The sequence below is a fragment of the Macaca mulatta genome, chromosome 14 (assembly GCF_049350105.2).
Source record: "Macaca mulatta isolate MMU2019108-1 chromosome 14, T2T-MMU8v2.0, whole genome shotgun sequence".
In the NCBI taxonomy this organism is placed as follows: Eukaryota; Metazoa; Chordata; class Mammalia; order Primates; family Cercopithecidae; genus Macaca; species Macaca mulatta.
Genome location: NC_133419.1, coordinates 70,587,562 through 70,731,740, shown reverse-complemented (window position 1 = coordinate 70,731,740; position 144,179 = coordinate 70,587,562). Strand labels below are relative to the sequence as shown.

Below are 144,179 nucleotides of genomic sequence, written 5' to 3'. Positions count from 1 at the left end.
TGGGGAAGTTCTTCTGGAACTAAAATGAGAACTGTCATATGATCCAGCAGTCCCACTGTTGGGAAATGGTAGAAGACGAGCAGCCATGAACAGATGTTTAAGCCAATCAGAAAGATAAAGTCTGATCTTTTTGGCATAGAATGTAAAATAGAATTAACACTGATTCTACAAATATACTAGATTTTACTTCAATTAAGCTTGTAACTCCTTTGTTATTTTTGTTTTGAATATTTCTACCGATGCATTAAAATACTCTACCACACATTCATAATGAAAACTTAACTCCACCTAAAATGATTAAATCCAATTAATTCATTAAGAAACAGAGTTAGCCTGGAAAAGCTACTGCTAATGTTGCCATGAACCAAATTCTTATAATTTCATATGTTTCCCCTTTGCAATTTTCAACTATCAATTGTAAAATGTAATGGTAAGGTCATCTCAACTATATCAATTAAATTCATCATACATTTGTATTTCCCAGCTTTGAAACTGTCTCCTGTAACAGCAATGATGTCATCTCTGGTAAAAGGTATAACTCTTATTTTAATGGTTTTCTGCACTTCGTTTGGAACTTTTAAAATTATTTTATTACCTCCACAGGCTACAGCAATTCAGTACAGGATGGACGTTACTTGGGATAGGAAGAAAAATACACATTTGAAATCCCAAAGAAACCATATATTGTATTTTGATTATTTAAATTTCTAAGCTCTATAAAACTTCTTTAAGAAAAGTAACAATGAATAATGCCTGTCTATACACCAAATATCTTACCATTTACCTGATATTCTATTTGTCCTTGATAGTTACAAATTTATTTAACTATGTTGTCTATTTGAATGAAAATAAGTGTAAGATATAAGATTAGCTTTATTGAAATTAAACAATAAAGATGTAGTTAAGTTTTCATAAAATTCATGTAGTTATGTCTTGATGGGCTTAGTTATTAGAAAAAAGGAAAACATATTTTTGTATTATTTGGTAAGAAATCAGTAACATTGTATTCTAAGATCTGAAGCCTCTTAATAAGTGAGGATTCTGCTCTATGAGATGTGCAGCTGTAAAAGGGCCTCAGAAGCACGGTCACTCTTAATGACACATAGTTTCATCCCCACTTTTTTTTCCTTTTGGAAATTCCAGGACACATGTGGATTGGCTTTCCATTTTGTGTTGTATGTTTAACTTCACTATTAGAAAATACTGCACTTATTTTTATGATTTAGAATGAAAACAATTTGCATGAACCCATGTTCTACTTCCTGGCTATTCTGTCATCTATTGCCCTGGGCCAGTCCATATCCACCATCTCCAAGATGCCTGTCATCTTCTAGTTCAAGCTGAGAGAAACCACTTTTGAGGCCTGTCTAATCCAGATGTTCTTTATCCACCTGTGAACTGATGTGGAGTCAGCTGTGCTTGTTGTCATGGCCTATGATCGCTATGTGGCCATCTGTAACCTTCTTTGCGACACATTGGTGCTGACAAACAAGGCAGTGTCAGTTATAGCACTGGTCATTCTTCTGAGACCCTTAGCCATTGCCATACCCTTTGTTCTACTCATCCTAAGACTGCCCTTCTGTAGACACCAAATCAACCCCCTCATCTACTATGAGAATATGAGCATCAAGCTCCTGCCCTGTACCAGTATCAAGGTCAACATTATCTATGGTTTGTGTGTCCTCTCTATCCTAGTGTTTGACATCATAGCCATTGTCCTTTCCCATGTCCAGATACTCTGTGCTGTCTTTCACCCACCCTCCAGGGATGCCCGACTCAAGGCACTCAGTACCTGTGGCTCCCATGTCTGTGTCATGCTGGTCTATGCACCAGTGTTTTTCTCCATCATGACTCACTGGTTTGGCCAAAATTTCCCTCAATTCATCTATATTTTTCTTGCCAATTTTTATGTTGTAATCCCACCTGCTCTCAATGGGGTCAGACCTAAGAAGATCAGAGAGGGGACAAATAGAGCTTTCAGAAATAAATTATGAAATTTAGACTACAGTGATTAAGAGTATTGAGTAGGAAAGTGTGAAATTTATTCTATACTCTCAAAGTCACAACACTATTACAATATCTGGGGAAGATGGTGTTCAATGTATAGATTTATAGAGTCATTTACTTATATTAGTGAGGAAAATAAACCAATATTTTATATCAGCATAGTTTCTACAATGTACCATAAATGTCAACAATTATGTGATAAATAAAGTAGCATTTACATGAAAATACATGTGAAGTTGATAAAAAGTGACTACTACTAATAATAACAAACATTTATACAATACACATTATAAACCAGGTACGGTTTTTGTAACTTGGTAAGTATTAACTCACTAAAACCTTATAACATCAGTAAAAAGTAATTTAAAGTCTTAACACCTCCTTTTTATAGATGAGTATATTGAGGCAATGATGATATGGTATGAAGCACAGTGTCTACAGAGGGAAATGGGCAGATGAACAGACACACTAAATTCCTTCCTTCTGAACACACAGAAGTTCTACACATGGCCAAGTGGCTACATAAACAGGACCTGAACTTCTTCTTTCACCAGAGAGCAATATTAACACAAGGTAGCAAGATTAGGGTTTGAGCAAATACTACAAAGTGCATGCACTGGTTTATGCTTTTTCTGATCCACTTATAATAACATCTTACCAACATTGATTGCCTTGAAGTGACATAATCTGAAAGTGAGAACGAACAATGAGAGAGAAGTGTAATAATATCATGAAAGTAATTTCTATAAGCTAACAAAATATAGTCCCAAATAGAAAGGACACTGTTATATAAAATACTTTTAGATTCATCAAACAAAAAGCACATATGCCCTCAGATTTTTCTTTACCACTATTTTCATCAAAATATTCAATGGACCTGAAAATGGAAAAGTAAGCATACCATATGAAGTTTCCACACACTGGTAGAATTGGTCTCTGGATAAATATTTTGACAAATATTGGGGAAAGGACATATATAACATTAATATTATGTACTAATATTATATTGGGAGAGGTGGCATTTTTAAAGTTACAAAAGAATGTGTAGGGAGCTGGGCACTGTGGCTCATGCCTCTAATCCCAACATTTTGAGAGGCCAAGGCTGGTGGATCACCTGAGGTCAGGAATTTGAGATCAGCTTGGCCATCGTGGCTAAACCCCATCTCTGCCAAAATACAAAATTTAGCTGAGCGTGGTGGCCCAGCTACTTGAAAGACTGATGCAGGAGAACCACTGGAACCCGGAAGGCAGAGGCTGCAGTGAGCTGAGATAGTACCACTGCACTCCAGCCTGGGTGACAGAGTGAGACTCTAAGAGAAAAGAGAAGAAAAGGAAAGAGAGGAGGGGAGAGGGAGAGGGAGAAGAAGAGGGAGAGGAGAGATAAATGTAGGAGTAGGAAGAAGAACCTCACAATTCCATATGATTTAAGAAGCATATAATCACAATGAAACAAGAAGTAACATTACAACCAACAATAATTTCTGACATTTCTTGACCACTTGTGACATTCTAGAAATTACATTTGATTCTGTAGATAGTTCAGATTTCATAATAAGTAAGTTGAGATTCAGAAGTTAAATAAATTACACAAAACCACATAACTACTACATAACATGGAAATTCAAATGAATTAGTCCCAGGCCAAATTTCTTAATATCTCTGCTATTATTTAATGTACAAACAGACTATAAAAGAGACAGCCAAATATCATTTAGGATTCATTATGATATTAAGTGATTTTAAAAAAGAAGTGTGTACAGAAATGGCCATAGCTACTAATTCAGATGTATGAATGGAAAATAAGGAGCACATAATTGAAAACTATGTGTTTCAAATTGAAGTGACCTTGACCAAAATAATTAGAAAAAGTTAATGGATAGAAAATCTGGAAATGAAGTTGAAACACATAAAACAATGATGTGTCAATGAAACAAAATATAAAAGGCATTTCCAACTCTCTAGATGCAAGTTTGAACTAAGAGATTTCAGAATGCTTGACTTGAACGCTGAGACACTCCCAGTCTCTAAAGAGACTGAGACAGGATGTTCTTCTCAGGGGAGCCAACTCCTTTTCACAATGTGTTCCTCTTGAGGGATACTTGGCAGGAAGCCCAGCCGGGCACTGCAAGAAGAGGCAGTGTCCTTGAGAAGCGATTCCAAGACATATTTTATATTTGTGGGCTTCCCTAAAAAAGAGGCTAAGAGGAGTGGGGCAGCCCAACACAGTGGACATTGAGGAGAGTTCCTGGAAGACACATCAGGTATTGTCACTTACATATACATGACAGATGAGAGTGCCAGGCTCCCTTTATGTCAGCTACCACCAGAGAAAGGGAGCACCAAGTCATGAACAAGTAGAGCCATATAAGGGTGATGCTCTGAATATCTCAACCTCTACAGAAAAATAAAATAAGGCTCAGGGAATGACTTGTCTAAAATCTTAAGGAAGTGAGAGAATTAAGCCATCAACCCATGCATTCCTGATTCAAAGGGAATGGCATTGAATATCTAACTGATTCTTAGTCAGTCACAGTGGACAGATGGGTTCTGATATGGAGAGAAAGAGTCCACGGGTGAATCTGACACAGAGTGTGCACCTGTCAGCAACTGTGTAGTAAGTGGACCTATCTGCTAGTCAGATCTGAAGCCCTGTAAATTGTAGACTTCAAATAAATCCACACTCTGACAACTTTTGAGAAAAGGGATAAAAAACAGGTTCATTTGCAAGGCTAACATCTATCAATGGATGGTGAATAGCCGGAGTATTGAGAAGGTATGGCTCTGAATCTCCTGATGCTCAATTAATATAATAGAATAATTTATTATTAGTGTCTGTTTTAAATAGTAGATATAGGATGTTATTGCTGCTATATATGCCAAAACTTTGTAATCTCAGAATTAGAGTCATTATCATGGAAATATTAAAACAGGTAATTGTCCCCTAATGATGGCAGAACCACAAATATAAAGGAGAGGAATGACTTGCCCTCTGGATGTTAAGAGAGAAGCTTTGGTCAAGTTTTGGCCTCAAAATTCTAAAAGATTCAACATTTGTATCATTTATGTCATCTTTAAAAAAACTTTAAGTCACTGAAATTTCTTTTTCTCTTTCTTTCTCTTCCCCTTCCTTCCTTCCTTCCTTCCTTCCTTCCTTCCTTCCTTCCTTCCTTCCTTCCTTCCTTCCTTCCTTCCTTCCACTTTCTTTCTTCTTGAGACAGAACCTCACTCTTCAACCCAGGTTGGAGTGCAGTGGCATGACCTCAGCCCACTGCAACCTCTGCCTCTGATCTCAGCCTCCAGAGTAGCTGGGACCACAGGCACGCACCAGCACGCCTGGCTATTTTTTGTCTTGTTTATTTAATTTTATTTTTTTGAGATGGAGTGTCACTCTGTCGCCCAGGCTAGAGTTCAGTGGCTCGAATGGGGTTTTGTCATGTGCCCAGGCTGGTCTGCAACTTCTGAGCTCAGGCAATCTGCCCTCCTTAGCTTCCCAAAGTGCTGAAATTGAGGCATGCGTGACTGTGTCCAGCCTTGCACATGGTGAAACCCCGTATATATGAAAAATACAAAAATTAGTCGGGCATGGTGGAGGGTGCCTGTAATCCTACCTACTCAGGAGGCTGAGGCAGGAGATCATTTGATCTGGGAGGTGGAGGTTGTAGTGAGCCGAGATCATGCTATTGCACTCCAGCTTGGGTGACTAGAGTGAACTCCGTCACAAAAAAAAAAAAAAAAAAAAAAAAAAGAAAGAAAGAAAGAAAAAGAAAGAGAATGAAGTTTAGAAATGGTCTTAGATTATGTCAAATTGTACTTCCCACATTTTAATTCTAAGAGCTTTTTCTAGCCAAAAATACCTCCCTGAAATGTACTTGCCTTTCTTTTGTGTGCTTCCTAAAAAGTCAACATATTTTCTGAAGTGGTGGCCTGCCCCTCCACACCTGTGGGTGTTTCTCATTAGGTGGAACGAGAGACTTTAGAAAAGAAATAAGACACAGAGACAAAGTATAGAGAAAGAAAAGCGGGGGCCCAGGGGACCGGCGCTCAGCTTACAGAGGACCCACGCCGGCACCGGTCTCTGAGTTCCCTTAGTATTTATAGATAATTATCTTTACCATCTTAAAGATAAGGGAGTGGCAGGACAATAGGATCGTTTTTAGGGAGGAAATCAGCAGTAAGACATAAGAACAAGGATCTCTGCGACATGAATAAGTTTAAAGGAAAATCCTGTGCCTTGAGATAAACCTTTTAGCGGCATTGTTTCATCCTATCACATGGGGATAAACCTTGGACAATACCTAGCTTTTCTAGGAACAAAGGCACACCCTGCACACCCAAAATCCATTAAACCTTGAGTTACCACAGCACATGTCTCTTGCAAGGACAAGGTTGGGGGTAGGGTCACAGATTAACAGCATCTCAAATACAGAACAAAATGGAGTCTCTTATGTCTACTTCTTTCTATATAGACACAGTAACAGGCTGATCTCTTTCTTTTCCCCACATTTTCATTGCTGTAATTGCCAAGATTCACTTGAATTCTCAAGGTTTTTTCTACATCATCCAATATCACCTTTTTTTTGGCCTTGGGTGCATCCCCAAATTTCCAGCAATTCTAGCCCAGGAGATTTATGAGCTATACTGTCTACTCTTTCCATTTTATTCTTGTAGTGCATACACACAAACATATATTTTTAAATTCTGACTGTTGAACATTACATAAATTATGAAAATGTATTTTTCTTATTGTCCTCCACCTAGTGACTTTAAAGAGCTGTGCAATTTTGAACAAAACACTTTTCTTTCTTAACTTGTAATTGTTACTTACTTCCATACCTACCTTCGTGAGAGCATTACTGCCCAAAAGAAATTTGTAATGGTGAGGCAGATATTCTAATTTTAACTGTACAATTTATGTTTATGAATTACCTTACACTATTAGACTCTCTTAACCTTAACTTTGTTTCCCTATAAAATTAGTATGATAATTGCATCTACTCATAGCTGGTATAAAATTTCAATAAGAATATTTATATAAAGTATTTAGCACAGTGCTCAAAATATATTTTCTTTAATGGACCTTTTGCTAGCATACAGGTTCAGTCAAATAAAGCAAATAAAGCAGAAAAATAGGTGTATGCATGCCTGAATTGGAGAAAAACATACATTGTTAAGGCCATCTCAACTGGTACAGTCCCAATTAATTAGGCCTCTGGCTTCCAGAAATTGGTTTAAATTTTAATAATAAAGTAATATGAAATTCAGTTGAAAGTGCAGAAGAATATGTTTGAAATATTTTAGTAAGGCATAAAAATACTATGATAGTTAAAAGTAAATGATAAATTTGAAAAATCTTGGGTGAAGTAATATGGTACATCCTAGGATACAATCCTAGCATGGTGTGTGTCTGTGTACCCCTCACTGAATTCATCATTATTTGAAATAATTTCAGTGATCAATAAACTCACTACAAACTATCATAAAAATACATCATGGTTAGCATTTTACTTAAAAGCTGATGATCTTAAATAAGAAAATAACAAGACCATGTTCTCTATTTTATTTTAAGCTCTCTGAGTGTAGCAGTGAAATATAGCAGTCAAATGTTAAGATTTTTGGCTTTCTTTATTATTTGTTTGAAATAAATTAATGTTCTATTCAAATAGAATATTCTATCTCCAATAATAAACATTTTATGAAAGTAAGTGATAGGATTTTAGTTTACTAAATACAAAAGATGACACATATTTTGACTAGATTTATATTTCATACCATTTTATTATGGAGCATCTGAAACATACGCAAACTAAATATAGAAGCATAATACTGTCATCCCCTAATTTCAACAAACATAAAGACTGAATTGCTTTCTCCAAGTTTGAATTTTATGTTTAAGGTAAAATGTACATATGTTTAAATGCACAAATAAAGATTCTGAATTTGAGCTTGGAGTATACAGAAGAATCTTTACTTATGTATCCTATAGCACTGTAAATATACAGAATCTTTCCATAATGTTACAGCATCCTCTTGTGTTCCTTCTCAGTCAATTCCTGACCCTTTCAACACCTATCAACAATTGACCTGATATTTTCAGCACATACTCTGTGTGTGTGTGTGTGTGTGTATGTATGTTCTTAGGATTTCATATAAATCGTTTTGGTAACTAAGCAATTATTGGCTCAGCATAATATCTATGCTGTTGCATGTATAAGTAATCAATTTGCCTGAATCAGCAAATAACATTTCATTATGTAAACATTCTAAGATTAATTTTTCTATTCATTTATTGATGGATCTTTGTGTTATTTCCACTTTGGGACAATTATGGATAAAGTTGCTATGAATATTCTTGTACATGTCTCATGTGAACATATGCTTTCATTTCATTTAGGAATAAGCTTCGTGGAGTTCAATTATTACATGTAATGATTGGTATGTGCATTAACACATTTATAAAAAATGATGATTTATTTCCAATGTTTTGATCTTTTCAATGGATTCAATATAGCAGAATCCATCGTTCTACATCCTTGTCAAAATTTGGATTTGATGTTGTTATGCTTTTTAATTTCAGCAAGTCTTTCGAATGTGTGATATTATGTCATTATACATGTTAGGCACAATTAATGAAACACCATGATTTTGATAATTTTAATGTCATTTGTGTATTTTTCTTTACCAAGTATTATTTTAGGTTTCTTTTCTTCTTTTTGCATAGATTGTTCTTTGTTTTACATTTTAGTTGTAAGCATACTTACATATTCTTGGGAAAAATTGTTTTTCAAAAATAGAGATGATGAATATTTCCTCCCAGTCTGTGAATTGTATATTCACTTTATTAATTACACATCTTTCAAATTGGTAACATATAACAAGATATTTTTATGGTTCTTGTTTTTATATCCCGACTAGGAATCCATTACTTTCCACTGTGTTGTATAGATACTCTCCTTTGTTTACTCTTTAAATGCTGGAATTTGGACTGTGCACAGTGGCTTACACCTGTAATCTGAGCAATTTGGGAGGCCAAGGCATGTGGATTGCTGAATTCAGGAATTCTGGACCAGCCTGGGCAACATGGCAAAATCTCATCTCTACAAAAAAGTACAAAAATTAGCCAGGTGTGGTGGCAGGACCCTGTAATCCCAGCTATTGGGGAAAGGGAGGTGGGAGAATCACTTGAGCTTGGAGGCGTTAGGCTGAAGTCATGTGTGATCGTGCCACTGGACTCCAGCCTGGGCAACAGAGCTGTCTCAAAAAAGAGAACAAAAAATTTTAATTTGAAGTATTTAAAAATGTAGATATAACTCAAAAATGTAATTACTATTTTGCACGTATTGTGATGTTGGAATGAAGGTTTTTTTTTTTTTTTTTTTTAGTAGAAGTATATTCAGTTTCACTAGTACCATTGCTGGAATTGAATCTATCTTCACTGAAATACTATATAGGTTTCTTTATAAATATTAAGTTGAACATATAAAGTGTTTCCATTTCTGCTGTTTCTATACTATTCTATTTATTTTTCCATCATTATGAAAATACCACATAACCTTGATTACTCTAGTTTTTTAATAAGTTTAAAGTCTTTAAATACAAGACCCCCTTTTTGTTTCACTTTTTATGGGGAATTTAGCATATTCCCATAATTATTTTAGAATTAGCCTAAATTTATTGTTATATATTGAACTTGTTTTAGATTTATTGACCAATTTTTAGAAAATTGACAACATATTTCAGTCTTCCAAACCATGAATATGTAATTTTGGGATCTTTTCAGTTCCTCTGTCCTGTTTTATAATATTAGGGCTTATTGCTAAGTATTTCATGTTTTGATACTGTTGTAAGTGATTTTGTGAAGTTTTGAAAAACTTTAATTCAAAATTATAATTGTTTGCTGATAGTAAATAAAAAGAATTGATTCTTATATTTGCATAATTGATCAGCTAAATGCTTGGTTCTAAATGATTTCATTATTACCTAAAAATTCATGTTAATAATGAATAGCAAAGTTTACCTTCCATTCCAATCTTGATATCTTTTTTTTCTTAACACATTGACCTTGTTAGAATCTCCAGTAAACTATTAAATATAATTGATGCTAGTTGATATTCTTGTCTAATTTCCAATTCTATGAAAAACTTTGTGTTTCACCATTCAGTATTATATCAACTATAGGTTTTTCAGATTATTTTCATCAAATTGAAAAACTTATTTTTTCCTAGTTTATTTAAGGTTTTTTTTCCTCTAAATATCACACATGGATGCTAAATTAAATACTCCTACCTGTATTAAATACTTCTACCTCTAAACATAAATTAAGTACTTCTACCTGTATTAAAAGGGATCACATATTTTTGCATTATTTGTTTATGCATTGATCACGACTTTTCAACTGTAAAAGTAGAAAAATACTGATAATCAAGTCATCAACCAAATCAAAATAATCTCATTAAAAACTATGTATAAACACAGTCTTAGTAAAGAAACTACAGAGAGATGTCATACCGACTGAGCAGAGACTATGAAAGGCGGATGGGCCTTTTGAGTGGATATCTTCTTGACCATTATAATTTCTTCTCATTGCAATCTTTCATTTTTTTTTTTTTTAACATTTGGGGGAGTGTTAAATATCTGCTCAACTCAGTACCTAAGGTGATTTAGAGATATCATAAAAGTTCTTGTTACTGTACATGTCTTTGATTGAAACTAATTTAAATAAATAAGCATTTTACAGAAAAATAAGCTACGGATGATCATGAATCACTACATCATATGACCACTAGAAGAAAACTGCTTCTGACTTCCACAAACTCCATGAAATACTAAATGGGATAGTCAGTAATTTCAACGTCGCTGATAGTTGCATTTCACCCTAATTCCCTTCTATTATGTTTTCAAGAGTTTAATTAGCATGTTGTTATAAATAGTATTATAAATTATAATTTATAGTATATAAATAGTATATAAATAGTATTATAAATTATAATTATAAATAGTCATATTTAACCACTATCTATTCCCTTATGTCTCCCCAGAAATACTGAAGAAGACAGTAAAGTATCTTCTGAGAGTCCTCAGCAGGATGTCCTTTGTGAACGGCACTGCCTCTCATCTCACTGCCTTCCTTCTCCTGGGTGTCCCAGGTCTGGAAGCTTTCCATATTTGGATTGCCTTCCCTTTCTTTGTTGTTTATCTGATCACACTTGTGGGGAATTTCACAATCCTGTGTGTGATCAAGACTGAACAGAGTCTTCATCAATCCATGTTCTACTTTCTTGCTCTTCTCTCTTTTTTTGACCTGGGTCTTTTAACTTCCATCATCCCCAAGATGCTTGCCATCTTCTGGCTCAACCTTAGGGAAATAAGCTTTGAAGGCTGCCTCATCCAAATGTTCTTTATTCACACCCACACTGGTATGGAATCTGGTGTACTCCTGGCCATGGCAATTGACCGCTTTGTTGCCATCTGTTACCCACTGAGATATACCACTATCCTCACCAACAAAGTGGTAGCCATCATGGCCTCTTTTGTAGTGGGAAAGCCAGTGCTTCTTGCTATTCCCTTCTGTCCTTTTCTTGAACGATTGCCCTTTTGTGGACACTACGTTATCCCTCATACGAACTGTGAACATATGGGAATCGCTCGTCCTGCCTGTGCCAGCATAAGGGTCAATATGATCTATGGTTTATTTACCATTGCTACCCTGATCTTTGACTTAATCCTCATTGCCCTCTCATATGTTCAGATCCTAAAAGTTGTTTTCTGCCTTCCTTCCAGGGATGCCAGGCTCACAGCACTTAGCACATGTGGTTCACACGTCTGTGTCATCTTAGCCTTTTATACACCAGCATTTTTCTCCTTTACGACTCGCCGGTTTGGTAGAAATGTTCCTCAGTACATTCACATCATCGTGGCTAATCTGTATGTGGTAGTTCCTCCTTGTTTAAATCCAGTCATTTATGGAGTTAGGACAAAACAAATTCGGGACTGAGTTGTGAGAATGTTTGTAAGGAGTGACTGAAATGTATTCTAAAGTTCATAAAGTATTTCAGGCTATCCTTCAGCTTGTATGTCACTCAGGGAATCCAAAATTGACACTGGGTAAAGGGCCACTCGGACCTGACTTCAGCCATGATTAGGGCCTCTGAAACTTATGCTCGGTGGTTCCTTTACCTAATTTCCATATTGACTTTCAATAGTTTTTTTCTTATTGAGAGTAAGACAAGATTGTGGGCCGAAGTAAAATAATGAAATGAGATTCTTGAATTTGTAGGGACAAAGATGTTCTTCATGTCACCAGTGAAATTATGTAGAAATTTGATAAAAAAGGAAAATTTTGGTGGAATACAATTCTTGAATCTTTCACCTATAAATCAACACCTTATAATTCTGTCCTTCAATTACCTATTTTTCTGTCAATATTGATTGATCTAGGTAATACTCCTTAGTTTACTGCAGTGGGTTGTTGCCATCTGCTTGTTATTTATCTTTCAATTCTGTCTCTGAAAGAGTCAGACTCATTCTCTGTTGCCAACTCTACAATGATAACAAAACCAGAGAAGGAAATTATATAAAAATGAAATAAAATATCAAAATTTCTTCATAAACTAAGTTGTAAAAATTATTAACGAAAGGTATGCAAATTGATCCAATGACTGCATAACATGATGATGTATCATAACCAGGTAGTGTTTATCTTATAACTACAGAGGCAATTTATGCATTTGAAATCCAGCCAGTGTATGTGAACATATTATCAAGCAAAATAAAAATATATGATCTTCTTAATAAATGCATAAAAAGCATTTGACACAATCCATTATCAATCACTGATAACATTTCAGAAGACTAAAAAAAGAGGGGAACTTCCTCAACTGGATAAGAGAAATTTATCAAAACTGACAGCTTTCATCACACTGAATGATTAATGACTAAATGTTTATCTCTAATGTCAGGAAAAAATGCAAGGTTGTCACATCTATTCAAAATTCTACTGACAGTTTTAAAAAATGCATTAAGGCAAGTGAAAGGCAATAAAAATCTCTGGTATTGAAAAGAGACAAACTTTATAGATAGCATGATGTTTCTATGTAGAAAATCTTATGTTATCTACTAAAAGTCACTAGAACTAATAAGACATGAGTTTCAGAAGTTCACAGGATACAAGTTCACTACACAAACACTTGTATTTCTTTTATACTATTGGCATACTACTATAAATAAAACAGAAATACCATTTAAGACAGCTGAAAATATAAAATATTTAGAAATACAATTATGTGTATATATATGTATACATATATATACACACACATATATATATAAAACCTCCATAAAAATGTAAAAATACAGAGAGAAATTATTGCGGGCACACATAAATAAAGAGATAAGCAATTGTCATATGTGATTTTCAGCAAGCTACTATGGCAACTCGTTATAGAACAAATAGTTTTGAAACAATTAGGTAACCATATTAAAAAATATATACTTTATACCTTACATCCTATAAAAATGAAATTAAGATACATCAGAAGCCTAAATGCATGACCTAAAATTATAAAACTTTTAGGAAATGCTATGTAGAAGATCAAATACCAGACATATTTTTTAAATTAATGAACCAGATTTCACAAAAATTAATAGCTTCTGCTCTTTTAAACTACCATTGAGAGAATGGAAATGCAAATCTCAGACTCCAAGAAAATATTTGTAAATATCTGAAAATGGATTTGTGTTTCACATACAAAAAGTGTTTTATAATTAGGTAATTAATTAAATACAGGAATCTAATATAGAGTTAATCTCATATGGAGTTTTTTTTTTTTTTTAATATTTCTCTCTCCCATCCCCCACTTTCACCAAAGACAGCAGGACCAACCTACCTGCAAAATAAGCTTCAGTCCCTTGTAGTTGGCCTGATTACCCACACAAAGTGCAGCAAGAATCATTGTCCACATAGGCGCTCCTAAATTGGCTTTGCTGGAACCTCTCACAAGGCCATTTCAGTCAAAGCCCTGAGAAAATAACCAGTTGTTCCAACTGTGTCCCATTATAAGAGAAAACACATTGTTTTCAACTGTATGCAAACAAAATACATTTCCATGATTTAAGGATATTAACAATAGTTTACAAATTCTGGGGAAATTAGGCAGAGATAGAAATATGCCTCAAATTCTGTTTATGAAAGTATACTCAATATACTTACAGTATACTTAAAGGCTATAAATAGCTCCAAAGGAAAAAAAAAAAAATTCCAGATTCAGAAACTCTAAACAGAAAGAATCAGCAATATCTCAAACAACAAAAACAAAGAAACAGGAAAATAATTTCAGTCCTCCATTAGTTCAGTCCATGCAATCAACTCTTGCTCTGCTTCATAGTTTCATATTGGGTTAGCAATCTTTTGAAAACATCAGCCTTTCAATTACTGCCCTGAAAGTTTTCTTTCTAATCCAATAGCAACATTTCCACTTACCAGAAACCTGCATTCAAGAGGCATTTTCATGAACTCCCCGATAGAAGCAAGTTCTGGCCTTTAGCTGATTATAAGTCACTTCTTGAGAAGGATCAAAGCAAAAAAAAATGTGGATGACAAACATATTAAGATAACCATAGTTAAAGACATAATTGACCAGGAAATTTGGTTATTTCTGTGGCATACAACAATAATCATATCTATTACTGACAACATGTATGAAGACATCAGAATTTTAGGAATCTCATACAATCCTGGAACACATATTAACACCACATTTATATAAATATAACCCAAAGGAAGCTAAACGCTACCTCAGATTTGGCAATCCTTTCTGCATCATTTTAACATATCTAATAAGTCTAGAAAGCTTAATATGTCTCTCTTTGACTTCAGGAAGCCTAATCTCCAAAAAGGTTAGTTTGAGGTCAAAAAGATTGAATTATAACTTGAAATTTTTCTCTTGGAAAACTTGCCAAATATCAATGTTTTAAGACACTTGATATCACAAAATGGGATCATACATCACTATGAGATAATCGTGCATTAAGCAAAAGTTATAAAACAAAAGTGTTTACCATTTGATAGAAAGGAGACTCAGTTTCCCAAATAATAAGACCTAACAAAGACAGCATGAGCCCGACTAAATCTGTCTACCCCCAACTCCATTTTATCCCTGCAGTCTCCTCAGGGAGTAAACAAAAATCTTTTATCTCATTAATATTACACAAATGTCTTATTCGAAATAGAACACCAAAGTTTACCTCTGTATAGTGTATTATTAAAGCTAAGGCTAATAACACCTTAGAAATAAATCTATCTAATTTTAATCAGTTTTACCATAAGGTAAGATTTCCACAAACTTTTAATAAGCATTTCCAATTTTCTATTAAAGAACAACTCAAGGCTCAAGAAAACCCTGTTATTCCAACACAGGGACCTGGATTACTGGCCTTGCATTAGTGTGCTTTTGATATTAAGATTTAACTTACAGAAAAACTCTGAACTAATCTTATGACTGAAAATTGGCCCTTACAATCTCACTTGCCTGCCTCTTCCACGACAGTCCTTGGACCTAGAAGGGTTGGATAGTTTCAATTTCTCACCTTGTGTCTTATGAAAGTACTTCATTTTGATTGTCACCTCTTCATGAGAATGAAGATGAGGCTTCAACTGGGGTCAATGTTCAAAATTTAGCAGGGTTGGTTCCTTCTTCAGACCCAAGAGTTAAAGCCTTGTAATTTAACACAAGCATTAGTTAATAGGGTATTTATGTTACAGAAAATCCTAGCGTTCTCGCTAACATATTACAAGTTTAAACACTACAGTTTAGCATCTAGGAGCTACTGCCTGCAGCACTTGAAACCACTGTATTTAAGTAGGTTGGTTACTCACTGCATACGTCTATTTGCTATCCTGAAGTTAAAGAGAGATATATTAAGCTTTCTAGACTTATTAGATATGTTAAAATGATGCAGAAAGCATTGCCAAATCTGAGGTAACGTTTAGCTCCCTTTGGGTTATATTTATATAAATATAAACAGAACTGTGTCCTAAAGCATAAAAAAAAGTGATAGGCCCTATGCTACACTTACCAAAGTAAGACAACTAACTTTTCTGTCCATCACTAAAAAATGGTAAATGCAAATATCAGTTTTGGGATTTAAATATGAGGATAAATAATCTTTCACTTAAATATTATACAACAAAACAAGGATAAAGTAAGAACAAGCACAGAATACTTTTTTTAATGCTATTTAAAAAAACATTATCACACAGTACCAAGATTTGTTTCTAGATACAGAATTGACAACGGATTAGGTAACTTTCACCACCAAAATCTTCAAACCAGTGCAACTCTTGTGCATATTTTGTTTTCAAGAACACACATGCAGGCCCCTCAGTGACATATGGCTTGTGATCAAAAATCACTAGACAGTCTCACATTTTTTGAGAAAATTATTACTACTTAATCCAAGTGAATATCGCTTAATGTTAATAATGGTAAACACAACTAAAGTAGTTTGAGAGCAATCCCGATCAATATAATTTCCTTAAGGACAAGGCTAATGTTTCCTGAACATTAAAACTTTGTACCCATATCATAGTTTTTCCTCATTAAAGGAAAAGATCTGAAACCAACTCAAATTATTGACTGCATGGAATTACCTTGTAAATAAAGACCATTTAAACATTTTTACTCTCATCTACATTTTCAAATATTAAATAGTGTACTGTTAATGCTCAGAACTTATTTAAAAAGTCTTTTATGTAATTATGTGCCTGGAAACTTACAGCTCTCATTGTGCTCCAGATCAAGCAAAACCAACCAAATTCTACATGGATGGTGTTCTTCAATTCCTGCAGCCTTAACAAATGTGGCCTAGGAATTCCAGATAAATAGAATAAATGATGACTTGTTAGAAATGCACAGGAAACAAACTCACTATTCACAGAACCAAATAAAAGCCTTCCAAACTAAAAAACATAGAGGTTTTCATATATATATGCATACATAAGCAAAACTCAAAGGAGAAAAAACAGAAAACTAATGAAAATTAGAAGCAAAAACAAATAATCAGAAAACCAATCCCCAACTTTTTCTCCTACTCAATTAAACTTGGAGACTAAAGTGTCATCCAGACCCTTAAAAAAGCACATGATGAACATTTTATTTCTGATACACAATGAAGTATCTTTCAGTTCACCAACATTACTATATATCTTGTGCAATTAAAAAATTTTCTGTAGGCACGTGACCTGTAAGTACTTCAGTGCTAGGACTATCTATGCAGAAGAGCAAATAAAGTGTGAAACAAAGCAATGCAAACTTTTATGTGAAATTTGACTCCACACTAAATCTGGCTGTATTCTTAACACATTTAAAATAAAATACCAAACTGCCAATATATTCTTTACAATATTTTTTATTTTACCCATGAAGGTGTTAATTAGCCAAATTTCTCCACTTCTCTATCATATTTCAAAGAATATTTTATTATCTAACCTTTTTCAACTTTCTATTTTTTTCTGTATGTACACGAAGATAGACATACGGAGGAAAAAAACTGCATATGACTTACACAGACCATCCACAACATGCCTACGCTTTGCATTCAATCCCAGATTTTCTTCTTTTTCTTTAAATAGGCACTAATTTTATTCTAGGTTAAAAAAAATACCATACCAGCTCCTTTCTCATATCAACTTATTATCTTTCCTTTATACCTTCCGTACCAAAAATACAACTTCAACTTCATATTCATACTTTCTCCACTTCTCTCCCCCCTACTCACTGATTCCCTATTACCTTATTTCATAAATAACCTTTTAGAAGTCCATAATTTGAATTAACTTTTAGACAACTTTTGAATTTGAAAAATTATTTTTTCTCACTAATAACACATCTTTTGGCACATTTATATACAGCATTATACATTAACTAAAATTCTTTTTCTTAATAACCTTAAATTTTTGTGAAACCATAGGAGGCAAGAAATCTTGAACTATTAGATATTACCATTTTATAGATGAGTACAATTTCACAATTTTAGAAACATATTTCCCCATATCATAACCCTTTCTTAATTGGAAATGACCTAGATATACCATGCACATCAAAAATAATTTTAAGATTTTAAGTTAAACAAAAAACTACCTAAAACTTTTATCTCATTTACATGTACACAATTATTTTATTTTTAAGTTTTCTAGATTACTTTTCAAAACTAAGACATTAGGCACCATCATTTAAACTTAGTTATTTTCTTGTTAACCATTTAATAGCCAGTGCAAATTAAGTGCTCACCTAAGTCAGAGCCTCAAAGTTAAATACATAGGTATTTTTTCCAATAACTCAGAAGATTCAGCTGTTTTCATTAAACCAGCAAATTAAATTAGTCTTCCTCATCAAAAAAATTCACACAAAGATCATTTTGTTTGGGCTGGTTTATAGTTTTATAACCTTTTTTTGCCAAATCCTGACACTTCAAGATGCATATAAAACCCAGATAAAAATGTATGCTGACAATTCTAGAGACATTTCTATTTTTTTAATTATGATTATTTTATCTTTTATTGTAATTTTTACTGTAACTTATTAACAGCCAAGTGTCTCTATGTTTCCTTTGAGGATTATTGTTTCCTACTTATTTTTTTTAATTTTTAGTTTGTATTAATACATAAGAGTTGGACATGTTGATGGAGGACATGTGGTATTTGATAAAAGCATGCAATGTGTAATGATTAAAACAAGAAAACTGAGATATTCATTACCTTAAACATTTATCATTTCCTTGTGTTAGCAACATTCCAATTCTGTCTAGCTTGATTAGTAGATGGATATATTAATATATATATCTATATGTATACACATACACCCACACATATATAAATAAAACATGCAAACACTGTATAGAGAATGGGATAAATCATGTGAGAATTAAATTCCACATTCCAGAATATACAGTGTTATGAAGAATAAAATAATTATTATTTTTTTACATTTAAGTTTACAGTCCAGTCTAGCAAGAGCATATTTCTCATATGTGCTTTGAAGTATTCTTTTAGATACAGAACCAAATTTATTGGTAACATAAATTTGAAAAACTAGCTTTACTACAATACACTGAAATATCACCTTTGTCACATACAAAATTATTATGTGTATTGGGACTTTTTAAGGGTTTGATGCTTTGTTTCAGGCTAGGTGCAATGGATCATTCCTATTACCCTAGCACTTTGGGAGACTGAGAAGGGAGGATTACTTGAGGCCAGAGGTTCTAGAACAGCCTGAGAACATAGTGAGACCTCATTTCTACAAAAAATATAAACAATACCTAGGTATGGTGGCACATACCCATAGTCTTAGTTACTCAGGAGACTGAGACAGGAGAATCATTAAACAGCAGGAATTCAAGGTTGCAGTGAGCTGTGATTGCACCACTGCTCTCCAGCCTCCCAAGAGAACCAGATCTGTCTCAAAAATAAAAATAAAAATAAATTTCTTTCTTTTTTTTTTAAATTTATTTATTATTATTATACTTTAAGTTGTAGGGTACATGTGCATAACGTGCAGGTTTGTTACATATGTATATTTGTGCCATGTTGGTGTGCTGCACCCATCAACTCATCATTTACATCAGGTATAATTCCCAATGCAATCCCTCCCCCCTCCCCCTTCCCCATGATAGGCCCCGGTGTGTGATGTTCCCCTTCCTGAGTCCAAGTGATCTCATTGTTCAGTTCCCACCTATGAGTGAGAACATGCGGTGTTTGGTTTTCTGTTCTTGTGATAGTTTGCTAAGAATGATGGTTTCCAGCTGCATCCATGTCCCTACAAACGACACAAACTCATCCTTTTTGATGGCTGCATAGTATTCCATGGTGTATATGTGCCACATTTTCTTAATCCAGTCTGTCACTGATGGACATTTGGGTTGATTCCAAGTCTTTGCTATTGTGAATAGTGCTGCAATAAACATACGTGTGCATGTGTCTTTATAGCAGCATAATTTATAATCCTTTGGGTATATACCCAGTAATGGGATGGCTGGGTCATATGGTACATCTAGTTCTAGATCCTTGAGGAATCGCCATACTGTTTTCCATAATGGTTGAACTAGTTTACAATCCCACCAACAGTGTAAAAGTGTTCCTATTTCTCCACATCCTCTCCAGCACCTGTTGTTTCCTGACTTTTTAATGATCGCCATTCTAACTGGTGTGAGATGGTATCTCATTGTGGTTTTGATTTGCATTTCTCTGATGGCCAGTGATGATGAGCATTTTTTCATGTGTCTGTTGGCTGTATGAATGTCTTCTTTTGAGAAATGTCTGTTCATATCCTTTGCCCACTTTTGGATGGGGTTGTTTGTTTTTTTCTTGTAAATTTGTTTGAGTTCTTTGTAGGTTCTGGATATTAGCCCTTTGTTAGATGAGTAGATTGCAAAAATTTTCTCCCATTCTGTAGGTTGCCTGTTCACTCTGATGGTAGTTTCTTTTGCTGTGCAGAAGCTCTTCAGTTTAATTAGATCCCATTTGTCAATTTTGGCTTTTGCTGCTGTTGCTTTTGGTGTTTTAGACATGAAGTCTTTGCCCATGCCTATGTCCTGAATGGTACTACCTAGGTTTTCCTCTAGGCTTTTTATGGTATTAGGTCTAACATTTAAGTCTCTAATCCATCTTGAATGAATTTTCATATAAGGAGTAAGGAAAGGATCCAGTTTCAGCTTCCTACTTATGGCTAGCCAATTTTCCCAGCACTATTTATTAAATAGGGAATCCTTTCCCCATTTCTTGTTTTTCTCAGGTTTATCAAAGATCAGATGGCTGTAGATGTGTGGTATTATTTCTGAGGACTCTGTTGTGTTCCATTGGTCTATATCTCTTTTTTTTTTTTTTTTTTTTAAGACGGAGTCTCGCTGCGTCTCCCAGGCTGGAGTGCAGTGGCCGGATCTCAGCTCACTGCAAACTCCACCTCCAAGGTTTACGCCATTCTCCTGCCTCAGCCTCCTGCGTAGCTGGGACTACAGGCGCCTGCCGCCACGCCCGGCTAATATTTTGTATTTTTTTGGTAGAGACGGGGTTTCACCGTGTTAGCCAGGATGGTCTCGATCTCCTGACCTTGTGATCCGCCTGTCTCGGCCTCCCAAAGTGCTGGGATTACAGGCTTGAGCCACCGCGCCCGGCTGGTCTATATCTCTGTTTTGGTACCAGTACCATGCTGTTTTGGTTACTGTAGCCTTGTAGTATAGTTTGAAGTCAGGTAGCGTGATGCCTCCAGCTTTGTTCTTTTGACTTAGGATTGTCTTGGAGATGCGGGCTCTTTTTTGGTTCCATATGAACTTTAAAGCAGTTTTTTCCAATTCTGTGAAGAAACTCATTGGTAGCTTGATGGGGATGGCATTGTATCTATAAATTACCTTGGGCAGTATGGCCATTTTCACGATATTGATTCTTCCTATCCATGAGCATGGTATGTTCTTCCATTTGTTTGTGTCCTCTTTTATTTCACTGAGCAGTGGTTTGTAGTTCTCCTTGAAGAGGTCCTTTACATCCCTTGGAAGTTGGATTCCTAGGTATTTGATTCTCTTTGAAGCAATTGTGAATGGAAGTTCATTCCTGATTTGGCTCTCTGTTTGTCTGTTACTGGTGTATAAGAATGCTTGTGATTTTTGCACATTAATTTTGTATCCTGAGACTTTGCTGAAGTTGCTTATCAGCTTAAGGAGATTTTAGGCTGAGACAATGGGGTTTTCTAAATATACAATCATGTCATCTGCAAACAGGGACAATTTGACTTCTTCTTTTCCTAACTGAATACCCTTGATTTCTTTCTCTTGCCTGATTGCCCTAGCCAGAACTTCCAACACTAGGTTGAATAGGAGTGGTGAGAGAGGGCATCCCTGTCTTGTGCCAGTTTTCAAAGGGAATTTTTCCAGTTTTTGCCCATTCAGTATGATATTGGCTGTGGGTTTGTCATAAATAGCTCTTATTATTTTGAGGTACGTTCCATCAATACCGAATTTATTGAGCGTTTTTAGCATGAAGGGCTGTTGAATTTTGTCAAAAGCCTTTTCTGCATCTATTGAGATAATCATGTGGTTCTTGTCTTTGGTTCTGTTTATATGCTGGATTATGTTTATTGATTTGCGAATGTTGAACCAACCTTGCATCCCAGGGATGAAGCCCACTTGATCATGGTGGATAAGCTTTTTGATGTGTTGCTGAATCCGGTTTGCCAGTATTTTATTGAGGATTTTTGCATCGATGTTCATCAGGGATATTAGTCTAAAATTCTCTTTTTTTGTTGTGTCTCTGCCAGGCTTTGGTATCAGGATGATGTTGGCCTCATAAAATGAGTTAGGGAGGATTCCCTCTTTTTCTATTGATTGGAATAGTTTCAGAAAGAATGGTACCAGCTCCTCCTTGTACCTCTGGTAGAATTCAGCTGTGAATCCATCTGGTCCTGGACTTTTTTTGATTGGTAGGCTATTAATTATTGCCTCAATTTCAGAGCCTGCTATTGGTCTATTCAGGGATTCAACTTCTTCCTGGTTTAGTCTTGGAAGAGTGTAAGTGTCCAGGAAATTATCCATTTCTTCTAGATTTTCCAGTTTATTTGCATAGAGGTGTTTGTAGTATTCTCTGATGGTAGTTTGTATTTCTGTGGGGTTGGCGGTGATATCCCCTTTATCATTTTTAATTGCGTCGGTTTGATTCTTCTCTCTTTTCTTCTTTATTAGTCTTGCTACTGGTCTGTTAATTTTGTTGATCTTTTCAAAAAACCAACTCCTGGATTCATTGATTTTTTGGAGGGTTTTTTGTGTCTCTATCTCCTTCAGTTCTGTTCTGATCTTAGTTATTTCTTGCCTTCTGTTAGCTTTCGAATGTGTTTGCTCTTGCTTCTCTAGTTCTTTTAATTGTGATGTTAGAGTGTCAATTTTAGATCTTTCCTGCTTTCTTTGTGGGCATTTAGTGCTATAAATTTCCCTCTACACACTGCTTTAAATGTGTCCCAGAGATTCTGGTATGTTGTATCTTTGTTCTCATTGGTTTCAAAGAACATCTTTATTTCTGCCTTCATTTCTTTATGTACCCAGTAGTCATTCAGGAGCAGGTTGTTCAGTTTCCATGTAGTTGAGCGGTTTTGATTGAGTTTCTTAGTCCTGAGTTCTAGTTTGATTGCACTGTGGTCTGAGAGACAGTTTGTTATAATTTCTGTTCTTTTACATTTGCTGAGGAGTGCTTTACTTCCAATTATGTGGTCAATTTTGGAGTAAGTACGATGTGGTGCTGAGAAGAATGTATATTCTGTTGATTTGGGGTGGAGAGTTCTATAGATGTCTATTAGGTCTGATTGCTGCAGAGATGAGTTCAATTCCTGGATATCCTTGTTAACTTTCTGTCTCGTTGATCTGTCTAATGTTGACAGTGGAGTGTTGAAGTCTCCCATTATTATTGTATGGGAGTCTAAGTCTCTTTGTAAGTCTCTAAGGACTTGCTTTATGAATCTGGGTGCTCCTGTATTGGGTGCATATATATTTAGGATAGTTAGTTCTTCCTGTTGAATTGATCCTTTTACCATTATGTAATGGCCTTCTTTGTCTCTTTTGATCTTTGATGGTTTAAAGTCTGTTTTATCAGAGACTAGTATTGCAACCCCCGCTTTTTTTTGTTCTCCATTTGCTTGGTAAATCTTCCTCCATCCCTTTATTTTGAGCCTATGTATGTCTCTGCGTGTGAGATGGGTCTCCTGAATACAGCATACTGATGGGTCTTGACTCTTTATCCAGTTTGCCAGTCTGTGTCTTTTAATTGGAGCATTTAGTCCATTTACATTTAAGGTTAAGATTGTTATGTGTGAACTTGATCCTGCCATTATGATATTCACTGGTTATTTTGCCCGTTAGTTGATGCAGTTTCTTCGTAGCCTCGATGGTCTTTACATTTTGGCATGTTTTTGCAATGGCTGGTACTGGTTGTTCCTTTCCATGTTGAGTGCTTCCTTCAGGGTCTCTTGTAAGGCAGGCCTAGTGGTGACAAAATCTCTAAGCATTTGCTTATCTGTAAAGGATTTTATTTCTCCTTCACTTATGAAACTTAGTTTGGCTGGATATGAAATTCTGGGTTGAAAATTCTTTTCTTTAAGAATGTTGAATATTGGCCCCCACTTTCTTCTGGCTTGGAGAGTTTCTGCTGAGAGATCTGCTGTTAGTCTGATGGGCTTCCCTTTGTGGGTAACCCGAGCTTTCTCTCTGGCTGCCCTTAAGATTTTGTCCTTCATTTCAACTTTGGTGAATCTGGCAATTATGTGTCTTGGAGTTGCTCTTCTCGAGGAGTATCTTTGTGGCGTTCTCTGTATTTCCTGGATTTGAATGTTGGCCTGCCCTACTAGGTTCAGGAAGTTCTCCTGGATGATATCCTGAAGAGTGTTTTCCAACTTGGTTCCACTTTCCCCCTCACTTTCAGGCACCCCAATCAGACGTAGATTTGATCTTTTTACATAATCCCATACTTCTTGCAGGCTTTGTTCATTTCTTTTTCTTCTTTTTTCTTTTGGTTTCTCTTCTCGCTTCATTTCATTCATTTGATCCTCATCGCTGACACTCTTTCTTCCAGTTGATTGAGTCGGTTACTGAAGTTTGTGTATTTGTCACGTATTTCTCGTGTCATGGTTTTCATCTCTTTCATTTCGTTTATGACCTTCTCTGCATTAATTACTCTAGCCATCAATTCTTCCCCTTTTTTTTTTAAAGATTTTTAGTTTCTTTGCGCTGGGTACGTAATTCCTCCTTTAGCTCTGAGAAATTTGATGGACTGAAGCCTTCTTCTCTCATCTCGTCAAAGTCATTCTCCGTCAAGCTTTGATGCATTGCTGGCAATGAGCTGCGCTCCTTTGCCGGGGGAGATGCGCTCTTATTTTTTGAATTTCCAGCTTTTCTGCCCTGCTTTTTCCCCATCTTTGTGGTTTTATCTGCCTCTGGTCTTTGATGATGGTGATGTACTGATGGGGTTTTGGTGTAGGTGTCCTTCCTGTTTGATAGTTTTCCTTCTAACAGTCAGGACCCTCAGCTGGAGGTCTGTTGGAGATTGCTTGAGGTCCACTCCAGACCCTGTTTGCCTGGGTATCAGCAGCAGAGGCTGCAGAAGATAGAATATTTCTGAACAGCGAGTGTACCTGTCTGATTCTTGCTTTGGAAGCTTCCTCTCAGGGGTGTACTCCACCCTGTGAGGTGTGGGGTGTCAGACTGCCCCTAGTGGGGGATGTCTCCCAATTAGGCTACTCAGGGGTCAGGGACCCACTTGAGCAGGGAGTCTGTCCCTTCTCAGATCTCAAGCTCCGTGTTGGGAGATCCACTGCTCTCTTCAAAGCTGTCAGACAGAGTCGTTTGCATCTGCAGAGGTCTCGGCTGTGTTTGTTATTGCCCTGTCCCCAGAGGTGGAGTCTACAGAGACAGGCAGGTTTCCTTGAGCTGCTGTGAGCTCCACCCAGTTCGAGCTTCCCAGCAGCTTTGTTTACCTACTTAAGCCTCAGCAATGGCGGGCGCCCCTCCCCCAGCCTCGCTGCTGCCTTGCCATGAGATCGCAGACTGCTGTGCTAGCAATGAGGGAGGCTCTGTGGGTGTGGTACCCTCCCGGCCAGGTGTGGGATATGATCTCCTGGTGTGCCTGTTTGCTTAAAGCGCAGTATTGGGGTGGGAGTTACCCGATTTTCCAGGTGTTGTGTGTCTCAGCTACCCTGGCTAGGAAAAGGGATTCCCTTCCCCCTTGTGCTTCCCAGGTGAGGCAATGCCTCGCCCTTCTTCAGCTCTCGCTGGTCGGGCTGCAGCAGCTGACCAGCACCAATCGTCCGGCACTCCCCAGTGACATGAACCCAGTACCTCAGTTGAAAATGCAGAAATCACTGGTCTTCTGTGTCGCTCGTGCTGGGAGTTGGAGACGAGCTGTTCCTATTCGGCCATCTTGCTCTGCCCCCATAAATTTCTTACATAAATCAATTTGTCCAGTCTTATTTATTTACATGCTATCTTGATTCCATGATTTTGTGGTATGTTTTTGTGCCTGAAAATACATCAGTTTTGGGGTGAAGTGGAAAGGCACGCCTTGCTGCAGCACTACTGAATTATGAATGTGCATTGTAAGACAGATCAGCAGATGATTTACAAGCACGTCTATGCTGAGTGTACATCATTCTCAGAGGCTTAGTCTTCTATATGAAAATAAATCACAAAAGTAAAAGATTATTTATGATAAATAAGACTAATGCAGAGGAAGAGTACAGAAGCCCTCCTAAGCAGCTGCCTGCCCAGTTTTGGCTGGAGGTGAGTTTGACTCTCTCTGGCCCCGCCACAGTGGGTGCCAACTGTGTTCCTGATTACCTTAAAAGAACTGCCTTTGAAATTTGACATGTATATCCAGATAGACGAGTATCATTTTGTGGGCCCTGACAGTAGGGGCTCCTCTCAATTTGGGAAGTTTTTAAAAGAATTTCCATCTGTAGGCCGAACAAGCCCCACTGAGAGAGGAAAGCACCCTGACTGTTGCAGTATAGACACCCTCGGGGGCGCTTGGCGGAGCTTGTTTGTAATTCTGTGTAGTGTCCGGGCAAGTGAGTGTTTTTTTCTGGGTACCAGAGAGCAGGATCAGCTCCTCTCAATTTGGGAAACGACTGAGGAAACTCCATTTGCAGGTTGATCAAGCTCAACCAGTGAAGAGAGGAAGCACCTCAACTATTTCAGTTTGGAAACTTGGGGCTGGTTTGTTGCTGCCGCAGTTGGGTTGTGTTCTGGAGATTGTTTGTGTGTGTTTGGTATAGTTATGGGAAATTAGAATTTGGTAAACTAACATTCTCTTGCAATACTGTTTGGCCTCACTATTTTTTGGAATTCTGGAGTTAGCTGTTGAATGGGACAGTGGGATGGAGTTTCACGTATCCAGGCTTTTGTGCTGCTGTTCTAAGCAGGGTTAAGCCTGGTTAGTATGTGATATGCTTTTGTGATGCTGTTTGGTCCCAGTGTTCTTGGGAGTCTGGGGAGGTTTGGCCTTTAAAAATCACACTGCCATGAGAACTGCTTTACTCAAAATTTTGGTTTACAGCCTTCACTGGACTACCGACGGGGCAAACAATGTCCAGTCGTGTAAACTAGTGAGTTTATATTGCTATCTCATAGGTAGGGTTCTAAGGTAAAAGCTATTGTATCTTCATTTGTGTGTGTGTATACATGTCTAGATGTGTTTATTTGTAGGTACATTTCTTATTACATGCTGTGCCTATCAAATTGGCTTACAAATAAAAGGGCACTCATAAATTAAGTCTAAGAAATTTCAAGTTCATATGACTTAGGTATATCTTTAATAAACAAGCTGGCTTTAAAATTTTAAAAATGAGGTTGGAGAAGGGCAAACATCTTGCAGAGGAATTGGTAGCTAGAAGAGTAAACACTACAATGCACAAAGCATTGTGAGTCACTGAGGAGAAAACAAGTCAAACTCTTAAACAGGAAATTTGGTAAAAGTATCTAAAAGTAACTCAAAAATGAGGAATTCTAAATGGACTACACAAAACAAAAATAATATTTCATGTTATTACTTTTCAAGAAATTGTAAATAAAAAAAGATGTTATATCTTATATGTAATGGAGAAAAACTCTAAAGAAGATAGTAGGTAACATTGGGATACACTTGTCGTTGATATTGTTTTTGGAAAACATTCTTATTTAACATTTTAAAAGAGCACTCTGCTTTGGTAGTACCTTTAAAAAATCAATATACATGAACTTTTGAAGAGAATGACCTTACAATTCAGAATTTGTCCACATAAATAAAAGCAAAAAATAATGCAATATAGTGGTTAATATAGTAACATTTAATGGTGTGAACTAAAATAGAAAACAAATCCCTGAAAAAATTTATTCTAGACACAATCATACAACCTTCACAAAAGTTAACTTCAAATTGCATCACAGACCTGAGTATAAAATGCAAAACTACAAAATGCTTAAAATATAATGTAGGACAAAATTTAGATGACTTTGATTTGGTGATTACTTTAAATACAACATCAAAAGCATGATCCATGAAATAAATAATTGATATATCAGATTTTATTAAAAATAAACCTTTTATTCTCAAAGGACATTGTCAAGAGAATAAGATGACTACCCAAAAACTGGTAGAAAATATTTGCAAAAGATACATCTAATAAAGGTCTGTTACCCAACATATACAAATAATTCTTAAAACTCAACAATAAGAAAATGAACAACCAGCTGGGTGTGGTGGCTGACACCTGTAATCCCAGCACTTTGGGAGGCTGAGGCAGTAGGATCCTTTGACCCCAGGAATTTGAGACCAGCCTGGGCAACATGGTGAAACCCTGTCTCTACTAAAATTACAAAAACAGCCAAGCATGGTGGCACACACTTGTAATCCTAACTACTCAGGAGGTTGAGGCAGAAGAATCACTTGAACCCAAAAGGCAAAGGTTATAGTAAGCCAAGACTGCACCACTGAACTCCAACTTGGGTGCCCAGAGTGAAACAAACAAAAAAGAAAAGAAAAGAAAAGAAAAATCTAATTTAAAAATGGGCAAAACATCAGAGCAAGCAGCTTACCGGAGAAAATAGGCAGATGTCAAATTATCATAACAAAAGATGTTCAACACTATAACTGACTAAGGGATTACAAATTAAAATTACAAGATACTAGGACTTATCTTTTAGAATGGCAAAACTCCAAAACATTGACCACTCCAAATGCTAGTGAGCATGTGGAGCACAGGAACTCTCATTCCTTGCTGGTGAGAATGCAAATTAGTACTGCCACTCTGGAAAAGTTTGTCAGTATCTTACAAAACTCAATGTTCTTGTATTATGCAATCCAGCAATTGAACTTGCTGTGCTCCACTGAATTAAACACTTATGCCTATACAATATCTTGCATACAAATGTTTACAGCAACTTTATTCATAATTTGCAAACTTAGAAGCAACCAAATATCTTTCCATAGGTGAATGATAAACTTTGGTTCATCCATACAATAGAATATTATTGATCACTAAAAAAAAGAAGTTACCAAACTATGAAAAGATGTGGAGGAAACTTAAATGCATCTTGCTAAATGATAGAAACAATGACACCAAGTATATGACATTCTGAAACAGGCAAAACTATAGAGACAATAAAAAGTGGTTTCCAAAGGCTATAGAGGAAGTAGGTATAAACAGAAAGAAGGAGCACCGAAAATGTTTAGGTCAATGAAAATATATTATATGATAGTATAACGGTGGACACATACCATTGTACATTTGTCAAAATCCATAGAATGCACAACATCAAGACTGAACCATCATATAAACTACGGACTTTGATGGTAACCATGTGCCAATGTAGGAACATTGATTGTAACAAATATACCACCCTGATGTGGGATGTTGGTAGTGGGAGGACTGTTTATGTGAGGTCAGGGAGTACGGGACATTTCTTTACTTTCTGTTCAGTTTTGCTGTCAATCTAAAACTATAGTAAAAATTTGTTAAAATTTTTTAAAAACACAATAAATATTTTAAAATAAATTCAATTCTTAGAAGTACAGAATGAGTGAAATAAGTTCCAGTACACCCGTACCATGGAATATTTTGTGGCAATCAAAAAGGATTATATACTGATACAAAAGTTATCCATAAGTTATTCATAGTTATAAAGTTTGAGTAAGTGCAGAATATGTAATCCTTTTTAAAATATATGCTTAATTTAAGCAAATTGTAAAACCTCCTATACTCTCTTTTTCTAATATTTTCTTTCAAGTACAAAGTAATAGAATGGTGAAAGGTATGAAAGGATAGACAAGCTGGTCATAGAGGCTAACTTGAGAGAGGCATTTAAGAATATATAAGGAATGGAGGATACTAAAAACTATTTAAATGCCTAATGTAATTTAAAAAACAATATAGACTGTTCACATTTATTGAGTTATGTAATTCATATATAAAATAATTCATAGTTTCATGAAAGTAAGACTCACAAAATGCTTATTGCATTTATTTTCTGTCAGTACAGTGGTGTAACTGCCCAATGGGTTCATTTTGCCTGCTGCTCAGATAGAGCTGATTTATCAAGACAAAGGAACCGAAATAGACAAAGGTTAATTCATGCAGAGCCAGCTAGAGTATGGATAATTTGGTGGGTAAAGGCCCAGGTAGTGGGGAGTGCCTGTTGGTTGGGACAGAAATTAAATCATTGGGAGTCAACACTGTCTTCTGATGCTGAGTTGATCCCTGGGTGGAGCCCAGAAGACCAGATGACCCAGTTTGTCAATCTGAATGGTGCCAGCCGATTCGACTGTATGGTTTGAAAAATATCTCAATCACCAATCTTAGGTTTTACAATAGTGATGTTATCTCTAGGAGTAATTAAGGAGGTTTAGAATCTTGTGTACTCTCGCTGCATGAATCCTAAACCAAAATTTCTAATTTTGTGACAAATTTGTTAGTTCTACAAAGGCAAACTGTTTCCAGGGCAAGAAGGGGATATGTTCCAGGAAAGGGCTGTTATCATCTTTGTTTCCAAGTTAAACTATAAACTAAATTTCCTCTAAAGTTAGTTTGGCCTACACCCAGAAATGAACAAGGACAGCTTGGAGATTAGAAGCAAGGAGTTGGTTAGGCCAGATCTCTTTCCCTGTCATATTTTGCAAAGACAGTTTTAGTAGATTTACAAGTTATTTTTTTTTTCCTTCTTCATTTGACCTTTTCAGTGTTCAAATTTTTAAAACAAATATTTCTATGGCACAATCACAATAAAATAGTCATTGTGGAGGGATTAAGATGATCCATATCATATTAAGCAACATAACATGTTCTGCATTGTTTATTAAAATTATGTTAATAGTTACAGAGAAGAACAACACTCTTATTTAGCAGAAAAGCTGTGCTTAGATTTTCAGGTGACAATTATACTTTTCTTTTTCTGTTCTTTCTCCTTTTTAAGTTTTTTTCTAATTAAAATGTTTCAAATATATATCATTCTCAAGGCAAAACATCTAAATTCCTGCTATGGCACAGAGTGAATTATATAAAACTCCAACAGTTGTACCACAATCTTCATTTTCTTTAAAATAAACAAAAATAAAGTCTATATAATAAGCTAAACCTCAATCTTGGTCCCAGTTTCTTTCAAATGGAAGAATATCTAAGATTTTCAGATACACACTTTGTCCTTAATTACTTTTCTATTTTTAGTTACTAGAATAGTAACTGTTTACAAGCAAGAGAAAAAAATGTTGCCTCTCTATAAACTTGTATTGACATTTGCATATCAGTCACTCCCGGCCAACATGTCTGTGTCTACCAAGAAATAACGGAATGAGTGAACATCTGTTTTTTTTTTTAAATTTTATATTGAATATTTTTATTAATTTGAATAAAAATATAAATTATTTGAAATGGTTACCTGCGCTAGTTTTCCCTTATTGTAGCAAATACAGTGGAAACAATACAAAACAATTCAATGAAAGTCTTAGACTCCCTATAGCTTTCCCATCCTCCTGTCTCCTTTCTGCCAATCATTTACACTACTTTTTCCAAATTTGTCTTTTAGCATTTGTGCTGACAGTTTGCTCCATGTCCAGTTTTATGCACTTTTCTAAATTTTATAATTAAGTTGCATATAAATTTCTAATTTAACCTTTTGGAGCACAAAGCAGACCATTTCGATGAGTATTTATTGAAGGAATAGACACTTGTCAGATATTCAGTGAATGAGAGATTAACCAAATGCTGACAGTGAAGAGAACATGACCACAAAACTTCAATTTTATGGGTGCATAAAGTTGAACTCCTAACCCTCAGCACATGCAAAAGAAAAACATGAATATCATCTAAATTTATAAGTGCACATTAGCCTATACATTTCAGATTTTTAAATTACATGGTAAGATAAGGGTATACGGGGCTCTCCCCAACTTGCAGGTGGGAACCACAGGCAGAATACAACAGTGATTTGACTGAGCTTTTTCCACTGAATTTCATTGCCTCTTAAAAATGGCTAAAACATCCACGGAACAACTTTATGCTGATTCACTCAAAAACTTGAGGGCACGATTCTCATTGTGATTTCTCATTTCTGTTTTGTGATCAAGTATTTTTGTGTCTGTAAGTAAAGTAGAAGTGTAAAATCGATTAAGAATGAGACTTGCAGTCGTCTCCATCCTTCTTAATCGAACATCTGTTTTATAAAAGGAATTACTATGTGGTCGATGTGTTTTGAACCCAAATGTAGGTGCTGGGCAAACACAAATGAAGAAATCACCTTGTAATGAAAAAAGCACTACCTCTCACAAAATACTGTATGTCTTCCATTTGCGAGGACCAACTCTATCCCACATATTAACTATGTGTTTGTTATTTTTGTTTTTTAGAGTTAATATGAACTCCATGTTTACCTGGAAAGTTTCTGTCTTCTTAGGTAATGTTGATTTATTTGAATATAAACAAAGCCATAGTTCCATGATTATTACCTGCCTTGCTGAATAGGCTGGTTAATTAAAAAACAAACAAGCAAACAAACATACAGGCTCAAACATTTATAAAGTATAGATGTTTAGCATCCTCTCTTCAATATTTTTGGTTTTTACATCATAGGTGGTAGGGTACAACATAAGAAGGATAACAAAGTAATGTTGTCTATAATGATGTGGATATGTGGAACAATTTTATAACCAAATCTGTAAGTGATAAAGGAGAAAAGGTCAAATATGTATTACAGTAAGATGATTCAAGCATAAGAGCCCCATGTGCTCAAGGTATTGAGTCTAGCTTTCTGTCGTGGGAGCTATAATATAGAATAAAGAGTGAAAACACAAAAGTTGATTATCGATACAAAGACTGAAACTCACTAACAAAGCAGATTAGTTAGTAGGAGAAAAAGCATACAAATTTATTTAACATATAAAGGAGCCTTCAGAATGAACATCCAAGCCTCCCAATGAGGTACAGAAGCTTAAACACCCCCTTGAGGCTGCACCAAGAATGAGCATGCAGATATGGCGCAAAACAGGTTACCTTAGTAACTTATTTTAATAGCAAGACAGGTTACAGGACAGGGGGAGGAGGAAGCTTATCTAGCACAGGTTGTTATGTAGATGAAACCTCACAGGTAGAAGCCCCCAGGGAGATGAGAAGACAAATGTTTCTTTCCAGAACTTTAAAGGTATCAGACTCTCCGTTAACCAAAAAGGGAAGGGCCAGGCGCATTAATGCAGATTCTCCATAGATCTACAGATACAAACGTTCCCCACAAAAGACAGCTTTGCAGGGCCACTTTAGAATATGTTAAATAAATATATTTTGGACTAAAATATTTTTATTTCCTTCATAGCTGTTATGTTGGTTTTCAAAAATGTGTATATGATTCAGGAAAATAGAGTAGACATTAAAACATTTAGCTATGAAACAGGGAAATTAGATTCAATTATGTTCAGAATTATTAAGGTGCATCATCTCACTTAAGACACAAATTCACAATCATGAATTTCCAGTTATTCTTATACCATAGATAAACCTGAACCAAAACCTTACACTTATCTAACATAAAAGTTTTAGAAGAAATTTTTGGAGAAAATCTTCATTACCCAAATTTATGCAATACATTTCTTAGATATAACACAAAAATTATTCATAAAAGAAAATAAGATGAATTAGACATTATCAAACTCAAAATTATTTAAATATAAATTTAGTTATATCTTAACAAGCTGTAAAATCTACACAGAAAATCAGGTTTAGAAACATAAATAAAGATTTAGAATTCTGGTCTAAAATATTTCAACCTTCTGTGCATCTTCCATACTCATTACTGCTCACTGAAGTCAATATGCTTAACATGATTTAACAGTCTATATGAAGCAGAACTTTCACTGAAAAGTTAAAGTTTAAGGGAATGCTGATTTATTTTAAATGTTTTCTGTAAACCCTTATCTTTGTTGATGACCCAGGAGAATCAAATATCCTTGCAAAATCAAAAACCTTTTATTGTTAAGAACTTAAAGAACCTCTCCCTGATCATTTTAGTTTTAACACCATAAATAATAGGATTCATCATGAGTGGAATAAGAAGGCTACAAAATATTGGCTACAAAAATGTGGATATGTGGAGCAATGTGGTGGCCAAACCTATGGGTAAGAAAAGAGAAAAAGGCTGGTGTGTAAAACACCAAGATGACCCACACATGGGAGACACAGGTACTTAAGGTCTTGTGGTGGGCAGCTTTGGATGGGAGGTTGAAGACAGTTAGAAGAATAAGAGTATAAGAACAGATGATCAATACGAAGTCCAGTCCTCCTGTCAGGAATGCTATGACTAGGCTGTAAGCTCTACGAATCTTGGTTTCAGTACAAACTAGCTTTATCAGGGCCATAAACTCATAGTCGGTATGTGAGATGACATTCGTTCTGCAGTAGGAAAGCCACCTCAGGAAGAAGGGATGTGGACTGAGTAGTACAGCTCCTTTGAAGACAATAACCAGACCTAAGTTTCCAATCATTGTAGGTGTTAAGATAGTAGAATGTCTCATTGGGTGACCAATGACCACGTACCAGTCAAAAGCCATGGCCAAGATAAATCCAGATTCCATGGTAGACAGAGAATGGATAAGATACATTTGAGTGAGGCAAGCTTCAAAGTAGATCTCTCTGTCATTGAACCAGAAGAGGCTCAGTATTTTAGGAAGAGTAGTAGAAGTAAGCATCAAATCAGCCACAGAGAGCATACATAGAAAGAGGTACATAGGTTCATGCAGTTTTGGGTCTGTCTTGACGATTAACAAAAGAGCAATATTTCCCATCAGTGACAATATGTAGACCAGGCAGAAAGGGACAGAGAACCATTTGTGGGCAGCTTCCAACCCTGGAATGCCAAGCAGTAGGAAGATGATAGGTAGAAGATTGCTCCTGTTGAAAGCTAGCATTATGTAAGCAATGGATAGTCCATGTTTCTGTCAAAATTAAAAATCACAAATATTATAGATACATGAATACCAACATTATTATTATTATTATGGACCGGGAAAGATGTGTACATTCAACAACATAGAATTGGCTATGGAATAATATTCTCAGTAGTACCACCTTTCAATGAATCAGATGCATGTGAGTGTGCTTTTTTGGGTAAGAATAATTGACAGAAAAGTATTCTATGTGAGTATATATTACATATATATTTATGATTTTTTTCAGAAAGTATTGTTCAGCTGGCTAGATACATTGTAGTAGTATTACAGAGATAGCAATTGATATATTGACAAATATAGAGATATAATTTTCTACCATCTGAGACAGTCAAAAAAGGAAAAGAACAACTACCTTGCCATTTGTATATTTAACCTTTCTTGTCTATTATCAGTGATAGTGCTTAGAGAAAGGAGGAACAGGAGATTTAGGAAATACTGAAAAGCAGCTAAGGTAATTAGTTGATATTTCAGAAGGAAGAGGTGTAAACAAAGCAGGTGCTATATTGGAAGGCAAATCATTGAGTTAATAAAGAAAATACCTTATTCTTCATAAAATCATACAAACTCAATAGTAAGAAATTATCATTTTACAAAGGATAATCCAAGTTAGAAGATGTCTAAATCTTGGAACCATAGTATTCATGCTACTATATACTTGTGTTCTTTTATAAATGATCAATCAGATTGAGAATGTACACAATGTATTCCTCAAAATCACACAATGCATGTGACTTGATTTTTGTTTCCAAAGTGAACTTTTGTAAAAAAATCATTGGTTCACAGATACCAGTTTTCAGAATGATTGGCTTGGAAAATATAAACAATTACTTTGGAAAAGTTCTAACAATACCAAATTTTAAATTGGTAAATCATTATTTTTAGTTAATAATGTTGTATTACATATTGGTAATTGGCCAACAGAGTAGATTTTAAATACATTAAAAAAATAAAATTGGCCAGGCATGGTGTTTCATGCCTGTAATCCCAGCATTTTGGGAGAGTGAGGCAAGTGAATAGTCTGAAGTCAGGAGTTCAAGACCAACCTGGCCAACATGGTTAAACCCTGTCTCTACTAAAAACACAAAAATTAGCCAGAGATGCTGGTGCACATCTGTAATCCCCGCTACTTGGGGTCTGAGGCAGGAGAATCACCTGAACCCAGGAGATGGAGGCTGTAGTGAGCCAAGATCATACCAGTCTCTCCATAAAATAAATTAAATTAAATCAACAATAGGAGATAATGGATATTAATTTGGTTGACTATAGTGATCATTTGTTGTGTATATGTTTATCAATATAAGTATATCAAAACATCATGTTGTACACTCTAAATGTATACAATAAAATAAATTGCTAATTTGCTTGAAATATCAATATATTAATATAAAGAACCTATGGAATTTGAGGAATCCTTTTTGTATGAGTAAAATAAGCATGTTAAGAAAAATAAAGTTTTGACCAAGGTATATCAGGACTAAATCCAATGGCGAGATAAATCTCAGCTTGAATATTGAGTTAGTCTTCTTCTATGTCACTTTCTGTAAAGTCAAAAAGTACCTTTCAGACAGCCACGAGGGCTGAGAATTCACTCCTTAGGATTTAGTTTGCAACTTCCATCCTAGGCTTCAACATTCCTTTTTCATGGAAGCACTGACTTCTCCCCCAAACTAGCCATCTCTTTACTGCCTATAACCTGTTTATCTTACCTCTCTAAGTAGATGGTCTCGCTTCACAGCCAGAGACTCAGCTGAATGATGGCTATAAGGACAATAGGTATCCTAACACTTCTTATCCTGGGGGACAAGAGGCCTGCAAGGAACATATTCTCTCTCTCTCTCTCTCTCTCTCTCTATACACACACACACACACACACACACACACACACACACATATATACACACACACACACATATACACACACACACACATATATATATATATCCTCTCATGAGAATGCTGTTTAGTTCTAAACATTTTAAACAGTTTCACCAATCTTTCCCAGTCTTTCCAGGCAAAATATGGTTTCGTAAAGGGATTCAATCTGGTTGTTCTTTACCACCTGAACTCTGATCATAGAAACCAATAAGAGATGGTCTCTAGACTCCAGGCCTCTTGAGATACTTTATTTCTTGTACTTCTTAGACTTAAGTACATGCAGATGTTGTAAACTAAATGCTTCTTTAGAACATATGTGATGAGACATGAAGGGACTAGAGGACATCATGGAGAGACTGGCCTGTTAATTAACGAGGGCGATCACATTAATATCCTCATATGTCTCCAGATATCCTGAAGTAACTTACCTAAACTGTATTTAGCTCCAAAAAACAAAGCTACAGGAAATTTCCTAGCTGGCTTCCTGTTCCCAAATCCCCCTGAACTTTATTTGCTTGATCAAGGACACGATATGCATTATCATGTATAGGTGCATCATTATTTTTATTTTGGGTAAGATGTTATGTAAATACTGTATTTGCTTTCCTACAGATATGTTCCTCAATTTTTTTCTTCTGTAATATTTCAGGAAGGATAGATTTTGGAGGCTATATTTTCCAGGATAACAGATCATCTATCTTCTGCAGAGTTTGTTCAATAGGGACACTGAAAAACAAATATTAGAGAAGATGAAAGAGATGTCAGGATATTTTTCCTAATGTTTTATATTCTTCAACTGCATTTAGCCCATGGTTCCAAATCCTGCCAGAGGGGACTGCTATGTTTTCAGTTTCCACTGAGAGACTCACACCTCTGAATAATGTATGATTACACTACTGCTGCCTTTCTATTTCACTGGCCTAGAGTCACATTAGAATCATTTCTTTCTAATTTCTGGGAGTCTTCACAGTCAAATATTTGACTTTTCAGCAATTCTGTAATTTGTGTAAATAATTATTTGCAATATGGATGCCAAACACTAAATATTCAAGTGCTTTTGGTTATCTCATTAGACTCTGACTAATATACTATAGAGTTAGAGGTTTCAGTAATTGGTTGAGGTTTCAGTAATCGGTTTATTTAAAACATTGAACATTGGCATAGCATTGCCCTCATAGTTATCTGATTTTAATGATTATGAAAGAAACAATTAAAAACCACCAATAACCTCAAGATAATAAAGGCCATATATGAAATACTCATGGCAAACACCATAGTCAATCACAAAATATTAAAAAGCGTATTCTTTAAGATCAAGAACAAGGCAAAAACACCTGCTTTCACCACTCATATTAAGCATAGTACTAGAAGTCCTAGCCAAAGCAATTACACAAGAAAAAGAAACAAAAGGCATCCAAGTTGGAAAAGAAGAACTAAAATTATATCTGTTCACAAATGACATTACCTTAGTAGTAGAAATTCACAAAGATTCTATGTACACATAGAAAGAAGAAAAACAAAATCAACAAGCAAAAGTCAGTTGCATTTCAGTGTGCTAATCATGAACAATCTGAAAAAGTAAAGTCAGAGAATAATGTCATTTACAAACATATCAAAAAAATAAAAGAATAAATTGAAGCAAAGTAGTGAAATACTTGTAAACTGACTATAAAATATTGCTGAGGCTGGGTGTGGTGGCTCATGTCTGTAATCCTAGCATTTTGGGAGGCCAAGGCGGGTGGATCACCTGATGTCAGGACTTTGAGACCAGCCTGGCCAACATGACCAAACCCCATCTCTACTAAAAATAGTATTTATCCACACATACACACACACACACACACACACACATTTTGTTTATCCATTCATTTGATGGACATTTGGGTTGTTTCTACCTTTTGGCTGTGTGTGTCTATATATAGACATAGACATAGTCTATATATATACACACACACGTATATATGTGTGTGAGACTATATATAAATATATATATGCATGCATATGATTGAAACTTAAAAAGAAGGAAATTCTAACACACGCCACAATGTAGATGAACCTTAAAGACTTTCTAAGTGAAATAAGCCAGTCATAAAAGGACACATGTTGTATGGTTCCACTTATATGAGGTACCTAGAATGGTCACATTTAAAGACCGTATGTGAAATGGTAGATGCCAGGGGATGATAGGAGGGAAGAATGAGGACTTAATGTTTAATGAATATAGAGTTTCAGTTGGGAAAGATCCAAAAATGTTCAGGAGATGCATGGTGGTTATGGTGGTGATGGTTGCACAACAATGTGAAAGTACTTAATGTCACTGAACTGTATACTTCAAATGGTTATAATGATAACTATTATATGTATTTTACTACAATTTTACACACTTAACAGTGAAATGTCCTTTAGGTACCTTTAGTCTTAATGCTAGAAACATGAGTGGTGATTATGTAGATATTTTTTTCTTTATTATTAGCATATAAATATATATTTAAAAAAGAAATATCAGGGAAGGCTTTCTTTAGTTGACACTGTGCTGCATTATAAAATATAACTAATGGTGGGAAGTGTATGACAATGATATATGGGCAGTAAAAAGTATTTGAGGAAGAAAGGAAAGTATATGCAACAGTACATAAGTATATACCAAACATAATATAGTCTGTTTTATTTACAATTTAGTCTGTAGAATTCTAATTTGACCCCATCTGTTTAGTTCACATGATGAAACAAGAAAGCTGGAAGCCCTAAATGATCAGAGAAATCTGAAATGGCTGTGCACTCAAACAAGATGAGTGATTTTGTTTCAGTGTTTCACAGGTATCAAAGGATTCTAAATAACTTAATTATGACATCTTTATGCAAATGTTTTCTAAGGAAAAGTTAAGAAAAAAATACTAAATAATGATGAAAGAATAAATGAGAGTGTTATGAGAATTAGTCTAAATCCATCTAATCCAATTTAAATTTATTGAACACACATTATAAATGAATGAATAATTGTGTCAACGAAAGAGATGAAAGTGGTCACTGCATTCTTATCACTCTTCTATTGCATTTCCATAGTATTATCTAATTTTCTACAAAGCTTTAATAATGTAAACAATTTATGGCATGAAATTAAGCAAAATATTCCACAGAAAAAGGAAAAATAATATTGAAGTATTGCCATATTGGCTAAAACAAAATGGAATCAAACATATTCATTATATAAACATCAAAAGATACACATTTTACACAGTTGCAAATATATTACATAAGATATAATGGGTATTTCCTAAAGTTCTTGAAGCAAGTCAAGAGTGGTGAACTTCGGAAATCATAATCATTGAAGGAAGAATAAAATAACCTTTTTTTTTTTAATTGAGTGTTTTCTCTGTGCCATTTCAAGTTACACATCTCATGTAATTCTCACACAACCATATAAAGCAGGTTCTATGATCACTTATTTTGATATATTAGGAAACTGCGGCAAAAATGAAATAAATGGAAATAAAGCTAACCAGGGAAGAATACTGGACTAAGACCCAGGCAGTCTAACTCCAAAGCCTGGACCATTAACCAATAAACTATTAAACTACTCAGAAAAAGTATGGAATCTAAATTCTACAAAATATAATATGTGTTCAGTTTAGACATTTATCAGGAAGATATATGTTTAATTAAAGGAAACAAAACCTAAGCCTTCTAATCAAGGAATGTTGTTCATCAGTGAAACTATGAGACTGAAGACTGGGGAGGTGAGGTGGGAATGAGAATATTAAAAAAATACAAAGAAGGATCCAACAGATACATAGGGGAAGGTTAATCTCTTCAGTATTTACTAAATAAAAAATCTGAAACAACTTGTTTAATTACAATTTTTGGAACTTACAGTAATCTGGTGAATAACAGAACTTTCAGATAATGAATACTATTCCTTTTATGAGAGTAACAACTGTTAGTTATTTTCCCTACATCATCTCTTGCATTTAGATTTATTCTTCAACCATCTCTCTTGGTGATCCAAATAAAATCAAGCAGCTTTGACCCTTAGCACCTTAAGAACATGCTCCCGTATTTTCTTGGTCCTTACTCCGTACACAATGGGATTGAGAAAAGGGGGAATCAAAAGGTACATATTTGCAATGAAAATATGAACATGTGCTGGCACATTTTTCCCAAAACGATGAGTGAAAATTGAAAACCCAGCTGTGGAATAGAAAACAAGGATGACACAGACATGGGAGCCACACGTGCCCAAAGCCTTCAAGCTAGCTTCTCGAGATGGCAGGCGGAATACAGAGCGCAGGATGAAGACATAGGATACAGCAATGAGAATGACATCACATGAACCAATGATAGAAGCCATACTGAGGCTATAGCTTTTGGTAGCACTTATGTCCATACACGCCAGCTTCACCACAGCCATAAACTCACAGTAGGTGTGGGCAATGATTCGAGTTCTGCAGTAGGGCAGCTGTTTCAGCAGGATGGGATGTGGAGAAAAGAAAGCTACTCCCCGACACACGACAATGATACCCATTATAGTTATGCGACTGTGTGTGAGAATGGTGGCGTGGCGCAGTGGGTCACAGATAGCCACATAGCGGTCAATGGCCATGGCGAGGAAGAAGCCAGATTCCATGGCAGTAAAGCTGTGGATGAAGAACATTTGGGCCAGGCAAGCATCAAAGGCAATGTCATGAACTCTGAGCCAGAACAGACAGAGCATGCGGGGCAGTGTGGATGTGGAGAGGACAAGGTCAGTAACTGAGAGCATGCAAAGAAACAGGAACATAGGCTGATGGAGGCTTCTCTCTGCCTTCACCACAGCCAGGATAGTCACATTCCCCACCAAGGCCGCCATGTACATGGAGCAGAAGGGAATCCCAATCCAGGCATGAAGATGCTCTAGTCCTGGGATGCCCATCAGCAAGAAGGTGACAGGAGATGGACGAGAAGTGTTGAGAGGAGGCATATTTTTATTTTCCTTTGCTTTCTTTATGTGTTCTTCTGAAAATAAGGTTGCTATGATAATATGTTCACAATCATATGCTGATAAATGGGGTGATTTTGTTCAGAAGAATCTTTAATTATCTGTTGTTGTAAGCTATCCAAATTCATAATCTGAAGTGTTTAAATTCACTAGGACCAGAATAATAAAATGATTACTTACAATATACCAAATTGTTGTACATTTTTTTGCTGTACAAATTGTTGTAATACTGAAAGATAACTCTTATAAAATGTCATATTATCATAGGGACCTATAAGTCACGTTGTCTATTCATTTCCACTAAAAGATTCCATCTATAGAGTCATACTTGTACTTCATCCCACGAATATTTCCTGAGCAGTTTTTCCATAAGAAACAATGTTCTAGAAACTGGGGATAAATACATGGATATATCAAGGAGGTAACACTCTACAAGGAGAAGGAAGATACCATAAGATGATACATAGTGACTAGTGTGTATGGTTATTAGATTGGGTAGTGACAGTTGTCACACTTAAGTTGGAACTTTATGATGGAGCTTTAACTATTCAGAGTCTGGGATATTATGTATTCTGGTAACAAAAATATTAAGAAAAAGTGTTATGAAGAAGGAACAAACAGGAAGGACAAGGAGGCCAAGGCTTCTAAAACTTAGGAAGCAAGAAAGAAAATCATGGGAGAAAAGGATTATTTATCCCTTTTATCAGCATCTTCATATCTTCACGGTTTCCTCTGCCTATTGTAGAAAAATGTCAGTTACATTAACAGTTATATGAAAATATAAAAAATTCTCTGCTTTATTTCCTTTTACCAGGACTTTCTGAAAAATACCTATTTTTGTATCAATTAACTGGTTGCCAAATTACAGATGTTATAGGTAACAATCCCATAGCTTGTCATGTTTTCCATCTATATTTTATGGTAAGCTCTCCATATCATTTATTTCATAGCATTTTCTTAGATTTTCCTCTATGTTCCCCTAATCTTAGTTACCAGAAAGCTCTAAATCTAACATATTTACTGTTTTACCAAAAACGTTGAATCCGGTGTCAAATATGATACATGCTTAGTAAATATTGAAGACCTGTATTTAGTACCACCCATAAATTGGAGCTCATAGAGTGTACTTCAGATATCCAAATGTGAAAGATGCAAACTGTTACTCCTAAGGCATAAGAGGTGCCCTTCAATGGTACGTGGGTTTGAATTTATAAGTCAATCTCTATGGGATGCTTTCATATCAGTTATAACCAGAGATTATTTTGAATGAAATCGGGTTTTTGAAATGCTGCTTCTTTGAGCTCTCCTTCAGTATTTCTCTCATGTAAGTGAATTTTCCATAAACACAAGAGATCAAGCAGAAGCCTTGTAAGATTTTAGTGAGTTATAAAGTACCTTTGCTTTAGGTAGAAGATTTCGTAATCCATAATTTAATTGACTTAGAGAATTGAGATAAATAGTCTCTGCCTTCCCCCATGAATATGATATTGCAGTTCTTAGTGTGCGTTCTAAAATAGGATTAATATAATCTACATATTTGCTCTTTGATTTGCCACCCTGAGTTAGTAGTTAATTTGACAAATAAAATATCATGGTTTTTTTTTTAAATTTCTGATCACTTAATCATTTCTCTCATGCAACCTTTAAGTAGGGCATAGAATATATCATTTTGAACTAGATAGATAGATGATAGATAGATAGATAGATAGATAGATAGATAGATTTCAAGAAAAGGTATTTCTTAACATTAACCACACTCACTACCTTCCCAACTTCCCATCCTCCTTTATTCTGACTTAGAACATTTCACTATGGAGGTGGATCCTTCTTGTGTACTTTAATGTGTTGATTTAGAAGCTCAAATTATAACACATGCAAAGTAATTTGTTTACTGGATTGGTAAATTGACCTAATGATATCAGAGTTATCAGTTACTTACTAAAGAGGCTTTCTTATATATCTTCTCATAGTTCCAGTAGATAGTCCAGTCTCCGTTGCAGAGAAACCCTGGGATAAAATGGTTAAGCACAAGTCAGGGAGTATGAGAGTTACAGTAGAGACAGACTGTAAGTCACCACAAATATTTCAGTTTTAGACAAACTCTATTATTTTTGGTCTTTCCCATCACCTGTCAAGGCAGCGACCTTGGGTAGTATTGCCATTAGCCTCAAGAAGAACCTGCTTTCACTATGTAGCAAACAAATTCTTGTAAGTATAATATGCACTCATACGAATTTCAACACCATTACCTCAAAATATACTTTCCAGAATCAATAAATGATCCCAAATAGGAGAAAAAATGAGTTATGTGGAAATACTTGCAAGAGACCAAATCAAGTTTAGTGAGTCACATAAAGCCTTCTTGAATAAATGGTACTCAGACTGGGATGTGGAGAATATAAAACAATGGCATATTGGATTTAAACAAAAGTAAAAATAAGGATAGATGTATAATTACATGCAATTATATAGATATACTAGAGATCTATCTATGTATCTATACAAACACACATAATTAATAAGAACAAAAGCATAAAGTTTCATGAAAAAGCAATTATGAAATAACAAATTAAAATCTAATATAGTTGAGATTCAAAGCATACAAAGATATTTACGTGGGTAAGATTATATGGGCAAACAAGAGTCCTCACACTTCAATGAGTAAACACTTAACTGATGATAAATTTTATAATGTAGTCTCTAGAGCAGTGACTGTCACTTACTAAGTGCTCAGTAAGTATACACTGGATATATAAATGCAATACAGACATTGCAAGAGTAGAGTTGGAAAGCACACACACTCACAGATATACACACTGGTTTACAAAACAATTTTTAGCCCAAGTACTCATGACATAATCCCTCTGATATTGTCTCCCTAAAAATGCCAACCTGTATTTGAGTCCAGTAGTCACAGACAGCCATGTTTTTGTTATTTCAATAGATCCACAAAATAAGAAATATGCTCAAATTGAGAAAGAACCCTCATTTCTATTAAATCCTTTAAAAAAGATGTATATTTCCTAGAATCTAGCAGTTTCTTCATTTTATCCATGGAGAATAAAGAAATATGTATTCCCTCAGTCCAAAAATTAATATAGAAGTTATTTTTTGAGGGAGTATCATGTCTTTTAAATTTTTCTATAGATATTCAAGCTATTCTCCTTCTTTCCATTCCTCTCTCATTTCAAAAAAACCTTAACTAGTTCATATATAAACTTATTCAGAGTCAAGAAGCAACCTAAACACATAGTCTCCATATGTAGCAACTTCAGCATGGTCATCTCAAGGGATAAGTGAGAATAACATTTGATACAACAGGTCCCCATGGAATCATTGGCAGAAGAGGGAATTTTTTTTTTTTTGTGGTGATAATGATTGAAAATAGACATAATTTCAGGAATAAATTATCTTTGCAGTCTCGCAGGTTTATGCCTGCAGATGTAGCCATAGCTCAGTAGTTTGAAATATTATGTCAACCACCTACCAGGACCAGTCCTGAATGAAAGTAAAATGACCCAGAACACATTTTTTCCCTTTAATTCACTAATCTAACTTCAATACCAATTTAAGCCAGAAACCATACACGTGAGAAACTTTCCCTTAAAAATAAAAGAGAAGTTAAGATATCCCCAGATAAACAAATCTGAGGTAATTTATTATCACTATACCTGGAGTATGGGAAATATAAAAGTGAGTATTTTATATAGAAATGAAAGAGGCTAGAGACTGATAGAAACCCATATAAAAATATAAAGTTTTTCAGTAAGGATAAAACACATGGACAAATAAAAAATTAGTATCATCATTATTTTTGTCCATTACTTTGTATTCTTTTACAGAAATAAAAAAAGCATACAAATAATTATGAATCCATATTAATGGATACACAATATATAAAATGTGATAACAAAAACATAGCAGAAAAAAAACATGGTATGTTTGTATAGGAGGTGAAGCACTAAAGGAGTAGAGCTTTAGTAAGTGAGTTGAAGTTAGATTGGTATCAGTTTAAAACATATTGTTACAATTGCATTTCCCGTTTAGGAAAAAAATATGCAGCTTGCTGCCAGCACAGTATTCTCAGGAAAAATGGGAAATTGGTTAAGATGTTATATGTTGGCAAACCCACAGCCAATATCCTATTGAATGGGCAAAAGCTGGAAGCATTCCCCTTGAAAACCACCACAAGACAAGGATGCTCTTACTTACCACTCCTATTCAACATGGTATTGGAAGTTCTGGCCAGGGCAATCAGGTAAGATAAAGAAATAAATTGTATTCATATAGGAAGATGAGACGTCAAATTATCTTTCTTTGCAGATGACATGATCCTATTTCTAGACAACCCCATTATCTCAGCCCAAAAGCTTCTTAAGCTGATATTCCACTCCAGTAAATTTTCAGGATACAAAATCAATGTGCAAAACTCACTAGCATTACTACATACTAACAACAAGCTAATACCAAATACCAAATCATGAATGAACTCCCACTTACAACTGATACAAAGAGAATAAAATACCTATGAATACCACTAACAAGGGAAGAGAAGTACCTCTTCGAGGAGAACTACAAACAACTGCTCAAGGAAATCAGAGAGGACACAAACGAATGCAAAAACATTCCAAGTTCATCGATAGGGAGAATCAATGTTGTGAAAATGGCCATAATTGCCCAAAGTAATTTATACATTCAATGCTATTTCCATTAAACTACCATTGACATTCTTCACATAATTAGAACAAAAACTATTTTAAAATTCATATGAAACAAAAAAAGAGCCCATATAGCAAGACAATCCTAATAAAAAAGGACAAAGATGAAGGTATCACACTCACCAACTTCAAACTAAACTGCAAGGCTACAGTAATCAAAACAGCATGGTACTGGTACAAAAAAAAAAAAGACACATAGACCAATGGAACAGAATAGACAACACAGAAATAAGACCTCACATCTTAAACCATCTGATTTTCAACAAATCTGACAAAAACAAGCAATGGGGAAAGGGTTGCCTATTTAATAAATGTTGCTGGGGAAACTGGCTAGCCATATGCAGAAAATTGGAACTGGACCCTTTCCTTACACCTTATACAAAAATTAAGTCAAGATGAATTAAAGACTTAAATGTAAAACCCCAAACTATAAAAACCCTAAAAGAAAATCTAGGCTATCCATTCAGGACATAGGCATAGGCAAAGATTTCGTGATGAAAATATCAAAAGCAATTGCAGCAAAAGCAAAAATTAAATTAGTTTAGTTAAATTAGTTTAGTTAAATTAAATTTAATTAGTTCTAATTATACTAAAGAGCTTCTGCACAGCAAAAAAAGCTATCAGCAGAGTGAACAGACAACCTACAGAATGGGAGAAAGGTTTTGCGATCTATCCATCTGACAAAGGTCTAATATCCATAGTCTACAAGGAAATTAAACAAATTTACAATAACAAAATTATGAAGTAGGCAAAAGAGATGAACAGACGCTTCTCAAAAGAAGACATTCAAGTGGCCAAGAAACATATGAAAAAAAAGCTCAACACCACTGATTATTAGAGAAATGCAAATCAAAACCACAGTGAGATACCATCTCATGCCAGTCAGACGGCAATTATTAAAAAGTCAAGAAACAACTGGGCGTGGTGGCTCACTCCTGTAATCCCAGCACTTTGGGAGGCTGAGAGGGGCAGATCACCTTAGGGCAGAAGTTCGTGACCAACCTGGCCAACATGGTGAAACCCCATCTCTACTAAAAATACAAAAATTAGATGAGCATGGTGGCATGCACCTGCAGTCCCAGCTACTCAGGAGGCTAAGACAGGTGAATCACCAAAAGAGAGTAGTGCTGTTATACCAATATTAGACAAAATAGAATTACAGGCAAAAACTGTTACAAGAGACAAAAACATTGTAATACTAAAAGTCCAATTAATCAAGAAGATAAAGATTTAGAAATATATGTACCAGAGCTGTGAGCTCCTAAATACACGAAGCAAACATTAACCAGAAATTAAACACCATAAATAGAAAGACGTCCCATGTTGAAGGATTGAAAAACTTAATATTGTTAAGATGTTGATACTGTCCAAAGCAATCTACAGACCCAATTCAATCTTTGTTAAGTTTTCAATGATAATTTTTTCAGAAACAGAAAAAACTACTCTAAAATTCACACGGATACTAAAGGGACTCCCAATAGCCAAAATGTTGTTTTGTTCACCCATGTTCATAGCAGCATCATTCATTGTAGGCGGCAAGCCACCTAGGTGCTGAGGCAAGAGGCAGAGGGCACAAACTGTTCCAGTATAATAAAATATATAAAACAACAAGAGTTATACTAGATCTAGATCATAGACATGATTATATATGAATATCATTAATCATTAGTTTGTAACAATTACTCTTTATTCCAATATTATAATAATCCTTGCTCTATAATCATAACCTAGGGAAAACCAGTCCATATGGAGATAGGAGGTGAGGGGACGTAGTGAGATTGCGAGCCTTCTGTTATGCCCAGGCAGGGCCACCAGAGGGCTCCTTGGTCTAGAGGTAATACCAGAGTCTGGGAAGACGCCCGTTGCCAGGCCTACCGTGGTCTTGCAGTAGCGTCAGTGTCAAGGAAAAACACCCACTACTTAGCAGACCTGGAAATGGAGTCTCCTTTTCCCCAGGGGAGTTTAGAGAAGGCTCTACTCCTCCACCTCCTGTGGAGGGCCTGACATCAGTCAGGCCCCCTGTGATGCTGTGCTTCAGTGGTCACGCTCCTAGTCCGCCTTCATGTTCCACCCTGTACACCTGGCTCTTCCTTTTAGATAACAGTAGCAAAATTAGTGAAAGTACTAAAAGTCTCTGATCTGCAGAAATAATGGCATAAGCTGTCTCTGTCTCTCCCTCTCTCTCTCTCTCTCCTTCTGCCTCGGCTGCCAGACAGGGAGGGGCCCCTTGTCCAGTGGATATGTGACCCACATGGCCTTATCTATCATTGGAGGTGGCTCACACTCCTTACTCTGCCCCTTTGTCTTGTATCCAATAAATATCAGCGCAGCCTGGCATTCGGGGCCACTACCAGTCTCCACGTCTTGGTGGTAGTGGTCCCCTGGGTCCAACTGTCCTTTCTCTTATCTCTTTGTCTTATGTCTTTATTTCTACAATCTCTTGTCTCCACACATGGGGAGAAAAACCCATCAACCCCGTGGAGCTGGACCCTACAAGTCATAATCTCCAAAAGGTGGAAACAACACAATACCCATAAACAAATGCATGGATAAATAAAATGTGGTATATACATACAATGGAATATTTATTCAACCTTAAAAATGATGACATTCTTACACATGCTACAACCTGGATGAAACTTGAACATTACGCTTAGTGAAATAAGCCAGTCATAAAATGTACAAATATCGTGTGATTCTACTTACATGCCTGACCCATTTCAGATGACCCCTATGTTAGAGAGGATGTTAGAAAGGACTCTTCAATGAAAGATATTTTCTGAGTGCAGGTCTGACAACAGAGAATAAATGTGACATTATAAAGCTTCTGTTTGCACCTGAAATGCACTGTTGTGTATCATGACTTCATCCTGGCTTATAGCTCCCAGAACCATGTAGAGGAATTTTCTGTTTAAAATAACATCACCTCAGATGCAGATAATGGCTATGGTCAAAGCAATGCATACCTTCACTTGTAGACATAATTTTTAAGATCTTTAAGTGAACTATATGTGAAGCATATAAATAGAAGACAAAATGCATCCTTCGATCGAAGTAAATATGTGTCTCATCTTTTGCTTAAATGATTTCAACCACTTTTAAATGTATTTTCTCACTACGGTTTCATCTTCAAATTCTTACATCAGTTTTCAGACTGACTTTTCTATTGTACAATTGCAAATATGACTTCATTGACCCTCTGTTAATGGTCAACAATCTGTCAAAGGTGTCTCTTGTATAATAAATAATGTTTAACACACACACACACAAACACACACAGATTCCTATACATAATTTTACTTAAGTGGGTATACATAGATCTGTACGCTACAGGTCAGGACTCCTTCCTTTCTTAATGCAATCCCTCTGTTTGAAATACATTATTACAGTTTTTGTGTAATCCACTCCAACTTCTGTTTTAAAATGAAAATTAAATAAAATTAAGAAAAGACAAATTAATCTTTGATAAAAATCAGTAAAGTATCAAGATACCTAGAGTGAGGAAGTTAGTAGCAGAATGGCTAGAATGGGGCATGAGGGATCTTTCTGGGTACTGGAAGTTTTTAATAACTTAATTTGTATGATGGTTATGCAATAGTATACACATGTCAAATTTCATCAAACTGAATGCTTATGACCCATTATTCTTTTGATGGACATTTGGATTGTTTTCATTGTAGTGCTATTGTGCAGAAACTGGTATAAAAATAGTATACAAATCTTATTGTGAACTTGCATGTTTGTTTCTCTTGAGTAAACACCAAATAGTACAATTGCTGGGCCATAAAGTGGATATGTGTTTCCTTGTATGGAAACTTGCAGTAGAGAGCAAAAACCATAAAACCACATTAATACGGTATGTGAGCAAAAACATAAATATAACCTGTTATCGAATGGGAAAGTCTCAGGAATATTTTTATGCAAAAGAGAGATTATGTTATTTTAATGATAATTTAACATTTATATATGCCTATAGGAAAAATGTGGGGGAGTTAGTGAAATGTACCAGTGTCCATTTAAGTGTAGAAGATTAATGAGACTTGACCCTTTGGGACTCAGTGAAATCGACAAAAAGTAAAAGGATAAGAGAGAGGAGAAAGAGAAAAAGAAGTGGTAGAAAAGGAAAGGAAAAAAAAAAAGAAGAAGAAATGCTGGAGGTCATCCCCAGTGGGAGCTAAAAATTGAATACTCATGGACGTAAAGGTGGGAACAATAGATACCGGGGATAAATAGAAAGGGAGGGAGAGAGGGAGGCAAGGGATGAAAAACTAAGTTTGGGGTACTATGTTCACTATATGTGAGGTGAAAGCATTTGTTTTCCAAACCTCAGCATCATGTATTATGCAAAACTGCAAATGTAACCCCTGAATCTAAGATAAAAATTGGAATTATAAACAAGCAGACAAGCAAGTCAACAGGAAAATTTAAAAAGAGGTAGAAGAGGAAGGAAAAAAACTTCTAAGGAAACTGAGAGTAAGAAAAAAATGACAACTGATAGTCTAAAAAATATTTTATTCTTTCCTCTACAACTCAATGAATTTTGTATGCATAATGAGGTTGGACAAGTGATTTTGAAGCTGGATAGCTACTGACCATGTAAGAATGCTGGAACACTGAATCAGCAATGTTCTCACATGAGACTGGAAAGTGAGTGCCAGGCAGTTAAACCACATTCTAACAGACAAAAAAAATCTATACTTTGTTCGTTATAATCTAAAATACTGTTACCTAGGAGTCTTCTAGAGGAAGGCAGTTTGTCAGCTTCATAATTACAATCAGTGGATTATTGACCTTACATGCCAAATAGGTGAAAGGCTAAAAACTCTGAAGTTAGAAAAACAACCTACAGTTGTTTTTCCCTACAATATCCCCAGATATTTTGGAGGGAAAACACATTATGGATATATTCTATAAAACTTGTTATCTGAAGACTTTGAGTAGATCAATGAAACTGGATACACATTGTTACTGAAGTTAGTCTCAATTTCTATCAAGAAAGGAGAAAAAAATGAAATATCTGATGTCTCAATCAACAGAGAAAACTTGGAAATCTTGTCCCTGAAAAGGGGGTATTTAAATTTACTATTAAATATTGGGCAAGGCAATGGAATAAAGTGTATCACGTAATTGTAGTAGTAATAGTATTACTATTCTATTTATAAGCAGAATAGCTCCTACTCTTCCACTGCAGTTAAAGGACTTGCCAGATGATAGAACAGAAAAGATAATTAATCTTCATTTCTACTTCTTAGGAAATCTCCATCTCTTATATTCACTTGATTGCATTCCTAATGAGCCCATAATCAACTTACTCTGAATGTGAGCAAAACCAGATATTTCCTGGTTCTGTTTCCTGAGAGACTCTTTTCTTCTAAAAATCAGAAAACTTTATGACCTTGCCTTCCAGGTCTGAGACCAACTTGCTCCTGGTAAGGAAGCCTGGGACTCAGAAGGATAATGATACTCTAGGGACACCAGAAGGATAATGATGCTCTATGGTAAGTCCAGACCTTCAGGAAAACCCAGTGACTCTTCCATTAGTATCTATATGTGCTGAAAATTTTGGTAGAAACAAGTGATAAAACCAACTTAATCACATAATAGACCAGTCTTCAACTCTACGCAGGTAAGTTTCTCCCTGTGCAAAGTGGGATCCCCTGAGAGCGGATATGGCTGTGATGGCAGTTCATCTAGGAAAAATTGATAGAATAGTGGCTTTAAATCTTACTTAACTCAATGAGTCTTTTGTCCATGTTTCTTCTGTATTTATAATTTTTCATAAAAAATGAAGGGATAGATTAATATAATTTAGACTTAAAATATATTTATAAGTAATTAGGTAATATCTTCATGTGTTTCTGTTCTCCAAATAATTAATTACATAAGCAAGTTTGTAACCAAGTGTTTTAGAGTCTAGTCAATTGAATACCAATTAATTCTAATATTTCCTAATTTAGGAAAATTAAAAAGAATAATTAATAGCAATCTACCATTGAGTGGAAGTGAGACAGACGTTTGAGCAATGTAGAAAGTAGAGGATGGAGAAGAGAATCATATAGTTTCTAAGTATTTCATATCTTATTTATTTGCCCAGCACCTCAAACTTCTCTCTGTCAGGGCAAAGGACTTCCCAGCCTCCATTTTTCCTTCTTGTCTCTGTCAGAGATCGTCTATTCTTTTCTTTGGCTTCTACTCAGTGGGTAAAAATAAGACACCCATTATATGAAAACATTTAGATTACTTTAAAAAGTTAAGAGTCATCAAGCTCTTAATAAAGCTCATACCCTGTTGTCTCTTATAGAAAGTGGGTTTGAGGTAATTTATGTGTATATATTTCCCCCATTAAATTACTACATACTCAGAAGCCTATAAAGGAGGAGAGCTGTAAATATTTACTTTTTTCTTAATCATATTACCTTTTTTTTAACCGCACCAAAAAAAATCTGCAAACATTTTTAGAATGTCACCTTTTTACTTCAAATCAGATCTTTTGATGACTGTTTGGAAGAATGGCTAATCTTATACCCAAGGTGATGGAGGAAAGCTCTTTGACTCTAGATCTTTTCTTGTCTTCTAGCTTTCTTTGTTTCTATCATCAAGAAGACTTTACTTCTTTTTGTTTTTATCTCTTCCGAATATTTTACTTTCTGTTTCTGCCTTGCCAAAATATCAGGCTCTACAGAAAAAAATAAAATAAAATAAAACTGGGCATAATGGCTCACATCTGTAATCCCAGCACTTTAAAAGGCCAAGGCAGGCAGATTGCTTGAGCCCAGGAGTTTGAGAGCAGGCTAAGCAATTATAAGCTACCATATATTGAATATTTAAATTGTTCCAGACACTAATCTCTTCTATACAGTATCTCATTTAACAATGAAGTGAGGGTTAGTGTTCTTAATTTACAGATGAATAAATTGTGTGTAAGCTACTCAGGCAAGATGCTACACATGATACATGAGGGATCCAGGATTGGTAGCCAGGCCATCTTTCTGATTTTCAAGCCCTTGATTTTAATCACTTGTTGAATACTAAGAGGTAATCTGATAAAGAAAGACATTATGATAAAGTGGGTGCGGATAAGTATAATATTTATTTTTGCTTTTAGGTTAATGGAAACTTATGGAATGATTAAAGAAATTCTAACAGTTTTAGCTTATGAGATCTTTTTCTTTCAGTATCTATCATTTCTGGCAACTCATTCATAAGTAACAGAAACATTATCCACATACTTCACCATTCCTTCTACCACATACTTCCAAATATCTCATGTCAGCATCAAAGGGATTTTTTTTTCACAATGTTTACGTGATTTGTTTTGACAGAGTTTTACTGTAGTCATCCAGGCTGGAATGCAGTGGCATGATCTCAGCTCACTGCAAACTCCAGCTGCCAGGTTCAAGTGATGCTCCTGCCTCAGACTCCCGAGTAGCAGGGATTACAGGTGCCTGCCACCATGCCCTACTAAATTTTGTACTTTTAGTAGAGATGGGGTTTCGCCATGTTGGGCGGGCTGCTCTCGAACTCCTGACCTTGGATGATCTGCCCGCCTCGGCCTCCGAAAGTGCTGGGATTACAGGCGTGAGACACCGCGCCTGGCCCACAATGTTTATTGCTTTAGTCCTTATTTGTAGCTGTTCTACCCACAGTCCACTCATTAGTATTTCTGCAGGATCTCAAGCAAAGATATTTTAGTGTTTTTTCCATTCTGTTATATAAGAATTAATACACCACAAATTATTTTTGTACTCCCAAACATGTACTTTCTGTGAAAATAAAGTAGCTGCTCATCTGACATTTTTAAAGAAATTGCTATCCAGAGAGAAAAGGAAACAGAAATTTTTACCATTATTCATAAAAGGCTTCCTTTTTTAAGGATGTATGGATGTTACTAGATGGAGAAAATCTCTTTATGTGAGGAACTGGGCTCTGTGTTTAGGTATGGACAGTTTGAAGCAAACTGAGAAATGGTTCAAAAATTAGAGAGTGATAAATAAAACTAAGACTAAAGGGGGAAAAGATTGTATTTAATGGAATCCCCCCCAAAAGGATCATGAGTCAAAATCTGGAAAGACTGTAGAACTAGGGAGGTATTAAGACGCGGGCATTATATTCAACAGATCTTCAGAATTCAAACCACAGCTCATTACTCATAATATTACATAAAGTTATTTAAAAGAGAAAGTAGGGAGCCAGTTATACAAAGTAGGGTATGAAGTCTTACCCAGAGCCCAAGGAGTCTAGTGGTCCATGGATCTTTAACCTCTGGGAAAATGAACACACACACACACGCACACACACAGAGGCACACACACACACTCTCAGTCATGTTAATCCAACTAGCCAGGTTCTGCTTTTGAATACATACTGTCCTTTTCAACTTGTTCATTTTTCATTGAATTTGATATCTTTGTATTCTTCTTTAAAAAAAATTCTTGGCCTTGGTGAAAAACAAACTAATTTAAAAAAATCCTCTATATTCTACATTTCTCCTTCCACTCTACAAATCTGCCCAAAACATAAAACGTAACTGGTCCTTAATTTACTTAGGAAAAATAAACTTTCCTTAACTGTCTCTGGAAATGAACAATCCCCTTCAATTCTTCTCTAAAGGCCACACTTGGTGCTCTGAAAAATGGTGGATTATTCAAGATTTTGATGAAGGAATGATTTAAACTAAAGCTCTCCTTTAACAAACCCCACTTGAGAACAGATGAAAATGACACAGAAATAAATAACTCATTTTCCGAGACCGGGAGAAGTGTGGCTAATACTGAACACTCTCATAAGATTATGTACTAGTGTACACAGGACATCAGAAATGAGATTTCTTTCAGGAGAATTTCTAAGTCTGGTGAAATTCTCTGGCCTCTAGAAGTAGATAAAGAAGGAACACCTAATAGTGGTGTGCAGGCAGACTAGTGTAGTGGAAGATGCAAAAGATCAATGCTCTGTGTCATAGCTTCCATTTCCACAAGAGCTAAGTCCGAAATCCTGAAACATCACCATTTTAACCTACCACATAGTTGTAGTACAACTTTTTCGTGATTGCTTGCTTGTGCTATCTTGTCATGTGTTGTAGAACCTCAGGATAATCTAACTGAACTGCCATTCACAGCACTGACTTATTTGCTCAATGCACACTGTGGTTGCATGAGAGGGAGGCTGAGAAATTTTCACTTTCCATTCAAATACTCTTCTACAGGTATCAGAATCAGTGGTGAAAAGACAGAATACCAACCTCAATGGCGTCCATCAGCATGTCATATTTGAACCCCAGAACTGTAACTTTGACTGGCATTCCTGGACTAGAGAATGTGCAGTTTTGGATTGGCTTTCCTTTTTTCCGTGTGCCCAGTGGCTGTGTTGGGAAACATCATTTTACTGATTATCGTCCCTACGGAATGTAATTTGCATCAGCCCATGTACATCTTCCTGGCTGTGCTGGCAGTAACTGACATAAGACTGTGTGCAGCCATTGCTCCCAAGATGTTGGCCATCTTTTGGTTCAAGTCTTGCTCAATGGCCTTTGATGCCTGCCTAGCTCAGCTGTTTTTCATCTATGCCATGCAGTGCATGGAGTCTGGTATTCTGTTGGCCATGGCCTTTGACCGCTATCTTGCCATCTGTGATCCTTTGAGACACACATCCATCCTCACACCTTCCGTCTTGGTTCACATGATAGTGGCAGTGGCAATCCGAGCTACAGTGCTGGTTGGTCTGTTACCCATTCTTATCAAAAGACTGCATATTTTCCATTCCATTCTTATTGCCCACTCTTACTGTGAACACATGGCTGTCGTCAAGCTGGCTACAGAAGACAGCCAAGTCAATAAAGCATGTGGTCTTTTTGTGGGCTTTACCATTCTGGGATTTGACATGATTTTTATCCTTGTGTCCTATGTTCTGATTTTCCAAGTTGTTTTTCATCTACACCAAAAGGAGGCACAGTTCAAAGCATTTAACACATGCACAGCTCATATTTTTGTTTTCCTTGAATTTTATATTCTTGCCTTTTTCTCCTTCTTCAGCCACCATTTTGGACATGTGGCCCCCTCCACCCACTTTCTGTTGTCTACCATTTACCTCCTTGTGCCACCTGCACTCAACCCTATTGTCTATGGTGTAAAAAACAAGATAATCTGAAAGCGTGTGGCACAAATTTTTCTTCTGAATTGTGGATCCCAAGAGTGATCTATCAAATGTTTATGACCATGTAGAGAATGCTTTACTTTCCTAGAGATGGAGAGAGTTTGGAGTGTGCTCACGGCTGGAGGTTCACATTATCATGCTGGATATCAATTTATTTTTATAACTACATCTAGGTCGACATAAAAAGTGTTTAATTTAAGACTGATATTAGCTCTCTACCAAATTAGTATTTGGCTTCTAATTTAATCTATCATGTCTTTCCATTCATATTATTTGCATTGAATTTGCAGCCTCTATATTCTACATTTCCTCTTCCACATCAAATCTAGATTCTACAAATCTACCCAAAACAGAAAATGTAACTGGTCCTTAATTTACTTAGGAACAGAACTTTCGTTAACTGTCTCTGGAAATGAACAGTCCTTTTCAATTCTTCTTTAAAGGCCACACTTGGTGCTCTGAAAAATGGTGGATTATTCAAGATTTTGATGAAGGAATGATTTGAATTAAAGCTCTCCTCTAACAAACCCCATTTGAGAACAAATGAAAATGACCCAGGGATAAATAACTCATTTTCTGGGAGCAGGAGAAGTGTGGCTAGTACTGAATACTCTCATAAGATTATTTACTGATGCACACAGGGCATCAGAAATAAGACTTCTTTCAGAAGAATTTCTAGGGGTTGTCTGGCCTCTAGAAGTAGATAAGGAACATCTAATGGTGTGCAGGCAGACTGGTGAATAGGTCATGGAAGATGCAAAAGATCAACACTGTGTGTCATAGCTTCCATTTACACCAGAACTAAGTCAGAAATCTTGAAACATCACCGTTTGTACCTACTATATAGTGGCAATACTACTTTTTCATGATTGCTTGTTTGTGTTGTCTTGACATGTGTTGTAGAACCTCAGGATAATCTAGTTGAACTGCCATTCAGAAGACTGTTACCTGTGTGACTTTATTTCCCCATGTTCATAATTAGAATCACCCTTTGGGAAGAGCTGGAGAAACGCAGTTACTCTTCTGTTCCTCCGTTCTCTCAATAATCAGAGCCCCTCGTTTATTACTGCCTACACTGATTCATTTCCAATGTGTTCAGATAGTTGTGTTCTTTTCCTCTAGATTGTCACAATTTTACACATATTTTAAATAAAATGTTTAATACCATACCAACTCCATATTTTGTCTGGAATCTCAGTGCCTCACCTTTATAGTCATGGCAAATGTAAAGAAGAACAAAATTGGGGGATGTAGACTATTAGATATAAAGACTTATCATATAGTGTCACAGGATATTTCTTATGATTCCAAAGACCTCTCTGAATTGTATGTTTTTGTGTTTCATTTGTTAGGAAGGCAAAAGATTGAAGTGGATCAGAATTCTAAGAGCTTCTCCTTAACAGACATTTTACTTTCCTTTCCAATTTTAAGTTCTACTTTCTGTGAGCATTTGAACTAGAAGTTGCTAGGCAGCAGGGAGCACACTAAATTTCCCAACTTAATTTTATCAACTCTGAAGTGAATGCAAACTATTATGTTATGAAATGTTGTTGTGATGATTTTTTTCTAACCATATTTCACTGAGAAGGCACTCTGTATATTCATAATATGATATTTTTATTAATGCTTAGCTGTACACATGAACTATAGTATAATTCTTTGTCTTCCCATGATCAATCAATCCAGACTTCTTTACTCCTAGTAAGCCTCATTTCATACCTCATTTTACACACCTCATTTCATAGTTCTAGTCTTTATGCCATTATGAATTTCTCTTTATGGCTGCTTATCAAGGATTATCCAGTGGCATAACAAATAAAAACTTGATGAATAAATACCAAAAGCTACATGCCTATAACTATTTTAACGGTTTTCAAATTTCCTGTAGAACCATCTATTCCAAAACAGCTATAGAAAGTTATTATTGGGCGTCATAAATCATCTAATGCTGAATTTTTCTGTGCTATATGATTAAAATTATTGGTGTGTTTCTAAGCACAACATGCATTTAAATTCTGAAAAGTGACCTAATTCTGAAAAGTGATCCATTTGTTTATAATATCTTTCAATTTTACATATATGTAAAGTATCTATTATACATATATATACACACAGAGAAACACATAGGGAGTATATATACTATGTATAATACACACACACACATATACATAGAGAGATTTTTTTATAGAAATTGGTTCACTCAATTATGGAGGCTGAGAGGTCTCATGATCTGGTGTCTGCAAGGTGGGAAACCAGGAATGCTAGTGATGTATAATTCAGACTGAGTCTGAAAGCCTGAGAATCAGAGGGCCAATGATAAGTCCAAGCCTGAGTCCAAAAGCCCAAAAATCAGGAGTGTCAGTGTCTAAGGGTAAGAAGAAATGGATCTCTCACCTCAAGCAAAGACTGAATTTAGCATTTCTCCAACTTTTTGTTCCATTAAGGTTCTCAACAGATGAGATAATGTCTACTCACATTGGTGAAGGTGATCTTCTTTACTTAGGTTCTTGATTCAAATGCTAATCTCTTCCAGAGACACACTCACAGACACACTAAGATAAAGTTTTACCAGCTAACTGAGCATTTCTTAGCATGGTCAACTGGCACATAAAGTTAGACATCACAAGTACCATGGGAAGTATAGGCTAAAGCTACAGACAATATGCAGAAAGTATACTGAACATTTCATCTAAAAAACGTAAATATCCCAAATGTCAATTTAGAGAGGTAACATCATATAGTGGCAGTCATAATTACTGTATAAAATGTAGAGTGGAGTGATAGTTCAAACACTAGGAATTTGCAAGTTCATAGTGTTTTATTCATTTCAAAAACCAAGTAGCAGTAACTAAACTGAATTCATCTGTTAATACATTTTAGCATTACTATGTAAATATTTCAAAGCATCCATTACAGATCCACATACATAAAGACTACCATCTTGTCCCACAATATAATTGATCTGTGTATCCTGAATCCAATAAAAAAAAGAGAAACCACACTTTGGACAAGTAACTTTTAATTTAAACAATTATTAACTTTAACAGGGGATTGAAATAATGAAAGACTGGTCACTAAGAAGTGAAGAGAACCCTAAAGGATATAGGATATTGGATATAAGAAGTAGTCAGTACCCATAGGGTTGAAATAGAGTACCCAAGAATGAAACTCTCCTTCCTTGGTCTGAAATCCACACCTCATTAGAAAAAATATAGATATGGTCATTGAGAAACAGAAAAAATGGCTGTGATGCTTTTCTAGTGGAATTTTCCAGGAATCTGACCTCTAGGCTACCAGGAAAAGCCATACGTAGGTTTCCAAGAAAGCTGCTGGTCACTGGGCCTTATGTGCTTTGTGAGCTGCAGACGTAGGACACTGAAGAAGTTGCAAGAGCGGCAGGAACCTGCTGGAAACTGAAGGCACCCAAACTGCTAGTCTGGGCAATGATCATGTAAGATCCAGGAAGCAAGGCCTTCTCCTCCTGCAATGTTTCACCATTTCCACCTATTGAGAAAATTTAGCATTGTATCACATGATTATAAAAACAACAACAAAACTTAAAGAGCTGAGGTCCATTTTTGCAGAGAAGGCAAAAGGAGTGAATTTAGAATTGGGAGACAATCAATCATTAACCAGTGCAGTCTGTATGGCAAATAATAGAGTTATTTGTACACGCATCTGAAATATAACATGTCAACAGGGTCATGCCAGGCATTTATCTTCAGTGAGGGTAGTACTTGCAGCGACCTGCACCCTACACAGATCACAAAGAAAACTATTCTCTTTGTTTCCTTAAGAGACATCTGTCATTTTAAAAAAACGACACAGGGCAAGATGAGCAAACAGTTTATATTTTATTTCAATATTATTACTAGCAATAGGAGAGAAAATACAGACCAAATCTGAATACACAGCTCCACTTAAAAAAGGTGGAAGAGTTCTTAAGAGCTGGTATTGGGGAATTTTAGGCCATCTGTGTTTACTAATTGCCTTAACCCACAAAAAAGTAAGCTTTCTCCCATCTTCATTACAAGAAGTAGTTTTCTTTTCTTTTCTTTTTTTCCTTTCTTTTTTTTATTTTTTATTTTTTATTTTTTTTTTTTGACAGAGTCTCATTCTGTACCCCAAGCTGGAGTGCAGTGGCATGATCACTGCTCACTGAAACCTCCACCTCTGGGACTCAAGGAATTCTCCTGCCTCAGCCTCCTGAGTAGCTGGGACTACAGGCGTGTGCCACCACAGCCAGCTAATTATTTGTATTGTAGTAGAGACAGGGTTTCACCATGTTGCCCAGCGTGGTCTCAAACTGCTGAGCTCAGGCAATCCACCTGCCTCAGCCTCCCAAAGTGCTGGATTACAGGCGTAAGACAACCACGCCTAGCCAGGAAGTAGTTTTAGTAGTTTTACAACGTAGAGCAAGGTGCTCACCAAATGCAGGCTCCTACGTTACTTGGAACACAGCCTGAAAGATAGGGGTATTATCTTCCTTGATGATTCGATTTCAAAGAGATGGCCTCCAGGTCCTTGGGAAAGACAGTCCTGGATTATAAAATCTAAGAGGTTTTCAAAATATTTATTTATTTATTTATTCACTTATTTATTTTTGAGACGGAGTCTCGCCCTGTCGCCCAGGATGGAGTACAGTGGCGTGATCTCAGCTTACTGCAACCTCTGCCTCCTGGGTTCAAGCAATTCTCCTGCCTCAGCCTCCCAAGTAGCTGGGACTACAGGCAAGTGCCACCATGCCCAGCTAATTTTTTGTTTTTAGTAGAGACAAGGTTTCACCATGTTGCCCAGGCTGGTGTGAACTCCTGAACTCAGGCAATCCACCTGCCTTGGCCTCCTGAAGTGCTTGGATTATAGGCGTGAGCCACCGGGCCCAGAAAATGTTTACATCTTAAAGTGGCTGAGAAAGCATATACAATTATACATTTTCTAAGGTAATACTCCAAGGAAAGGGAGATCAGGGAAAGCCTATGTAAGGTTTAGTCAAGCTGAGGAGAGCTTTAAATCCTCCTTGGTCACATCTTACATGTAAAGGAGCGAGAATTAAATAGTACATGTGGATTCTGCATGCTCTATAACCCTCAAGAGCCAAAATGTATCTTGGCAGATCTCAAGAGCATAGGCTTAGGGCCCCACAAGGAGGGTACAGGTGAATTAGTGGATACCAAACTAGTGAGGCCAAAAGACACGATTACCACATGGTAAACATAATTCCTTCATAGAATTTGTAGTCCAGGTGTAATTTACCAATCAGATTTTATATTCTTACAATAAGTAATAATGCCTGGTAATGCAGTTATGGGGCTATGGATCCATCTGTATAAGTCTTCAGGGAACTAGATCTATAAAGCTATTCTTTTACAGATTTTTCCCTTGGAAACAGGAAAAGGTTTGGGTACTTTTTATTTCCGTTACTTCCACTTGTAAACGTTGATTGACACCTTAAATTAAAAAACATAGTAAAAAGCAGTGTTCTTGATCATACGCATTTGTATCTAACAGGTTATTAATGTCTTCTTCACAACTTGATGAATCACCTTATTATCTAGCCAATTAATTTATCTAGGCCCTGAATACCTTTTGATGTCAGGTATCACAAGCAAGTTTACAATGACTATCATTTACAAAAGGAATAGTGCATTAAACCATAAAACAACATAACTTTTACCACTTTTATAAAAACGATAAATGCACTGACATCATTATTCAAATGGGGTTTTATCAAGTCTTAGGGCACAATCATATTCCAGTCACAAAATAATAAAATATAGTTCATATTCTTCTAGCTTGAACTTTTAAAACATCAAGTAAAAGTCTCTCATTTTAATAATTTTGTGTGACTACATCCCCAGTGATTCTCTGCTAGATGATAGCATGATAGCAGAGCATGTTGTTTAGATTTTAATATAGAGTGTAGTTATGCAAGAGTCAGGGCCAAAGGGAATTTTGTACAGGTTCATGGACGATGCTGTATTGTTTCTGCTTATGCCACTGACATTATTCTTGTTGCCCCTAGAACATCATGTAGGTTGAACTCATACTATCACTATTGCAGCTGTGATTGAAGTCTAGATGGTCTAAAGAAATTTCAAGCACTCAGGTGGGCACACAGAAATTCCCAGGTGATTCTACGTTAGCTGGTGCTTTGGTGGAATTAAAAATCTTATCAACTCCAGACTCTGGAACCATTGATAAATATATATGGTCTGCAGGACTGACTGCTCAGCTTCCTCTCCTGCAGTTATCCTAGCCTGGTTGGCTGGTATTTAGCAGTTTGATTTACCTGTCTCATGGAGGGGACTCTCAGGCATGTCCCAGTATGAATGAGACTCAAAGCCTGTTGGTCTACAGGCTTGCAGACACACTCTCCCACCTCCACTCAAATATCCTGTCTTGGTTTGAACTCTGACCACCATATACCCCAGTGGCATTTTCATTCACATCAGGCTAGATATACCTGAGTTTATTGACAGGATCATTTCGTGGTCCATAGGTAGAGATGATAAGTCTATCAGTAAAATTTCCTTCATTAGATTTTTTTCTTTTTTCTGGGCTTTTATCCTTATGTGAGTAATTATTAAGTCATAGTGAGGGAGATTATGCCTGAAGCACCTTTCCCATTTCACCAGCTAGGTCAATTGTTTCATTGTATATCTGAAGTTATTTTATTCCATGGTGCACAGTACCATTCTGTGATCGTAAGGCAATATTCCTGACTCACGGACAATAAAGCTGTCATTACTACTGCACCCAGATAGTTACTTCAAGTAAATGGTTAGGTTATTTCTTTCACTTAATCTATTAAATAAAACTTTTATTTTATAATAAAATAAAAAGTGAGTGAGTGCTTTACTCTTTTAGTCATCTTAGATTTTTTTTTTAAATCTCAAACCTGTTCATCTAATCCTCTACTAAGCCATTAACATGGCTAGAGCAATTCATTATTCTGCTAAATGTTCCAAGTGTGGTAGATTATTATTTCACTTACAAATATCTTCGTGAAATAAAATGTTTCAGACAACAAAGAGTATAAGCATAAAGAAGAGAGTAAGATTGCCCAGAATTCAGGAAGAGTGACTTTCAAAATACAAGCAAGTGTTTCTTTCATATCCTGTCTGTACATAATAACTTCCCTGAACTTCTCAAAGTTCAGGAAGCTGCACAGAGTATGCCCATAAAAGCTCTAGGTAAGTTGTACCAATTAGCAATAGCAAGTACATTATTACAATATTTTCCATTTTTTATGAAGCTTTTATCTAAGCAGGCATTCTGTATTCTCAGTATAGAATATTTGTATTATATGTAGCTACACACCTACACTATAATATAACTTCGGATCATCAGATGACTAATCAAAATGTTTCTACTACTAGATATAGTAAGTTACCTCAGTCTTACATTTGAAATTATGATTATTATTATGCTATAGATTTTTCTTTTTTTTGAGACAGATATCACTCTGTCACCCAGGCTGGAATTCAGTGGCAACATCACAGCTCATCAATGCATTGATTTCTCAGGCACAGGTTATCCTCCCACCTCAGCCTCCCTACTCAAATAGCTGGAACCACAGGTACACACCACCACACTTGGCTAATTTTTGTATTTTTTGTAGAGATGAAGTTTCACCATGTTGCCCAGGTTGGTCTTGAACTCCTGGGCCCGAGCGATCATCCTGCTTTGGCCTCCCAAAGTTCTGGGATTGCAGGCATGTGCCACCACGCCTGGCCTACTATAGACTTAAAGCAGAGATAAAAATAGCTGACTAATGCAAAGTGTATAATCTATAAAATAGATCATGTATGAACAATTATCTAAATAGGGCAAAGTTATAACACAATGCAGTAAAGAACAGTTTTTTTTCTTTTGAACATACGATGTTGAGTAAATATTTATATGAAGCAAAATGAATCACGATTCTAATCTCAAACCCCTGAAAATAAAAGTCAAGTCTAGATTTAGTTTATATCTACACGTGAAAGGTAAAATGATAAAGCTATAAGTGAAAATGTGGAGGATTTATTTATGACTTTGGAATAAGCAAATGAATCATGAATCAAATACAAAAACATAAACGTTGGGAAAAAGATAAAAAAATTGGACTGTAAAGAAAATAAGAATTTTTGCTTATCTAAAAATGCTATTCAGTGAAAAGGAAATAATGTACACTGTACATATAGTTTAGGTAGAATATATAGATACATTAAATTGTATTAAATCTATAGGTCAGTTCATAGATAATACACATTTTGTGTGTGTGTGTGTGTGTGTGTGTGTGTGTGTGTGTGTGTAGTGTCTTAAATCCATGTGCTTGGTAAATATTTCCATGTATTTAGGTCCTTTTTTAGTGTGTGGTATTTTTGAACAGACAGATTCTACACATAGATTGTAGGTTATTATCTAAGATGTTACTATTTTAGCTATTGGAAATATACTTTAAAATCTGATTTGCATTTTATTGATAATATATTAAAATATAATTTATTTTGTACATTGACCTTTTATCCTAGTAACTTGATGAACTCAGTCAGTTTCAGGAGAATGTTTGTAGATGCCTTGATATTTTCCATGTAGGCAATCATATTATCTGCAAATAGAGATGACTAGATCTCCCATTCCAATCTGAATGGATTTTATTCATTTTTCTATCCTCGTTGCATATGTTAGGTTTTCAATTATGACATAGTATTGGAGTGGTAAGAATAAACATCCTTATGCTGTTCTTAATCGTAGAGAACAAACATTGTCTTTTACCATTAAATATGATGTTAACTGTAAGTGTTCCTATATGCCCTTTACATTTTGAAGTGCCTATTTAACTCTTATTTTTCTTATGATTAAATGTGTATTTTTAAATTTTTTATCAAGACTGCCATTGATTTGTTTCATTTTTTTGCATCTATTGATATGATTATGTAAGTGCTTCCTTTGTTAATTTTCTTAATATGTTGGATTACACTAATGGAATTTCAATTCAATAAGCCTTGCACTCCTAGAATAAATTGTACTGTTTTGATGCTAATTGTATAACAAGTTCTGAATATTTAACTTCCCTGTAGACAAAAAATATTATCCACATAGGTTGTTAACTATAAACACAGGTGAACTTAATAAGTTGAAGAAGAGTAAATTTAATAGAGAAAAAAGAAACAATGTAATGTTAGAATGAAAAGACTGGTAATGGGAAGTAAGGAAAAGAGGAAATCAAAGACAGACTCTTTCAAAACCTTTGCTGTAGTGAAAAGAGTGAGATAGTTCTCTAAATTTCTTTTGGTTTCAATAGATGACATTTTTCAAGACTGAACATACTTATCTGTTTAGGGAAGGGACAGATAGAGAGGGATACTTGAAGCTACACAACAGAAGAAAAATGATGGATCCCTAATCGTGAAGTAATTGATAAAGAGAGAAGAAGAAAAAAATGCTTAACAATGGCTGTGTACCACAAAGGGACAAAATGAAGAAGGCCAGATATTTGCAGAATAGATTTTAAAAGATGAGTAGAAAGGAAAACAGATGTGATCAGTTTTGAAGCCTATTTGTGGAGAAATTGCTTAGACATAATCTAGAAGGGGGAAAAAAAACAATAAAAAGTAAGGAAGAAAAAGCTATCTCTTAATTATAGTGAATATTGAGTGTGTAAGGTATATATTGTTCTGGGACACACAGTCATCAGTTTCTTACACAGTCCTATGAGTTTAATCCTAGAACTAACAAATGAAAACATTACCTGATGGTTGAGGTTAAGGAATTGGTTCATCCTTAGTTACAACCTTAAGTGTAATTCATTACAGATTATGTAACATCATGTTTCAGCTGACACACCAGGTCCTGCATCTAAGAGTAAAGAAGAAAACGCTAAGTAAATCAAAACAATATTGCACACAATTAATCGATTCAATGGCAAAGGAATATATCACAATAAATTTGGGGTTATAAAACTAACATTATATTTGAAGTATTACCCGAAATTCTCTGAAACTCATCACCTAGAGATCTTGAGCAGAATACTTTGATGGTAGAGTTGCATAAATGGTCACTTCAAAGTTTCACAAATATTGCCAAAGAGAGGGTGCAAAGTGGTGTCAAAAATGGAACAAAGTAGAGAATGATGCATTCGCAAATTGGACTAAATCGTATTAATAAATGTGATTTTAAAAACCTTGCAAAGTGCTATGATGATTTCAAATAATTTTAGTGGTAATAATAGTGGTATTAATGGTAATAGTAGTAGTTGTAAGCTATATGAGTTGCAGCTGTCGTATCATTATATTTGCAAACATAAAAGGTACTATTTTGTTTCCTTACATTGTAAACCTTGCCATAGGCCAGAAAGTTGACCAAATGACTGTCTTCTGCATTTCCAGTTTACAAATTCTCCATTTCTCAGATATTTTTCCCACACTTCAAATGATCCTATGATTTGATATTTCCTGGTTCCTATTCCTTGGAAACAGCTTCTTGCTATGTGCTTTTAAGCAATAGATATCTTTCTGACACAAGGTAAGGTTGAGTTTCAGAAAGGTAATGACCTCTCTAGGGGCAAGGTCAGGATCATCATCCTGGGATCAGCTCAGACTTTAAGAAAATCCAGGAAGATAAACAGTTAAGGGCAGATGATGAAAGACACTTAGTTATTCATTCATATCTTTCCAAATCCAAAATCTGGTAGGAAAGAGCTGTTTAATCCATTGTCTTCACGTTTCAACTAGCTGTCTATTTATCTGGGTGAGTTTGTTCTCCTTGCTTTGGGACCTGTTTATTGCTAAGAGTTTCTCATTGTAGTAAATTTTAAGAGGAAGTGGGAGGATTATTGAGTCAGATTAACTTTATCCTGTACCTCTCAACAACAAACCTTTCTTTGGTATGGCCATCTTCTTTCTCTTCTCCCCTGCCCACAGGCAGTGTCTTGGTTTGTTTTATAAACAATATGAGAGATGAACTAGATTCATGTCATTTAAAGATGGAAGAGATGCAAAGGTAGTTTAGTACCATATTATTAATTGCATGTGGAGGAAATGTAATGGACACACTCTGGTTAATTAGTAGCAACAACAGGGTATGAATAAGGTTTCCAGCATCCCCTTCCAAATTTTATATACAAAGTAGTTACATACACATTGATTGGCTTATTAAAATTTTTTTAAAAAAAGATAATTTGTGGTTTGAAAAGTATGCATGGAGGGATGGGTCTGTGTGTCTCTGTGAAGTTTGAGCAGAGGAGTTTCAAAATGTCAAGAGAACTTCAAAGATAGGAGCATCCTATTGTTTTTGGTAGCTTTGTTGTCTGGTCCTACTGCCACATTGATCACAGCTCATGTTCCATCTCCTGAAATTCAAATTTCTCTGTATCAGAGACATTAACACCTTGTGTTTTTGTCTTTTGTCTTATACTTCACTCCACCTCCATTTAAGAAATCCTCTTATTTCTTTCTCCTTCTCTTTCCTTCTAAGCCCAGGAATGAACATTTTCTGATCTGATTATTATAGAAATCTAAATTGCACAAAATGCATACCTTTGCTGTTACAGAAGAAATTTTTAACATAAACTCTTTTTTAAAAATGGTGTGCATGTACGTACTTTTCCCATCTACTTAAAAAAAGGTGTGCATGTACGTACCTTTCCCATCTACTTAGTAAAACCTTAAAGGAGGATATGATTATTCCTCAGATGAAATGACCAAATTAGTTTAAATTAGTAGAGTGTATTGACTCCATCGAGGTCTGTACATGATTGGGACGTCAGTTTTCTATTGTGACAGTGATCATTTGTTCCACTTACATGAATATACAGTCTAAGAGATCTAACTAAGAAAAGCCATTAAGCTTTAGGAAATTCATCTTCTAGTGGCACTTTCTTACTTTTATCAACTCTTTATTCAAAAAAATGTTCTCATTTCTCTATCTGGTTTTACATTCCCTCAAGAAGCCGGTAGTATGTCTTCCTCCTCAGAGAAGTTTATCACAGGCTCTGACAAGCACTAGCTAGCAGACATTGAATAGTTACTCTTTTCCATGAAATTTGTGCTGAGAATTTCATATATAATCTTATTTAGTTCTCCCAATAATTTAGTGGGATAAGTAATATTATCCCCCCTCCATTTATAGTAAGATAAATAGTAGAACCTGCATTAGATGATATTTTATATTTCTAAATTTATATTGCATCATTTAACATACTATACTACATAGAATAAAATTAATTTGATGAATGCATTATCATATATTACAGTGAACCTGGAGCTAATGTTTACTCTATCCTTACATCACCAGGCAATGTAAACATAATTATATAGGATGTATTATCTTTGTAGCTCCTGTAGGCTCTGCCTTTAACAACTTGTTCCACTTCAACAACACATATTTATGTTTATCCACAATCACTTTTAGGCAATCTACCACTCTTCACCTGACATCATTTTATATGGGCATCAAGGGAAATTTCTTTTTATAAAATTTCTAATTGGTTTAATCTATATCTCTTTGTTTCCTTGGACACAGCCTACTGATATGTGTGGCTACAGAAGATTGTATAACAAGATTTCCTTCTCTTCATTAACTATTAAGACATTTTATATTTTATTACATTGGGGGCTTTCTAGTTATGTTCACATATGTATTCATACAAACTATGAACCATTCAATTTTTTTCTATTATTTTACAGAAGCAATCACCTCTCTTTTCTTTCAAAGAAAAAAATGTATAAAAATGTGATTCAGAGTGATGCTTCTCATTCAGTCAATATATTTGGCTATGACACAATCATAAGGAAGATAAAATTAAACTGTTGTGTGATTTTAAGCTTGTAAAAAGTTAATGAAAAGGAAAAAAAGAGAGAGGATGTAAGGTTGTTTTAAGCTTTAAGTAGAGGGTTACCAAAGAAATAGAGCAGGCACATTGTTCGAAGATCAGAAGGTGGGTGCACGTGAAGGTAAACAATATATTCAAAGGTGTCAGAAATTATTTTCACTGACAACAGGTATTGATAAAGTAAAAAAGGCACATAGATTGAGCCCCATTATAAACAACAGAACTCCATCCTTTTACATCTGAGACATATTAATATTATCAAAAAATTTAAGTTATAGGGATTATACAACAGGCAAGGATTTGTGGCCTGTTTCCTATCCCAACTTATGGTTTCTTTTAATCCAATTGACCTCTTATCTATCTTCTCAATTTTCTGTCTCCTCTAAGATCTGTGACTTCTTACATCTCCTTCCATCTCATTCTGCTTACACATCAACTTTGAAAACTCACGGGCCAGGTTTAACTCCGTGAGTCAAATATGCCCAGCCACTACTTGTAAAAGAATAGCATGTACTTATCACTTTGAAGAACCTGAATAATTGGCCTGCACATAGGTAATTCAAGCAATATTTATTGGAAGAACAAGCCTCTCACTTCCCCATGTGGAGGCAATTCCTAAGATGTGATGGGAAGAATTGTACTCCCTAAACTAAAGAAAATGGAAAAGACTGGGAAAAGCATGCACTATCGGAAGATTCTGAACTTTCAACTAAGACAGGGATATGGATTGAGGATTTGTGTTATGACTTCAAGTGTCACAGAGGAATTCCACCTAATCCAAGATGTGTCTGGAGTTTGGAGATGAATATGGACAAAAAAGTTAATGTTGCCGTTTATGAGACCACTTGAGAAGACACTGAAGACTAGCATAATCAATGCTCTTAGAATTATAGCTTCCATTTCTACAATTTCTAGGTGATCAACACTGAGTCATATTCCTCATTCACAAATACAAACACTAGCTTTGGGAAAGGCCAAGAGCTCCATTCTGAAATAAACCTAAATTTATACCCAAAGATTCAGTCACATGATCACATTTCCATCCACGTCTTTCGTGTTCTGAGAGGAAATGTGAGGAAAGTGTTTCTCCTTCCCATTCGTAATTTTTCTCTGAATCTGTGTCAGAATTAGTGGTGAGTAAAAGATTTACCAGACTCATGGGATCCACCAACATGTCATATTTGAACCCAAAGACAGTGACCCTGATTGGGATCCCTGGACTAGAGCATGTGCAATTTTGGATTGGGTTTGCCTTCTTTGGCGTGTGCCTGGTGGCCCTGCTGGGGAACAGCTTTTTGCTAATCATTATCTCTATAGAACACAGTCTACACAAACACTTGTACATCTTTCTGGCAGTATTGGCAGCCACTGACCTAGGTCTCTGTGTAGCCATTGCTCCTAAGATGTTGGCCATCTTCTGGTTTGATTCTTATTCCATGGCTTTTGATGCCTGCCTCACCCAACTCTTCTTCATTCATGCCTTGCAGGGCATGGAATCTGGCATCCTGTTGGTGATGGCCTTGATCGCTATGTGGCCATCTGTGATCCATTGAGGCACACATCCATCCTCACACCTTTCTATTTCGGGTGGTGCTGATGGTGGCAATCCGCACAACAATGCTTGTTGGAATTCTACCCATTCTACTCAAACGGCTGCAACTTTTCCACTCTGTGGTTATTGCCCATTCTTACTGTGAACACATGGCTGTAGTCAAGCTGGCTAAAGAAGATGTCCATATTAACAAATCATTTGGGCTCTTTGTGGCTTTTGCAATTCTAGGTTTTGACGTGATCTTTGTCTTCATCTCCTACTTTCTAATTTTTCAGACTATTTTTCGTCTTCCCCAAAAAGAGGCACGACTCAAAGCATTTAACACTTGTACAGCTCATATTATTGTCTTTCTGGAGTTTTATATCCTTGCTTTTTTTCCTTCTTCAGCCATCGTTTTGGTCATGTATCAGTCTATGCCCACATTCTCTTGTCTGCCGTCTATCTGCTTGTGCCCCCTGCCCTTAACCCCATTGTCTATGGAATGAAGACCATGGAGATTCACATGTGGGTTGCTCAGATTCTCATTATAAAGCCAGACACCCAGAAATGATCCAGCAAGTGATGTGTCAGAGGAAAAACATGCATTTACCTATTTAAACTTAAGTTTAAGCTGAAAATTCCTTGTATTATGTGTGGCTATTTTGGTGAGATATTTACATTACAATGATCTCCCCTAAAGAACATATATTCCTTCAACAAGAGCAGTGAAAACATGAGATAAATCTGGAGAGAGAGATATATATATATAAATAAAATACAATTCCTGGCCGTGCGCGGTGGCTCAAGCCTGTAATCCTTTGGGAGGCCGAGACATGCGGATCACGAGGTCAGGACATTGAGATCATCCTATCCTGGCTAACATGGTGAAACCCCGTCTCTACTAAAAAATACAAAAACAAACAAACAAACAAAAAACTGGCCGGGCGAGGTGGCGGGCGCCTGTAGTCCCAGCTACTCGGGGGGCTGAGACAGGAGAATGGCGTAAACCTGGGAGGCGCAGCTTGCAGTGAGCTGAGATCCGGTCACTGCACTCCAGCCTGGGCAACAGAGCGAGACTCTGTCTCAAAAAAAAAAAAAAAAAAAAAGAAAGAAAAGAAAAAAACACAATTCCTAACATCCCTCCATTCCTTCTCCCTTAATCTTTTATTTTTGGCTTTTTTTCTTCCCTTTTCTTTACTTTTTTTCTTCCTTCATATAAACATATCCGTTGTCCAAGCTGCAGTTTACTCTTTGGATGTACAGCAATGACAAGGATATATTTCATGATTTCAAAGGTTCACAGTATACTGATGCTTAAAAATATTGAGCAGACTGGATGTGGTGGCTCATACCTGTAATCCCAGCACTTTGGGATGCCGAGGCTGGCAGATCACGAGGTCAGGAGTTTGAGACCAGCCTCACCAACATGGTGAAGCCCTGTTTCTACTAAAAACACAAAAGTTAGCTGGGCGTGGTGGCGGATGCCTGTAATCCCAGCTACTCGGAAGGCTGAGGCAGGAGAATCACTTGAACCCAGAAAGGCGGAGGTTACAGTGAGCCGAGATAGCGCCACTGCACACCAACCTGGGCAACAGAGCTAGATTCCGTCTCAAAAAAAAAAAAAAAGTAAATATAATTTAATGTTATCTAGGCTATCATAAGATAAAAACAATGGATTTAGTTTCACATGTGAGAAGCAACTAATCTAGATTTTAGAAGGAATGAAAGAAGGCCTCATAAAGGAAATCATGGCATATGTGATATTTGAATAATAAATTTTACTTCAGCCAATGAAATGCTATTTGCCATAATTTTAATTCAGTCTTAAAGCACTTAGTATCATTATGACTCTTGTAAATGTGAGAAGATATGTGCAGGTGTGTGTGAATCTGACATCCTTGAGCACCCAAGTTATGAAAAGCAAGCTCATCTCTGATCAGTGATCAAAATATACAAATCATCCTGCAGAAGGAGATTATGTATCAATATAGCGATCTTCTATTATTTAGTTTTACTTAACTGCACAAATATAGTTCTTTTGTTGTATAAGCAACAATTCAACTTTTCAGAGTTGTCATTTAATGGCATAGTTCATAATGTCCTTGAAAAGTGCCCATTCTCTGTTTATGTAGTGTTACAACTCATGATGCACTTATATTTTTGCTAAAATATCATTAGGAGATACTTTGAAAAGTTTTGAAGTGTAATATATTAGATTGATAAAACACTGTGATGAAGGACATGTTAACAGTGTCTTTTCTCCTAGTATCCTCACAGCTTGAAAGGACTTACAAATTAGTGAAAAAAAGTCAAGACATTGAAATTCAACTACATATTCCTTAGTCTCCTTTTCGTGTCAGACTTCCCTTTCCAGGGCCTCTAGGGCTTGATAGCATATACACCACCACAACTACCACCACGTGAGCATCAATAATCTTAGTAAATTTGTCTCTCCTCTTACTGGAGTGGTTTGTCTCCCTCTTTGTGATAGTCTTGTCAATCACTTATACTGTTATTTAGAGTAGAGAATTAATATCAAAAGGTATCTTATGATAGTCTCAATCTACAAATGGGAGCTTATAGCAAAGGGCATCTTAATAAGAGTTCTCAGAAAATCAAATCAAGCCAAGAACTTTAGTGTAAGTGGTATGTTTTGGAACTGATCCAAGGAAAAAGAAAACATGTAGGAGAGGGAGCAAGTAAGACAGTGAAGGGAAAAAAAAAACAATAAAATGTACAAAACTAAACAAGTTATTGCTGTTAATTATCAGTCTTCTTGCATGCTAGCAGTCCTTGAAAAAATTGTAAAAAGCACACCTACAAGTTGTTCCAATTAATGGCTAGAAATATGGGGTGTTTAATCCATTGATCTCTATCCCTTGTTCAGTCAAAACTCCATAACTCCTGAAATATTGCATTCCCAATATTTGTCACACGTTTCATTCATGGACAGACTATGCTTCCCAAGCAAGAGGAAGGTCTTAGACAAAGTCATGACAACCCACTGTTGTGAATAGGAACTGTCTACAGGCAACTTTTGGAGCACTGTGAAGGTATATGGGGAATCTTTTAAAATGCAGCTAAAACTGAAAACAATGTTTTCTGAAGAAAATTGGCAAGAGAAGCCATATTTTCCTGCTTCTTCAAGGAAGAAGAAAATGACAGGATCATCAAGAAAATGACAGGATCTAGGACACTGCTGGATGAATCATGGACTGTGTTCTAGGGAAATAATCCCCATTCCCTATGAAATTAGTTTTGTAAGAGAAATAATATATTGGCATCAGATATTAAGCAGTCTAAGATTTATGGTAGGTATTTGAAAATAAAATGCCAGCTGTTTAGAATAATAATAGGAAACACCAGCTTTCCAAAATGCGGAGACCTTGCAGCTCACCTGGTTGAGTGGGAAGCTGAGTTTGGTTACAGGTTTTTTGTTTTCCTGCTGAAAGGTAGAGGATATCCTTAGATTTCCAGGGAGATGATATCCTTATTCATATAATCCTGTCTGCCTTTACCAGAAGTACTGAGAAATATTGGATCAAATTCTCATTCTAGACTAAAATATATTTATAATAAAATTGTTTTGTATACTTTGTGAATTTAGGATTCCGTCTATAGACTTTTAGCAGAAAGATACATGATGAATACACTAAAGGAGTTAATTCTCCAAACAATATAAAGTAGTGCGCTTTAAGCAAAAAATGGAATATACTAGTGGAGAACATTTTCAGCTCTCCTACCCCACCTGCCCTAGATCCAAAGAAGATATGAGATCTGTTTATGTATTTATCCATTTGTCTATTTGTTCATTTTACTTTAACTCAATACTTGTAATGTATCCATAGTATGGAAGCTGTAGGCTTGACTTTTGATTCGATTATTAGCTGAATGTTATAAAAAGATTAATAAAAATGTTTAAATTACCTGAACCTAATTTTCCTCATGTTTGAATGGAGACAGAAACAATTACCTTAAAGCAGGATTGTATGGACATAACATAAACTAACAGACACACGCACACACACATACACACACAGAACACGAAGAATTTTTGGAAGTGAGGGGCATGTTTACTACCTTCATTGTGATGATGGTATCACAGATATATGCAAATGTCCAAACTCATCAAAATGTATATATTAAATATGTGCAAATTTTTATATGAATTATACTGCAATGAAACTTTAAAAATTCATTTTAATCCTAGCCTATAAAAATAAAGTGCTTAAAATGATGTTTGTTATCTGGTTGTTACATAAACTTGATTGCATAGTTGCTTTATATTTCCTATAGGTTATATGTGTAAGTGTGCTTTTGTGGTAACAGGTGTTCTTTCAAATCCATATTAGCACTTCATTAAGGACCTCTTGTAAAGCCTGTCTAGTTGAAATATATTTCATCACCAGATGCCAACGTGGTTATAATTATTTCTAGTAGATGGGAATGTGAACTGATAAATGAATGGTTGTTGGGAGTATTTAATTAGAAAAAATATCTGAAGCTCTTTAGTTTAATGAGATCCCATTTGTCAATTTTGGCTTTTGCTGCCGTTGCTTTTGGTGTTTTAGACATGAAGTCTTTGCCCATGCCTATGTCCTGAATGGTACTACCTAAGTTTTCTTCTAGGGTTTTTATGGTATTAGGTCTAACATTTAAGTCTCTAATCCATCTTGAATTAATTTTCGTATAAGGAGTAAGGAAAGGATCCAGTTTCAGCTTTCTACTTATGGCTAGCCAATTTTCCCAGGACCATTTATTATACACCATGGAATACTATGCAGCCATAAAAAAGGATGAGTTTGTGTCCTTTGTAGGGACATGGATGCAGCTGGAAACCATCATTCTTAGCAAACTATCACAAGAACAGAAAACCAAACACCGCATGTTCTCACTCATAGGTGGGAACTGAACAATGAGATCACTTGGACTTGGGAAGGGGACCATCACACACCGGGGCCTATCATGGGGAGGGGGGAAGGGGGAGGGATTGCATTGGGAGTTATACCTGATGTAAATGATGAGTTGATGGGTGCTGACAAGTTGATGGGTGCAGCACACCAACATGGCACAAGTATACATATGTAACAAACCTGCACGTTATGCACATGTACCCTAGAACTTAAAGTATAAAAAAAAAAAAAAAAAAAAAAAAAAAGACGGGATAAATACCAAAAAAAAAAAAAAAAGGAAAAAAAAAAAAGAAAAAATATCTGAGCACGTATTTTCTCTTTGTGTCTTACAGTTTCAACCTGTGTCCAATCTACCTTTGATTTTGGAAAAGTATCTGGATTGGATTAAGAATTGTTTCAAAATAGAGCAAGAGGCAGCAGAAAAGCTGTTTTTTTTAAAATTATGTGAGAAAATTGCTGTTTGTGTAGAACAAGGAATATTGTCTTGGAAAGTAAGCAATGCCTGATGGTGTGTCCTGGATGTCAAGCATCCCTAAAAGTCTCTCTCTATTCAAGCCAAAGTGTATTGAAACTTTTAGATATACTAAATTAATTCACAAAATTTACAGTAGATCAATAATATGCAAGCTATGGGAACCCAGAAAAATATTCATTGGTGAGCAGTGGTAGAGATGGTTGGAGGCATAGTATTGAACCCTAGAGGGGAGGTATGAATTAAAGAATTATTTATGATGAAAGAGAGAGGAAGTTGAGTGACAAACTGCACTTTTTCTTTTTTTAATGGAGTCTTGCTCTGTCACCCAGGCTGGAGTGCAGTGGTGCCATCTCGGCTCACAGCAACCATCGCCTCCTGGGTTCAAACGATTCTTCTGCCTCAACCTCCCAAGTAGCTGGGATTATAGGCACATGCCACCATGCCTGGCTAATTTTTGTATTTTTAGTAAAGACAGGGTTTTACCATATTGGTCAGGCTGGTCTTGAACTCCCGACCTCGTGATCCACCTGCCTCGGCCTCCCAAAGTGCTGGGATTACAGGCATGAGTCACCACACCTGGCCAAACTGTACTTTCCAACCGAGCTATAACTGTATCTATCATTTCACAGGCTCTTCTACTATATGGCTCTCCCACTCCTCTCAAGAATCCACCCTTCTCTTTATTTTTCCATTAAAGTTGAGAGGTGCAACTGCTATGAATACAAAGCCAGGTTGGACAGTTCTTAGAAGAGTCCATAACTTATATCTGTTTCTATTATCATGCCATCATCTTGAGAGATTCCAAGTGAGAACGACACAGTGGAGTTCAGGCAATGTACAGATTGTTGTGAAAAAAAAAATCATAAATTGCTATGAAAAGCTGCCACTAAGTCTGAATGTGTCATATTACATGCAATATTTACATGTAAGAAAAAAATGTTATCAGTTTAATCCTGAAGTAACAGAAGTTTAAAACACGCAGCATTGGCTTTGAGAGTGGGTAGCGGGCAGACACTTGATGGGCACAACAAAGCTGTTAATGAAGACCTTAAATAGAGAGACAAAATTGTTATTGTGTACCAGACAATAAAGGATTCAGTGCTTTGTGATGGAACAATAAACAAAACTCTCGCCTTTGTGAAAGTAGGAAAAAAATACACACACACACACACACACACAGATATACACATGCACACATAAACCAACGGATTCCCAATGGATTTGATGAAGATTTCCAGGGACAATTCTGATAAGATGTGTATAGAAAAATATGACTTTTAAAACCCAGTGTTTAATTTTTAAGTAGAATTCATACAATTCATAAATACTACAGGGATTTGTGAGTTTGAACACAATATCTTTTGTCATTCAATTTTTCTGCACCTATCATCGATTCTTAAAGTAGGACATAGACTTTGGATAAAAGCTTGCATTTTTAAGACTACTTGTTAGTCAGCAGCACTGTCAGGTTAAACTGAAAAGGACAGAAACAGCTAACATGAGAAGAATCCTTGGTATATAATACTGTATTGTTAACTGTAAATGCTCTTCTATGTAGTAGATCTCTAGGACTTATTCATCTTACCCTTCGACTAATACCTCCCCATTTCACTCTCTCTCCATCCTCTGGCAACCACCATTCTACTCTCTGCTTCTACATGTTTGGCTCCATTAGATTTCTCATTTAAGTGACATCATGTAGCATTTGTTCTTCTGTGTCTGAATTATTTCACTTAGCATAATGTCCTCCAGGTTCATACACGTTGTCAGAAATGGAAGAATTCAACTCTTTTTTGAGGGCTGAATAATATTTTATAAACCACATTTTTTATCTATTTATAGACATATAAAAAATTTATTTATTGACATATAAAAATGAAAAAATAGAAATTGCAGAAATAAACCAACATATCTAGGATTTTCTTATTTATTTTAATTCATACATAATATGTGTACATATTTATGAGATACATATGGTAATCTGACACATGAATACAATATGCAACGATTAAATCAGCATATTGAGTTAGTTCATCACCTTGAACATTCGTCATTTCTTTGTGTTGGGAACATTTTAAAACTTCTAGCTATTTTGAAATACACTATAAAATGTTGTTAACTATAGTCACTCAACTATGCTATCAAACACCAGTGTTTATTCCTTCTATTTAACTGTATGTTTGTACCCACTAAACAACTTCTCTTCATCTCCATCTCCCCCTTTCTATCCTCTACTAGCCACCATTTTACTCTCTGACAAAAGTGCCAAAAACATACAATGGGGAAAGGACAGTTTCTTCAATAAATGGTGTTGGTAACACTGGATATTCACATGCAGAACTAAATTGGTCCCTCATCTCACCCTCCCTCAGTACCTGCAAGAGATTCATTCCGGGAACTACTGTGGATACCAAAATCTGTGTATACCCAAGTCCCTCAGTAGGCCCTACCAATCCACAGGATTTGCATCTTGAAAATACTACATTTTTGATGCACTTATCATTGTGGATATGGAACCTGCTGATATGGAGGCCTGACTGTATCTATTGAAAACTAAATGTGTGCATAAGTGGAGGCATGCTGTTCAAATCTGTGTTGTTCAAGGGTCAACTGTATACCATGTTTTTAATCCAATTATCCCTCAATGAACAGTTAAGTTGCTTCCATGTCTTGGCTATTCTGACTAATGCTGCAATGAACAATAGAGTGTAGATGTCTCTTCAAGATAATGACTTTATTTCCTTTGGGTATATACCCAGTAGTGGGACTGCTGGGTCACAGGGGAGTTTTATTTTTAATTTTTTTGAGAAACCCTCAGGTTTTTTAATAATGGCTATACCAGTTTACATTCCCTTTTCTGCATATCCTTGCCAATATTCGTTATATTTCACTTTTTGATAATAGCCATTCTAACTTTTGATTTGCATTTCCCTGAAGTTAGTGACATTGGGCAATTTTTCATATACTTGTTCACTATTTGTCTTCTTTGGAGAAATGTCAATTCAGTTACTTGGTCCATTTCTTTTAAGGGAGGTTATTTGTGTTTTTCTTCTGTTGTACTACATAAATTCCTTATGTAGTTTCGATATTGACCTTATGTCAGATATATGATTTACAAATATTTTCCCCCATTCCTTGGGTTGTGTTTTCATTTGTTAATTGTTTCCTTTGCTGTGCAGAAGCTTTTCTTTTCTTTTCTTCCTTTTTTATTTTTATTTTTCTGATGGAATTTCACTCTTGTTTCCAAGGCCGGAGTACAATTCCTTGGTCTCGGCTCACTGCAGTCTCCTCCTCCCAGGTTCAAGCGATTCTCCTGCCTCAGTGTCCCACGTAGCTGGAATTTCAGGCACCTGCCACTGTGCCCGGCTAATTACTTTTGTTTTTAGTAGAGACGGGGTTTCACCATGTTAGCCGGGCTGGTCTCGAACTCCTGACCTCAGGTGATCCGCCCGCCTCAGACTCCCAAAGTGCTGGGATTACAGGTGTGAGCCACCATGCCCGGCCACGCTGTGCAGAAGCTTTTTATATTGTCTTCTTATAATGCAATAATAAAGAGGATAGGAAGAAACTTTTGGACATGGTAAATATTCTTATGGTATAGATTTGGGGTGGTTTAATGGATATATACTTATCTCCAAATTAATCAGGTTGTATACATTAAATATGCACAGCTTTTTGTTTGTCAATCATACCTCCATAATATGGTTAAAAATATCGCTTGCTTTTGGATGGATACAGATTAAATTTTATTTTATATTCTTACATGCAGCAAAAATTAGTAATTCTATTCCTTATTCTTCATTCTGTTAATACTTCCACTTCCAAGGCCTAATTATATGTTTTGTAAAGCCCTTTTGCCACTGTGCATGACAATTATATGGCTTTTTATTCGTAATCCCTAGGATAAAATAGTTTACAATAACATATCTATTCAAAGTGAAAGTTGGGTTTGTCAGTTTGCTACTTGCTCTTCCATGTTAGGGTCAACCAAGATATTTATCTGGACATGTATGGAAATGTAATAATTAAACTACGTGATATTATTATTTATTTTTAGAAAGGAAAGAAAAAGTAAAGGATCCTTGAAGTGTGGCCAACCTATAGACTTAGAATGGTGAGTGGAAAACTTGCCACTTCTTTTAAAAATAATCATGAATCAGACTGCAGATCCTAGATCCCGAAGGATAAAGCCAAGAACCACAGAAAAACAGAATTATCTTTGTGAAGCAGAAGGGGGCCTTAATTTGAAAGCTGGCACCATGTGCCTACCTATATTTTAGTATGCTATGTACCAGTAATTATCAGATTGCATCTTTATCCCTCTTTTGAAATGTAAGTGTTTTCCCCATCAATATATTGACATTGTATGTTGACAGTGTTGGGGGAAGATGACTTGTCTGTTTAGTTAAAAACGATTCAGGAAAGAGGAACCATGTTCCAGGAACTAACACACCCATGAAGCCTCACCTACATCTGACTATAATTTGCATGATGAAATTCTAGACAAATGTCATAATGGCATGAGACCTAGAAGTTTGAGGGAGCTATGAGTTATGTTGCATATGAAAGTAATATGAATTGTTGTAAGCAAAGAGCAAAATATGACAGGTTGAATTACACAAGACGGTCATTACAATATCTTTCAAACTATGTAGTATTCTACAGTTTAACAATCAGGAAGTGAATCTATTTCCCAGCCTCTGAAATTTGAACAGATCCTTTGACTGCCTTGAGCAGTGGATAACTTTTGGATGTAGATTGTATCTGATCCGGTAGCTTCTGGTTTTCATTTATTAAAGCCCTGAAATACTGTGTGAGAAGACCTGGCTAATTTAATGGAGATAGAGAGCCCACAGGGAACAGCACTAAGGCACAGTGAAGAAGCCATCCTGGTTGTCTATCCTGCTGAACACTCATGGGACTCAAGCTCCAGCCCCTTTCTGTCATGCAGCCATTTGAGGGACATCAGGTGCGAACAGTAAGCTGAGTCCAGTGAACCTCAAACTCTACATTTTGGGATTGGTTTTAATTCAGCAAAAGACCACTATAATAATGGAGAAGAGGAATCATACTTTAGGTAATACATTGGACCACTGAAGGTGAAAGGATATATCCTAAATTGTTTTCAGAAATGAAGTTGAGGAGATTTCACTGAAAAGGATTCTCAATGGAGAGGAATGTCAGCTGGGACAACAAAATGCGTCTTTCTTCCTTCCCTCTCAAATCTCTCTCCTTTCTTCTCTCCCTGCCTGTATCCATTTATTTTATTCTTCTCTCTTCTTATTCATCTTATTTTTTTTTTAAGTGGATTGGCTGAAGGTTTAAATGTATGCATTGTTTTATGATCCCTGTTGTCTCATCAGAGAGGCTATTTGAAATGGGACTTACTTATTCAACAAATATTTATTAAACTTACATATAATGAAAATTCTAGATTCTTTGAAAATAAGAATAAATAAAATGCTCATTTTAGTGTAGAAAATGATCATCCTAAAAAGGCAATTTTCATACTGTGTGACATGTTTTGTGACTATGAAAAGACTGGGTGGCACTGGAGACCACTGAAAAGGAAACTGATACAGAGTGGAGAAAAAATAGGGGGTGAGATCAAGGAAGGCTGGCAGAAGGAAGTATTGCATAAGATGTGTTCAAAAAGTTGAATAAGGGAATGTGGAAGCAGCACTCTGAGATGGATCTTAATTTATCTGAGAAAATTTATGTCTCTGAAAACTGGCAGATAAACTGTGAGAAGATTAACAGTGGTTTTTGCGTATCTATTAATAAAATTGAATTTTTGCATCCAGTATATGCACACATACACATTCTTTTGAATGTATGCATATTTCAGATAAGGTGTATGAATGTCATAAATATAAGTATGATAGCATTAGAAAGTGAGAGAGACAAGTAGAGAGATAGAATAAGCTAGCTATTTATAGACAAAATGATTGGAAGTATGTATTTGAAAGAAGTGTGTATATTTGTATATGTTTGTGTAAATAAATATCTGTGTGTATGTTTATTAATAACATGGGTGTGATTTACATATATCTGTCTCTTGTTTTACAAGTTGGTATTTAATAAAAACCCTGGAACACAACCTAGGCAATACTATCCTGGGCATAGAAATGGGGAAAGATTTCATGACATTGATAACGAAAGCAATCACAACAAAAGCAAAAATTGACAAAAGGGATCTATTTAAACTCAAGAGCTCTGCACAGCAAAAGAAACTGTGAACAGAATAAACAGACAACCTACAGAATGGGGGAAATTATTTGCAAACTATGCATCTGACAAAGGTCTAATATCCAGCATCTTCAGGAACTTAAATTCACAAGAAAAAAACAAACGACCTGATTGAAAAGGCGGCAAAGGACATAAACAGACATGATTCAAAAGAAGGCATCCATGTGGCCAAAAGCAGGTAGAAAAAGTCTCAATATCACTGATCATCAGGGAAATACGAATTAAAATCACAATGAGATACCATCTCACACTAGTCAGAATGGCAATTATTAAAAAGTCAAAAAATAATGAATCCTGGCCAAGTTCTGGATAAAAGGGAACACTTACACGCTGTTGGCGGGAGTGCAAGCTAGTCCAACCATTGTGGAAAGCAGTATTGCAATCCCTCAAAGAGCTAAAAGCAGAACTACCATTCAACCCAGCAATCCTATTACCGGGTATATACGCAAAGGAATAAAATTACGCTACCATAAAGACATGTGTACGTGAATGTTCATCATTAGCACTATTTACAATAGCACAGACATGGAATCAACCTAACTGCCCACTAATGGTAGATTGGATAAAGAAAATGTGGTATATATATACCATGGAATACTATGCAGTCGTAAAACAGAATGAGATCATGTTTTTTTGTGGGAACATGTATGGAACTGGAGGCTGTTATTCTTAGCAAACTAATGCAGGAAGAGAAAACTAAATACCACATGTCCTCACTTAAAAGTGGGATTTAATGATAAGAGCTTATGAACACAAAGAAGGGAACAACAAACACTGGGGTCTATTTGAGGGTAGGTGGTGGGAGGAGGGAGAGGGACTGAAAAGATAGCTATTGGGATACTGGTACTAGTACCTGGGTAATGAAGTAGTCTGTAAGAAAATGTGGCACATATACACCATGGAATACTATGCAGCCATAAAAATGGATGAGTTTGTGTCCTTTGCAGGGACATGGATGCAGCAGGAAACCATCATTCTCAGCAAACTATCACAAGAACAGAAAACCAAACACCGCATGTTCTCACTCATAGGTGAGAACTGAACAATGAGATCACTTGGACTCGGGAAGGGGAACATCACACACCAAGGCCTATCATGGGGAGGGGAGAGCGGGGAGGGATTGCATTGGGAGTTATACCTAATGTAAATGACGAGTTGATGGGTGCTGACGAGTTGATGGGTGCAGCACACCAACATGGCACAAGTATACATATGTGACAAACCTGCACATTATGCACATGTACCCTAGAACTTAAAGTATAATAATAATTAAAAAAAAAAAAAAACTCCCATGACATGTGTTTTCCTGTGTAACAAACCATCGCATGTACCCCTGAAATAAAAGTTTAAAACACAGCTTTTTAAAGTTTCTTTTAATTTATAAAATGTCTACCTCACCGGTCTAATCTATTATATATTACTAAGATGAGCATTTTCTTTGAAAATTCTTTAGACAACGACAAGAAGCTCATTATTCATTTATATGTTCATGGATATTTATGTATATTTATTTCAGTTAGGATAATTTTCCATCATATATTATTTTGTGTTGGCAAAATAGCTAAAATCTAAATACAGAAGAAAAAATATAGAAGTATAAATATTTGTATAATTATTTCTGCCCATACATCATGAGAGTATGTGCCTAAACTGCATTTTAATCTCATTTGAAAATCTGTTTTTGATTTATGTTATGTGTTGTAATTAGGTAAATAATGAAATTATCAATAAAATATTATCCTATTTTATCACTTGCATAAGCATCTGTGGAGGGTTCTGGCTATGGAGGTTTTATAACTGCATCCTGATAGAAAGACCATGTCTCAGGCCGGGTGCGGTGACTCACGCCTGTAATCCCAGCACTTTAGGAGGCCGAGGCGGGCAGATTATGAGGTCAGGAGATCGAGACCATCCTGGCTAACACGGTAAAACCCCGTCTCTACTAAAGAATACAAAAAATTAGCCGGGCGTAGTGGCGAGCGCCTATAGTCCCAGCTACTTGGGAAACTGAGGCAGGAGAATGGCGTGAACCCAGGAGGCGGAGGTTGCAGTGAGCAGAGATTGCGCCATTGCACTCCAGCCCGGGGAACAGAGCAAGACTCCGTCTCAAAAAAAAAAAAAAAAAAAAAAAAAAAGACCATGTCTCAGTTATATAATCATTCTAACTGACTAAGTTTTTCCCTTGCCTTGGTTATTCCTTTCCCATGAAGCCCCAAACCTGGCAGGAATTATCTCTACCTTCAACCTAACTTGACTTCCAGCTTAACATCACCAGGTGTCCTGTCCACCAAAGGTATACATTTTAGTCTCCATAACAGTGAAGGATCCGCAGTACCCACTCCTGCATTTGTTTGGTCCTGGCCCCATAAATCAAGGGGTTAACCATGGGAGGCACCAGGAAGTAAAGATTGTCAATGATGATCTGCATATGGGGAGCCATATGGTAGCCTAAAATCTGGGCCAGAACCGAGAAGACAACAGGAGAATAAAAGAGACTAATGACACAAAGATGGCAGCCACATGTACTGAGAGCTTTGCCCCGTGCATCCCAAGATGGTATCTGAAAGACAGCATGAAGGATTAGTCCATATGACAGAATGATAAAAAACAGATAAAATCCCACAGATGCTACAATAACCATGAGTCCATAGACAATGTGGTCAGAGATATCTTCACAGGCTATCTGCACCACAGTCATATATGCACAGTAGGAGTAAGCGATTATGGGGGTTTGGAAGCTTTGCAGTCTTTTTGCCAGAATGGGGGCTGGGGTCAGCACTGCCACTGCCCTTGCCAGGATAGCCAGTGCCATCTTCACAAGCATGTTGTTACCAAGGATGGTTGTATATCTTAGAGGGTACCAGATAGCCGCAAATCTGTCAAAAGCCATGGCTAGGAGAATCCCACACTCCATGACATAGAAGGAAGGAATGAAAAACATCCGTGTGAGGCAGCCATTGAAACTGATTTCCTTGGCATTCATCCAGAAGGTAGCCAGCATACGGGGCACTGTGACACTGACAAGGCACAGGTCAACAATTGACAGCATGGCCAGGAGAAGAAACATGGGCTCATGAAGACTCTTCTCTATCCAGGTGATACATAAGATGGTGACATTGCCAATGACTGTAATGAGAAACACCAAGAAAAAAAGCACAGAGAACCAGCCATGGAAAGATTCAAGGCCAGGAATTCCAGCCAGGATAAATATCGAGGGCTGAGGAATGGAATTGTTGCAAGAGGACATCCCTAACCTGAGCTCCTCAACGTCTGATTCCTAGGGAAAAACAAACAAACAAGGAATGTTTTGGAATCATTGATCATTTGCACCTATAAAATGATGGTCCTTACAGTAGTTTATGGTGGTGACACTCACGATTATTTTGTGTAAACTAATGATCAAACGAATGTTTCAGCTACTTGGGATGGAGAGAGGAATGATCCTTGGCTATGTCTTCTGCAAAAAGGACATGCAGTCTCAGAGATAAATTTTCAATAAGGATATATCAACTCAAGTTTTTTAGATTCTCCTGTAGCTCTGATTCTATTTAACATTCAAGTTTCACAATTCTCTAGGAATTTTTTCTAGGTATCAGTCCACTGCAGGACAATGTTTTCAACATTACAGACAGGGAGTAAGGACATGAACAAGCCAGAAAGCATAGTTTTCACTCAAGACAAGGAAGCTAAATTTAATCCTACCCAGTTTTATCATACCCAATTAATTGTCCCCAGTTTCTGGGATTGGAGTTGGTGCTTTGGTACTCATCCTGGAACATTTAGTTACAAATTGTTGATTTTGACAAAGGAAACCTAGAAAGTCTGCTGATCTTATGCCTAGGAAGCATGAGGGTAATCTAGAGGAATAACAGATGTTTCGGATGACAAATGTGGAATTCAAAATCACCTCACTAGATTATAACTTAGTTAATACTAAGTTTCCAGATATCTCAAATAAAGCCAGGTTTGAGAGTGGGTATAGATAAAGTTAATTAATAGTTTTCTTTACATATTTGTATCTGTGTGTTTTTATAAGGGGAGTATAGTTTGGGGGTTAATGGTAACACAGTTTTCTATAGAAATAAGAATTTATTGTATTTGTTAAATATTTTAACTTATGTAACTATTCTAAATAGATACACATATTTACAAATTATTTGTAAAATAAATAAACCAAATTATGGCTTTCATAGATCAAAGAGTATACTCACCGTATTAAAAGTTGAAACCAAACAAATATATAATAAATACAAAAATATGTCTATAGAAATAAGACATTTTGTTGATAATATGATTATAATTAAATTTCGCTGTTAAGTTTTAGACTTCAGATTTTGTTAGAAACATTCCAACTCTATAAACAACAATAACAGAAAAAAAAATTTTCAATAAAAACTTAAAGAATAAAAAAGTGTACCACAAAGTTGCTTCAAAAATAAAAGTATAGAAATGTTAATATTGTGTTGACTATTTTGCTTTAGTTAATGAACTTGAATTATTAGTGTTTTTATTTATATCTGTATCAATTGAATTCTAAATTCTAATTTAGTATATTCACAATTTTTAATGCCAATTCATCATTTTTAAGTTTCTTCTAACTAATTATATATTTTTATTTTGGCCATAGTGTTACTCTTTAAAACAAAATTTAAGATGCTTAAGGTTAGATTATATAAACTTTGAGTGGAGCTTTTTAAAATTAATTTACTCTAAATTTGTAAGATCCTCAAATAGGGTAGCATATTTTTAAAAACACTACTGAGCATTTCATCATCAATTTAGTTATTCAATATAAGTTTTAATATGCCAACTCCATTTGGTAAAAGGCACACCATAGCTTAGTGATAGGTCTCCTGGAAGGTAACTTGCTGTAGTGAAAATACCAAGGTATTTGAGATAATACATGTCTGGGATAGAATCTCAGCCCTGCCACTTATTCTATGTGATTTGGCTAAGGTATTTAATGCTTTCAGACTCATTTTTTAAAATCTCAACAAAATGGGATGAGGCATATATTGCAAAGTTGGTAGTGAAGATTAAGTCTGTCATTAAATTCCAATATTGTATAAATACATATATATTCATAGCATAATTCTTTGAATGTTTATTGCCCTAGAAATGCATTTTTTTTACTTTTCTATGAAGTACAAAATTAAAAGAAATGTGGAAAAAATAATTTTCATTTTGTTTTGTTTGGTTTTTAGAAAGAACTTTGACTAGGAAAGTGGATCGTCTTAAACTGATATCATAAGAAGAAATATTTGACGATTCTGGTCATTTTGTCTTCAAATATTTTTAGATTCTTTATGTGTTAAAGGGAAAACAACTATATATATGTATGTGTGTGTGTGTGTGTGTGTGTGTATGTGTATGTGTGTGTATATATATATATATATATATCTCACCAGAGGTAGATACCTGGCCAAATAAAAGGTGTTAAAAAGTAAAATAATAAATGAATAAATATATACATTTTAGTTTAATAATAAAGTACAGGATTCTATCACAAACATAGGATTTTACAAAAACAAACAGAAAGCCTTTCTTGTAAAACTAGAAGCTCATCATCAGTGGAGTTTTCAAGTAGAAACAAATGATCATTTATCAGGAATACTATGGATAAAAATTATCTGGTAGTAGTAATAGGATAACATTGGAACTTTGAAAGCAAAAAGGCAAGTTTTGGTCTGAATGATCAGAAGCAATTGCCAGCAAGTAAAGGCAACATTAGGTAAAAATTCAAAAGATATTTATAATTTTCTAAATAATGTTATTAGTCATTCTAAGCACTGCAGAAACTAACCATGGTCTTACAAGGGTTAGCGATTGTGGCATTTTGGTTGAGAAGATTTGAAAAGACTTTTCCTATATGACTTTTTGCACTTCAGAGTTTTCTAACATTTCCCCCACCCTCTGTTGTCCCTTTTCCTAGAGTAATACCTGTAGATAGTTGTGAGTCTGATCACAATGACTCAAAGACTAACAAAATCCACTTGAAGTATGAGGAAGATCTGTGGATCTCCAGGATAAGATGAAGGTGTGTGGGCTTGAGGCAGATTTATGTTGGTTTTCCCTGGCCGTCCTTCATCCCTAGTGGCCTTTTACTTAACCAACGTGTTTTTCATAGCTTGGATATTCAGGGAACAAATCCCATAGTAAATCATTGAGGATAGCACATGTGGATAACAGCAAATGTTCAGAAGTGCTGTAGAACTGTTAGTGTATTGTAGGAGGTATGCTGATTTGGTTTAGGAACTCCAGAGGGAGGAGTACAAATTGAGAAATTATTTAGGATGAAAATTAAAGAAAGTCTGGAGCCATGGAAGGATTATATTCAAGACAGAGTTGCTTGTGTCTATAATGGCACACAAATTGCTATAGCTTACTTCAAAATCAATAGTCATTTTCATTTCTAGTGACTTTGGGGCTTCCATAAGTAAAACTTACACTTAAATTAAGAGTCTTGGTTTTTTAGATGGAATTAGCACATACCAAAAATAATGGCAAAAGAATTATGTACTAAGTGAAATAATAATTGAAAAATTACCATTGTTTGGTGAATAAGATATATAAAAAAGAAACACGGGAGTGACTGAAGTAAGTACAAGAGAGGAGTCCTAGGGGAAAAAAATATGTTGTATAATACTAGGGTTAGGGAGAACTGAGTTTCAAAAGGGCTTCTTGCAGGAATAAGAAACTAAACTTGTGAGTAGACCTAGAAAGGGGAAGAAAATGTTGGGAACTATTTGGTTAGAGAAGGTGGTGGGATGTCAACACCCTGATGGTAATTTTTTTACATATGTACACACACACACACACACACACACATACCATGGAACACTATGTAGCCATAAGAAAGAACATAATCATATCCTTTACAGCAATATAGATGCAGCTGGAGACCATTGTCATAAGTGAACTAAGACAGAAGCAGAAAATCAAGTATCGTGTGTTCTCACCTATAAGTGGAAGATAAACAAATGGTACACATGGGCATAAAGATGTAGAAAATAGACTCTGGGCACTCCAAAAGAGGGAGGAAGACAGGTAAGGGTTAAAAACTTAATTACTGGGTACTGTGTCCAATATTTGGGTGACGGGCACACTAGAAACCTAACCCCCACCATTATTCATGCAATACCCATAACAAGATAGGGGCATGGCAGGCCAGAGTGATCTTGAAAAATGCAACATTAGGGCAAGAAATTGCCACAAGAGTGCCTTTTCTCATTTAGGTCCATGGGTACAGGCCCAAGGGTGGAGCCCTCCCCAGGGACCTCCCCTTTCTGTACCCAGCACTTCCATGCCCCCCTCCTGAATCAATATAACTTCCTGAGGCATGGACTTCTCTTTTGCTCCCTTTTCCTCAGAGTACAGCATGACCTGGTACAGTTTGCCACTCCAAAAATATGAGTTTTTATTATATGAATTATATCAAAAAGTTGAATATCTCTTAGGTAGAATTTAATGCAGTGTTTTTGAGAATATACTTTCATTGTTATTGAACATTTCCAATCTGATGTTCATTGGCAGATAACCTGAAAGTACAGGTTCCATAGTTCATATTTTCAAACCTAATGTGTAAACAATCTTGATATGTAATTATATCAGTAAATATAATTAAACTCCATGATTAAAGGTAGTTTCAAATAAGAAAACAATATAGACTGAGGGTCCAGAGTAGGTAGCTCATGGTCAGGAAATGGTAAATAAATAAATAAATAAATAAATAAGATGTAAGTCTTGAAGTTCTCCGTGTCCCTAGGGGTTCTCTTCTCTTTAGCCTTGGAGAGATCTGTTCCTACTGTTATTGTCGTGTTTCTCCATTAGCTTAACAAAGATTATTAAACAATATTCTTATAATCTTAATTCAGATACTTAATTAAAACTATCACCTGATTAGGAGTTCTAAAATATATGACAAGTGATTCCAAATATCTTATTGCTTCATTCTTTCCTTCAGAAACATTCATTGAACACACATGGGCATAGAATACTGAGTGGTATTAGGAGTAAAAAGTAAAAAAAGACAGTTTATAAACGTGGGCTTATGTATTTTCATGTTAGTTTAAATCCAGACTGTGTCACTTAATAAGTAACCTTTGGTTAATTAATCTCTCTGAGTTCAAATTCCTCACCTGTAAAATCAGACTAACACATGTTCTTGTGATTGCTGTGATAATTACATAACTTAAATGATATATATATATACACACATGTATATATACAGGCGTGTGTGTGTGTGCGCACGCGTGTGTGCATATGTATAACAAAGTCTGGCATACAATATACATACAAAATTATATTTGTAATGATAATCCATAGCCTTAACTAATGTTTACTTGCTAAGGGCTTACTGTGTGGGACTATTGTCTTATATGCTTTCACTTATTTAATTATTAAAACTCTATAAGATGGCCGGGCTTGGTGGTTCATGCCTGTAATCCCAGCACTTTGGGAGGCTGAGGCAGGCAGATCACCTGAGGTCAGGAGTTTGAGACCAGCCTAGCCAACACAGCGAAACCCTGTCTCTACTAAAAATACAAAAAAAATTAGCCGGGTGTAGTGGCACACGCCTGTAGTCCCAGCTACTTGTGAGGCTGAGGTAGGAGAATCACTTATACCTGAGAGGCAAAGGCTGCAGTAAGCCGAGATCGCACAACTGCACTGTAGCCTGGGTGAAAGAGTGAGGTTCCATCTAAAAAAAAAAAGAAAAAAAAAACTCTATAGGAAAATAAATTTTATAATCTTCATTTTGTTTACTGTGTCAGCAAGATCCAGAAAGTTTCAGCAACTTGCCTGAGTATATGCAGGACAGTAAGTAACTAATATAAGTAACTCTGGTATTCTGTCCTCAGAATCAGTTCACTTAACCATTAACTTTACTAATAGTTTAATTGACAAAGTGGGCTATTAAGAATTAACTACAGTACACTGTGACTTTTTTTGTAACAGTTGTAGGAAGAATTTCTAGTTAGTATGACTTAAGGAAATAATCTAATCTTTCAAACAAGGTGCAGGAGTTTAAATAGGAGTTATGTCTTGAAGCCTAGTTCTCTCTAGGTATGAAAAAGGAATGGAGTACGGAGTAGAATTCTAAATAGAGACATGAAGGTATGAAGAGATATATTGTCTGGAATGCAGGTGTGAATCTTCATGGACGGTACAAAGACTGCAACTTATGTGGAAGAACATTAAGGGAAAAAGGGGAAAAGTAGTTCATATAGCTGTTCATTGCCATCCTGGATCTTGCATGGGTCCAATATGACCAAGTTTTTATATATATATACACACACACAAACACACACACACACACACAAATTTTTAGGAAGATAACTCTGTTGTTAATGTAGGTGCTGCACTGAAAATAGTAATTACAAGCTAATGCCTTGAAGACTTCAGTCGAAACTTGAAGTAGTCCTAGTGAGAAATGGTAAAAGATTAAACAGTGGTATTTAGTAGTGTCTAAACAAGATGGATATAGAAAGGAAGCCGAGATATTTATCTTAAAGAAGGCTTAAGATTAAATAGGAAGCAAATAGTAAGAAAAGAAAGAAGGTGAAAATAATATTTTAAAAATTGTAAATCACTAAAAAGAGAACAACAGTTTAATAAAATTTAGCGTGTATTTATTGCTTGTATCTGAAGTATTTTTAATTTTGTACTAGCCAAAAAGAAAAGAAATGAGTTACATTTTTAAGAAAAGAAAATTCAGATTTTTCCAGTAAAAAAATTTATATTATCTATAATAATCTTATTTTTAATATTTCCAGTAGTATAATCACCAATACACTTAAAGTGACTGCTTTGTAATAGATATTTTCTTTCAACAAAAGGTGGTAGCATGTTGCTGATGGCCAGCATATCTGAATCAAGTTCAGAGGTCCTGACAAAGCTCTAGGCAATGTCCCTAAAATGTAGTGTCAAGCATAAAGCTCCTTGTGTTTTCAAGAGACTCTGTGATAAAAATTTAAAGGATAGTATCTTAATTCAGGTAACAAACCAGTGGCAGACACAAGTTATTTTTGGTAAAGAGATAATATTCTATGAGCGGTAGATTATTTAAAGATATGTTGACTTGATTATTGCAACGTTGATCATTCCACCTTTACCGTTTGGCAACTTGTACCATGTGTCAGTTCTTTTGCACGCATACAAAATTATTTGATGTATGCAGGGGATGTGAAGCCAGTTACATTCCCTCTTCTTCAGAATATTGACAGTTATCGTGAATTTATCAGTAACAGGTTCTTTATGGGAATTTTAAAATATTTCCATGGATTTTCCCCCTTTTTCAATCGCTTCTTATTTGAAAATAAATTACTACCCATAGTTATACCAAAGTTCATTAGTAGCAAAGAGTAGAAGGAGATTGCTTTCCCATTCAAGTTCTAAGTAAGCTCCCCAAGACCCAGTTGCACACAAAATATATAACACCCAGCTGGATGCACTAGAATTGGGGAGTTTCTATTATATATGACCATTCTTCCCCATTAAAATTTGATTAAATGTCTGATTTATTTGGGTGACATTTAATGTCAGTTATGAGAAAGGGGTCAATCATTTGCCCTCCTCCTTTGTGATTCTGCCATCTCTACAAACAATTTTAGCTTAGTCGAGCAACTTTTATCTTTAGAGAACTAATGACATGGTCTCGAATTTTCTTGGTCCTAATACCATAAACAATGGGGTTAAGAAAGGGTGGTACCAGAAGGTACATATTGGCAATGAAAATATGAATTTGGGGAGACACATTATGGCCAAAGCGGTGGGTCAGGAAGGTAAAGACAGCCGTGGAATAGAAAACGAGGATGACACAGACATGGGAACCACACGTGCCTAGAGCTTTAAGACTTGCTTCCTGTGATGGAAGATGAAAGACAGCTCTGAGGATTAGAACATAGGAGACAGCAATAAAAAAGCCATCACAGGACCCAATAACAGAGGCCACACTGAGGCTGTAGCGCTTGGTGGTCCCTGTGTCTTCACACGCCAGTTTCACCACGGCCATGAACTCACAATAAGTGTGTGCAATGATTCGAGTTCTGCAGTAGGGCAGTTGTTTGAGCAGGATGGGATGTGGAAAAAAGAAGACCACTCCCCTGAGGACCACAGCAGCTCCAATGTTGGCAATGCGACTGTGTGTGAGAATGGTGGTGTGGCGCAGTGGGTCACAGATGGCCACACAGCGGTCAATGGCCATGGCCAGGAAGAAGCCCGATTCCATGGCAGTAACACTGTGGATGAAGTACATTTGGGCCAAGCAAGCATCAAGGGTGATATCATGGGCTCTGAACCAGAAGAGACAGAGCATGCGGGGCAGCGTGGATGTGGAGAGGACCAGGTCAGTGACTGACAGCATGCACAGAAACAGGAACATAGGCTGGTGGAGGCTTCGTTCTGCCTTCACCACGGCCAGGATGGTCACATTCCCCATCAAGGCCACCATGTACATGCAGCAGAAGGGAATCCCAATCCAGGCATGCAGATGTTCTAGTCCTGGGATGCCCATCAGCAAGAAGGTGTTTGGTGATATTTGGGATGTATTGGCTGGTCCCATGGTGCTGCTGCTTCTGCCTTTGCAGTTGGGTTTCTGTACTTTAAGGCAAATTTTTTCTGCCAAGGTCATTACAACCAAATCTGAAAACAAATGAAAAACTAATCTGAAAATACAAAAATACCACATAGAGATACTTTCAAGTTTGTATTTTAGAGTGAAAAATACCATGACACAAAGCAAAAACTGTGTAACCAGATAGAAAGTAGTAATTGTAAATTGTCATGAATCTCATGAAACTTTTAAAAGAAAAAAAAACTTTGTTAGCAATCAATGTACAATAAAAATTTTATGACATTTTTTGAATTTGCTGTTTGATTTAATCATAGGACAAATGAGCTTTTGATAGAAACATCGGATTTTACAAATGGAAAAAATCTTATAATTAATCTATCCCAAATTCCTGTTTAACATCATCCTAAAATACAATTCTCTAGCTGATGTCTGAGTGCTGTCAGGTATAGTTGTTCATTTCTTAGACAGTCCAGTACGTGTTTTGTTTTCCTAGTGCTGTCACAGAACCAGTCCCTAGGATCTGGGAGGCAATATCGGCCCTTTCCTCTGGAGTTCTACAGACTGCGTATCTTCTGCATGGCAGTCTTCCCCAAACAGGAGAGTAAGTCACGTATTCACTAAGTTCTCTCTTTTTCAAGAGAAACATTCCCATCTTATATGCCCAATTATTTTAAGCCTGGTTTTAGGAAATCCTAATTTTCTACTTCTATATATTCTCCAGTGTGTCCTGTGATTCTTAATTTTCATTATTTGTATCTGAACCTATTAGTCACAAGATGGATCAATGCACCTGGCATCTCTTGATTTTTACGCTATTAGGGTGAGTTCAGTTTATATCGATTTTTTAATGTGAAGTAAGGGATAAAAGTAATATTTAATTTCTCTTAACATGAAAAATATATTTTCCTAAAATCTACCTATATTATTTTTTAGCTGGAAAGCCTATGCAAGCTAAGTATCATATTTTCAATTTTAGTAATTAGAAGCTGAAGGTGTTACAGATGATGCAATGACATTACAAAAAACGTGGCTGAGACACAAAAAAATCTAACATATTTCTTCATGACCGCAAAGTTAAGCTGTTTCGTTATGTCAAACTCAAAAGCTCTTGTCACAGAAGTTAAATGCATAGTCAACTATAACCTACCAACACTTTGATGAATTTTTAATGTTAATTTTTTCATGATTTGAAGCAAATGCCCATACTGACTCTGCACTTAAACTTGTTTGTATTATTTTATAAAACACTTTAAAATAATCATTAAAATGTGTTTCTGTATTATTAAGCACTTATCACTGATCATACCTTGAATTTAATCAGTATTACTACCGATTTTATAAATATGTATTGTACATCTACATCAAAGCAATTGAAATATAATTTTGAAATAAGTTTAGGCTAATTACAAGGTTATTTATATCCTCTTACAAAATTTTGATTATCCCTTTTACAGCATGCTCTGTATACTGTTCATTAATTGGTGAAAAATCTGTTGAATTTAATAATAATGAGATTCCAAATAATGAACCCTGAGTACTTCATTATAATTTATAAAATCTCACCAAGTGTCCCATAAACTGAAATATGACTTACATTACTCAGTATTTGTGTTTGAATATAGAGTACTTTATACTGAGTACATATATGATTAGAAATACTCCCAAAGGTATTTTGAAATTTTCCCAATTTAACCTGTGCTTTATAAAATGATTTTTTACACAATACTTTAAATTACTGTATATAGCTCAGAAGAAACAAAGTCCAGTGAACCTTAAAATTTATCAGCTGTCACTTGTAATGCTATCACTTCTGGCTTTTGGTTGTTTTCTTTCTTCTGGTTGTTTGCTTTCCCATCATAGGCTTTTCCTATGTTATTTTATTAACTTCATTTATCTCCACAATAAGGCTTAAGTTGCCCAAATCATACTAACACTATCTCATTTTTCAGGTTTTTAGTCTATAAAATGGTGATATCAAAAGGTTGTAAAGATGATTAAGTCAATTAAAACACGTTAACTTAGAAGATTATCTTACATAAAGAAAGAATTTAATACAGCAAGCCTTGGAATTTGATCATTATTCCACAGGTAATATAGATCTAGTAAAATATCTAAGCAAAGGCACAGCATAAGCAGATTTTCATTTTAGCTAACAAAACAAACAATTCTTTCTAGCCTTTTCACCAGGCTACTCTTTATCTTCTCCACAGGGTAACACCAAAATTATAACTATTCCCCAAATGCACCATGCTTCTTTGTAAAATTCTGACGTTTTCACATACCCATCTAATTTTAGTTTCCTCCACATCTTTTCCCCCCCACTTCCCCTTGCAACATACTGCACATCCTGTAGTACTGAGGTCAAAGTAATCTCCTCTATGACTCTTTGTTGAATTACTTTAGGCAGAAATTTTCTCTGCTCTCATTGCATTTTTATACATTTTTATATTTCACTTTGACAGCTTATTAAATTGTGGAATATTATATTTATTCATATATTTCATGACATCTCTTTTACTCATAAAATTAAATTTTCCTCAGTGTAGGAACTGTAGCATACCTAGGTATTACCAAGAGCCAACCCAAAGACTGGCATGAAATGATGTTTAGTAGAAGGAAAACACGAGTAGTTGCACAGCCATGTGACCCCAAAACCATGTTCTGAACACTGTTCCATTGATGCTTCCAAATACTTTCCTAAATGAAATTACATTTCTATTACTTATTACGATTTAAGCAACACACATAGGTATTAGAGTTAAGACAAGTGTCCCTGCTATCTCTTCCTACAGTAAAATAAAAAGACTTCTGTTCTTTAGTTTACCTTTATCACTGCTTTGTTTTGCCATGATTAGAAAACAGGACTCTTAGAACAGGGAGATAGTACCATTTGTTGAAGGTTGATTCTGTGTAAATTACTGCTTTAGCTGAGGGTTCAAAGAGCTTGATTACCCAGATTTCCACTTCCAGGTAAACATAAAGCTATTCATGCATCTCTGTTGGCTCTCAGAATTTTTTTAATTAACATATTACTTCTGAGAAACATATTTCATGTTGTACCTACACACATCTAAGACTTTCTCCCGTGTTGCCATAAATTATGGTATACTACATCCAGAAATTCAAGCACACAGGGACTTTTAAAGGTTTTCTAACATTATGTGAAGGCTCTTTCAGCAAACCATATCTATGCTTAAATAAGTGCATTCAATATGCACATACTGATTTAAATATTATTAGATTTAAATGTCTTTCCATACTTTCTACTCCTTCTTATCTCTATAGATTAACTAGTTTGAGGATAAATACATGACAAACAATAAGAGTTAATGTGACAAAAGAATGTAATGATTGCCCACCTGATCACTTCAACAAATAGACACATTTTTTTTTCAGGTTACTCCTAAATAATGTTCTTTGCACAGAAGTTCTGATTGATCAACTTCTAATGCTGAATGGAAGGAAACCAGGTGTTCTTTGTTCACAGCTGTCTCTTCTTCCACGGCCTGTCTTGTTCAAGCAGTTTTAATGCTATTTTAATTTTAATTTGGAGTATCTCTGACCCTATGCTCCTTATATTTTAGCTAATTAACAGGTAACTTAACTTTCATCAGTTATGAAAGGAAGGGTCTATTTCTCCTTGTTAGTATATACCTGTAATCTTTATTTTTAACTTTACAAAGGACATTTAAAGAGCTGAGCATTACCTTTTTGCAGTTCTCATAGTTCTATAAATGCCGTTGTTTGAATGTAGCTCTCTCCCCTCTTTTCTTGCCCTGTGTCTCCTTTTTTTCTCCTCTCTTTTCCTGTCCTGTGTCTCTAACTTAACTCATCCAAATTAAAAGCTGACAGTCATCCATAAAGCCACCTTCTAAAAGGACCAGATGCAAATAAACGTGCTGAATGAACACGAGCTGGAATAAAACTGACTGCAGATCCTACTTGATGAAAAGCCCTAAGTGGAAGGAGAATCAGTGGTCCTCTGGGATTAAAGGGCCTTTCCCCAAACTAAAGGTCTATTTTACTTTTAGGTGGAGTAATTATTCTGAACTATCCTTTAAGATAATAAAAATGTTTTCCCCAGAGGTCTGTTGAGTTCTTTGGTATGACATACATCTGCTGAATATATCAAGAAAAAATATTATGAAACAACTTGATCTTCAAAAATGTATTTGGAAAAAAAAACCATGAAACAGGTGAGAAAAAAGAAAGTTGATAAATGTAAAAAATATAAAATGGTGCAAAATTTTATAGGTAATAAAAGGTGACATCAGGATCTGAATTCATGTATCTCTGGCTCCATATTTATTTACTTAACCCCTATGTCACTAAAATTAAAAATGATTACGCCTGAATTAATTAACCCCTATGTCACTAAAATTAAAAATGATTACGCCTGAATTAACCCCTATGTCACTAAAATTAAAAAATGATTACGCCATACTTGTTCTTTTACAAAGTGCTTAATTCCATGGATTATAACAGACAATATCCAAAGTGATTAATAAGTACCTTTGTTTTTTTTTTTTTGCTCTTTTTTTTTCATTATTATACTTTAAGTTCTAGGGCACATGTGCACAAGTTACATATGTATACTTGTGCCATGTTGGTGTGTTGCACCCATGAACTCGTCAGCACCCATCAACTTGTCATTTACATCAGGTATAACTCCCAATGCAATCCCTCCCCCCTCCCCATAATAGGCCCCGGTGTGTGATGTTCCCCTTCCCGAGTCCAAGTGATGTCATTGTTCAATTCCCACCTATGAGTGAGAACATGCGGTGTTTGGTTTTCTGTTCTTGCGATAGTTTGCTGAGAATGATGGTTTCCAGTGGCATCCATGTCCCTACAAAGAACACAAACTCATCCCTTTTTATGGCTGCATAGTATTCCATGGTGTATATGTGCCACATTTTCTTAATCCAGTCTGTCACTGATGGACATTAGGGTTGATTCCAAGTCTTTGCTATTGTGAATAGTGCCACAATAAACATACGTGTGCATGTGTCTTTAGAGCAGCATGATTTATAATCCTTTGGTTATATACCCCAGTAATGGGATGGCTGGGTCATATGGTATTTCTAGTTCTAGATCCTTGACCAATCACCATACTGTTTCCCATAGTGGTTGAACTAGTTTACAATCCCACCAAGAGTGTAAAAGTGTTCCTATTTCTCCACATCCTCTCCAGCACCTGTTGTTTCCTGACTTTTTAATGATCGCCATTCTAACTGGTGTGAGATGGTACCTCACTGTGGTTTTGATTTGCATTTCTCTGATGGCCAGTGATGATGAGCATTTTTTCATGTGTCTGTTGGCTGTATGCATGTCTTCTTTTGAGAAATGTCTATTCATATCCTTTAGCCACTTTTTGATGGGGTTGTTTGTTTTTTTCTCGTAAATTTGTTTGAGTTATTTGTAGGTTCTGGATATTAGCCGTTTGTCTGATGAGTAGATTGCAAAAATTTTCTCCCATTGTGTAGGTTGCCTGTTCACTCTGATGGTAGTTTCTTTTGTTGCACAGAAACTCTTTAGTTTAATTAGATCCCATTTGTGAATTTTGGCTTTTGTTGCCGTTGCTTTTGGTGTTTTAGACATGAAGTCCTCGCCCATGCCCATGGAATAAAACTGTCCTGAATGGTATTACCTAGGTTTTCTTCTAGGGTTTTTATGGTTTTAGGTCTAACATTTAAGTCTCTAATCCATCTTGAATTAATTTTTGTATAAGGAGTAAGGAAAGGATCCAGTTCTACTTATGGCTAGCCAATTTTCCCAGCACCATTTATTAAATAGGGAATCCTTTCCCCATTTCTTGTTTCTCTCAGGTTTGTCAAAGATCAGATGGATGTAAATGTGTGGTATTATTTCTGAGGACTCTGTTCTGTTCCATTGGTCTATATCTCTGTTTTGGTACCAGTGCCATGCTGTTTTGGTTACTGTAGCTTTGTAGTATAGTTTGAAGTCAGGTAGCGTGATGCCTCCAGCTTTGTTCTTTTGACCTAGGATTGTGTTGGCAATGCAGGCTCTTTTTTGGTTCCATATGAACTTTAAAGCAGTTTTTTTCAATTCTGTGAAGAACGTCATTGGTAGCTTGATGGGGCAGTATGGCCATTTTCACAGTATTGATTCTTCCTATCCATGAGCATGGTATGTTCTTCCATTTGTTTATGTCCTCTTTTATTTCACTGAGCAGTAGTTTGTAGTTCTCCTTGAAGAGGTCCTTTACATCCCTTGTAAGTTGGATTCCTAGGTATTTTATTCTCCTTGAAGCAATTGTGAATGGAAGTTCATTCCTGTTTTGGCTCTCTGTTTGTCTGTTACTGGTGTATAAGAATGCTTGTGATTTTTGCACATCGATTTTGTATCCTGAGACTTTGCTGAAGTTGCTTATCAGCTTAAGGAGATTTTGGGCTGAGACAATGGGGTTTTCTAAATATACAATCATGTCATCTGCAAACAGGGGCAATTTGACTTCTTCTTTTCCTAACTGAATACCCTTGATTTCTTTCTCTTGCCTGATTGCCCTAGCCGGAACTTCCAGCAATATGTTGAATAGGAGTGGTGAGAGAGGGCATCTCTGTCTTGTGCCAGCTTTCAAAAGGAATGCTTCCAGTTTTTTCCCATTCAGTATGATATTGGCTGTGGGTTTGTCATAAATAACTCATTATTTTGAGACACGTTCCATCAAAACCGAATTTATTGAGAGTTTTTAGCATGAAGGGCTGTTGAATTTTGTCAAAGGCCTTTTCTGCATCTGTTGAGATAATCATGTGGTTTTTTTTTTAACCAGATTTACAACAATAACCTTTTACACTCAAAGTAATTATTCATGTGCTTGGATTTGCTTCTCCTACTTTATTTTGAGTTATATAGTACATTTTCTGTTTTTTCCTAGATTTATTGTTTATGGTTCCAGGTTTCTCTTCATTTTTTTAAGTAAATATATTAACTAATATTTTTTAGTGGTCTCCCTTAAGAGATATATAAAATAGTTTAACTTATTTGAATAAAACCAAAACATATTGATCCCAATCTTGAGTTTGAGTTAAATCTTCAAAAGTAATTCATGAAAATTCAGAATTTTCTTTTTAAATTTTTTATGTAACTAAGTTGGAAGTTCCTTCCTTTTGTTTGTTGAAAACTTTATTTTACAAACAGAACACTTTAGTTTGGATGACGAAGTTAAGACAAAAATTATTCAAAATAAGACGGGCTATTCAGAGTCTTTTTTTCAGAGGTTGAAGTGAAACTGGATTTAGAGAAAGGCCTTTAAAGTCTTTCAACTAAGTCTACCAAAGTACCTGTTATGTGTGCATATGTGTGTGTGTCTCTTTTTTCTCTTTTCGTCATCAGAATAGTATTTTGACTTTCTTCTTTTTATACTTTCTAAGTTATTTGACTTTTTTAAAGTGAAAATATATAAATTGCATATCAGAAAAATATAGTCATTATCATTGTGAAGAACGTTTCTCTTCAAACTTGACATTAGTTTTAAATAATTTTTATTGAAGATAAATGTCTTTAACACACTACTTTTAATGATTAAGATTATTTTAAGAAGTAGTGATTACTTTAATGATTACACTAAGGATATTAAAATAAAATAGAAAATGTACAACAGAAGTAATGATTACTTTAAGAAGAATATTAAAATAAAATAGAAAATTTACATGTAGATTTTTAGCTGATAACCATTTTTCTTTTTCTGCTCCTTCTTTTATAATTTTCCCAAAATTAAGATAATCTAACTATCTAAATACAACACACACACACACACACACACACACAGACACTCCTCCAAAATATCCAAAGGATACATTATTTATGTGGCAAAATAATTTCTAAGCTCTAGCTGTGACATGCACTGACATATAAAATCTCTATAGTAGTCACAGAAGTCTGTTCTCTTAAAATAAATTTTTTAAAAAAGACTATGAAATTAGCTAAGTCTCAATCACGCCTTTAGTTTTATGATAGTATAAAGATACCATGATTTTCAAGTATATGCTGTACCAATAGTTATTCTTCTATCTTCAGTTCCTAAATCATAACTGCCACTAAAGAGAAAAAATACAGTGCTTCTATAAACTTAGACTAACACCTAGAAATTAGTTATTGCAGGTGAAAATCCGTGTGCTTATGCCAGGAATTAATGGAATAGGTGAGTTTTATTACTTAACAATAGTAAATGGCTAATGTGTTGAACTCAATTCTTGATATTGGGCATATACGAATTAAGAAATGATGCCATACAGTAGTTTTCCCTTATCTGCATGAAATATGTTCCAAGGCAGTGGATGCCTGAGACCATGAGCAGTACTGAATCCTATATGCACTATGTTTTATTTTCCTAAATACACAATAACCATGATACAATTTAATTTATAAATTAGGAACAGTAAGAGATGAACACCAGCAATTAATAATAAAAATTAAACAATTATAACAATGTACTATAATAAAAGTTATGTGGATATGGTCTCTCTGTCTCAAATATCACATAGTAGTGTATTTGCTTATTTTTGGATTGCAGTTGATTGGATTGCACAGGTTATTGAAAACATGGAAAGCAAAACTGTCAAAAATGAAAGTGCAGATAAGAGGGGACTACTGAACTGAAAAATAATAAAGTCACTCACAAACTATTATATATTGTTAACTTGTCAAGATCTACTCTATTTCATATATTAACCATATTTTAAAAATAAACATGAACCTGATGTTTATCTGGAAAATCTTTGTCTGCTCAAGGCCTTGAATCTAGTGTGATTTTTCACACTAGATTCAAGGCCTTAAGCAGACAAAGGCCTTGAAAATCTTTGTCTGGAAAATCTTTGTCTGCTCAAGGCCTTGAATCTAGTGTGAAAGTATAACAAAGCCTGAGTAGTCTAAATATAAAAGATGACTATTGGCCAGGCACAGTGGCTCACACCTGTAATCCCAGCACTTTGGGAAGCCGAGGAAGGAAGATCACCTAGGTTCAGGAGTTTGAGACCAGCCTGGCCAACATGGTGAAACTCCATCTCTACTGAAAACACAAAAAATTAGCTGGGCGTGGTGGCACATGCCTGTAATCCCAGCTACTCGGGAGGCTGAGGCAGGAGAATCACTTGAACCCAGGAGGTGGACATTGCAGTGAGCCAAGATTGCGCCACTGCACTTCAGCCTGGGTGACAAAGTAAGATTCTGTCTCAAAAAAAAAAAAAAAAAATTATTAATATGAATTTCATTCCACTGATAAGGAAGTACTAAAAGAAGCCATAAAATCTATGGATCCTAGTGATATATGAGTTAAAAAGAAATTATTTCAGCAGATAGTGAAGGTAATGAAATCCTCCATAAGATTTTCCTTTTAACGAAAAGCATCTCCCAAATCATTTTGTTTTCTAACAAAGAGCAGCCTGCAAAATCAAGCTGCAGACATAGAAAGGCAAGCTAGAAGCTTGCACAGGTGAATGCCAGCAATTGTGCCAATAGGAAAGGGGATATCTGGGAACTAGGCATGTTCACAATGGCAGTTATATCTTCCCTTTTCTTTGCCAACCACGTGTACAGTAAGGAGTAAGCAACATGGCGCTGGCCAGGTACAGAAGCCATTTGCATAATAGAAGATTAGGGTGGTGCAGCCAGCTTCTTCCAGTGCTATGTAAACGTCATATCCCTTTGGGCCGACCAATCTTTGGGCCCTATGTAAGTCAGACACCTCCGCCTCAAGCCGGCCTACAAAACCTTATGCACTTCACCACAAAAAGGGAAGATCCACTTAAGTGCCCCTCTCTCTCTGCAGGAGGGAGAGCTATTCACTTTTCTCTTTCTTTCACCTATTAAACCTCTACCTCATCCCACATGTGTCGGTGTCCTTGATTTCCTTGGCACAAGGCAAACAACCTCAGGTATTTACCCCAGACAATGACATTGCTTCACTAGTATTAGCAGAGATTAGTTCAATCAGGTCAGGAATTCATAGTAAGTGTGGACAATGACATCAGTTATGTAGTAAGGAAGCCTCAGCAGTAAAAAGAATGAGGAGTCCATATAGGACTGTGGTCACACTCAAAGCCAACATTATTCCACAGATAAGGATAGCAGAATAGCTCACAGAGTTGCAGATGGCCACTTACAGGTCAAAGGTCATGGCCAACATGAATCCCAACTCCATGGTGAACAGGGAGTAGATACATGACATCTAAATAAGACAAGTTTTAAAGCTTATTTCTCTGTCACTGAAGAAGAAGATAGTAAGAATTTAGGGAAGGACTACAGTGATAAGCATCAGGTCATTCATAGGGAGCATGCATAGGAAGAATACATGGGCTAATGCAGACTAGATACTGTATTGATGTTGAACACAAAAAACACAATTACCCATCATCGCAAGAAGGTAGACCAGGCAGACAGGATGGAGATGCATGTGTGGGCAGACTCCAGCCTTGGATTTCCAAAGAGGAGTTAGGTGGTTGGGTGGAAACTGATGTATTGGTTCTAAGAGATAACATTGCAGGAGAGCTATAAGCCAATGTTATTTATGTATAATATATATAAATGTATGGAAATAGAAATTAATTTTAGTCATGGAGTAGAAAACTGAGCCATCCAATGAATGTAATAAAGCTCGAACGCTTATATACAGAATGTAGATAACTAGCCATGCCTTTGAAATCTGTATGTTGAAAGATAAATAAGTAATAAACTCCACTCTGGGAAGAAAAAAGGGCAAACTCCCAAGCTGTGTGTGTGTGCATGCATGTGTGCATTTGGGAGAGTATATGATTGCTTAATAATTTTCCTTTTACATTATCTTATAAGCACTTAGAACATTATCTACCTTACAGTAGATTCTCCATACTTTTGATAAACAGGTTCATAAATCTTTATAAATAAATGAGAATTATTTAGTGTAGTAGTGTAGCTTTGCTTTCATATAATTACAGACTCTTAGAAACTCTAAGAGATGATATACAAGAATATCATTTTTGTTTTTAAAAACTGTTTTAGTGAAGGCAAAAAAGCTGATTATACACTCTATTATAATAAAACTGGAGACATAAATGACAGAACTTTAAGATTAAAATACGTATCCAAGTTCTCCTGTCTTTGCTTCTGAGTTATATGCCCTATATATCTTGTTCTCTGTAGGAAGCATACTGGCCTGTGAGAAACAATGGTTTATGAAATTTATCTCATTTCTCCCTGGTTCAAACTGAACAACATATCTGCATATATCATAAGAAGTGGCAGATATGCTCTATGGGAGGAAAGAATGGTTAGAAATTTCAATGGAGGGCCGGGCGCGGTGGCTCAAGCCTGTAATCCCAGCACTTTGGGAGGCCGAGACGGGCGGATCACGAGGTCAGGAGATCGAGACCATCCTGGCTAACACAGTGAAACCCCGTCTCTACTAAAAATACAAAAACTTAGCCGGGCGAGGTGGCAGGCGCCTGTAGTCCCAGCTACTCGGGAGGCTGAGGCAGGAGAATGGCGTGAACCCGGGAGGCGGAGCTTGCAGTGAGCTGAGATCCGGCCACTGCACTCCAGCCTGGGTGACAGAGCGAGACTCCGTCTCAAAAAAAAAATAAAATAAAATAAAAAAGAAATTTCAATGGAGTTTACTATTTCCTACCTATGGGATTTTATAAGAATTGCCTCACGAGAAAGAAAATTGAGGGAGAGGGTATTTATGTAATAAAATACTCTGTTTCGTTGTATGCTGGAGCACATATGATATTTGATGTAGCTCCACTATCATCATCTTTTTCATATGTAGCAAATTTTCTTCATATCTCTGGAGTTTTTGCACAGACTGTTTTAGTCAATGCAATGTCCTTTCCCCTTTTCTCTACTTATTCATTGCATTCTATTCTTACATGCCTCCTTTTCAATGATCTTTCCTCCTGTTAATTCTATCGACAATAAAATTTGGATATGGTGAGATCTCATAGGCCTATGTTGCTACTTTTGATTCACAAACACATCGATTGGTAGAAAAGTTTTCTGAATAGGGACCTTAATCACCATGTTAATTGAAAAGTAGTTGATTGGCATAAATATAGTACATTTTCAAAGTTGGGATATTTAAACAAAGGGTCTCCTCTAAATTTACTTAGAATGTGATTAAGTCAGATCAACTTTAAAGACAGTAGATTAATCATTTTTAGTATAATGAACTCATAAATTTGCTGTAATTTTATGAAACCCACTTTAAATACAACAGTTTTCCTAAAAGCTTCTGTGTAAAGTGTACAGTTGATAGGTTCTTAGACAAACCTCCAGGGGATTGTTCAGACTTCCATCACTACAGAGTTTCTAAAATATAATCTTTTCTGCCCTTCTATTGGAAGCACAGAGTTACTACCACATAACTGCAAAATGACAACATCTGGGACCTGTGCTTCTACCTATGCAACTGGCTAGCTCCTTTTACTGGAATTCACTCAGTTCTCAGAGAGCTACCAGAACAACAGTTGACTGCCCACTTTTCTAACATCCAGAAGGCCTATGAGGTGGCAGCTAAATGGACAGTATCTCATAAAGATGCACAGAAACAGATACAGGACTTCTTATGACAGGTTCTCACTAGGGTCTTCTTGTCTTCCCAACCTTATGTCCTGGTCATAGAAAATATCTTACAGAACAAAGAGCTGTGCATGGGAATCACATGGGAAGACTCTCTGAACATCAAGTTTTAAGAATAGTTGTTTAAAAAACATACATAGTAGGTATATATAAATATTGTGGATATGATCATGGACAATAATCATTGGCACAATCTGTTAAAAATATCTAATCTGAGACTCCCTAACCCACATACATCATAAATGTACTGGTATAAAAATGTTAATATTGAAATTTGAGACATTGATGTTTCACCGACAAATGTAAAACAATTGCTCCTACGGTATAAAACAGGACTTGCTGTTGTCTGTCAGCACACTTTCCATAGAGGAAAGAAGGGGAAATTTCTGGAGGTGATAAAAATGTCTTACATCACGATTTCAGGATGGGGTACATGGACTATGGGCTACGCATTGTTCAAAATTGCCTAAAAGTTCAGTTACGTTCTGCTCATTTTACCATATTTTATTACACCTCAAAGAAGATACGTATGTCTGTTACTGGTGTATAAGAATGCTTGTGATTTTTGCACATTAATTTTGTATCCTGAGACTTTGCTGAAGTTGCTTATCAGCTTAAGGAGATTTTGGGCTGAGACAATGGGGTTTTCTAAATATATAATCATGTCATCTGCAAACAGGGACAATTTGACTTCTTCTTTTCCTAACTGAATACCCTTGATTTCTTTCTCTTGCCTGATTTCCCTAGCCAGAACTTCCAGCACTATGTTGAATAGGAGTGGTGAGAGAGGGCATCCTTGTCTTGTGCCAGTTTTCAAAGGGAATTTTTCCAGTTTTTGCCCATTCAGTATCATATTGGCTGTGGGTTTGTCATAAATAGCTCTTATTATTTTGAGGTACGTTCCATCAATACCAAATTTATTGAGCGTTTTTAGCATGAAGGGCTGTTGAATTTTGTCAAAAGCCTTTTCTGCATCTATTGAGATAATCATGTGGTTCTTGTCTTTGGTTCTGTTTATATGCTGGATTATGTTTATTGATTTGCGAATGTTGAACCAGCCTTGCATCCCAGGAATGAAGCCCACTTGATCATGGTGGATAAGCTTTTTGATGTGCTGCTGAATCCGGTTTGCCAGTAACAGACAAACAGAGAGCCAAATCATGAATGAACTTCCATTCACAATTGCTTCAAAGAGAATAAAATACCTAGGAATCCAACTTACAAGGGATGTAAAGGACCTCTTCAAGGAGAACTACAAACCACTGCTCAGTGAAATAAAAGAGGACACAAACAAATGGAAGAACATGCCATGCTCATGGATAGGAAGAATCAATATCGTGAAAATGGCCATACTGCCCAAGGTTATTTATAGATTCAGTGCCATCCCCATCAAGCTACCAATGAGTTTCTTCACAGAATTGAAAAAAACTGCTTTAAAGTTCATATGGAACTAAAAAACAGCCCGCATCTCCAAGACAATCCTAAGTCAAAAGAACAAAGCTGGAGGCATCACGCTACCTGACTTCAAACTCTACTACAAGGCTACAGTAACCAAAACAGCATGGCACTGGTACCAAAACAGAGATATAGACCAATGGAACAGAACAGAGTCCTCAGAAATAATACCACACATCTACAGCCATCTGATCTTTGACAAACCTGAGAAAAACAAAAAATGGGGAAAGGATTCCCTATTTAATAAATGGTGCTGGGAAAATTGGCTAGCCATAAGTAGAAAGCTGAAACTGGATCCTTTCCTTACTCCTTATATGAAAATTAATTCAAGATGGATTAGAGACTTAAATGTTAGACCTAATACCATAAAAAGCCTAGAGGAAAACCTAGGTAGGACATAGGCATGGGCAAAGACTTCATGTCTAAAACACCAAAAGCAATGGCAGCAAAAGCCAAAATTGACAAATGGGATCTCATTAAACTAAAGAGCTTCTGCACAGCAAAAGAAACTACCATCAGAGTGAACAGGCAACCTACAGAATGGGAGAAAATTTTTGCAATCTACTCATCAGACAAACGGCTAATATCCAGAACCTACAAAGAACTCAAACAAATTTACAAGAAAAAAACAAACAACCCCATCCAAAAGTGGGCAAACGATATGAACAGACATTTCTCAAAAGAAGACATTCATACAGCCAACAGACACATGAAAAAATGCTCATCACTGGCCATCAGAGAAATGCAAATCAAAACCACAATGAGATACCATCTCACACCTGTTAGAATGGCGATCATTAAAAAGTCAGGAAACAACAGGTGCTGGAGAGGATGTGGAGAAATAGGAACACTTTTTCACTGTTGGTGGGATTGTAAACTAGTTCAACCATTATGGAAAACAGTATGGTGATTCCTCAAGCATCTAGAACTAGATGTACCATATGACCCAGCCATCCCATTACTGGGTATATACCCAAAAGATTATAAATCATGCTGCTATAAAGACACATGCACACGTATGTTTATTGTGGCACTATTCACAATAGCAAAGACTTGGATTCAACCCAAATGTCCATCAGTGACAGACTGGATTAAGAAAATGTGGCACATATACACCATGGAATACTATGCAGCCATAAAAAGGGATGAGTTTGTGTTCTTTGTAGGGACATGGATGCAGCTGGAAACCATCATTCTTAGCAAACTATCACAAGAACAGAAAACCAAACACCGCATGTTCTCACTCATAGGTGGAACTGAACAATGAAATCACTTGGACTCGGGAAGGGGAACATCACACACCGGGGCCTATCATGGGGTGGGGGGAGGGGGGAGGGATTGCATTGGGAGTTATACCTGATGTAAATGACAAGTTGATGGGTGCTGACGAGTTGATGGGTGCAGCACAGCAACATGGCACAAGTATACATATGTAACAAACCTGCACGTTATGCACATGTACCCTAGAACTTAAAGTATAATAATAATAATAAATAAACAAATAAATAAATAAATAAATAATAATAAAAAAAGAACATGACAACTCTGGAGGAAAAAAAAATAAAAATAAATTATAGGGATAATAATTGTCATTGATTCAGTGGTGTTGAATCCTAAAGAAACCACAACAGTATTGTGAGCAATGTATTTCTGGAGCTCCAAGAATGAGAATGTGCTTAATCACCAGAAATGGTGAGTCAGACAAAGATAAATGCTATGCTGTGCATGCAAGAACCTACAAGAGACTTCATGTTTACTGCCAAGTCAATAACCATAAAGTATTGAACCTACTGCTTATACCATATTATAAATCTGTTAAAGTTTATAGTTATTATTGTTATTACCATTAATAGCCCTACAAAACCATGATAACTTTAATGTCAGTGAAGTCTCTCTGACTTATTTATTGTCCTTGAGTCAGGAGTAACCACCAATCCTTTCTTAAGGTAATTACTTTGCTGCAATGCCAAGGTTACATTTATTCTGATAAAATAACTCTAGTCCTTCATTTCTCTTTCTCTCTCTCTCTCTCTCTCTCTCTCTCTCTCTCTCATATTCCAGGATGTCTAGTATTAGAGGACAATCTAAAAGATGACAGCATTTTCAAATCACATTAACCTAAGAGACATCTGGTACACTATGACTGGGATCCTAGGACTGGAAGATGCACACACATGAATCTCCATCCCAATCTGTTGTATGTACGTAGTGGCTATTGTGGGCAATGCCCTCTTGTTATTCCTGATTTTTACTGAGCACAATCTTCATGAACCCATGTACCTTTTTCTCTCCATGTTGGCCCTAGTGGATGTCTTTCTCTCCACAGTCACTACACCAAAGATGCTAACAATCTTCTAGTTCAAAGCTGGAGGTATTTCTCTCAGTGGCTGTGTATCTCAGATGTTTTTCCTACACTTGGCATCTTTGTGGCAGAGTCGGCCATATTGTTGGCCATGGCATTTGACCGTTATGTGGTCATTTGTTACCCACTAAGATATACTGCCATTCTGACCACCTCAGTCGTTGGAAAAATGGGTATTGCCTCTGTGATCAGGAGTTTCTTCATCTGCTTCCCCTTGGTTTTTCTGGTTTGTCAGCTTACTTATTGTAGGAGGAACATTATTCGGTACTCATACTGTGAACATATGGGCGCTGCCAGGCTGGCTTGTGACAGCATCAAAGTCAACATCTACTATTGAGTGATTGTGGCCTTGTTATCCACATGCCTGGATGTGGTGCTTATCATCATCTCCAATATTTTTATACTTTGTTCTGTGTTTAGAACTCCTTCCCAAGGCACCCGTCTCCAGGCTCTGGATACTTGTGGCTCCCATGTGATTGTCATCCTCTTATTCTATGCATCAGGTTTCTTTTCCTTCTTTGCTCACCGATTTGTGGGCCACAGTATACCACTCCATAAACATATCCTTCTTGCTAATCTTTATGTGGTGGTAACACCCACTCTCAATCCCATCATTTATGGAATTAAGACCAAACAAATTCAGGAGAGAGTTATTCAGGTCTTTTCCTTGAGCAAGATATCTTATTGATATAGAATAACAGCTTGGTTCTTTATTTTTAAAGTAACTCCACAACTGAAGAGACCCTAAAGGTATAGTTAACATTTTATTCCATGCCAGCATTAGGAATGGCAATAACTGAATATTTTTGAGTAAATGAGATAATATTAACATCTTACTATTTATGCTTCTCTTGTTCAGTACAGCATTAGATGAAAGTCATCTATTTTTTTTGGCAACATGCAGTTTTGTTACAATAGGGTTAAAGAATAATAGTTCCACAGATAATTTTAATTTTGTATGGACACAGAAAAAGATGTGCATTAAAGATATAGTCCACTCCCACATACTAAACAAATGAAAAACAAAATCCCAAATTAACCTAACAGATTTTTAGCCTACTTCACTATAATATTACATCTGTAGTTCATAGAAAATAGTACTGACATATTTAAATTCATGACTTAGCAACTGAGTATTTGGACTCTGAATTCAAGTTTGATTTTCAGATGTCCCATTTATTCAAGAATATTTACTCTTTCTGAGCTTCTCCATATTTATCTTCATAAGGAGCATAAAATATCATATACCTTACAAATTGTCAAAAGGGCTGAATGAAATAATCTATATTAAACCCCTAAAATAGAGCCTAGGACAAAATGAAAATAAAATAATGTTGCTTATTGTCATTTTTAGCACTTATATAATCAGTTTGCATACTCCAAACACTGGACCTGCAGGACAAAGAAAGGAAGTTGCTTTTCTTTCTTTTTTTCCTGCATATAATATCACAAATTATGGCCCATAATGACTTTTGGTAATCTTGGGGTATGAAATCACCTTAATAACTCATCGTGGAGATAGGAGAAAGATTTTACCAGAGATATACATTTCAAAATTGTTAGTATACATGTTAATTAAAACCATTGAAATGAACCAAAAATCTATACCTGTTCCTTAAATAAATGTAAAAGTAGCAGTTATCCTCTTGGTCATCGTATGATATTGCTACGAATAGGGTGTTATCACCATACAGGCAATAATTACTAATGTTACTGGCAACAGTAAATGATATTTATTGGGAAATGAAAACAAGAAATGAATGTCTGATAAGATAATAAAATAATTGTTAATAATTAAATAAAGATTTTACATGTTCACTAGTGCAAACATGCATGGAAACTCACAAACGTGTATATATTTACTCACAGCATTGTTGACAATGAAAAGCTGAAATAGTATAAATGCCCAGGATGAAGGTATTAAAATATTTGTTAAAAATACTACAGTGCAATTATTACAGAACAAGTTACCAGTAAGTGCTTACATGGAAAGAAACTTAAAAAATATTTTGAAGAGGAATTATAGGTTGCATAATAATACATATGATGTGATCACAGATTTAGGGATGTACACTGACATTTACATTTGGAACTCTACATATAACATATGTGTATAGAATTATGAAAAAAAGCCAGGTGCAGTGATTTGTGCCTGTAGTCCCAGCTATGGAGGATGCTGAGACAGGATGATCACTTGGGCCTAGGAGTTCAAGGCTACAGTGAGCTGTGATCATGTCACTGCACATCAGCCTGGGCAACAAAGCAAGGCCTCATCTCCAGAAAAAAAAATTAAGAAAGAATATTTGGAATTGTACTAGTATTGTGTAAATCTTAAAATAAATTATTTAATTTATAATCAATTTGAGTATTTAAAAAAATTATATGTATCAATTCTTTTCGAGATGAGATATATAACATTAATTTTACTTTATATTACTTCACCTGTTATATAGATATTCTGATTGTTTTCTTTATATAATACATACTCTTATACTCAAATTATTATGTTACATAAATTTTCATTTAATGATTACCTAGGGAAATTCTATAGGCTGTATATATGATTGCTTTCATTGCCTTCTGAAATTATTTTAACTCTTTATTCCGATTTTTCTATTTTAACTCTTTATTCCGATTTTTCTATTTTAACTCTTTATTCCGATTTTTCTATTGCGAGAGGACATTTTAGGTCATTTTTGTAGGAGGATTGCCAGATAATGCTGTTATGCTTGCTTGAGAATATTTATAATCAGTTTACTATTAAGCATGAGCAATGCAAACACGTTTATAGAATTATTAATTCAAAATGTATTTTTTCCAAAATTATAGACATAGGTTGTTTTAAAAACTTTACACAGGTATCCAAATGGCAGAATTTGTTAAAGTATTCCTGTTATAGCCTGGATACAAAGTCACATCAGTCTGCCAATCTTGAAATAGAGAATTTTTTGAAAGACAGAACTTCTGTGACTCCCACTGTTTATATATTTTGCTATAACTTAATTTACTATTTGTTTTCTTCATAGACTTTGTCAAAATGTGTAATTATTTTATATATTTTACTTTTTAATATCTTCTTTCACCTTTTCTTTCATCCTCAAAATGTAAACTGTATATAGTTGCCCTTTGGTATCTGTAAGGGATTGGTTCTAGAACCTCCTGTAGTTACCAAAATTTGAGGATGGCATGTACTTGCCCCAGCCTGATGGCACAGTATTTGCATATACCTTCTGCACATCTTTTCATATACTTTAAATCATCACTAGATTATTTTCAATACCTAATACAATGTAAATAGTTGTTATACTGTATTGTTTGGGGATTAATGACAACAAAAAACATCTATATGTATTCAACATATACACAATTTACTTTTTTCATATGTTTCATCTGAGGTTGGTTCAATCCATGGATGTAACATTCTTGGATATGGAGGGCTGACTATACATGCAAACAACGTTTATTTTGTTCAGCATTATATCTCCCTGTCTATGATGGGACGACCGTCCTGACACAATAATTCAATCTGTTGGATAAATATACTCATTCTTATTTTATTTTTAACCTCAATGAAGATAAATTGTGAATGACTGAGTTGTCAAAATATCATTGTAATAGTTTATATTATGAATAAATTGAATTCTTGGACAATTTGCTTCAAATCCATCAAGCGAAATGGACAAGCCAAGGTGGGATACCATATTGAGCATGAAAATTTTGTGTATCTGAAGCACATTCGTTGTGAAGCATAGTTTTAGTATATACTCCACAACACCAAGACCTATGTTCTTCATGGTAACTCTAAATTTACTTGAAAAAAATTTATAATGTATACATATGATATTTAACAAATTTAGTAGACACAATATACATTTTTTGCTGGCAATGAGAAAGAGAAATATAAGTTTATCATGATTTTCAAATATTTATATCGTCATGACTTAGTTTTATTCTTACCGTTGCCCTGGACTTGGTTCTCGATTTCAATGTTCTGTGTTAGGGCTATGTTAATACATATTCATATTGAGAAACATTATTTTTTAATTGTTGCATGTTACAGATATCTCCTTGAAATTCATAGGAATTAGAGTGTTAAATGGCTCTTTGAAAAGAGAAAAACTCACAATATTACAAACTTCTCAAGAAAAAAGACATATCACCCATTACATAATTAGGAAATATTATGACTAAACTTATTCCAATATATTTAATAAGTTAGATAAAATAGGAGAATTTTTTAGAATAGACAAACTACCAAAGTTCCTTTCAGAAGAAATAGATAACCTAAGCAGTCATTTACGAACTGGAGAAATTGTAATTGGAAATCTTCCAGCAAGAAATTTGCCAGGCTCAGATGGATTTTTTTAGTTGAATACAACCAAGTATTTAGGACAAAAAGAATATCAATTATACAGAGACTTTTCTTAGAAAATGATAAAGGAGAAAATTCTTCCCTAATCCTTTTATAAAGGCAGTTTTATGTTGATACAAAATTGATACTATGTCATTACAAGGTAAGAAAACTTCTGGTGATATCTTTCACAAACAAAAAGTTCTCTTTCCCAATTTATAACAATTTTTGTTCTTATCTATATTTGAGGCCAAAATAATTGTGACTGCTTTCCTGCTGCTGATCCCCATTTTGAAAAGTTCCCATATTTCAAATTCTAGAAAGGGCATCCTTGTGGAGATAAGCACTTCTTGAGCTCTGATCATGCACTCATACTTTAGGTCAGAAATTTAATTTCTGGCCAGGTTGCCAATCATAAACATTCAGAACAAACACCATTTCACAAGCACAGTCCTTAAGTAGTTATGGATCAGCCTAAGTTATAGCTTTGAATGAGTGCTGCAACATTGACCTACAGGACAGGAGAAGAGTTACAGGAACTTCCTTTTTTTTTACCAGGAGCCTGTGTCAACAGATTCAGGATCTTCAGCAAATTGGTATCTTAATGCCAGACTCAGAATCTCATTGATCACTATTCTTGAAGACAGAATTAAATGATTAAAGCATGAATCATTGTCAAACAACATGTTTATTGGGCACAGTGTGAACTTTCTGCATGTTATCTCTAAATCTACAAAATCCAAGAGTAACACTCCAGTGATCCTTCAGGTTTGTAGATGGGCTAAAGAAACCTGAAAAGAAGCCAATCCATACATAAGACAATAGATAGAAAAAGGGAAATAGAGTACTTTAGTTAAAATGAGAGGTCCAGTTTGAAGATACTAATTCTCAAGAAGGTTGATCCAAGGTCCAACTGCATACCTTTGAAATAATGAAATTGACATAGTAAAAGGCGAAATGACCTTGCAACCATAGATACAGGGAAGGCTGTGAGATCTGATGACTGAATGAAACAATTAGTCAGGTCTCAGACAAAGTGAGTTTAGCAGATTTATCATTCCAAGAGGAAATATCAGCCCCAGAAAAGCCGTGAGGGAATTGGAAACACTGGAGGAGCTCCCTACAGGAACAAGACCAGTCTATGTGTCATAGGTCTGTGCAAGGGTTCTTAGGACCTGGATAACTCAGCTTCTTCTTTCCTTTCTTAGGCATCTCAATACAACAGTCAATAAATTTTTCTGAGTATCTGGATATCATGTTACTTAAAATGAACTTTAGAACGTGTACCAAAAATGTCAGGAGGAAACTGGGGACATGTATTTCAGAAAAGGGACTGTTGTTGAAGAGTCAGGAAAGAATAATTGTTATTGGAATTACAAGACAGAATCTTGCAGAGAATGTACAGGAACATAGTGAAACTTAGAATGGAAAGAGATGGGACTTTAAATAATTTTATTGAATGCCATTATTTTCAGTTTATTAATTAGGAAATTCATGGTTTAGACATTAGTACACAATGAAGGTTGTTAACTAAGAGAGGGATCTGTGGAGCCAGACTACCAACAATCAAATCTCTGTCCCACTACTTCTAATTATGAAATCTTAGGAAAGTTATTTTATCTATTTGCCCATTTTTTTAATTGAGGAAATATATATAAAGCTCTTAAAATAGTGTGAACATAATACATGTTCAATAAATGTTATTAATGATTTATAAATACAGTAATAACATTTAGTTTGCACATTTGCAGGGTCACATTGGGGTTGACAGCTGACTTAAATGTGATATGATGAATGTCATATAGTGGAAAAAAGCTTAACATGTCAAAAACGTGTTAGCATTATTTTATAAGTAGAAGTTGCAACAATTGAGATGCTGCAAACAGTGAACATAGACACACACACATATACTCACAAATATGTTATATACACACATATATATGTTATATCTATATATGTGTGTGTATATATGACAGATATGTATATATAGACGATCTTTTAACGCAAAGACACTTTGCTTTTTGGATATTTTGATTTTCCTTTTCTTTCTCTAGAGCCCTACTGTCAAATTGATTCAGCTAGAGAGTATTAACTAGAAAAAGGTTAAGGAGGAAAGAAGTTTGGATGCAGAGATAAATTCCTTTCAGCCACAAAAGAGAAGCAGTGAAACCTCTTTCAGCATGAAATAGGGAAGTGAGACACATAGGGAAGGAGATAAGTAAGATATAATCTTCAACGTCCCTTCAGCTACACATACTCTGGTCCTCACTCAAAGTATCAGGTTATGAAAGAATAGGAACCCAAGGTGTTTTCAGAGGGAAGCTAAAAACAAGGAGACATTAATACTTGTATCCTATTTCCTGCTTGAACATCTGAGTAAGATTTTTACGCAGAGTGCCTCATGAAAACATGGGAAAGCCATGTCAGAGTAAAAGTGACCATGCAGCATATTTAGTCAGAGAACTTGAAATTCGAGTGCCCTCTTGTTTCCTTCTCTTCCATGAGGTGCGAATGCTCACTAGTGAAGCTGTCAAGGGAGTTACCTTGACTAGGGACAAATGACTCTATAGTTAAAGAACATAAGACTGAATGTGAGAGAAAGAGAAGTAAGAAAAAAAGATCAAGTTTCAGGACTTTTGGCATAAGAGCCATGGCTATGGGTGGATCACTAAGTTGTTCCAAGAGAAAATGTTCAGTCAAAATTCAGCAAAAGGTGCAGAAAGGATTAAGTTTTACACAGATCAAGGAGGTAAGATGAGATCTTTCAACGTAAGTCAGCCAAATGATTTAGCACTTAGATCAGAGGCTCACCCAGTTGGCTCACCCAATCATCAGAAGACATGTCAGCTTCCCCTCTCACACAACTGATAAGGAATGTGGTAGGAATGACTGGGTAGATGCCTATGGGGGAAAGAATTAGTCTAGCAGAGAAAATCAGGTTCCAATGGACAGAAAGTTATTCAAATAAATTGTTGTGACACAGCAAATGTATTGATTAACTCAAAAGCATTAATTGACCTTTAAGTGGAAGGTTGATTCAGGCAACTATTAGCAAAAACAGGGTCTACTGGAGCAAGATAACACTACAAAAACAAACAAGCAGGCAAAACACTCACCACTTCTGACTTTAGAGTATAAGGTACAACACCTACTACATAGGAATTCAGTATATCATAATTTTGACTAAGAAAAGAGAGGACTATTAAATAATTATTTCACTTGGTAACTCACTTGGAGACATAAATTTATATCAATACATAATTTAAAATTATTTATATTTAACTTTTATATTTAGTTCAGGGGTACAAGTGCAAGTTTGTTACATGGTAAACTTGTGTCATGGGGGTTTTTTGTATAGATTATTTTATCACCCAGGTATTAAGTATTAAGTATAGTACCCATTAGCTGTTTTTTCTGATCCTCCCACCTTCCACTCTCTGAAGGGTCTCTCTGAAGGGTCCCCCTCTATGCATCCATGTGTTCTCATAATTTGACTCTCACAAGTGAGAACATGCTGTATTTGGATTTCTCTTCCTGTGTTAGTTTGCTGAGGATAATTGCCTCCAGCTCCATTCATGTCCCTGCAAAAACATGATCTCATTCTTTTTATGGTTTTATAGTATTCCATGGTTTATACATACATTTTCTTTATCCAGTGTATCATTGGTGGGTATTTAGATTTATTCCATGTATTTGCTGAATAGTGCTGCGATGAACATACACATGCGTGTGTCTTTATAATAGAATGACATATTCTTCTGGGTAGATACCCAGTAATGGGATTGCTGGATTGAATGATATTTCTGTCTTTAGGTCTTTGAGAAATCTCACACTGTCTTCCACAATGGCTGAACTAAATTACACTTCCACCAATAGTATATAAGCATTTCTTTTTCTTCACAACCTCATGAACACCACCAAAAATAAGTAACTAGAACAATGGAGAAATAGCTATAACATAAAATGAAACAGTAATAGCCCTGGTAAAAGTGCCAACTGTGAAAACAAATTGCCCTATCATTTTCTAGTTATTTAAAATCCCTTTATATCAATTCTCTTACATCCAAAATTTAATTATTAAAGTTTACCCTATAGAGTTTCTCAAGGATTAATAGTTAAAATCACTACCTAGTGTTTCCAAAGTGCCTGGCAGATAATAAGCATCTGATAAATGTAAACTATTATATTTATGAGACCATTATTATTATTACTGTTGTAGATTATTAATAGTAAAGATATAAACATTGAAATAAACTCTACCAGTTTTAGGGAAATGCTTTATAATTGTATGGTTGGCATGTTTATAACAGCTTTATTAAAAATCAAACTACAAAACAGTGAAATGTTAATCAATCGATGAATAAATAGTTTGGTGTATATAATACAATGAAATAGTAGTCAACAATAAAAAATAAATTAACTATAAATACAGTCAACAAGAGTTAATCTCTCTCAAAGGCATTATTACAAGTGGTAGCATCCAGACAGAAAATATGACATTTATTACAATTTAATTCACGCGCCCTTCTCAAACAACAACAACAAAACCTACATGACAGAAATCAGATCGGTGCTGCCAGGAAGTTGGGGTTGTGGAAGGGAATTGACAAAAAACAAGTATAAAGGCATAAAGGCAATTTTGAGAGTTACAAAAATATCCTATATCTTGATTATGGTGGTGTTACATAACTAAATATTTTTAAAAGCTCATCGAACTGTGAATATACATATAACATGACTGAATTAATGTTTCTAAGTTTACTTCAATAAACCTGACTTAAAATATAATTGAATTATATACATTTCATTTTAGAAATAACATTTTGAAAAAATTTACAAATGGCAACAAGAGTTCAAATATGTACCATTTATCATTATTCATAATTTACTTTGGTGAATTTTTTCTACCTTTATTTATCATAAAAGTGTTTTATGATGGTTGTATAATCATATAAGAATTTTATACTAAAAAGAAGTACAGAAGGGTGATAGAAAAGAAAGCTGTCATGGAAATTGAAATTAACTCAAAAAGAGAATATATCCAAATCTATCATTTATTACCTTTTAACATTTGACATGTTATTTAGCCTTTCTGAGCTTAAAAATGTCAATTTGTGTAATAGAAAATAATATCTTTCTCAGAGTCTTGATGGGGAGATTAAATTAGAAACATTTACATTATTTGGTGATAGTAAAAATCTAAGCTCTATTTTTGTTATCTGGGGCAGGAGATTTAAGTGAGATAAGACAAATAAAAAATGCAGAGTCAAGGTAAACATTTAAAAATGATTGAAAGAATTTTCAAATGGTAACTGCAATTGGCATTATTATTTGGATAAACAAACTGATCACAAACTCTATTTTTTTCTACTCTGACAATTACTGGTTGTCTGTATCTCCTATAAAATTATTGTTTATAGGAGAAAATTTGTTTGGTTGGTGGATAACCTAGCATCAAGATAACTTTTTTTGCTATTTGTTTCACTACCTTTTGATTGATCTAAATAGTCCAATTACCTCATGATGTTTACTCCACTTTATGGCTGCTTGGAAAAGCTAGAAGGAACCATAAACAAACAATAAATAAGAATGTTGCTTAGAGTAAAAAGTTAGCTAAGATCATGGTTGATCTCTCAATAATTACTTGAAGGATGTTACCAAAATTTACTTTTGCCATAATTGGTAGAACCAAAAATATCTGCAATCAACTGGCCATAATAAGGTATAGATTATAATAGCTCATCTGCCTCATCCATTAATATGATGTCTATTCCAGTCTATATGCATTTTCAGATTTATAAAACTGATCACAATATTACACATCAATGTTACTAACATGATGATTGTGAGATAATGAAGAGGAAGGTATTTGTAACACGTAAATTATAACTAACAGAAGTTATTAACTTTATGTTTAAATACTTACTGACTTGGACATTTTTACAACCCATTTGTTGGCTTGTAAATACATAAACTTTGATCTAAACTTAGGCTCTTTTCAAGGAGAACAATCTCTGGACTCTTCTTCGTATCTGTTGGGTCTTGATACTATAAATAATAGGGTTCATCATGGGTGGGAAAAGGATATAGCTATTGCCCATGAGGATGTGAACCAGTGGTGAGAGGTGTTTCCCAAAGCGATGCACCATGGTCAGACCAACGATTGGGATGTAGAAAACCAAAACAGCACAGATGTGAGATACACAGGTCTGCAAAGACTTGAGTCTCTCCTCCCAGGATGCAATGGCCACGACTGTATGCAAAATCATAACATAGGAGATAAGTATGAGCACTGCATCTAACAACAGGCTACTGATCACAAGGGCCAGACCATAGACATTGTTAAAGCGGATGTCCGAACAGGCCATTCTAATTAAGTCTTGGTGCAGGCAGAAGGAGTGAGAGAGGATGTGAGGATGGCAATAATTCAAGAATTTCAAACGGATGATGACTGGAGGTATTAGCAAAGAACTCCTACATAAGATTGCCACCCCAATCTTCATGATTTTGTCATTAGTTAGGATGGAAGAATAGCGCAGTGGGTTGCAAATGGCGATGTAGCGGTCAAAAGCCATAGCGAGGAGGACAGAGGACTCCATGAAGGACAGACCATGTATGAAATAGGACTGGGCAATGCAGGAATCCAGGCTGATCTCTTGAATGAACCCCAGCAGGATCCCCAGCACCGTGGGCACAGTAGAAAACCCCATGCACAAGTCAGTGAGGGCCAGCATGGCCAGAAAATAGAACATAGGCTGGTGGAGGTTTGACTCAGTCCGGATCACATGGAGCACCATGCAGTTTCCCAAGAACACCAGAGCATAGATGGAGGAGAAAGGAATGCAGAGCCAGGGATAGTGAACTTCTAGGCCAGGAAAACCAGTGAGAACAAATCTGGAACTACTGAAGTTTGAGTTAGAGATAGACATTAATAGAAGATTGAAAATACTTCCAGAAATATGCAAATTACATAGGTTTGTAATCCCCTAATTTTTAGTAATGTGTGTCTGCCTTTAGGAAGAAAATAAAATACAATTTCTCTAATTGTCATAAATTCAGCAAAATAGAGACCTTATTCCTTACCCTTTAGGGCAAAAACCTGGTTTTCTAGACATGGACAAAAACCCGGCCAAAAAAATTACTTGTCTAGACAGTCCAGTGCTGGTGACTAGGAATAACAGAAGACTGGGGAGTTTTATGCAGAAACAGTAATGTTACTGGTCACATGGGAGTTAGGTTTTAGGATAGACTTCTGGGAGTCTCTGTTCATTCCTAAAGGAAGACAGTGTATGATCACAGGTGTGTACCACTGCTATAGGTGGCATCATCCTTAAGAGAATATGAAATTAGATCATTTATTCTTGCGTGCTGCAGCTGTTTCTTTCACTTTCCCCAAAGGGTAAGATCCCAAATGGTATATACTGTTTAAAATAACCAAACTTTGTGAAACATAAAGTTTATTCAAGAGAAACTATATAAACCAAGTGGAATTGGAACTTTTTTGCACATTCCACATTGTTTAGCTCCTCTGCAAATTATTTACCTATTTAAAATGGACTTTTTCTTCATTTTCATGCACTTGTTTACTCTTTGTAAGATTTCTTCCTTTCTAAATCTCACAATACTGTTATTTCTTATGTCTTTCATATGTAATATAATTGGCCTGCATTTTAAACAAAGTCCTAGACAAATATTTGTTATTATCTGGTTTATCTATGACTATGTCAGCTCTTTATAGGTAGAATAAAGTCAGTTATATAAGCAAGCAGTATTTGATAATAACTAAATAGTCATAAAGTAGCCTTAGTCTAGATTGCTATAGATCTATGTCTACTACCCAATATTTTCAGCATGTCCCATATGAAGTAGATAAGGCAGCATAATATGAGTTTCTTTGGTTAAGAAAATCTATGAATAATTAGAGCTTGTAAGAATAATTCTAGGGTATCAGATTATAAATGGAATTTTATAAAAGTCTACTAAAATGACTTATATCATTGGGTAATTAAAAACTATTTTTTAAGAGGTAGTGATTTGACTTTTTAAAGAATGAAAATTTATAAATATAAAAAAACTAATTCATATGAGCACCTAAGCATTATTCTCAGTATACAAATGAGGAACTAAACAGTAGTTTTAGAAAGGGGGAGCTAACAAATCTAATATAGATAGATAGATAGATAGATAGATAGATAGATAGATAGATAGATTCTGAAATGAAATTACATTCAAGGTATGCTAACATTTTGATAAGGATTCAGTCAAAACAAACAGCAATGACTAATGCAATGTGTTTACTAACAAGGTTGAGATAAAAAGGTTAAAAATAAAAAGATAAAGTAGCTAAAATGGTTGGAAAGTTCAAGTTACAAAAGAAAAGAAACATCACCATTTCTGTGAAGTCATTCCTAGCCTTCAATGACAGAGTGAATTCTTTCCACCCAAGGTAATTTACTCCTGTTCCTAACATAGAATTAATTAAATGCTTGTGGTGCAACTATTTCTCTCTCTCTCTCTCTCTCTCTCTCTTTTTTTTTGAAATGGGGTCTTACTCTGTTGCCCAGCTAGAGCATGGGAACAGGATCTCAGCTCACTGCTACCTCTGCCTCCTGGTCTCAAAGCAATCCTTCCACCTCAGCCTCCTGAGTAGCTGGGACTACAGGCGTGCTCCACCACAACTGGCTAATTTCTAATTTTTGTATTTTTTGTAGAGACAGGTTTTTCCATGTCACCCAGGCTGATCTCGAACTCCTGGACTCAAGCTATCTGCTCCCCTTGGCCTCCCAAGGTGCTGGGATTATCTGCATGAGTCATCAAGCCTGGCCATGGTGCAACTATTTTTCAATGTGTATGTCTTCATTATACCATGTGATTGAGAGATATTTTATATTTATAAACATTTAAATATAGTACACCATGTGATTGAGAGATGGTTCATGTTTATATACATTTAAATGCAGTCTCCGCTGTAGGTAGCTGTTTAATATATGTTTACTGAACACAGACATAAATTGATTATAGCAATTTTTTTTTTTTTTTTTTTTTTTTTTTGAGACGGAGTCTTGCTCTGTCGCCCATGCTGGAGTGCAGTGGTGCGGTCTCCGGTCACTGCAAGCTCCGCCTCCCGAGTTCACGCCATTCTCCTGCCTCAGCCTCCCGAGTAGCTGGGACTACAGGCGCCTGCCACCATGCCTAGCTAATTTTTTTTTTTTTTTTTTTTTTTGTATTTTTAGTAGAGACAGGGTTTCACCATGTTAGCCAGGATGGTCTCGATCTCCTGACCTCACGATCCGCCCTCCTCGGCCTCCCAAAGTGCTGGGATTACAGGCGTGAGCCACCATGCCCGGCCAGTAAATTCCATAGTAATTTTGACCACATACAATTTCCATAGTGGATCATAGATGTTAATATAAATCACTAAGATAGAAAACATACGGGAAAAATGAGTGACTTCTGCATGGGTGGATTTCAGTCAGGTGTATTATTTTTCTGCAACTGCAAGATTACAATAGTATTTTTTCTTTAATCTCTCTGTGTGCTATGCTACATTGACTGTCGTTTGAAAGTTAAATAACTGGATCGCATTTGCTGAGATTTTTGTCTTATGTTTTTACCAACTATCTTTGGGAGAAATATTTATCTGCAGTTTAATTTTATTTTAATGCATTTTCCTGACTTTGAAGCTGCCTGCATAGAATGAATTGGAGTTTTCCATCCACTTCACTTTTCTGGAAGACTTAATGTAGAATTGGTATTACTTTCTCTTCCAGCTTTTATATAGAATCACAAGTGAAGCCATCTATATGTGGAGTTTCCTGTGTGTGAGGGTTTGCAACTCAACATTTAATGGCTTTAATATATTTAGTTATAATCACTTTATATTTTTCTTTTTTTTTTTTTTAAGTTTAAAGTCTGGGATACATGTGCAGAACTTGAGGTTTGTTACCTAGGTATACGTGTGCCATGGTGGTTTGCTGCACCTATCAACCTGTCATCTAGGTTTTAAGCCCCGCATGAATTTGTCCTCATGCTCTTCTTCCCTTTGCCCCCAACCACCCCCCCCTCCCGACAGGTCCTGGTGTGTGATGTTCCCGTCCCTGTGTCCATGTGTTCTCATTGTTCAGCTCCCACTTATGAGTGAGAACATGCAGTGTTTGGTTTTCTGTTACTGTGTTAGTTTGCTGAGAATAATAGTTTCCTACTTCATCCACGTCCCTGCAAAGGACATGAAGTCATCATTTCTTATGGCTGCATAGTACTCCATGGTGTATATGTGCCATATTTTCTTTATTTAGTCTATAATTGATGGGCATTTGGGTTGGTTCCAAGTCTTTGCTATTGTAAATAGTGCTGCAAGGTGTTTGTGTCTTTCATGAAATGTGCCTTTCTTCTAAGTTTTTGAAAAATTTATTGGCAAAAGATTGCTCATGACATTCCATTATTTTCTTTTACATATCAGTATAATCTATAATAAATTTTAGTTGTATTTTTAAAACAAAAACTTTGTTTAATTGATTCTTCTCTGTTTGTATTCTATCTAATTTATGTCTGCTTTGACATTTTATTCCTTCTGCTTACTGTGTGTCTAATTTGGTCATTTTATCCTTTTATTCTCTCTGATTTTATTTGATTTATTTCTATTGTTATGTCAAGTTGACTGATTTTTTATTCGATGTCTTATCTGCATTTAATTTTATTTATTGTGCATTTCATCTATGACATTCTAGTTCTTATTTATAGAAGTATTAATTAGGTCTTTTTTATATCTTTCCAGCCTTAAATATGTGAGTATGTAAAATACAATTATAATTACAATCTTGAATTTTTTTCCACTATGTCTAACCTTAGTGACAATTGGGCTCAATTGACTGGGTATATTCTTCATTAAGTGACATTTGTTGCTCATGCATGCATGCCAAATTTTTTTATTGCATGCCAGATGTTGTGAAATTTACTTTGGTAACTGCTAGATAATGGTATGTTCCTATACACATTCTTGAGAGTTGTTATGGAAGAAAGTCATGTTATATGGAAGCAGACTGATCATTTCTGGTATTGTATTCAAGGTTTCTTAGATGGCACCAGATAATATTTAGTCTACTGCAAATTTCCCCCAGCCAATACTTTTTTGATTATTCTACCAAATACTTTTTGAGTTATAAAGTTTTCCATTTTGACCAACAGAAATAAACTTTATTCATGTTCATGAGTGAGTATTAATCATAGTTATTTATAAAACTTCTAGGGTGATATTTTCCCCACCCTAAAGTCGTTTTTTTCACATGTACATGCTAATAAGTACTATGCTGAATTCTTAAACGCTCTTTCCATGTCTCCAAAATTTTCACAATATGCAACTCTCTCCTTTTTGATACTCTTCCCTTCAAAGTATGGCCGGGCGCGGTGGCTCAAGCCTGTAATCCCAGCACTTTGGGAGGCCGAGAAGGGCGGATCACTAGGTCGGGAGATGGAGACCATCCTGGCTAACACGGTGAAACCCCGTCTCTACTAAAAAATACAAAAAAAAAACTAGCCGGGCGAGGTGGCAGGCGCCTGTAGTCCCAGCTACTCGGGAGGCTGAGGCAGGAGAATGGCGTAAACCCGGGAGGCGGAACTTGCAGTGAGCTGAGATCCGGCCACTGCACTCCTGCCCGGGAGACAGAGCAAGATTCCGTCTCAAAAAAAAAAAAAAGAAACAAAACAAACAAACAAAAAAAAAAACCCCACAAAGTATGAATACTTCATATCCCTAGAATTCAGATGCTCCACATAATTCAGTGTCCACCCTGCTTCCTTTTATTTGTCTTTTTCTGTTCTGTGGCCTCGTAATTTCTTTAACACAGAAACTTACATAGAAACTTTGGAGCATCCATGCCAACTATGGAGATGACATTTTCCTAGTACAATTGTAACCCAGGTTCTTTCCTGAAGAATTGAAATAGTCTCAAAATGTATTTCTCTTCACCAGGTTTTTCCTGTGAAGTAATTTTCCACGCTGTAGCTAAAGTAAATTGTCTAAAATAAAAATTTGATTATATTATCATGCTATTTAGAAACATTTGGGGACTTTCTAGGGTTCTTCACAATCTGGACCTTGCAAAACATGTCCAGTCTCATTCCATCACCATTTTAGCAAGATTCTCTATTTAAGAAACAAGCTTTTCCTTTCAGTTTCTCTCTCTCATAAATATCAGAGGCCAGTCTACTGGTCTCTAATTTGACTAAAATTCTCTTCCTATGCATTTTTCTGGATGAGTTTTAATTATTCTTTTTCTGTTAATACAGTACCTGGGTTCTGTTTGAGAAGGCACATAATTAGTGACTTATAAATGACTATTGGTATTTCTTTTTCTGAAATCTAGACTGTTTCAGAAATTAAAACTTGTATCTCATCCCTATATTATCTTGGTCATAGATTGGATAACAATTAGATTCAAGAAATTCTAAACTAGAGAAATGGAAGCGAATTTTCCTGATAATAGTTACAGTAATTCAAATAGTAACTGCATGCTTTCATATTTATCTTTCAACTTTTAGTGTATTTTAAGACAATAACTTTATATATCTAGCCAAAAATATTCTGTATGACAATGATTGCATGATGCATAAAACCTTGTTGAATTGAATTTTCTTTTCAGAGATTTTGAAACCTTTTTAGAAAAGACTGAGGAAAGATTACTTGGCTCAACTTTTAGAATTATAAATGTATTACCTTTTCAGATTTTAATATAAATTGATAATAATAAAGTCTCAATAAAATGAAGGTTAAAAAGTAGATTTAAAAAATACTATATGCAGTATATCAGAAGCAAAAAATACTCTTCCAACAAATCCTAAGAGCATAGAACAATCTCTTGTATATAATGAGTATTTCCAATAAATATTTACTTATTCACTAAAATGTTGAATACATGGATTCCAAAAGAGAAAGGACATATGTAGTTTACAGCAGAGACATTACACAGGGAACATCAGGCTGCATGAGAAAGATTGGAGAACCTGCTCCTTTTAGAATTTCAACACATTAGAAGAGGTGTGTATCTTTTAATTTTTTTTTTTAAAGTGGAAATTTGCAGGGTGGGGAGGGGGCAGGCAGGAGTTAAAGAAGGGTACCCTTCCAGCCTAAAAGTTTAACATGATTAAAGACTTTTTTCCTTTTTTTTTTTTTTTCCATACTTTATGTTCTAGGGTACATGTGCAGTGAGATACCATCTCACACCAGTTAGAATGGCGATCATTAAAAAGTCAGGAAACAACAGATGCTGGGAGGATGTGGAGAAATGGGAACACTTTTACACTGTTGGTGGGACTGTAAACTAGTTCAACCATTGTGGAAAACAGTGTGGCGATTCCTCAAGGATCTAGAACTAGAAATACCATTTGACCCAGCCATCCCATTACTGGGTATATACCCAAAGGATTATAAATCATGCTGCTATAAAGATTTTTTTTTCTATTCATCAGCCAGGATGTGACATTCTTGTCTTGTGCAGCGCTAACATATGTGAATCTATTGCTATTTGTTGTTGTTGTTATTTGTTTGTTTGATTGATTTTCTGGTTTCCTTTACCTCGTTTTCTAAATAATTCACATTTTAATTCAATTTATCTTTTTGCCACAATCAACAGTCACTCTAATCTTACTTTTTTTTTTTTTGGAATCCTGAAATTCTACTTTATGCATCTTTCATTTATTTTTGCTGGTCTTATTATTATTGCAAGGATCCCTCATTATTCTGGAGAACATTATTTTCAGGTCAAAATTTTCTGTTTTTATATGTCTGAAAATATCTTTATTTTGTCTTCTCTCTTGATTGATAACTAGATGTCTATAGAATTCTACATCTAAAAAAAGAAAAATAATACAGATCTTTAACATTAGGGGTGTATTTTATTATTTACGTAAACAGGTTTAATAACTAGAAGTATGACTTCTATCTTGTTCTCTCTGTTATACAAACATTTTCCTTTTCTTTTGTATGTGTATGTTGATTTCTTTTTCTTATTATCAGTAAGTATTTATCAATAAATATTTAAGAGATTTTCATTTTTCATTCAAATAGCATGATAAAGTAGGTTTATTTTCATCATTCTTTGTTACCCCATGTATTCTTTCAAAGTGATAACAAAAATCTCTTTCTAGCTAATATATATAAGTGTGTACACATGCACATATGTATATATATGCACATTATATATACACATTAAATATACACATTATATATACATACTATATATAATTATATGAGAAATAGATATAAGTATATATCTTATATAATTTTTTTTATATAATCCTTCCATCAATATCTCTCTTCTCTTTTATGGAAATCTGGTTCTCATATAATACATTTCCTTAACAAATCCTTTATATTCTTATTTGTTTGATATTGATTTTTTCTCCAAATATTTGCTTACTTTTCTCATCATTTTTCTTTGTAACTTGTATTTTATTTATATTTAATATATTTGCCTAGAATTAATTTATAAAAGAATTTCTTATCTTCAGATTTTTTTTACATCAGTGGAATTCAATATACTTTCCTATTTTAACTTTTAATGCACTTTTGTTTTTATGCTTTATGTTCTAGGGTACATGTGCACAATGTGCAGGTTTGTTACATTTGTATACATGTGCCATGTTGGTGTGCTGCACCCATTAACTCATCTTTTACATTAGGTATATCTCCTAATGCTATCCCTCCTCCCTCCCCCCACCACACAACAGGCCCCAGGGTGTGATGTTCCCCTTCCTGTGTTCAAGTGATCTCATTGTTCAATTCCCACCTATGAGTGAAAACATGCGATGTTTGGTTTTCTGTCCTTGCAATAGTTTGCTGAGAATGATGGTTTCCAGCTGCATCCATGTCCCTACAAAGGACATTAACTCATACTTTTTTATGGCTGCATAGTATTCCATTGTGTATATGTGCCACATGTTCTTAATCTAGTCTGTCATTGATGGACATTTGGGTTGGTTCCAAGTCTTTGCTATTGTGAATAGTGCCGCAATAAACATACGTGTGCTTAATGCATGTTTAATAACTTTCATTTTATTGAAAACATGAGAGAAACAAGACACAAAGAGTTATCTACAGTTATGGAAGAGATTAAAGAGAAATAAAGACTTGTTTATAGACTTTTTTTTTTAATTTGAAGTTCTCTACAACCTCATTAAAAAAATTTATTAGTGTTCTAATATTTGGAGTTATAAAATTTTATTTGTTCAAGTCCATATTTTTGAACAATTAGATTGTCTTCTTATTAAAATAATACTTTTTCTTGCCTTTTCATGCTGTTACTGTATTCTTCAACAAAGAGTAAAGTTAAAGTTCAGGATTAAATGGCATTTTTTAAAAATTATGGCTATTTAAATATTCATTAGACTAAGTGAATGGGACCCTTTAGTGGCAGAATCCATTAACCTAGGATAGGTCTGATGACGTCCTATTGGGATAGTATGTAGAGAATATTGGATGGCTCTATAACAGAGACATTTAAGACATGGGATGGAAAGTAACTTTAGTTTTGGAAATGTTAAGTTTGAAGTATATGGAACTAGAGTGAGAAAATATAATAAAAAATACATATACTTAAAAGCAAGTAAAATAAAAAAATCAACAATAAGGAACTTAGAAATAGAGAACAGACTCATATTTATTAATACACAGAAAATGAGAAAACTTTTAAGAATGTCTAAGGAGTGTTCATTAAACTAAGAGAAAAATCAAAGTAATGCAATTCTATACAAGTGAAGAAAGATAATTTTCCTTGAACAAAACAATTGAGATGGTCAAATACTGCCCAAAGCTCAAAGACATTGTGTGTACCACTGAGTCACATGAATATTTCATCAAAATGAGCAAACAATCTAATCTGTACAACTGTGTGTTGCCCAGTTAAGAGTTTAGCCTCTTATTATGTAATAATAAATATTAGGGCTCCCTTTTAGTTAAAAATGTGACCATTTGCAAAATAAATCATGTTATCACTTGAGCCAGAAGTTCTAGCCCAACCTGTGCAATGTATTGAGACTCAATCTCTCTGAAAGAAAAAAAACTCTCAGATTATAAAGTATAAAGAAGAGACACATAAGTAATGATTTTGTGTGTGTGTGTGTATATATATATATTTCATTTGTACATACAATAATGTATATATGTATATAAATAAGTATACAAATAATACAGTGTATTTGTTTTATATATATATATATATATATCCATATACACATATTAGTAACACTAAATATGAGGAGTATCAGGATGCAATTAGAATGAGAATTCAAGTCAAAGGAGAATCGTTATGTCTATTTTTTAACATGTATATAATTTGAGTTTTTATACTACAGATGTAAGAAACGAAGTAGACACAGAGATTACACTTACAGGATAAAGGTTAAATGATAAGTAAAGTAATATTTCAGTATTGGAATATGTTGAATATTCTATGCCAAACTGGGAAAGAGATTATTTTAGACAACAGGTATCTCCTATCTTATTTGTGTGCAGTGGCAGTTAGATATCTTGGTTTGGAAATCGAAAGATTTCCCTCTGGAAAGATTTTTACAAGTATTCATCTCAGGACACACACACACACACACACACACACACACACACACAGTGGGACGATGGGCGGGGGCAGTGGTGCAGAAATGATACTCAATATCTGTCTCAGCTCAGAATGTTTCTCTTACCGTGTCCACCAATTCCGAAATATTGGTTAGCCTGCTATCCAAGATCAATTATCCAATATTGGCTATCCAAGATCTTCAGTGTCTTCCCTTACCAGAATCTTAAGTGGACTGTATTTTTAACCAGCTACTTGTTTTTACCATTGAACAATTCTCATCTTAAGATCCTGAATCTGACTGCTTTAAAAATGAACTTGACACAAAGTACACTAATCTTCAACTCAAACTTTTTTCCTCTGGGTATACAAATTGCCACGCCATTTATGGGTATTCTTTTTTGTTGTTTGTTGTTGTGGTGGTGGTGGTGGTGATGATGGTGGTTTGTTGTTGCTGTTGTTGTTTGTTTGTTTGAGATGGAGTTTTGCTCTGTCACCCATGCTGGAGTACTGTGGCAGAACCTTGGCTCACTGCAACCTCTGCCTCCCAGGTTCAAGCAATTCTCCTACCTCAACTTCCTGAGTAGCTGGGATTACAGGTGCACACCACCATGCCCATCTAATTTTTGTATTTTTAGTAGAGATGGGGTTTCACCTTGTTACCCAGGCTGGTATAGAACTCTTGACCTCAAGTGATCTGCCCACCTTGGCCTCCCAAAGCGCTGGGATTACAGGCATGAGCAACTGCGTCGGGACCATTTATGGATATTCTTAATAAAAGGATTGTCTGATCCCACAACTATCTCAGAATAAAAAGTGAACTTTTCATCCCAAGCATAAAAATTACTCAGAGCATTTTCTTCTGGCTAAGTCCCTCATTCTTAGTCTTTCTCACTCATTGGCAGCATTGTGCTAAGTCAGTGGAATCCCCTGAATGTGACATTTTATTTTCTTTCTCCTTAGCATCCATGTCAGGAAGACTGTTTTGAGCAGGGCTTCTCCACAGTTTTTTCTGTCAGAACCCAATACCACAACATTTCAGCCCTTTCTCTTAATCTTCACTGCTCTCCAAGGGCTAAGGTGAGTCCACCCGTGGCTGGAACCACTCTTGAGTCTGATGTATCTGACACCAATGGCAGGGAACTGTATAGTCATATACTTGGTGAAGAATGAGCATATTATCTAAAGAAGCCCTGGTACCACTTCTTGTCCATGCTGGCTGGAGATGATATTGTCCTGTCTCCATACTTCTCTCCGTGCTCAAGGTCTTTATCCATGACCTCTGTAAAATTACATTTGATAGTTGCCTCAATCAACCCTTTTTCATCCATACATTCTTTTCTGTGGGATCAGGAATCCTGTCAGCCATGACCTTTGACCACTTTGTGGCCATCAGTCACTCCCCACAATATACCACCACATTTACCAACTCATGTGTTACCTGAGTAGGGCTGGAAGCCTTGCTGAGGGGTGCAGCACTCATGACTCCATTGCCTGTCCTGCTCAAGAGGCTTCCTTTCTACAAGGTCACACACTCTCCTATTCCTACTGTTTCCATCCAAATGTCATGAAGTTAGCCTGTGGCCAAGTCAAAACCAGTATTTTCTATGGGCTGGTTTTGGTTATCTTTTCTTTTGCAGCTTACTTCTGCTAATAGTTATTTCTTATGCTCTGATATTCCAAGTAGTCCTGGGCATTGTTTCCAGAGAAGGCCAGATGAAGGCATTCAACACCTGTTTGCCTCACATCTTTATTGTTCTGATTTACTATGGACCTCATCTGGCAATAACTGTGATGTATCGAGTCAGCCACAGAAGTTCTCCATTACCACCTGCAGTCCTGGGAAATATCTACCTCCTCCTGCCCCCGATGCTAAACCCAATTGTGTACAGCCTGAAAACCAAGCAGATCTGTATTGCTCTGAGGAAATCTTTCAAGATAAAGAGAAATTGAAGAACTGGAGAAGTTAATGGTGGTTTAGGTTGGGAAAAAATAGAACTCTGAAATTTGGAGAATGTAAATTGTAGTTGTTAAAAATAGTTGACCTTCACTTAATTTTAGATCTCAGATGTGGATCTACACTAGTATTTAGAATAAAATGTTGAAAATTATGGTTTGTATAAATAAAGACATATATTTTATATTCATAATATTTTCTTTTTTCCCCAAATTCTTTACATGTGGTTTGAGATATTTTGAAAACAAAATTTGTACAAATAAGGAGTGCTTGGCTGGAGTATATTCATGTTAACCCCTTGTCATAAGAAAGGTCCTGAAGTGCTTCCACATTTCTAAAGGCAGTTTGTAAGTTGGCAACTTAGTAGAGTCCAGACATTTCAGAAAATCACCCATCTCCATTCTCTTAACCTTCTACCTTTTTAGTTTTCTTTCCCCTGTCTTATATTTTATTTTTAAATTATCTCTCTTCTGTTCTGCACTGGCATCTCTATGAGAAAAGTATATTTTATACTATTTTAACTACACCAAATTGAAGAGTGCTTGGTTCACAGTCATAAATTAATACATTATTTTTTGCTTTTTGTTTTTTCAAGAGTTGAGTCATATCAACCAAAACACTTTCCATCCCCCAACAATATATGAAACTCCTATTCTACACAAAAAGACATTACTCCTGTTTCCTATCTATTACACCACTGTTAATTTATTTGTTGCCTCTTATTTCTTCCATCGTTATGAACTCCTGGGCTCAAGTGATCCACCCATCTTGGGTTTCCAAAGTGCTGAGATTACAGGTGTAAGCCACTGTGCCTGGCCCACATTGAATCTTTTTTGGAATATTTGCAATAGAATCCTCATTTGATATCATAAATTTGTCCTAACATATTTGTTATATGAGGTCCATGATCTGACCTGTCTATCATTTCTTCCACACTCCAGTTTTACTAAACAACCGTCAGTTCTCTGAACAATGCATGTTAGGTCAGACACTTTTTGTACTTGCTGCTCCCTATACCTGTTATGCACTTTTCATCGTTCTCTGAGAAAATTCTTGACTATCTTTTAAGAACTAGATTAGTAGAGATAAACCTTTTGTACCATGTAAAATTTTAATCACAGTCTCAATGATTATAACTTCTTTGTTGGTCTTATGACCCCTAAGTGGTGGCAATCTTATGGGACTGAACCCTTACCCAGTAGGACTTTATGCTATCTCCATGTGGATAGTGTCAGAATTGAATGGAATTAGAGGACATCCAGTTGATGTCCGCTACAGAATTGCTAGTTGTGTTAAGAAAAAACCTTAGATATCTGGTGTCAGAGTGTTCCGTTCTGTGTTGAGTGACTATGTGAGAACTGGAAAAATCACTTTGTTTCCCGCCCCCCCCCCACTTTAGTGTGGGGGGTGTGTGTCTGTGTTTGTGTGTGCATGCACATGTGTGACATAAAGAGAAAAATAGGAAGAGAGATTTATAAAATATAAAGAGAAAACAGCAAAATAAAATACTCTTCATTTAAGGGGATTCACAAATAAAAACTCTAATAGAAATAGCAGACTGCTGAATAATTTTTAAAAATGTATGTGAAATGATTTCCCAGCAGATCTTCAGAGTGACCCTGGTTATTGTGAGTAGTATTATGGTGGTAGGCATCAGCCTTCTCCAAGAGGAGCATTTCAATGTCCTGAGAAATATAAAATTGGCTGAAGAAGATTAATCTTAACAAATAGAATAAATATACAAATTAATTAAATGAGGCCGGGCGCGGTGGCTCAAGCCTGTAATCCCAGCACTTTGGGAGGCCGAGACGGGCGGATCACAAGGTCAGGAGATCGAGACCACCCTGGCTAACATGGTGAAACCCCGTCTCTACTAAAAATACAAAAAAACTAGCCGGGCGAGGTGGCGGGCGCCTGTAGTCCCAGCTACACAGGAGGCTGAGGCAGGAGAATGGCGTAAACCCGGGAGGCGGAGCTTGCAGTGAGCTGAGATCCGGCCACTGCGCTCCAGCCCCGGCGACAGAGCGAGACTCCGTCTCAAAAAAAAAAAAAAAAAAAAAAAAAAAAAATTAATTAAATGTAAAACCTTGATTAAAGCTCTGATATCCACTCCTTGCCATTGCCTTTCCTCGGCCTTCCTCTAGAATGTTTTCTATTGTTATGTTCCATTACTTGCACTTTCTTTATCCTGTTTCTGTCCCACGTCTTAGTACATGCTGCTAACTTTACTTGATATACCCAATCCACTTTCCTCTGGCTGCTATTTGTTGTGATTTTTACTCATTTTCTTATCTCATTTTTCACTCATTTTCTCATCTCAGTACCTCCAGTCAACTTTTCTTAACTCTTAAATCCTAATGTATAAAATGTATAAAAATAGACAACTAAAACAGACTTTAGAAGTTAAGAGTTCCATAGGACTCAGACCTTACCTCTATCATGATATACACTGTATATCAACCATTTGCTTTTCTACCTCCCTAAGTAGACACTTTTAAAATCCAAAGTAATTTGTTGGATTATTTTTAGAGTTCTAGATTCTAGCAAATATGAAATATATCAGTGGGCCTCTAAGAAATTATAAAAATAATGAAGATATAAAAAAGGAAGGGAAAAAGACTAGTAGTTTGGCAGGCATAATGGAACTTGTTAAAATCAGGGAATACGTATTTATTTCCACCCTTTATATGCCAAGTACCAGAAATAAATGTATGACCAGGAGAAAAAATATTCCTACTATTGTGGAATTTACATTGTAGTAAAGGAAGGAAAGAGAGAAAAATCAAGATAAACCACGTTGTGGAACTGTTGGCTCAATCAGGATTACTGTCTCTGTAATTTTATTATTTATTTATTTATTTATTTTTTGAGACGGAGTCTCGCTCAGTTGTCCAGGCTGGAGTGTAGTGGCGCGATCTGGGCTCACTGCAAGCTCCTCCTCCTGGATTCACACCATTCTTCCGCCTCAACCTCCCGAGTAGCTGGGAGTGCAGGTGCCCGCCACCACGCCTGGCTAATTTTTTGTACTTTTAGTAGAGACGGAGTTTTGCCGTGTTAGACAGGATGGTCTCGATCTCCAGATCTCGTGATCCGCCTGCCTCAGCTTCCCGAAGTGCTGGGATTACAGGCGTGAGCCACCGCACCCGGCCGGTAATTTTCTAACATGAATATGAAGACCTTTCTTTTCACATGTTCACTTTCGCCCTCTCTATACATGAGCAAGATCTATTACGTCTCCTCTGAGTGTATGCTCAGGCTGAACATCCACTAGACATAATTGCTCCCTCTTAAAACAGTAAAACAGATCTCTGCTTTACAATGTATTCCCAAATGAAGAAGATCTGGTCCAGCCGTGGCAAGGAATTATAGATATGTTGTCCTGGGAGAGGCACTTGGATGCTAATGTTTTGCATAGTTTAAAATATTGTATAAATGCAATACTATGTAATTATTGTGTACCCTTCGATCTTCACTCAACGTATTTAGAGAGTTATTTATGCAGATATAGTGCTTAGGCATATCTAAATATGTAGTCAAAGTATAAAGATATGTTTGGGGGTAACAAACACCAAATTCATAATGGTGTTTTCTCTGGGAGGAGTAGGTATGTGGAAGGTGTTTCAACTCTATGATGCTTTACTTTAAAGATGGACCATGAATATATGGATTTTCTTTAGGATGTCTTTGGAAATGATTTAAAACTTATAGAAAAGTTACAAGGATAAGAATAGCACATAGAGCGCCCATATTGCCTTTACTGTAATTTATCTATTGTTAAAATTTCATTCCAATTGCCTTAACATTTGAACTCATGCACTAGAGTACTCTCTCTTGTGAGTTATTTCTTGCTCTATCTGCCCACTCTCCCCTCAATACACTGTGGGGAAAAGAAAGAGATCAGACTGCTACTGTGTCTGTATAGAAAGAGGTAGACATAAGAGACTCCATTTTGTTCTGTATTTGAGATGCTGTTAATCTGTGACCCTACCCCCAACCTTGTCCATGCAAGAGACATGTGCTGTGGTGACTCAAGGTTTAACGGATTTTGGGCTGTGCAGGGGGTGCTTTGTCAAACAAGTGCCTGAAAGCAGTATGCTTGTGAAAAGTCATCACCATTCTCTTAATCTCAAGTACCCAGGGACACATAACACTGCCAAAGGTCACAGGAAAGCTAGGTATTGTCCAAGGTTTCTCCCCATATGATAGTCTGAAATATGGCCTGGTGGGAAGAGAAACACCTGATCGTCCCCCAGCCTGACACCCGTGAAGGGTCTGTGCTGAGGATGATTAATATAAGAGGAAAGAAGGCCTCTTGACAGTTGAGATAGAAAAAAGTATCTGTCTCCTGCCTGTCCCCGGGCAATGGAACATCTGGGTGTAAAACCCGATTGTATATTCTGTTTACTGACAAAGGAGAAAACCACCTTAGGGCGAAAGGTGGGACTTGCTAGTGCAATGCTGCTCTTTATGCACCAAAAGGGTTTATGGAGATGTTTACATATACAGACACAGCACTTTTCCTTAAACTTATATCACAGAGATCTTTATTCATATGTCTTAGTGGATCCTATTATCCTGCCACTTCCCTTTTTCTAAGATGGTAAAGATAATGATCAATAAATACTGAGGGAACTCAGAGACCACGAGTCCTCTGTATGCTGAGCGCTGGTACACTGGGCCCACTTTTTCTTTCTCTATACTTTGTCTCTGTGTCTCGTTTCTTTTCTCAAGTCTCTGGTTCCACCTAACGAGAAACGCCCACAGGTGTGGAGGGCAGGCCACCCCTTCACACACAAATTTTTTCTTAGCCCTGTGAGTGCAGGTTGCATACATCATGACATTTACTTCTAAACCATTCAGTGTGGTTTTTTTTCTAAGAATAAAGATACCTCCTTACATAACTAGAAAATGTTTAAATCTAATTTCCCATGTGTATTTTCATTTTGTCAATGTACCAATAACATTCTTTAAGAGCTTTTTACCTCCAGTCAGGATTCATTCTAGGATCAGACATTTAATTTGTTGTCATTTTTCTTAATCTTAATCTTATTTAATGTGGTGCATTTCACCACCTTTTTAATTGAGGTAAAATTCATATACTGTAAAATTAATGACTTTAAGATGATTAATTCATGGAATTTAATACCTTCACAGTATTTTATAAGCTACCACTTGTATCTAGTTACAGAATATATTTATGACTTCAAAATAAAACCTCATACTCTTTAAGCAGCTATTCACCATTCCTGTCTCCACCCAGCATCTAGAAACTACCAATCAACTTTCTGTCTCTATAGATTTACTTATGCTAATTATTTCACATAAATTGATTATGTACTATCTCGATTCTTTCACTTAGCATAATGTTTTTGAAGATTATCTATGTTGTAGCACATCAGTACTTCATTCCATTTTCTGGCTGACACATTTGTTTTTTCATTCATATATTGTATGATGGATCAACATTCAATGAAATGACCAAATTTTATAGAATAATCAACTTTTAATTTCTAATGTTTAATGAACACTAAAATAATCCTGAACACCTTCCCTAATTTATAGATGTTTCCTTTGTGTTAGTGGATGATTCCTTGAAAAAAATAATTTGAGTTTTGTTTGTTTGTTTTATTGTTTTAAATTTCAACTTTTAGATGCAGTGGGTATGCATACAGCTTTTTTATTTTGGTATACTGCATGATGCTGAAGTTTGGGTTACAAAAGTACAAGAAACTTATTTTCCGTCTGTTGGTATATTCTGGTTTCATTGTTGTTTTCCAGAAAACAATTGTTAACTGCCTTGTTTCCACAATATTTCAATTTACATATTCTGTGTGTTTCTTTAAACAAGAAAAGAAAAATACATACATCCCTCACCGATTTCCACATATACATATTCTCACTTCACAATGTGGTAAAGTGTCATATTTGGAAATTTACTTCTTAGACAACAACTAAGTATATTATCATCTTCTTGGCAGACAAGAATAAAATATCTCAATTCTGATAAGACTATGCCTTGAAGTGATGACATATTCCCCAGAGAGAAGCAGACAGATGAAAGGGGAAGAGGGAGACAGAGCGTCTTTTTCAGTAAGGCGATACTTTACTACTTGAGCAAATTTCTCCTGTTGAATACCTTATGCACTGCTGACCTTATTTGTTTGGTTTTCAGGCTATAAACCAACGGATTAAGGACAGGAGTCAAGAAGAGGAAGAGATCGGCCATGGTGACATGGAGAAGAGGAGATGTGAATTTACCAAACCTATGAATTAGGGCCAGCACAATGAGTGACACATAGAAAAGGAAGAGAGTGAAGACGTGGAAAACACAAGTAATAAGTGCCTTGAGCTGACCACTTTTGCAGGCAATACCCAGCACTCTTTTCAAAATCAAGGTGTATGAAATGAAAATGAAGATAGAATCAATTGCAAAGGAGCAGATGACAAGGGACAACCCATAGATCATGTTGACTCTGACAGGACCACAGGCCAGCTTCATTACATCAGGGTGATAGCAGTAGCAGTGGGATAGAATGACATCTTTGCAGAAGGGCAGTCGCTTGAGCAGGATTGGCAAGTACCATCACCATCACAGTCCTAATCACAGCTGTCAGCCCCATCTGAATAATCCTGGCAGGAGTTAAAATCACGGTGTAGTGCAGAGGGTGGCGAATAGCTCCAAACCGATCAAAAGCCATGGCCAGCAGGATGGCTGACTCAATCTCCCTGTGATGCAGGAGGAAGACATTGAGTACTGTAGGTAGAGTTGACAAAGACAGACCCAAATCTGTAGTTGCCAGCATGGACAGGAAGAGGTACTGAGGCTCATGAAGACTGGAGGTAGTTTTGATGACAAAGAGGATGGTGCAGTTTCCTAGGATGGCAATGAGGTACATGACACACAGGGGCGTAGAGATCCATATTTGTACAGACTCCAGTCCACGGATGTCTGTTAGAAGAAGAATGTGTGGCTGAAACCAGCTATTGTTTATAGGTCCCATATGCAAATGTCTTGAAATGTAACCCAGGTAAGCTTCCAAATGTTTCTATTTGTACAAATAAAATCTAACTTTTAAGATAGTGATAGCTAATATGTCTAACTCTCCTGGGGCAGCATTTACCCTAGGCAATTTACATCAAGGAATTTATCCTTAAAAAGTTTCAACACTATTGGAATAACTATCTAGTGTTTGGTCAATAGATAACTGCTGGTAAAATGTAAGAGCTAGTGGAATTACATTGGCCAAGAACACTCAATCATTAATCTAGTGAAAAGGAAAATTAAGTACATAATTTTCTCTCTTATCCAAGTTCTCAGAAAAAAAATTATTCTCAGAACATATTTTCTGTCTTGATAACTTATTCAGATTACATTCTTATCTGCATTTACTTTCATCTTTGGTGAACTTTCAAAAGACTTTCCAGCACTTTCTTTGGCATCAACATCGTATTTAAGGATCTGGAAGCATGAGTATTTTTCTTGGTATTTCTAACTGTGGAAATAAAGTGTGAAATATTTCAACAACCCATATAAAACTCAAGTCATACTTTCCAACTTCATGGGATACTAATCATTTTTAAAATAAATTTCTAGTTTAGTTAATGCTTTGTTTTTAAATGATGTGCTGATATTTTCAAAGGAAGCTGCTCATCAAAATATAACAGAGTGATAAATCACTGAAGTGGGTGTTGATATTACTTTTCCACTGGATCTAAAATAGTATTCATCATCACTGGCCATCAGAGAAATGCAAATCAAAATCACAATGAAATACCATCTCATACCAGTTAGAATGGTGATCTGGCAATCATTTAAAAGTCCAGAAACAACAGGTGCTGGACAGGATGTGGAGAAATAGGAACACTTTCACACTGTTGGTGGGACTATAAACTAGTTCAACCATTGTGGAAGATGGTGTGGCGATTCCTCAAGGATCTAGAACTAGAAATACCATTTGACCCAGCCAACCCATTACTGGGTATATATCCAAAGGATTATAAATCATGCTGCTATAAAGATACATGCACACGTATGTTTATTGCGGTACTATTCACAATAGCAAAGACTTGGAATCAACCCAAATGTTCATCAATGATAGACTTGATTAAGGAAATATAGCACATATACACCATGGAGCACATATACATATATATGTGCAATATATATGAGCATGTATACAATATAGCACATATACACCATATACTATGCAGCCATAAAAAAGGATGAGTTCATGTCCTTTGTAGGGACATGGATGCAGCTGGAAACCATCATTCTGAACAAACTATCGCAAGGACAGAAAACCAAACACTGCATGTTCTCACTCATAGGTGGGAATTGAACAATAAGAACACTTGAACACAGGGTGGGGAACATCACACACTGGGGCCTGTCATGTGGTGGGGGAACGTGGGAGGTATAGTAATAGCAGATATACCTAATGTAAATGATGAGTTAATGGGTGCAGCACACCAACATGGCACATGTATACATATGCAACAAACCAGCACATTGTGCACATGTACTCTAGAACTTAAAGTGTAATAAAAAAAAAAGAGAGAAAAAGAAAATTAAGGGACAGATTATGCAAAAAAAATCAACAAATAATTTCTTGAAAAAATTTGAAATATATCCATTTCAAAATATATCTTAGTTAACATTAAATACCTTGGTAACTGTCTTAAAAATCTCATGATTAGAGAAAATGGTGTTAAGTCATATCTTTATCCTACAAAGAAGGTAGGAGGACACCTGTGACTGGCTGAATACATTAAAATTTACGTATTCTGTTTAAAATTACAAAATGTCATGCAAAAACAGGAAATACTGATTTGGCTACATTTGGAAACAAGGATGGAGTAGGAACAAAGGTCATAAAACTGAGTTAAACTCCTACCTAGAAGAGCATGAAATCCAAGCAAATATCTTTTGTAAAATCATATACTTTAAAAATATACACCAAAATAAAAACACCAGAAGAAAATTTGAACAGAAATTAATGCAGGACTCTTTCTCAGAAAAAGAGCTAACAGCAGGGAGGACTGGAACAAGAGATTATTCTTTTTTTTTTTTTTTACTCTCAGCCAAAATTAGAACTTCTGTATTGTTTTAAAACCATGTAAATATTAAATGAAACGAAATAATCTTTCCATAAATGTTAATATATCTTTAAAACACAGACCCCAGAGGACTCATAATTTGTATATTTCCATCTATTGATGTGTAGACCTATGCTTGTTTAGTCTTCCATTCATACATTACTGGCACTGAATGTTTACTACAACCTACTACATTCTTTCATTATATGACTAGTAAGGAGAATTTTACAAAACATGTCCTTTTAGAGGAGGAAGAGTCACAATGAACATGTATAGCCCTTAATAAGGAGGTCAACTTCTTAGGGAGTTAGGATACTAAGTGAAAGAATTTTTCAGCTGTACATGTGGAGTATCAGAGTCATTCATGTTTTTTAAAAAACAGAAAAACAAGAAAGTTATTGTGAATAATACAGTAGAACATCCAATCCCACCATAAACACTGCCCACGCAGTCACTGAACATGTTGCTTTTTGCAAAACTAAGAAAACTCTCTTCTAAACATAAACGTCTTATTCACCATAATATATCATGTATGTCTTTTAAGCAGAAACATAGAATATGCTACAGATTCATATATGCACACATAACCAGCTCTCCCTTGGCTTCAACTTTCTTCCAGAATATCTTGGAATTCACTCTTTGGAATTCACTTCTTTGTATCCATCTTTCCCTTCTTTTACCTTTTTTAATCACTGTTGCAATTGCTGCAACCACTATCAGCATCAAGACCACCATCAAGAATACTGCAACAACTAATGTAAAAGTCAAATGTGTACTTAGTCCATATTGTTGTGTGCTTCATTTTTAAATATGCTTTGTGCCTATATTTTTGTTCCTTTTCAATAAGAATGTCTTTTTTCAATTAATTTAATTTTTTACTCACTCTCTAGTAAGATTGGTTGTTTTATTACACTAGATGTATTACTAGATATATTACTCATTCTCACATAAAGATGTGTATATACCTTTTAATATATTCTCAACTGTGGTCATGCTTCATCGTAGCCAATAGTAATTTAAAACCACACTTAAAAGACACTTTGTATTCAACAATCTATAAAAATGATCCAATGCCTATTTTAAATCCCCAGAATTTTTCCAGCCATCAAATCCCCACTGAATGTATTGCTTAATTCCTCTTTATGAATAATGACACATATAATTTCATATTATCTTCCAACTGTTTTCCCTTACTAAATTTGACTTTAAGTACCTTTCATGTTGAGATTTCACCCTTCACGTATCTGCATAGGGACAGTTCACCTCTGTTTGGAAAAGAAGGCACATGGCAAATTTTGTTTAAACAAATAAATTAATAGTTTAGAGATTCCTACCACAGCCTATAGTTGGTAATCTCCAGCAAAGGCATAAAACTTACTAGTAATCCAGGATTCATTTTAAACTTTTACGTATAGAAAGTTTTGGGGGTCGTTATTACCCAGTAGGGCTCACTTAGAATTCAAGAGTAGGTGCTATTATCTTGAAAGTTGGGGAAGAAAAGTGTATCATCCTATGTAAATATTAATTCTAGTATTTGTCAACTGGCTCAATTTCCA

General features: G+C 35.7%; 7 protein-coding genes and 4 pseudogenes across 7 annotated transcripts; 5 read left to right on the top strand and 6 right to left on the bottom strand.

The window, feature by feature from the left end:
• Positions 1-1,994, top strand: part of LOC114672331 (olfactory receptor 52E1-like) — a 9,588-nt pseudogene extending 7,594 nt beyond the window's left edge.
• A 9,095-nt stretch (positions 1,995-11,089) lies between these two features.
• LOC715726 (olfactory receptor 52E4-like) lies at positions 11,090-11,998 on the top strand. The gene has a single exon (XM_001106084.2). It carries the CDS (start codon positions 11,090-11,092, stop codon positions 11,996-11,998), a length of 909 nt encoding a protein of 302 aa, XP_001106084.2.
• A 22,101-nt stretch (positions 11,999-34,099) lies between these two features.
• LOC144334519 (olfactory receptor 52D1-like) lies at positions 34,100-34,948 on the bottom strand. Its single transcript, XM_077964764.1, has one exon. It carries the CDS (start codon positions 34,946-34,948, stop codon positions 34,100-34,102), a length of 849 nt encoding a protein of 282 aa, XP_077820890.1.
• Positions 34,949-40,877: 5,929 nt separating this feature from the next.
• LOC106992372 (olfactory receptor 52D1-like) lies at positions 40,878-41,822 on the bottom strand. The gene has a single exon (XM_015115106.3). It carries the CDS (start codon positions 41,820-41,822, stop codon positions 40,878-40,880), a length of 945 nt encoding a protein of 314 aa, XP_014970592.1.
• A 14,048-nt stretch (positions 41,823-55,870) lies between these two features.
• LOC106993374 (olfactory receptor 52A5-like) lies at positions 55,871-56,701 on the top strand. Its single transcript, XM_015115105.1, has one exon. The coding sequence runs from the start codon at positions 55,871-55,873 to the stop codon at positions 56,699-56,701; it is 831 nt and encodes a 276-aa protein (XP_014970591.1).
• Positions 56,702-70,681: 13,980 nt separating this feature from the next.
• On the top strand, positions 70,682-71,626 carry LOC100425062 (olfactory receptor 52A1-like; annotated as a pseudogene).
• A 13,368-nt stretch (positions 71,627-84,994) lies between these two features.
• Positions 84,995-85,939, bottom strand: LOC106993373 (olfactory receptor 52K1-like). The gene has a single exon (XM_015115104.2). It carries the CDS (start codon positions 85,937-85,939, stop codon positions 84,995-84,997), a length of 945 nt encoding a protein of 314 aa, XP_014970590.2.
• A 7,359-nt stretch (positions 85,940-93,298) lies between these two features.
• LOC716019 (olfactory receptor 52M1-like) lies at positions 93,299-94,252 on the bottom strand. Its single transcript, XM_015115089.3, has one exon. The coding sequence runs from the start codon at positions 94,250-94,252 to the stop codon at positions 93,299-93,301; it is 954 nt and encodes a 317-aa protein (XP_014970575.3).
• A 16,131-nt stretch (positions 94,253-110,383) lies between these two features.
• LOC144334518 (olfactory receptor 52Z1P-like) lies at positions 110,384-111,342 on the top strand (annotated as a pseudogene).
• A 9,650-nt stretch (positions 111,343-120,992) lies between these two features.
• LOC716255 (olfactory receptor 51V1-like) lies at positions 120,993-121,934 on the bottom strand. The gene has a single exon (XM_015115103.3). It carries the CDS (start codon positions 121,932-121,934, stop codon positions 120,993-120,995), a length of 942 nt encoding a protein of 313 aa, XP_014970589.2.
• A 17,699-nt stretch (positions 121,935-139,633) lies between these two features.
• LOC100426814 (olfactory receptor 51G2-like) lies at positions 139,634-140,528 on the bottom strand (annotated as a pseudogene).
• Between the last annotated feature and the right edge of the window lie 3,651 nt (positions 140,529-144,179).

What these genes read in the sequence shown, in the direction of transcription:
- LOC715726 (XM_001106084.2), top strand. Translation starts at nt 11,090, where the DNA reads ATGTCCTTTGTGAACGGCACTGCCTCTCATCTCACTGCCTTCCTTCTC.
- LOC144334519 (XM_077964764.1), bottom strand. Translation starts at nt 34,948, where the DNA reads ATGCTAGCTTTCAACAGGAGCAATCTTCTACCTATCATCTTCCTACTG.
- LOC106992372 (XM_015115106.3), bottom strand. Translation starts at nt 41,822, where the DNA reads ATGCCTCCTCTCAACACTTCTCGTCCATCTCCTGTCACCTTCTTGCTG.
- LOC106993374 (XM_015115105.1), top strand. Translation starts at nt 55,871, where the DNA reads ATGTGCAGTTTTGGATTGGCTTTCCTTTTTTCCGTGTGCCCAGTGGCT.
- LOC106993373 (XM_015115104.2), bottom strand. Translation starts at nt 85,939, where the DNA reads ATGTCCTCTTGCAACAATTCCATTCCTCAGCCCTCGATATTTATCCTG.
- LOC716019 (XM_015115089.3), bottom strand. Translation starts at nt 94,252, where the DNA reads ATGGGACCAGCCAATACATCCCAAATATCACCAAACACCTTCTTGCTG.
- LOC716255 (XM_015115103.3), bottom strand. Translation starts at nt 121,934, where the DNA reads ATGTCTATCTCTAACTCAAACTTCAGTAGTTCCAGATTTGTTCTCACT.